General features: G+C 36.5%; 3 protein-coding genes, 1 non-coding gene and 1 pseudogene across 7 annotated transcripts; 1 reads left to right on the top strand and 4 right to left on the bottom strand.

The window, feature by feature from the left end:
* Positions 1-28,044: 28,044 nt before the first annotated feature.
* Positions 28,045-48,140, bottom strand: EXTL2 (exostosin like glycosyltransferase 2). 3 transcript variants are annotated; one of them, XM_016133542.2, is made up of 5 exons: positions 48,002-48,140; positions 45,648-45,724; positions 33,049-33,476; positions 32,331-32,401; positions 28,045-30,057 (listed from the first exon to the last, which is right to left on the bottom strand). In XM_016133542.2, the coding sequence occupies exons 2-5, from the start codon at positions 45,650-45,652 to the stop codon at positions 29,569-29,571; spliced, it is 993 nt and encodes a 330-aa protein (XP_015989028.1). In that variant the 5' UTR covers positions 45,653-45,724; positions 48,002-48,140; the 3' UTR covers positions 28,045-29,568. The 3 variants fall into 3 exon arrangements, with proteins under 3 accessions (XP_015989028.1, XP_036091031.1, XP_036091030.1); XM_036235138.1 differs by lacking the exon at positions 48,002-48,140 and adding an exon at positions 43,999-44,160 and having other exon boundaries at positions 45,648-45,726; XM_036235137.1 differs by lacking the exons at positions 45,648-45,724; positions 48,002-48,140 and adding an exon at positions 38,843-38,919.
* Positions 33,490-38,912, bottom strand: LOC118612921 (annotated as a pseudogene).
* Positions 48,141-49,218: 1,078 nt separating the features above from the next.
* On the top strand, positions 49,219-100,915 carry SLC30A7 (solute carrier family 30 member 7). Its single transcript, XM_016133543.2, has 11 exons — positions 49,219-49,470; positions 49,693-49,794; positions 55,742-55,855; positions 59,546-59,633; positions 60,289-60,415; positions 63,341-63,496; positions 66,925-66,975; positions 70,120-70,255; positions 85,747-85,837; positions 91,821-91,970; positions 99,520-100,915. Exons 1-11 carry the CDS (start codon positions 49,391-49,393, stop codon positions 99,565-99,567), a joined length of 1,143 nt encoding a protein of 380 aa, XP_015989029.2. The 5' UTR covers positions 49,219-49,390; the 3' UTR covers positions 99,568-100,915.
* LOC118613210 lies at positions 89,944-90,050 on the bottom strand. The gene has a single exon (XR_004955345.1). It is a non-coding gene; the product is annotated as a U6 spliceosomal RNA (small nuclear RNA).
* Positions 100,916-107,432: 6,517 nt separating the features above from the next.
* Positions 107,433-136,499, bottom strand: DPH5 (diphthamide biosynthesis 5). 2 transcript variants are annotated; one of them, XM_016133544.2, is made up of 8 exons: positions 136,380-136,499; positions 136,006-136,163; positions 131,396-131,520; positions 125,092-125,200; positions 118,670-118,790; positions 114,382-114,421; positions 112,842-112,945; positions 107,433-111,386 (listed from the first exon to the last, which is right to left on the bottom strand). In XM_016133544.2, exons 2-8 carry the CDS (start codon positions 136,138-136,140, stop codon positions 111,163-111,165), a joined length of 858 nt encoding a protein of 285 aa, XP_015989030.1. In that variant the 5' UTR covers positions 136,141-136,163; positions 136,380-136,499; the 3' UTR covers positions 107,433-111,162. The 2 variants fall into 2 exon arrangements, with proteins under 2 accessions (XP_015989030.1, XP_015989031.1); XM_016133545.2 differs by having other exon boundaries at positions 136,354-136,458.
* Between the last annotated feature and the right edge of the window lie 7,680 nt (positions 136,500-144,179).

The following is a 144,179-nucleotide window of genomic DNA, read 5'->3' as shown; positions in this document are numbered from 1 at the left end:
GGCACCAAGGGAGCGCACTCCAAAAGAGAATGGCTGCGGCTCCCTCGGGTTTACAGGTGCAGCACATTTAAGGGCATTCTGAGCCTAGGATCCAGGGGGGTGGGGAGTCGGGGTGGGGGGGGGTGTTCTTTTTAGCGCATGCGCAGTGCGACTACATACTACTTAATGCGTTGCGTGTCTCATTAGCATCTTAAATCTCCATCCCTGGGTGTAATTTAAATTAAGTCACCTTAGGGACACTCTTGGGCCTTACTGTGCAGGTGTGGTGACAGGGAAAGTCCCTTGTTGATGGTATGCCTCCCGAGGCTCCTTGATGTCCATCAGTGGTACCCTAGGGCGGATGTTCCTGTGAAACTTATCAGGCGCCGGCGGCTGGCATTTCAACACAACAGCAGGAAGTTGTCATTCTGTCTCAGAAAAACTTTTTCCCATGTTAGGTAAAAGGCTCAGCATTAACTCGCTATGATTTCTCATATTAAAAATGTGATTCACTGCCACTTATGATAGGTATTTGTTAAGAATGTACTAATAACTAAACTAAAAAATAACAGAAACAGAAACTGATCATAACATGACATAGCAAATTTCCCAAGAATTAAGACTTTTGTTTTGTTGTATTTGAGTGGGCTGGCAGATCATTTAAAGAAGGACTGACCTTGGATGGCTGTAGATCAGCAGTCAGATTCTCTGGGAAGAATTTTTTTAAGTATAGTGTTTGGGCCCCTACTCCAATTAAATCAGAATCACTGTGGGTGGGGCCCATTTGGCGATATTTATTGACAACTCCTAAGGTGATTCTAAAGAGTAGCCAGAGTTAAGACCTTGGTAGACCCTCTGCATCAATTTTAGATTTAAATGTAGTCATTTCGATGGTCTCTCCGACTGGAGCCAGTTGTTGACCTTTTAGGGAAACTAGTGAAAGGTAAATCTAACATCCCTTGTTTTCACAATTCGAAGACAGATTACTGTGGGCCATCTTACAAATAATAGTTTAGAGTCCATATGGGGAAATCTATTTGCAAATAAAGTTAGATCTACATGAGACAGGTCTCAAATGCTATCTGCAAATAGGCTAGATTTTGCAGAGTGGAAGTAACTGCATATTAGTTGATATTCAAACAACTATCCTGGCTTTCTTCCCTGCTCTGGTGCTATTTACTTCCTAATAAATAATTACCATGGGATCTGTTTCCTATAATTTTTCATGACATACATTTTCCCTTACACTTAGGAAAAATAAATGTCCTCAACCTTTATTCATTATGTATGATCCATTTCCTTTAAACACTTAAGTAGCCGTAGTTTACAGCCTCTGATTGATGACACTGACAATAGGTCTAATTGAAGTGCCTCTGTTACTAATTAACGAGAGGCATTGTGATGCAAAGAGCATCAGAATGGGAGTTGTGTGATTTGGTTTCAAATTCCAGTCTGCCCTTTGCCTGTTCTGTGACTTTAGGCAAAAGCTTAACCTTTCTGGTTGCAATTGTTTGAGTGAATGGAAATAGTTCTCGAAGGCAAAAGATCAGGCTGAACTCAGGCCATATCTCTTTTTGCAGCCTTGTCACTTAGATCAAACTTTGTAACTTGTCTGAGCCTGTGGAGGATGTTACCAATCTTACCTCACTGGGTTGTTGAGAAAAGACTAAATAAGATAATAAAGAATGGAGTAGGAACTCAGTAAATGTTTGAGGTTATTTTAAAGCATATAACTTTGTGGCAAGCATGGAATGATAAAAAGAGAACAGTATCGGAGAACTGTAACATCTGTGTGACTGTTGGTAAGTTACTTAACTTCTCTGTTATGAGAATTAAATAAAAGTATTTAATAATTTAATACCAGTATTTAGTAATTTAATAAAAGTATAGAGACCATTTTTCCTGGTCTCATTAGTATTTGGGGATGAATGAGGTTAGAAAGAGTACAGTATATTTTATTAGCTTTTGCCACTACTGGACTGCTCCCTCCCAGCATCTCCCATTTCTGGAATGCCATTTGCTCCCCGTATTACTAGCCCACATGCAATTAGGCAAGGCCATAGGACTTCCGATCATTAGGTTGTAAGCTGAACTGATGTTCGTCTTGACAACTTAGCCTCTCCTGTCTAATACACCCATCTTCTTGCCTGCAAGCTTTGTACAGGTAATAGTGAATTTCGAGATGTGCTAATGAATATATTCAGTTAGTTATCATGGGACATCTTGGAGATCCCACCACTACTTCTGAAGTATTTCACAATCTACCACCAGGGGGGCTCTAGTAAACCACTGGGAACTTCGAGGTGCTAAAACTATTTGTTGGACTATGATAAATGGAGGGCGTGCCTTTCTTACCCCATTTTACACTATCAGAGGACAGCCAATGCCTTACTAGGTTTTAGTGGAATTGCTTCTTTGGCACATGCTCTCTCTCCCTCTCTCATGTTCACTTGGCTCTCTCACTCTGACCCAGACAGGGCCCATGGGCAAGGGATAAATCCAAGTGACTCGGCAGTCTCCTGAGGACTGGGTAAACTCAGAATCTCTCCTCTCTCCTCTTTTCTGATGATTCAGGCTTTGATATTGTGTTAAGCACATAACATCTGGGTCTTTCTTTCCTTAGGATGAGTTGTTTTCCATAAGGATCCTCAGAAACTTTTTAAAAATGATTTGCCCAATCTATTCAGACACACCTGAACTACCTAAAGTGGATGCCCTCAGTCCTAACCTAAGCTATCCACTCGTGCACGTATAAAGTATCAGGTACGTAAAATATCCGTGGAAGCACTGAGGAACAGAAGTTCAATACATGGTGGGGTGGCTGGTGGTGAAGGTAGCCACAAGCAGCTTGCATGGCAAATGTCTTTTTCTTGTTTCTAACATTTAGAAACTTCTTTTCCTCTTCTTTACCTTCTCTATTTTTCGTTCTTTTGTTTCATCATTGTCAGAGAGTTCAATTAGGTTTCATTTCTATGAAGAGAAGTACAGCCCTTCCTGGCCACTGAGTTGGATTTGTTTTTCAATCTGATAGAAGTCAAGGCAAAGAAGATGGTCTCAGAATGTCTCACATCCGGTCCAACGCATTTAAGATTTTAAACTTTGTTCTTTTAAAATACTGATAAACACAATTGTTAAAGAATTTTCTCTTAGTTTTCATCAGGTCTGAACCTTTAGGCTTTTGGAATTTCATGAATAAGGGGAACTTCCCAAGAAAAATGGGAGTTTTTGATTTTTAAATGGTTTTTATTTTTCTTTCAAAGTAATCTTCAATAGCTATGATGTATCAAACTTTCACTTAGCAGATTTATTGCTGCTAAAAGTAAATTGTTTTGTTTCCTTTAGGCAATGCAAAAGGGATTTTTTCCCTGTTGATTTTAAGTAATAAAAATCTAAAAACAATATGTCAGAGTATAATAAGCATTTGGGTGTTACTTTTTCCTCTTTTGAGAAAATAAATAACTCCATTCACAAACTGCCACTGAATAAACTGATACCAATGGGATTTGAAACTCAGTAACAATAAGAATTAATATAATGTTACTTTCTTCATATTTTGGGGGTCTTCTTTATCGATTGGAAATTTAATTGCAAAATGAAAGCCTAATAATTGAATTTTGAACTAGAAGTAAATTTATTTAACCAAAATACCTTATTATATATAAAAGAAGCTGAAGCCCAGAGAGTTTATATTATTTACCCAGAGACAAAGTTAATAAAAGGCCTAATTTTGTACCCTAGTAGAAAAACAGTTGTTTACAATAGGCATTGGTTTACGTCGTAAATATTTACATTCAGGCATAACATAAAGAAAAAATTTTGTAATCACTGCACACATACTGTGACTATGTACTGAGCCCAGTCTACTGTTTTTTGTCATCATTTTGTTATGGCTGCAAAAATCCTCTCCTCTTGCCAAAGATAAGAATAGAAAAGAGAGATGAAAGTTATAGACAAAGAGAGTTTTAAAACCTGCATTTATGAAAGAAGTGTGAGGAACTTGTCCAAAGAAGAAGACATCCTATTTTTAGAGACTCCAAAAGGTTTCACGCTGTTGACTTTATGGGCTTGGTGTTTCACATTACCAAACTAAGGATATCTTAAATTTACCCCAACTTCTTGTCGACAAGTTGTACTTTCTACATCAGCAGAAGCATCATCCTCCTTACTAAACATGGATATTCAATTGAAACCAGGAATAATCCAAGACTAAAGTAAGGAGCAAGCTTGTATGACGAGAAGGGAATATTATAATTAATGTAACAAATGTGCTGACATTTATTTGAGGATGCTGTTCTGCAGGAATAGAGAGCTAGGAATCCTTCCCTTGATTTTCCCCTTCCCCAACTGAATTGAGCATATCCCTTATGTCCAAAACACATTTTTACTATAGAGTACTGTATTAGACACTGCTTATATACCATTTCAAGTCCTTTCAGCCTCATCTCTTACCCAGCCACTGCTGCAGCTACCTGTCCAATATCTACTTTAGCCAGTTTTGTAAAGGAACAAACAGTGTTACCAAACTTAAGAGGTTTGTTTTTGCGTGCACGCATCAAAACCAAAGGAGACATGAACAGGAGTTTGCAGCAAAGAACACAGAGGTTTAATTAAGGAAATGGGGCCAAGCCTGGAGACAGAGGTGAGCTAGTGCTTAAAGACATGGCTCACTGATGGCCTCTAGGGTATAGGTTATGCTGGGGTGGCGGTGGTGGGGAGGGCTCATTAGTCATGGTAGCTAAGGGAGTTGGGGTCATGGGCTCTACTGATTGTTCAAGAGGCAGGTGATCATTGTACCAAGTCCTGATATTAGTCACGGCAACGTTCTATCTAGTTCCAAGGGAATGCTGGTAGAGGCATTCTGCCTTCACGGGTGTAGAGCTGTAAGATGTTATCTTTAGTTTGGCTGAAACTGTTTCTGTGGTCAACAGACCTGAGCTTTGTTCTTAAGACCGTTTGGTGCTGACCTAAGGGCTTATGATTAAGGGAGTAGTCATGCAGTATGCAGAAAGACAAGGAAAGAAAAGAAGCAAGTTAGCTCAAGGCCAGTTTGAATCAAGGAGAAAGAAGAGAAAAAGTCATTTTAACGAAGTGAGGACGTGCATGGTTACAACAGTTTCTCCTTGTACGCCTCTCATTCACTTCTTGCCTTTCCTGGAGCTTCTCCGATGCCTTCAGATAAGAAACACATATGAAAACCTGGTTAATACTTGTATCGGTTGGGGTTCAATCAGAGAGGTAGACCATTAGGGATTTCATAGATATTTACATTTGTTTCAAGGATTTGCCTTACACAATTGTGGGTGCTCGTCGGGCCGTCTGTTGGGCTCAAGGCCGTTGTCCTCATGTCCCCGGTGTTTTACTGTCGTCTTTCTTCCTCATGAGGCTGTAAGCGTCACAAAGGCAAGTTCTTCATCAGGTTTTTGATGTGTTCATTAATGTATCTCTACCACCAAGGAAAGTGTCTGGTAAATATAGATTTTTAAACTAACTACCTTAACATGTTTGAATTGATAAACTGTTGCTATGATCACAACTTAAGGTAGAAACGAACACTAACTTACACAGCATATATACAGTGGTCTTCCAAGGATTAAAAACTGGCACTGTTCTCCCTTGTTTAAAGAAGTAACATAAAAACAGAGAATAGAGTGAAATTTTCTGGATTTTCGGCAGACATTTAGCTCTCTCTAATTAAGAAATTAAAAAAGGAACAGAAATAAATAGTATGAAAAATTTAAGGCTGTGTATGCAAGAGAATTAGCATGATTTTCCCATATGGACTGATGCTAGATAGTGCAATGGAGAAAAACCAGTCGAATGTTTTTCTGGGATAAATCATGAAAGGAGGGGCTTGGGGTTGATGTAGACTGCCTAAATGAGACATTGTATGTACCCCTCTGCCAGAAAGGTGACCTGAATGCTACACTTGATTAGGAAGGAGGTTGGAAACCATGATGTCATTGATGGGCTACTTGAATTGTTCTGCTTTCTCTCCAGAACAAAAGTTTGGTCACAGAGTGGTGGGCTGCTTGGCGCCATTCTCCAGCCATGGTGGTACGGTCAGCAGAGAGATGTGCTTGGCCAGAGGGTATGTCCTCAGATATGGACAGGCCTGCTTATTCCAGTCTTTCCCATCAACATGCTGACTCACTCTCTCTGCATGATGATGGAGATATAGTACCTCATTTATAATGTATGTGGAGCAACTTTTCCTTGAATTAGGGTGGTCTAGAAATAGCCTCACAGTTTTCTGTGTCAGATATAAACTTGGTCTTTGGGCGTATGCATGATCACTGGCTGAAAATTTCCTAGGTAATGAAGAAGAAGGAAGGGGGAATAAAAAAGAAGCGAGATGGGGCATAATTTACATTTATGGTGTTCTTTCTAGGTGCCAGGAACGATGTAAAAATGTAACATTTATTATTTCATTATGTTCTCTTTGAGGTGGGTATGCTACTATACCTACTTTATGGATGAAAGAAAGAGCTCAGAGAGCTAAGAAAGTTGCCTAAGGCGACATGCCAATAATTATGGAACAGAGATGCAAGCACAATCAGTCTAATTTCAAAACCTCTTCTCTTAAATATTAATCTTTTTAAATATTAAAAATTAAATAAAAATGTAGATTGATAAAACAAACACCCTATATGCCAACCACCTACAATGAACATGTTCATTATTTTTGGAAAATATTAGGCCACTCTTTTCTCAAAATTTTTTTTGTTCTTGTCCCTTTCTTGGACTCCAATTACATGCATGTTAGGCCATCTGATATTGTCCCACAATCCTTTATACTTTGTTCATTTTCTAAAATCATTTTTATTTTTCTTTCTTAGTTCGGATAATTTCTATTAATTTGTTCTTACACAAAGTTCTTTTATACTCAGCTATGTCCTAACTGAAAGTGGAAGTCTCCTTAGAAAGTTTCTTAATACTACTCTCAGTGGCTACTATAGATTGTTCTCAGTTAGAATCTGAATTAAATCTATTTGCCATCTCAGATCTATCTAAGAATTGTGACTTCAATTCAGAATATTTTCAAAGCACCGATATCAATAGCTACTGAAAAGTTCTCAAATAAGTTTTTTATCCTATGAACTAATTATGTGATATCTGAGATAACTGATTGTTTATTTGTACATACTCAACCTTGTTTCAGAAAGAATATAGTAATATAATAATAATAATAATAGCTATTATTGATTGAAACTGTGATCTGGCACTTCACAAACTTCTTTATATATTTCTATTTTTAATTTTTTTCAAGCAGGAAAGCACAAGGTTTATTGAAGCAAAAATACACACTTAAGAGGGAAGTGTGGGTGAACTCACAGATCCAGTCGCTTATATATTTTTTAATTTATATAATCCTTATAATAATCTTGTCTTAATATTATTATAACCATTTTTTTACAGAAAAGAACTTTTAAATATATTTCAACTAGCTTCCTTAGGGCTACACAAAGCTCAGATTTTAACTTCAATGTGTTTTAACCACCGTCATAGCCTAACTTCTAAAACTGTAGGAGACACAGTCGTGATCTTCGGAGATCACCTCTTCAGGGCTTATACACCCATTCTCTAGCTAGTGATGGAACAAGCAGCCACCGATGGCTCGTAACGGCGTCTGTCTCTGCATATTATCTTACCCAGGGTTTTGTTTGTGAAAACCATAAAGGTGACATATCATACTATGTGAATTGCTATCAGCATATCCTCACTAGGATGTAAGATCTGTGAGAACAAAGTCTTTCATCTGTTTTGTTCACTGATGTACCCCAAGTGACTGCAACAGGGCCTGGCACACGGTACAAGCTCAACACATTTTTTGTTAACCGAATGAATGAAAAGCTGAGTCTTCTGAATAGTTTTTGCCCTTCTCTTCATATTTGAAATTTGAGAGTTAAGCTTTGTTGCTTAACTGATTGAATTCTGATTGTCAGGTACTGGTTTTGATAGCCTACTTCCTGCCTAATGTATATATTTCACTGGCCTATGAATGAACTAAACTGTTATAAATAAACCCATTGCAATAAGTGTGAATTTTCTTACTGTTTATGTCTTATTATAATTAACTCGAGTCAGAAATAATTTTTGAATACAACGAATTTGGCCCCAGTCATAGAGCTTTAAGATAAGACAACAATGTGGATTTCCTTTCTTCTGCTGCTGAACTCCAGATTCTCCTATGCAAGAACACTTATTTAACCCAACAGATCAGTGGTTCATAGGTCTGACCAAATGAATTTTTATAGTCTAACAACAATATATATGTTGTTTTTCTATGTACCATCATTGGCATACTTCATGCATATTTTTATGTAATGTACATTGCATCATGTTCTTGAGTCAAGTGTTTTACTTACAGAAATTCCTTCAGAGATTTCTATGTTGTTGTTGTTAATATATATGTCTAATTTGTATATATTATATATATATATCTTTTTGCTATTTCTGGCATTGAGTCTTTGATAGAAGTCTTGTTATAAAATCTTTAAGATATGGAACGTTACTAGCATTTGCTAAGGGATTTAATCCTGAAGACATTGAAATGCACTGCCAAGATTTTTTTTTTCTTTTTTCTTTTTTTAATGAGAGGATTGTACAGTGGAGGAAGAATGCTGCTTTGTGATTACAGCAGTTCTTTGACTGTCCTATTGTCATGGACTTCTAGCCATTGATAAGACAATCCTCTTTATTTTGCTTCGCAAGACTGGAAAATCCCTGAGAAATTCCCAAGCAAGCTGAGTGCCACATAAAGGAAAGAAAACTGAAACCGAGGAGCACAGTATGTGGGAAAAGAACCTGACGTGGTGGAACCGTGCCACTTTCCGAAGGTTAACAAGAGTTTGAAAGACATAACAATAAGAGCTCTGGGACAGAAGCATGCATATTTTTTGTCCTCAAGGCTTTTTTTCTTAGTCTATAATTTATGAGCAAATATCTATTGAACACTCATATTTGCTTAGCACTGCTAGAGACACTGTGGGGAATTCTAAAGAATACTCTTTTCAGTCTCTGTCCTTCAAGAGTCTGAAGAGTATGAAGAATATAATCAGCATATTTAAGCCACAGCAAAACGAGATGGAATTTAATTACTATAAGTGCTTAATTATGAAGTACAGAGACTATTAGCCCAGTAAAACTGATTGGAAAGGGGGCAGGCTTCCAGGGGTCCAGTAATATTCTATTTGCAATCCGAGTGGTGGTTATGGGGGTTCTCTCCACAACCATTTGTTAAACTATACACACAGTTTTATTTACTTTTGTTTATAATTCACAATAAAAAAAGGTAGAGGAGAGAAGGGGAAGGAAATGAATAAAGCCTGGAATATTTGGGACAAAAATTTGTAGAGGAAATAGGACTTAAGGTGGGCCTTAGAATTAGGCCAGAGAAGGAAACAAATCATGCAAATGAAAAATGCAGCTGGCAGGTTGCAGGGAGGGAGAGTGCTGACTAGAATGAACCTGGAGTTTGGAGAGCGGATGGGAGGAGCAGGAGATAAAATAAAGCTGGACGGTTTGAGAGTCAGGGGGTGAGGGCAGGGGGTTGAAAGAGGAGGCTTGCGATGGAGGCAGAGTTTTCCCTCTGATGTAGTAGGACATTAATACATTGTGGGTTTTAAGTTAAGTGACAGATCGACGACAGGAGGGTTTAAGGAAAATTTAGTAAGGCTTGTGGTATGCCTTTTGGATTGAAATGGGTTAGAAGCTGGACTGAGGAAGGAAAGTAGAAATTAAATCTCGTTGGTGATGGGGACCTCTTGTCAGTGGAGAGGAAGAAGTAGACGTGAGAAATACTACAGAAGAGAAATGTTCCTGACCGGTGGCCGACGGGATAGTGAGATGAGCAGGACAAGTTAACCTCACGTTTTACAAGTCCTGGGGCGACGATAAAGTAATTGGTAGAAGTTCCAGTTGGTTAAGAAGAGAAGGTAATATTGGCCTTTCAGACATAGAATTTGAGATGACAATGACTACTGGTAGTAGCAATATGGGGACAGATCAAAAGCACATAAAGAAATTTTGCCGAACGTTTTCTAATATAAGATACCACAACCAGAAATTAATCCCCATCTCGTGTCATATGCCATGTAAAGTACCCACGCGATGCTTCTCTCGCATCAAAGATAAAGCTAAAACTCAAGGCAATTCCCCCTCTTTGAATGTAGTAGCCAAGCCCACCAGTATTCCTGTCCTTTTCCATTTCTGACATTCCTGTGAACATCGTAGTTCAAAAGCAACACCTATATATTTTATTGGAGTGAAAAAGCAGGTGTTCCAGCTGATGGTGATTTCTGTGCAAGATAAACCATCCTTATCATTTTTAAAATCTTTTTTATTTTGCGTCTTTTGAGCAAATTTGGAGATTTATGCTATAGAAACCCAAATCTACAAAACCTCAAAGGGCGGCTAAAATCAAGGAGGCAGATTTTGATTAAATAACAATAAAAGAAAGCAGCACTTTCTAAAAATGTGAACGACCCATAAATGGAAAAAGCTAATTATATTCCCTCTTCTGGAAATATTTTAGCAAAAGCTCGACTCTCTGTAGAGATTCTATATATAGGATTCTTTAGAGTCAGTGATTGGACTAAAAAAACTCTATATCACTTTTTATACTTATTCTCTCCCTCTCATATATTGAGGGGAGGTGAGGAAAGATTTGAATAATGTCAATGAATTTGTTCATTTATTCATTCAAACAGTTTTGGTACTTCTCCTATGAGCCAGCCACTAGGCGAGGCACTGGGGATACAATAGAGAAATAGCCACTGACTGACCCTGACCTCAACAAACATAGTCTAACAAGAGGTACAGTGAACAGGGTGTGAAATACCACCGTAGAAGTAAATACCTAGAACTCTAGGGAGTGTGGAGCTCACTCTTGAGGAATCAAAGAAGACTGTTGGGGAGTAAGTAACACATACTCTGAAACATCAAATATATACCAAACCAGATTGTTGAAGACCAGGGAAGCTTAAGTTACTTTCTATGAGTTTCCTTGCCCAATCTTCAGTATGTGAACACAAAGATTCTATAGTAAAGTCAGAAAATAAAGCCTAATATGATTTTTAATATGAAAGCATGAACTCATGCGTTGGGTTTCCAGAAAGCCTAAATCCAATAGAAGATGAAATATTTTAAAATCTAAACAAAACTCCTGTGTCATAGGTTGACATTATGAAGTGTTAACGGTTTCCCCCCGTGTTACCTTTAACCTGAACCACTCCATCCAAGCTGCTAGACTAGATCGTTCCATTGCCCCAAGAGAGGTGAGGAAAAGGGAAGCGGAGCGAGTTGCGGCACAGCCGGAAAATAATAATAGCCAATTCAGTTATAAGATGATAAGATTCGATCAAGTATTTGCTGGGCATTTTCCCCTCCTAGAAGGAGATAGTTTAACCCCCCCCCCCCTTTTTTTCCTGGGCTAAGGAAAGAAAAGGGTTGGGATGAGGATGAAAAACAAGATTGTTAAGGTGTTGGTGAAGCTCTCAAGGAAGGGCTCCCAGACTCCACCCACCTCACCTCCCCCGCAGTGATTGATCCTCTTTAGGGAGAGAAGAGCCATAGAACCCTGAGACAGGTCAAGGTCCTGAGGGTAAAATGCAGCTCCGTCCTGTATCTCATAAATAAGTGCTTTGCAAATTTTAACCTGGTGGAGAGGTGATTCCTATTCAAGCTCCCAGATGATCTATAGTCCACACTTTGAATAGCAAGATCATAGAGGGTCCTCGATGGTACACTGGCCCCCAGGAAATTACCTAAGAAATTTAGCGAGGAGCTCACGGTCTTTGGAGAGGACTCCATAAGGAGAGGAAGATGCAGGGACCACATCACTGCCGTGCAGGTAAAAACCGGGACCCGTCTGCGCATGCCAGGTATGTGCACATCTCAGTGGGCTAGTCCATCTCCACGGCAGCTAATAGGAAGGAGAGTTAGCAGTCATGGGCCAGATACCCTTCAACCATCTCGTATGCAGCCACAATACCACAAACCACTGGAAATTAAATTTCACATGAGAGAAAAGGCAAAGAAAAGAAAACCCTAACTTGATTGAGTTTACGCAGAATTGAGTAAACTGTAAAGGGCTTCTTGAGATAGAAATTAAGTTGTTACAGAAAATTAAACTCTCAGATTTGTGGCCTGAGTACTTCATACTCGATACTCTCTCTATATAAGAAATTTAATGGTTAATTCTCCCAAATAATAATTTAAATAAAAATTATAACTACCAGTGAATTACAGGTTAATTTTGAGGGGAAAACTATTATAGAATTTTGTATTCCATGTAGCCCTTAACACAGTCTTTGAAAGAGGCCAGAGGATTCAAAATTACTTCAAATTTCTTTGGTAAATGAATTTTTTAAATGCTGTGAAAAAAAGGTGGGTTAAAGTCAATTCAGAATGTTAATTCAATCATTTAAAGAGATAAATTATGCAGAAAAATGCAAAATGAGGTAAATCAGTTCATTGAGAAAAGGACTTAATATATTTCAACTATGTTAGTGATTTTTTAAAAAACCACAGGTTATGCTGTACAATTAACAATTTCTTTTTAATTTTAAAATGATAAATTATAAGAATGGAGATGTTGATAACTAAACAGTAATAAAATAGTGCCTCTCAAAAGTTTTCTTGCAAAGTTTACATGAATTGGGATGGAAAAACCCACAACAAAAGAAAATAAAGTTGTATCTAGTGGCAGGCTTAATAAACATATTTTAAGGTCAAAACTGAAATATAAAAGACTAATTTTCTTTTATTTTTAACTCCTTCGCTCTACCAGGTGATTTAAAAAAATTTTTTTTTTTTTTGGCCAGAGACAAGCAAATTTAAGAAGTTTGGGTTTAAATTCAAAAAAACTTTTTTTTTTTTGCCTTTGCTAATATTCCTTGGGATAATATCAAATGTTCAAGCAAGAATTTATAGGCTATATACCTCCTTTAATAAAGTTTTCTGATGAATGACATTCTAGAATTTTCTAGATACACTAGCCTTTTATTCTTGAGATAATCCAACTTGATCATGATGTATCATGATCATTTTGTACAATGTACATTGCAAGTTTCAGTTTGCTAATATTTGTTAAGGATTTTTAAATCTACATTCATAAGTAAGATTGGCCTGTAATTTTCCTTTCTCATACAATTCTTTTCTGGTTGTTACCAAGGTTATATTGAACTCACAGAATACAGTAGGGAATGTTCCCTCTTTTTCTATTTTCTGAAAGAGTTTGCAAAATATTAGAACAATCTTTTCCCTGCAAATTTGGTAGTATATACCAATAAAACCATCTGTGACTGGTGTTTTCTTTATGGGAAGATGTTCAATTACTGTGTCAGTGTTTTTAATGGTTATCGAACTCTTTCTAAAGATTTCTATATTTTTTCTAAATTTTCAAATTTGGTAGCATAAAATTAACCAAAGCATTATTTTATTATCTTTCATAACCTTTGCTGGATACGAAGTTATTTTTTTTTTCATCGCTAACATTTATTTGTGCCATCTCTCATTTTCTTTAGCAATCATGCTTGAGATTTATCTATTTTAATAGTCTTTTCAAAGAACCAACTTTTGACTTCGTAGGTCCTAATTATCATATTTTATGTTTCCTAACCCATTAGTTTTGCTCTTAACCTTATTATATTCTTTCTTACAATATCCATTTTTCTTCTTTTTCAAATTTTTTAGTTTGCATATATGGCTCATTTATTCTTTCCTAACACAAGCATTTAAGGCTATGTATTTTTCTCTAAAAACTTTTACCGGGTCCCTTATGTCTTAATATGTAACATTTTTATAATTTTTAGTTGTAAATATTTATAATATATATCTTAATTTCTCCTTTCCAAGTACATGAGGAGTTTTTTTTTTTTTTTTGGCTTATCTTTTATTGTTGACTTTTAATCTAGTTAAGTTGTGTCCAGAAAACATGTTCTATGTGAAGAAAAAATTGAAATTTGTCAACCTTTGCTCCAAGGCCCAGCTTGTAGTCAGTTTTTATAAACGATCATTAATAAGCATTTAAACAGATATGCCTAGCAAATTAAAAGTTATAATAGTTATTTTACCTTCTAGTGAAGAAAGATAGAGTTAGATAAATTGGTAAAATATATAGTATATCAGATAACATCCTGAGCAGAAATATAAAGCAGAGTAAGGGGACAGCAGGACCTGGGATGGCGTCACTGGTAAGGTAACATGTGCACAGTGACAAGATGCCAGCCATGCCGATATCTGAAGTAAGAGGAGCCTTCCAGGGAGCGGGGCAGCCGAGACTGGAGATAGGAGTCTGCTTGGTGTGTTCAAACAACAGCCCAGATCGTGTGGCTCAGGCACAAAGTGGTAGGCAACACAGTCAGGAAGGGGCGGCGGGACCAGAACACATAGGAACTGAGGTCATGCTAAGGACTTTGGCTTTTATTTTGAGTGAGCCAGAAAGTCTCTGGGAGAACTGTAGGAAGAACTGCGATATGTCTGATTTAACATTTTAAAAGTTCCCTCTGTGAAGCTCATGGTCAGAGATTTGATGAAAGGTGAGAATGTTGCATTTAGTTCATTTAGTTTTATTTGCTACATTTAATAAGTGATTACCAGGTGTTAGGAACTGTGCTAGCTACTTTGCATACATTATTTCATTTAATTGTCAACTGTTCTATTGGGGAGATATAATAACAATAACAACCACCATAACAGTAATAGCTAACATTTATTGACCAGTCACAATGGGCCAGGCACTATTCTATGCGTTTTAATCATTTAATCCACCCTCAAAGTAATGAGTTAGATAAAATTATTGTCCCCATTTTACAAAATTAGGAAACTGAGGAAGGGAGAGATTAAATAACTTGCCCGAGGTCACCTGACTGAATCCAGACAGCCTAGCTACAAAGTCTTACCTCTTAGCCCTTACACAAGATCACCTCTCTTGGAATAAGCTTTGACTTCGAAGATGAAGAAATTTGGGCTCTTCGAGGTTAACAGACATGCCAAGTTCACATCCTACCGAGTGATAGATTCGTAATTTACACCCAGGTCTATCTGATTCCTGAGCCTGGGTTCCCTGGTGGTAGCCGGTATGGGCTGATAGCCTCTCTGTAAAGCTCTGTTAGTCATGAAGGGTCAGAGTGAGAGATGCTCAGTGACTTTGTCTTGGAATAGAAAGGCCAGAACATTCTGTAGATTGTGTTTCTTTGTTTTCTTCCACTCCAGCCTTCAGACAGAGCTATTTTACTCTCTGTAATACTTGATACACTTATCGCTTTCCATTCCTTAATAACAGTGATCTTACTTGTTTTATCTCAAGCACCTAACACAATGCTAGGCAGAAAGTGCTTAATAAGTGTTTGTGGAACACTAAATGATTGCTTAAACTCTTTCCTAGAGAGGAAGAACCAAATACACAGAGGCTTAATCTACTGCATGTAAAATAGACATTGCTTGCCCAGTGTCAGATAGTGCGCCCCATCCCAGTCAGCATTCCATAATGACTAACAAGGTGAGAAAATATATGGTCAAAATATACAAATCTCTCTAAACAAGACTCAGAGAAAAAATATAAATAAATAGCTCTATAATGCTGAGCTTTACCTGATCTCTCATAAGTATTTTTAAAAAGGTGTCAAGAAAGTTAAAAGTTATTTTTTTAAAAAACCAGCTTTTTAATAACAGGGCACATTACGTTGGTTAATGGAAAGTAGTTGGTAAATATTGCTATGCAAATTTATCTGATCTAGCAAGTGTCTAGTTCAGTCCCCTCTCTACCCACTATCTATGCAAAAGAGAAGAATAGAAAGAAAAAAACAAGCTCTAAAGTTGTTGGAGGGAGAGAAATAAAGAGTATGGCCGACTGCTATTTAAAATGAGGGAAACTCAATGGAGCATTTTGCTTTTCTGGTTCTGACAAGAAGGACCTGTCACATTTTGCATCTAATCTGTACTTCTGTGTCATGTTGGAAGCCACATTGCTGCCAAGAATGTGTAGTAAGCTAAATGTTCAGTGGGTGTCAAATTTCAAAGGGAAATCTGCATTCTCTTCAGATAACCTCCTGAGGGTCTAGATAACCTCATTCTCAACCCTCACATCTCCATTTCAACCTGCAGTGGGGGACAGGGGAGAGAGTGGGGGAAGGAGGATGCTTCTTTGGTAGAAACAATCTTAGTCCCTTTGCTCAAGACTGTCCCACAGGGGGGTTGGAGGCTGAGGGCAAGTCACACCCTGTACCCTATTCCCTCTCCAGTACCTTGTTCCCTCTCCACAGGCCTCTTCTAGCCCATTTGGATAAACAGGTAAATTGGATTTAATAAGCCTCAAGGAGAATCCTGAAAGAGCAAAATCACAAAGGAGTAAATTATAGCAATCGATTATGTGTATTTTTATTGACCCTCAGGTGATTTCTTTTTGTCAGCGCTACTCCATTCCTTTTGGAGTTAATAGCATTTTTGGCCTTCTGAAGAGTAGGGAAATGACAAAGCTCTGATCTGGGTTTTTCATTAATCACAGCCTGAGAGGGACATAAAATGTTAATTAAGAAAATGAGCTTTGAATTCAACTGACCTAGCTTTGAAAACTATCCTTTTACTGTGTGGTCTTGAACAAATTACTTAATCTCTCTGAGCCCTAGTTTCTTTATCAGATAATTAAAGATAATAATGCCCATTGCATAGGGCTGTTTGAGACTATTAATATTTATAAAGAATATTCTGTAAAGGATGATGCATGCCGTATTATAAATGACTGAGAAATGGTAGATGTTAATATTATTATTACTATGGCATTTTATTCATTCAGTAAAAATGATTAATTATTAGTCCAGAAATTGTACTGACTGGACCAACTTTAAATTTGTGACTACAAATCTCAAATGGCTCAAAATGCAATCAGATAATTCGATCTCATTTCCATAGTAACTTCATTTCCCACCTCTCCAAGTTAGCTATTTCTTAACATCCTCTCTTTTCAAATCTCCAGTATCTAACACACACACACACACACACACACACACACACACACACACACCCCTCACATTCACACTCTCGCATTCAATTGATGATACTCATACTCGGATCTTAGTTCACAGAGACAACAAAGGCTATCAGATGGGAACTGACCCTTTCCTGCTACCAGATCCACTGACCTGCCTACATCCCTGCTCATGATCTTTACCTTCTGTCCTTTTCCAGTGGACAAAATGTCACATGTTCCTCGGGCCACCCTCCTGAGCCTGGAGCACATCCTCTCTGGCCTTCCCAAGTACCTCAGTCTTGTCTCATGTGTTGGCTACTTCTCCTCTAAGAGGACTCCCAATACTGGTGTGTCTCACAGCTCTGCCAGGCTCTTTTCCCTTTTTCAATGTACATTATCCTCTTGAACAATTTTACCCAGTTTTATGGCTTTAAATATCATCTAAGTGCTAATGACTAATCCCCGATGTTCCTCATCTTGGTGAATATCCACCTCACTGCTGAGACCCCAAACCTAGGAGCCCATATCCAATCTGTCCACAGTCCTGTACGACTTATTGACAACTTTGAAGTGTATCTTAAGACTCACTAATTCTCACAACCTCCATTACTACCGCCCTGGTCAAACCGCCGTTATTTCTCTGTAGATTAGGATTTCTCAACCTTGGCACTATTGACATATGGTCCAAATAATTCTTTGTCATGAGGGGTTGTTTAATAGCATCCCTGACCTCTACCCACTACATGCCGGTCGCACTCTCACTCCACAGTTGTAAAACCCCCAAATTCTCCAGACATAGCCAAATGTTCTCTGGGAGGTTAAGAGGCACAAAGTCACCCCCAACTGGAATGACTGCTCTAGATAATCTCCAGCAATCTCTTCACTAGTCTCCCAGCTCCACTAACCTTCTAAAATCTATGCGCCACCCAGAAGCCAGAGTGATCTTACTCAGAACATAAATCAGATCATACCCAGCCCTGGCTTAAAACATTTTAGTAGCTTCCTTCACACTTAGAATATAGTTCAAGCTTCTGACATTATTTCCTTTTACTCTCACGATCAGTCACTGCCCTATGTGGCATTCTTGCTGCTCCTCAAACTTGCCAAGGTCATTCCTATCTCAGAGCCTTTGTCTTTGATGTTCCCATTGCTCGAAAATTTTCTCTCCCCACATATTATACATGATTACATCTCATTATTCAAGCCACACCTCAAATATCTCCTCTAACTTTCTCTGAACAGCCTAGCCAAAGCAGTCCCTAAAGCTGCTCTCCATCATATTACTCTATTTTTTTATTAGTAACAAAATTATATATTATTTGTTCATTTTCACCTATTCACTTATTTATTATCACCTGTGAAAATATCAATGCCATGAGAGGAGGGGCTTTATTTGGTTTTGTTCACCACTGTTTTCTTAATTTCTTGAAATGTGCCTCACAAAAATAAGCTTTTGGATAGTATTAATTAACAAATTGTTAGCTGACAAGTTGGATGATTAAACACCTATGTGGTCTTGAAGAGGAATTTTCCACTCAAATGGCTAAGCTTGTAGTCAGCTCTTTGTTCTGCTTCTGTAGACATGCTTGCTGCATAGGCCGAAGGGCAGAGTGGTCTCAAGATCAACTGAAGACTCACCCTCTGCTTGGATTGTTCTGGCTAGGTAATAGATGTATTACCTTTACTTGTTAAGAACAGATGTATTGCCTTTGCTTGTTAAGCCCTATAAAAGTAAGGTTACCCCTGAGCTCGAGGTCCAGATCCTCTGTGACTGCCTGCGTAATAAACCTGAGTTCTCCAACTCTCTGAGTGCTGCTTGGTTTCTCACCGGTTTTGTTTCTGCAATGATCCAGGTATTGGTTTTTGGGCTGTGGCTAGAAAAATATATAATGAGACATGGTCCCTGCCTTCAAGGAGTGTGGTCCAATGGAAGTTTCTAGAAGTAAAAAAATAATTATAATACAGAATAGTAAGTGCTATACGAGGGGGAACTACAGGGCCAGTAACAATATTAACGGTAGAGGCCTTTACCTCAGACCTGAGGCAGCCCGAGAAGACTTCCCAGAAGGGATGGCATAAACGAATGACTCAAGAGGGGTAAACTGGAGATAGCTAGGTGAGTGGGTGTTATAAGCTGAATTGTGTCCTCTCCCAAATTCATATGGTGAAACTCTAACATTTAGTACTTTAGAATGTGATTGTATTTGGAAATAGGGCCTTTAAAGATGTGATTAAGTTAAAATGAGGGCTTTAAGGGTCTGCCCTAATCCAATCTACTGTCCTTGTAAGAAGAGAAAATCTGCACACATAGAGAGACAACAAGGATGCACGTGCCAGAGAGAAGACCATGTTACGACACAGTGGGAAGGTGGCCGTCTGCAAGCCAAAGAGAGAGGCCTCAGAAGAAACAACGCTGCTGACACCTTGGTCTCAGACCTCTAGCCTCCGGAACTGTGATAAAATAAATTTGTATTGTTTAAGCCACCCGGTCTGTGGTGCTTTGTTACAGCTGCCTGAACAAACTAATACAGTGGGTGGGAGAGTGGAGTGCGACAGTGGATGTGTGGAGTATAAGCCGGGTGGTGGCAAGAGAAGAGTCTGGAGAGAGGAGCAGGGGGGCTCGGGAAGCCCAGCTGAGGGGTTTGAGAGCTACGGCGAAGGGCCTCGGGAACACTGAAAAAATATTCACGGGGCAAGACAATCGGATTTGCCTCTGAGAGAATGCACTTTGTGGCACCATAAGGAGCAGACTTTAGAAGGGCAATGTCAGAGATCCAGAGGGCAAAAAGGAGGCCTGAGGCTTTGGAGTCCAACAGAACAATGCTCTGATGCGACTGCCCCGTAGAAGCCCTATGACCGTGGGCAAGTTCTTCCCCTTCCTTTCCTTCTATTTCCTCACTTTTAGTTTTATGCATAATAATTCTTTGCCCATGGTGTAATATTTAGATGAAATAAATCAATGTATGTAAAAACACTATTGGTAGCTAATAAAATGTTTAAGGCAGTAATAATAGACCTGGATAAAAAGGAGAAGTCTGAGAGATTTAAAAATAGATAATCTGAAAAAAAATTGGCAGTTAATTTTATGTTTGGAGGTAAAGGAGAAGACAACATCAAAAAGACCGCTCAAACTCTTGGTTTGGGAAGCTTTGGACTTACGTGTCATTCACCCAAATAGGGAACACGGAAGAAACAAGGAGGAGAAGAGGATGAAGTTAATTTTGGATACACTGAGTTTGAGGGATCCCTGGTACTTTTAAGAGTTGTGTCATTCAGGGCTGAGGATGGGGGCTGAGGTTCAGGAAAGAGGCTTGGGCTAGAAAGAGCTGCAGACTCGATGGATGAGACTACTCCGGGAAAGTGTGCGGAGTGAGCAGAGAAGCAGAAGGTCGCACGAACTCCTGGGACACATCCCCTGGCAGAAGAGGAGAGAGAGGAGGCTGAAAGGAATCAAAGAGGTATGAGGAAAACGGAATTAAGCCAAAAGAGGAAAGAAGATTTAAAAAGAGAGCAGTCCGCAGTGCAAAAGCCAAAGATAACTCATGTGAGGAAAGGACAAGACTTAGTGGACGACGCCATGCCTACATGTCAGGCATGATGAGGGCAAGGACGGTTTCGTGGGGCGAGGGATACCCGCCACACCGTAATGGGGCAAAGAGTAATAAATGAGAGGCGAGAAAGCAAATACCGTGAGCGTTCTGAAGGACAAGAGAGAAGACTACTTGTAAAAGGAAAATGCTTTTGCCCTTCATCTTTTGTAATTCCTTATTTTCCACCATCCTAACTACCTTTGGCCCAGGGATTCTTAACCTTGAGTTCACAGACCTCTCTCAAGTGGTTCATAGATAGAATTTAAGGGGTCCATGTATTTAGAAGGGAGAAAAAATTACAACGGTAATTTCCCTAGCCTGAAATTTAGCATTTTCATCAATTGTAAATGTAGGCAAAAATTTGAAAAGATTAGCAGTACCAGTGACTGTCAAAAATATATTTTCATATCATATTATAGTTGTCACAGATGTCTCAAAATATCATTTACACTCATCATTTTTATAAAATTATGGTAGTTATCAAACCTACTGCTAGATCTTATTAACAAATTATTTAAACAATTTGAAAATGATATTTAAATATAATTAGTTTTCCTTGTAAACTTGCATATTTTATTTTGTTTTTAAAAAACACTATTCTGGGAAGGGATCCATATGTCAGATGTCAAAAGAGTGGCACAGAAAAGGGAAGACTCCCCGCTAGTCCATTACACACGGCATGCGACTACTCCATTATGCCAAAGTTTTGGGTTTCATATGCTGCCGCACCTTTTTTTGACAAGCCACATTTGTCCTAAATGTTCCTCCAAGGAAAAAAAGTTCTGCGTTTCTATGAGCTTTTCTTCTGATCCGACCAGTATTGGTCCTTCTTTTCACTTGGTCATTGAATCACCAACTGTTCTGAGATAGTAAAATTGTTTCAAATATTCATTCACTTACTTGCTCACCATAAAACAAATACTGAGCACAAGGTACTACTATGCTACACCTCTGCAGTGCGGGTACCTCATAGGAATTTATAGTTTGAGGAGTAGTCAAAAGAGAAGAGAGATAGACTTATACATAAAGTTACAAGACAATGTGAAAGTTGCTTTCTTAGGATATATAAAGTTTTATGGGTTATAAGATGTGAGAGAAAGGCTTCACGCAGGAGATGGCATTGAGAATACAGAGAATGCTATTAAAGGACCGAGTTTGCCAAGACGGGATAAGTAATGTGCGTGAAGCTGTTACTCCGTTTTCTAAAAATCTTTGAACATTAACTATAATGGGGTAAAAAAGGTTTTCCATCTTGGTATATAGACTTGATTACCATACTTGTTAGAGCTGAGAAAAAACTGAGGAAAAGATTGAATATTTAGGACATCTTTCTTCCTTTAAGCATTTATATAGAGAAACAACGTCCATAATCATTACAGATGAAAATAAAAGGCAAATATTAATTTAAAAAGCATTTTGATATGAAGAATTGTTGGTTTTTCATAGATGAGTACATGACATCTGCTGGCCAAATTATGTAATTTCCCTCTCAAAAGGAACAGTGAATAATAAAGCTAAAATGATTATTAACTCTGCTTCTTTACCAAAGGAATTACATATTAGACTTGGGCTTTCCTTTAATGATTAGCAAGGAGAGGACTTTGGTCCTTTTGTTTGTTTGGTTTTGTTTTTCTAGCTTGAGAAGTTCAGTTCTTTAATAGTAAGTTAACTGAGGTTTGGGGAGAGGTAACACCTCGCTCAGGGGCACACACAGCTGGGCCAGAGCCAGAGCCCAGGGTCTGCTCTGCCCTCCCAGACGGCGCGAGGTGTTCCATGCAAGGGCTCGGGTCGCTAACTTCTCTCCTGTCTCTTGATTCAACTATTCATAAATTTTACTACTGATGACATGATTACTACTTTGTTTTTGTCTAATGTCTTTCACTTTTTAAAAAGTCTGGCTTCTTTTATTTACATGAAATAAAATTCATCAATTTTAAGAGTATAGTTCTCTGAGTTTTAATAAATGTATCTAGTCACATCACCACCACAACAAACAAGATCTGGAACATTTGTATCGGCCCCAAATTTCCCTCATGTCCTTTTGTCGTCAAACCCCTCCTTCCGCCCGCAGACCTTGGGAACCACTGACATGTTTTCTGTCTCTAACGTTTAGCCTTTTCCGGAATGTGATGTACATGGAATCATATGGCATGTAACCTTTCTGAGTCTTCCTTTTTTCACTTGGCTTACTGTTTTGAGATTCAGTCATGTTGCATGTATCAGTAATCTGTTCCTTTTTATTGCTGAATATCATTCTGGTACATGGATAAACCACAATATGTTTATCCTTTAAGTAACGGATGGAAATTAGAGTTGTTTTTGGCTTTTGATGATGAAGAATAGTTTCGCTACACATTGTATGCAGGTCTTTGTGTGAATATATATTTTCATACCTCTTGGGTAAATACCCAGGAAAAGGATCACTATGTTAAATATATATTATATGTTAAATACATATTTAACTTTATTTAAAAAACTGGCTTTCTTTTTTTAAAAAAGTAATTTTGCACATATTTATTTTATCCTGATTTTAGCCTATTTCTAGTTGTATCCTATATCATTGTTGGAGGGATCTTTTGTGCAAAATATAACTTTAACTCCAAGTATGACAGAAAAACAATGAGAGGCCTCTTCAAAATAAGGTCATGAAATACAATTTTTGGAGGAATGAAGTATTTCATAAAGGAAAGAATATAGTCTTAAATCATCTATGGTCTGTCAGTTTGACTTGCTGTGTACCCTTATTTATTAGGCAAATTACCTAACCTCTCTGGATGCCAGTTACTGAATCCTCAAATGTGAGTGATATAGGTATCTACATTGCTAGGTTGTTACGAAGATGATATGGGATAATGTAAGTGAGTGTTCCCCACGTAATAGGCACTGCTATTAGATTAATTGTTACTGCAATTAGATGAACAATTTATTTTTAGAAATAAAAGGTTACATTCTTAAAAAGAAATGGTGTCATGCTATAGATATTTTAGCATTTATTAAAAATTAATGTTTTTCTTCAGGAGATGCAAATATGTCACCCAGAGACAAATGAGCTTCATTTGGCTCTAGTGTCTACGATGTGTGAATTTTAAAAATACTGTTATTCTTACACTTTACCACGGATTAGTATTTTGCACTTAATTTAAGATCATGACTTTTATGTCACTGAAAATGCCATTGTCACATAAATTATGATGATAATAACAACTATTAACACATGCTATAACTTATGTAATGTGATTTACTTAGCAAGGGTTCATTTTAACTTAATAACTTTTGAAGAAGTGATTTTTTTTCTATAGTTCCACTTAAGATATTCTTATTCAGAAACATAGACAGTAGGTTTTTAACTTAGTTATTTTAAGACTATTTTCATTCTGTTACTGGCAGGTATTTAATCTGCTAAAAATGTTAGTTAATTAGGTTGCACTGACATCTGCTGGTAAAATAGTAAATGCCAGAAAAATTGTGTTATAGATTTCAATAGAGTCAAATATTTTAATTTAGTCTTTAGAACCCAGTATTTGCATTCTGGGTTTTAAAAAATTAGCAGCTGTGCCTGATAATTTCTGTTTCCGAGTTAAATTTGATTCATGCGGTTTGCTAGCTTGCAGCGACTCTCTGATTACCACTAAACAATGACATCATCTTCTTCTTTGTCCTCCCATCATCATCATTACTCCTTTTGGTCCTAAAATAGTACAACAGTAGTGATGCCTATTAAGTTAGCATGCACTTTGAGAAAAGACTCCTAGGGAGATAGGCTTAGGGTATAGGGAAGGTAGTAATCTCCAACAGAGTGAAACTCTAGGGGATTAGTTTTTCTTGTCGAGAAGTATAACACGGCTCCTTTAAAACTTACCAATTCGACACTCTGATTTAAGGTCACAGAATGTTACAACTGGAAAGAAATTCACTAACCCCTCTCTTCTGTAGATGTGGAAAAGGAGACCCGGATACATTTAGGGATAACTCATTACTTAGCTGATTTGAGAAAAATGTTTTCTAATCTTTCCATTCCAGGAATCTTTCCTATGTAAGTTGTCTTTACTAGCTTTTTATTAAGGTTATTGTTTAAGCCAAAAATATTTGAATGCACATAAATAGGATTATTTGAGAATTTATATTTAGCTTAACTCAACCACCTGACTTTCTCTAACTAGAGATGTGTTATTAAAATGCATACTGTATTATGCAACGTTGCTCTATAGTGCTTCAGAAATGTATATTTAATTCATAGGACCTTCCCAGAAACTGAAGCTCCATTGTCTCTTTCTTCAGATATGAAAATAGAAAGAGGCATGTAAAAAGGAAAAGAAAGAGAAAGAGAGGGGAGTAGGGGGAGAGAAAGAAAAAGAGAGAGAGAGAGAGAGAGAGAGAGAGAGAAATAAACTTCACCCAGGGAAATTTCTGGTTCTTCGATCAGATTTGGGGTCACAGAATTAAGCATTGATGTCTTATTGATAATATAAGCACGTTCCACCAGCCCCAACGTTTTGTTCCATTAGGCAGTTATATAGGATGAAACTTTAGCAATGCAATGTGCAGTGTGATAAAATATGTGCTATATACATAAACTGCCAATCAAATATTCCACAATATAACGCCAAGCACATTTTTCCTCTCGACTTCACCACTCTTGAGGTTTTGGGATGCGTAATACTTTGGTGGGGTTGCTGCAGCATCCTCACTGATGCCAGTAGCATGCCCCCAGCTGTACCAACTGGAGAAGTCTCCAGTCATTGCCAATGACACCTGGGGTGGGGGTGGAGGGGGCGCAAAACCAGCCCAAGTTACAAAACACTTTAAATTAAAGCTGCCTCCTTCAGATATACTTTTTTAAACTACTTAAAATATTTTCTAATCAATAATTTAATTCTTTTATTTTTTCGGATAAAAATAATAGTGACATATAAAAGCCTCAAGTCATCTCTAGATAAATAGTTCATTTAAAATATTCCTTTCTGTGCTAGAGCTAATAAAGTGGGGTCCTTAAATTGTTTTCAATACTTGCATATTTATTCTCATTTGTTTCAATGCTCTAAGGCAGCAGTCTCCAACCTGTTTGGCACCAGGGACCGGTGCTCCTATGAGAATCTAATGCCTGATGATCTGGGGTGGAGCTGAGGCGATGATGCTATCGCTGGGGAGCAGCTGCAGATACAGATGACGTTGGCTCACTCCATCCCCATTGCTCACGTCCTGCTGCGTAGCCTGGTTCCTAACAGGCCAGGAACCAGTACTGGTCAGTGACCCAGGGGTTGGGGACTCCTGCTCTAAGGTATAATTTTGACACAGCTACTAATTCACAACTAAGTTTCTTTAACTCTTGGCCAAGCTGCCCTTTCTTTCTCTGTAATGGCTTTCTGAAAATCCTTGTATTTTCTTGATCGTACGAAAGTCCTATACATTATGCCCTTTGAAACCAAAAGCAACTACTGAAATTTTAGGGCAGGTGTGTTCGTCTTCATTCTGCAGATATGGAAACGAAGTGGAGCCAGGGCTCAGTGCATGTTCCAATGCATCAAGTGTTCTTTGCATTTCATCCGCAGTAAGCATGCTTTTGAAAACATTTGAGTTTTATATCGATAGAGCCTTCATGAAAGGAGAAAAGGAGGAAGGAGCAGAGAGGCGGGGGTGGGGAGAGAGAGAGAGAGAGAGAGAGAGAGAGAGAGAGAGAGAGAGAAAGGAAGAAAGGAAGTTGGGAAAAACACAGAAGAATAAAAACTGCTTTATGAAACAGCATAGAGTAAAGGATGATCAGATCTCACCCTGTAAACCCTAGTATCCAGTGAGGTCTGGCACATCAAATTATCCTCCATTCCCTCGCCTTTCTTTCCACTTTCTGTACCTCCTACCCTCCCCACTGCCACCATAACTGCTTGTGGGTGGGCACCTATGAACACACACTCACACTCACTAATCCATTCCTGACCTTGGAGTCAAAGCCCAGGTCTTTCTGAGGGGACCAAGCATGAGCATTTTGCTGTAGCTTCCGAATTTTTTATTCCTGGGACAATTTGTTCCCATACTCAAGCCGGGGAGTAAAGAGTTTCTGGAAGCACTTCAATCTTCCTGATGTTCACACTGCCCTCGAATCTTTTATTTGACAGTTGATTGCCTGTCTTTTCAGCTTTCTTAACACAGTTCTTAACATAGCCCAAGCCCTTCAAAATCCTGCAGCATTAGAGTATTTTGTACATGGAAAAAGAAGTGAAAGGAAAATTTTAAGCACTATGCAATGTTGGAAAGTCTGATGAGAAGCAGGTACCCTCAGATGTGATAATAGTGTAGCTATGGCAATGCTTCTGAAGGCATATAGTAGTATCAAAAACTTTAAAACACGCATGTTACTACATAGATTCAGGTTTTGAACTTCCTGGACTTGATTTTAAAGAAATCATTAAACACATGCTCAAAGATGTCTGTTCAAGGCAAGGACACGTACCTGAATGTTGTTATAACAGTAAGAAGATATCAAACAAAATGGTAAAATGCTTGATCGTATAAATTATGGTTTATCTATCCAAAGATATACAAAATAATTCATGCTATTAAAATATGTGCCTAGAAAAGTCAAGAGGAATAGACATAGAAATGTTTAGCTATTGTTAATGTGGTAGGTGGGTTTTAATTTCTTCTTTACGCTCTTCTGAATTGGCCAAAATTGCTAGAATGAATGAATACACACACACACACACACACACACACACACACACACACACGGTAATGTTTTAAGAAAAAGGCATTTGAAATAAAGAAAATAAAAAGCACTATGGTTCTCTGCCCGCTGTTATGTAGAAACATTGCTCTAAATCTCTCACCTGGCAGGGACAGGGCCCTTTCTAATACCTACGTGATGAGTTGGACAATTAACTGCACTTATTATCAATGACACTCCTCAATAGTTTTTAATTATTGACCATTTAAAATAGGCAAGGCATTGTTCTATATTTATACAAGGTATCTCCTTTATTCCTTAAAACAATTCCATAGGTAGAGATTATTCTCATTTTGGCAGATGAGGAAACTGAGGCTCCAAGAGAGAGGTTAAATAAATATGAGATCTAGGAAGGGTTTGAGCCCAAGTACTCTCCTGGCACACTTAACCCCTACACTACATTGTGTCCCTACCACAGTTTTGAGCCTGAGCATTGTCTCATCTCCGGATCATTTGGAACAATTGCAAAAGGTGTGCGAGGAAAAAGATTTAGTAGAATTCTAGCCACAATGCAAGTCTTTGTAATGTAGACTGTATTTAACTTTGTTTTCATATTTGCTCTATAACATCTGAAAAAACATGATGTAACTAACTTATGTGATGCTTAAGACAAGTTTAAGAACACAAAATGGGAAATAAAATCTGGGACTACTTTCGCACTGGCAAATTTTCCCACAGGAACGTAGCTAATACCTCTGCATTACCCTGAGCAATATACTAAAATATTAAGAAATTCGTAAAATTAGCAACCACAAAAACATGAATCTGATTAATTAACATGAAACATCTGAATGATGAAAGTTTATTTTATTTTATTTATCTGCCAATGGAATCCAAAGGGGCAAAAAATCACTACCGAGGGTGAACAAAGCAGATCATTAACATTATAATTTTTAGTGAGGTTCTGCATTCTACTGGTTTTATCTGACTACATTAAGACACCTACACATGCCAATGTAAAGAAACAACATACACTGAACTAACTACAGAGACCCCGTTGTTGGAACTTGAACCAGGATTATTATTATGTTTTCAGAGCTGTGTGATTCTGAGACTAAACGGTATTATGGAAGGAGGAGGGAGAAGACAAGAAGGTGGAAGACAGAAGACTAAGTATTGCCAGCTACCAGCAGTGAACAAAGATCAAACACAATCGCCGCGTGGGACACGGACACTAATTCACTTAATGGAGAGTAGGAAATACAACAGGTATGCAGACTCCCTATAGAATCCCTCTCCTATTACTCAGTCTCATATTTTTTTTCCCTGTATCTATGTAAATCTATGTAATAGAAATTTCATCAAGATGAATACTGCCTTAGATCTTCTCTGAAAGAGATCGACTTTGTGTATAACACACCCAACCCTTTGGTATCCATGAGATAACCTATGCTCAGACAATGAAGATCTTTTGATACTAAACTAGGGGTTTTAACTTTTGCCAGTTGCTACGAATCGTTCTTTCAGAAGAGTTATTTTATATATATTTCTTAAACAATACACACTTTATGTAAAATATAAGAATTATTGTACAATCTCAAGGTCAGATCCAGTGACAAAATGTACTACCTGAATCTAGTAAAACATTTCTTCCTTGCTGCATATAAGCTGCATTTAGAAACATCAGCTGTACTTTTTGTGTGATCCATGCTGTAAATGTTCACGAAAATCAAGCAAACAGCTAGACATCCTTCAGCTACTAAAATTAACCCTCCCAGTCACAGCAGTCTTATCAACAAAAATAGAAGCGCGGATAGTTGCATCAAAACCATGCTGGGCTGACTCAGTCCTGGCAAGGGCTGGTAGGGGGGAACCACAAGGGAAGCATGATAATCATGAATTTTCCGCTTGTTTTTATGTGGGAGTAAGACTAGTCTCTTCTCGCATGGCTTTTCCCTGCACCAGTCTTTTGCTAAAGAAGCTTCGAATGAAAGTGATCATCCCTTGATGAAAGCTGAGAAATGCTTCTCTGGAAACAGCTTGCCATGGGTCCTTAAGGCAAATGCCGGAAGTTAAAGAAATTGCAGAACAGTCTTAGAATGTAAACAATAACGTCACTGACTGAGGAGTTCTATCCATGGATGAAGACTCTTCACAAGAAGAACTACCTGGATAATGCCAGATTCTTGGTTTTTGAAGTTCATGTGAATTTTAAGTCCTAGGAGTGTTGTATGATTTTTCCTTTGCAGAGACTTCTGGATTGGATAAAAGTTCATGATGTTACTTAAAACAAAACCAACCAACTAACCATGGCATGGAGAAGCTACTCAAATACTAAGCAGTTTTGAGGTTTTAGTTAGTTTGTTTGACTTTCACATTTTACTTTTGTGGTTGGCATATGGAAAACCAAACTGAGAAATCATTATGTTGGAGTACTTCAAGGGCATGCCGCCATAGATACTAACAAGCTTATTGAGACAATAAGACCTCTGCAGAAAGTGCTCAGCTCGATGCCACATTCCAGAATGGCCACTGTTGGTTTCTTTTTCTAAATTGGCCATGTTTATAGGTTTCACAAATATCCCTGAAGGCTTCCCTGTGTGCTTGGCAATGATGAAGTTCATGGCAATATCATCACAGTTCTGCGTTTCATCTATCAAAGTGTGCAAGGCTGCAGGTTGCCTCTGAAAGAGTTCAAGGTATTTGCTGTCGAAGAATGAGGCTCCAATCAGCACCACAGAATACTGGTCACCATCTCCAAACCCTGGTGTCTGCAGTTCAAAACCTCCATAACTGTAGACGCCAGATGAAGTTGAGACATGCTTTCTAGGAACAAATCCTACAATTTGATCAGGAAATTGCTGAACAGAAGGAAAAAGAACAATTAAGTGTGGCATTTCTTTAGAGCAGACATGGTAAAAAAGACAATAATTTAGTACAGAGAAAATGAAATAGGTTATAAACTTTATTTTATTCCTGGTTTCGTCTGACTTCAAGCAACTTCATAAATCTACATCCTGATAAGTTTACAGGTCAAATTCCGTTACAACCCAAATTTCTTAACAAGATTTCTAACCTTATAAATGTCCTCCTAATTCAAACATTATCTGATATTAATAAATTCTAGTTACCAAAGAGTCTAGTTTCTTCAAAGCTTGCTGCAAGAAAGTTGACTGCATGAATACTATTTAGCACAGAAGATATAATGTGATTATTTTGAGAAAACTGTTTTACTCTCTCAGGAGTATATAAAATTAAGGGTCTACATCTATAGTTTTATTGTTTTTCCATGATGTTCAATATTCTTGAAAGTCACTGTTGCTTTTAAACAGTGTTATATTTTTTATCCCTTTTCTTTTTGGGCATTTTTTTCTTAAAATATGAATATATATATATATATATATATAAATATAGTAAGATGTGTCAGGATTTTTAGAGAAAGGATAGTAGTAAAACAATATTATGGTGAAAGTGACTAAAAAAGTCAGCAAACAAAAGAAAACCAATGAAACATGTGAAATAGGTAAATGGTTTAGTTTAATCTCATGAATAACTTGAGTTTCCCTCATTTACTGAACAGTCACTAAACTAGGGACACACACACACACACACACACACACACACACACACACACACACGGTGAGAGAGAGAGAGAGAGAGAGAGAGAGAGAGACCGACCGACCAGACAAGGTTAGATCCCATTTCAAAGAATTCAGTCTAGAGAGGATACGGTCTAATTTGTGAAGAAGGCTTTGAAAAGGTTTAGGTGCAGTTGGGTAAATCTCATGGGAGCGCTGAGGACAGAAGGACAACTGTGCTGCTGGAAGGCAATGGGGAAGGTGAAGGAGGGGTGGGGGACACAGGCTGGGAGGCTTCAGAGAAAATGTACCATTTGCATAATTTAGGAGGGTGAAAGAAATGTCAGAGATGACTAGAGAAGGAAAAGGGAAAGAATTAAAAGTGGAGGTGCTGGGTGAGTGGGAAGGCACAGATAGCTGTCTGATTTTGCTTGCCTCTACACCCCGAATCATCATTGTATGCAGGGCCGCACATCACACAAATATGACTTTAGGAGTCAGATTATTTTGGGCAATGGATTGCAATTGTTCTTGATATTTTTATGTATAAAACCTAAAATCATATTTGTCCAACTTTAATTACAGTTTATTTGCATTGTTCTAGTTAACCAATCTTTGTATTTCCCCCAACCCATGACATTTTAGGAACATTTATGTTTTTATCTGAAATATAAATTTCACTGCTGGAGTATTACATTAGAACTTTTTGCCTAAAAACCTTTTATTTACAGGTTTGAAAAAACTGCTGAAAAAAACTGCTGATATGGAAAAAAAAAATCTGTTGATCAGTTCACTAGGCATGAAGTTAGAAACTGAAGTTTAGAGAATGCTGATATCTGCAGAGTCCTGTGACCACTTATCCTTAATGTCTAATGCTGTTCTACCCCCAGGTAGCTAATTAAGTGCAATTAGACCATTTATTGGGTAGCACAGTGTTTAAATATTGGACAGTGTTTCAGAGTACATTTGTATGCAGTTCTGGTTTCAGGTAATTATAGTGCAACTTGTAAAAGCTAGCTACTACTAACACATATTCAATAGGAAAGAGACGTTTTATAGACTAGTGAGCATTCTGTGCCTATTTATCCCAGCTAGGATTGGGGGGGGTGGAATCCCCCAAAACCCTGCCATCACAACGGTGCATATAGAATTACTATTACTATTAATTTCCAGACAATGGCCTCAGAATCAGGATTAAATTTTGTGGTGGTAATAAATGCTTTGTTTTAATGGAAGTTATATACAATATTAATACAAAAATACACTTCTGGCTTGGGGAAAATATCTCTGCATTTCCTCCCCGTTCTTCGGAAGGTAGTTCTGGCTCTTCCCAGTATACCAAATACAAAGCAAATGTGGATAAAAGATAGCATAACTTTGAGGTTGGCAAAATTGCCACAGGTAATGTTGAATTACAGCATAATAAATTATCTACCTTTTAGATAAATATTGACTACATTAGTTTTGGGTGACTCTCACTTTGAACCATGCTGCCCTGGTTAAACACTAGATAGGACTTCATACTGATGATTTCATAAAGGGTATAGCAACCTTACCTGCCAAACTGAGAAAGCAAAAAGAAGGTCTTGGGCACTAATTAGCGTGTCATCGTCTACCATTAACACCGCTGAAAGGAAGGAAAAAAATTTAAATCGAACAGTTTGGAAAGGAAAACAAAACTAGTTAAGATACAATGGTGTTGATATAGATCATTCAAATAAGGTGGAGTCTACGAAAATTAGTAAATAAGAGATGTATTCTTTGAGAGATTTGTCTAGCACAAAAAGTTTTTATTTGAATTGTAATTGGTTTTATAACTGCCTGAGGGGAGAAATTATCATGTAGTTATCATCCATTATCCTAGAAACTAATGAATGTATAAATAAACAAAACCTTAGTTCTTTAAAGCAAATTACAACCTTGTGAAATTGCTACGAATAGGACAAAAAAAGAGGTGACAAGAAATACATTAAGCATAAGTTAAATGGCATTTCACTACCTTCTGTGATGCAATAATATGTAATTATAGCATATCTTTTTCACAATATTAAGCTCTTTGTCATTGTATTAAGATGTATATGCCTTCCTGCTCAGGAAACTGCTTCTTGACATCTTGGAAATTGCCCCTTAAGTTTTTAAAGTGCTTTCTTACGATTAAATTTCCCTTATTGTCTCCAGACAATTAGGACAAGTAGGAGACCAGAAATCTACCTACCCACCCCCAGCTCTGGTTAGCTGCAGCCCTGCCAGACTAAGAACCTAGCTGCAACTCACCCTTCGTCTCCAGCTCAGGGAAGACCTGAAGCCGATTCCTCATCCTGTTTGTTGTCTGTAGTTTGAAGATCACAGGAACAGGGTGAGGCCCTAGAGAACTCCACAACTCCTCCGGTCCCTTCTCCCCAACATTGTTCCACACCACAATCACCTTGTGCAGATGTGGTATTGCCTGATAATGATTTAAAAGTCTCAGTAATAGATCTGTTCTGTTGTATGTCTGCATTATGAGAGTAAAAGAATCCAGGGTGGACTTGCCCTGGGGTTTTATTTCCCTACGCAACACGAGCATCTTGTCTTCTTTAACGTTAGGAAGTAAAGTGGTCAAAGCCCCAGCTACCAGGAGTAACACGAGGACGACCACCAAAGAGAAGCGGAGTGCTCGAATCCCCATCACTCTGCCAGGCAGTTTGCAGATGTGACAACACCTGGAGTAGAAATGGAAATAAAATATAGAATTTTAGCATTCTTATTAATCGCCATCTTTTAGTTTTGCTTTTTTGTTGAGTGAGGTTAATCTTATTTTAGTCAATCCAATTTTAGTTATCCCTGCCTCTTTGATAAGGTTACTTGGCCTTAGATAATAAGACCAGTGAATAAACCTTCCCTTCTGGGCCTGCTTGTTTTGCAGTTGCAGAAAAAAAGATCTTCTACACACCGAACAGCAAGAATTAAGCAGTGCATTTTAAGGTCTACCCTCATTTTACTCCAAGAAATCTGGAACTGAGATCGTTTTCAAATAGGTCTGTATTTCCCTTAGTAGCATATTCATTTTTAAACAGCCTTATTAAGATATCATTGATATATATAAATAATACATATTTAAGGTGTATGACTTGATGTTTTGATATTTGCATACTGTAGCATACTAACTGCTTACTAACTTTTTGATAGCAAACTTTTTTCTCAAATGAAATCATATGCAGAACTCATATATGAAGCAGATAATAATGGTAGCAGCGGCGGCAAACAATGGCAGTGAGTTTATTATTTATTAGACCTTGTACTATGTGCTTATACGTCATAGTATGTACTTACTCATTCAAAAAATTAAGCAAGTAGTTACTAAGCACTTATTGTGCCAGGTACTGTCTAGGTTCTAGGAACATGGCAATGAATAAGATAGACAAGGTCTCTACTGTTAGCAGCAGAGGAGATAGTACAGATAAATAAACCAAACAAACACGAAGAAAGTTTGGGACGGCTGGTAATGAAAAGAATAAATCAGAGTGACATGATAAGCAAGAGCCAGATTTTGGGGGATCTGGTCAGCCTGAATAAGGAGCATGGAGTTGATTCTAAGATAGGGAGCTATTGGATGGTTTTGATCAGGGGAGCGACAGGATCTAGTTTATCTTTCACTATTATTATTCTCATTTGATAGTTCGGATGCTTACAGAGGTTAAATAACTCTCTCAATATTACTAAGCAGTTTAAGTAACGGAGTTCATTATTATTATGGGCTCCGGAGTGTACTGCCTGGATTCAAGTCCAGGTTGCACTGAATAAAGGCGTCCTCTCTCCCAGTACACAAGGATCACAAGGTACTGTAGTCGGCTATGGGCTCTCCTATTCTTCACTACACCTAAGGGAATTACTGGAGATGGCTACAGAATAGTAGATGAATAACTGATGCATGTGGCCTGGATATTTACTGGTTAAAATATTTTGTCAAATCAAGACTCTCAGTAATATATGTAAGAAAGGTTACATCTCAGAGTTTTCAAAGGCCTAGCACTCTGATTTTCTGGCTTCAACTACGGTTTCGTCATTCTCCTTCTGCCTCCTTCTGGAGCACTGTTGGGCTTTGATTGTTGCTATTTCTTTATTCTTCTGTTATTTCTACTTCTGATCCCAGACTTTACTCACTCCCCCACAAGCCTCCATAAGTTTTCTAGGTCTGTCCTTTTTTTGTATTTGGCAAATGAGACATTGCATACATCTGTGGATGAAAAAGGGGTTCTATGGAAAGGAACCTAACAGGGTGATCTGATCATAGATTCCTAATCGTGCATATCCTGGTGGTAGTCCTGCTCTAGGCATATAACTTCTTTAGTTGGCAAAGGTTTATCTTTGCCTTTGGCAAGTCCTGTCCACTGTTCTGTGCATCTAGGTTAATACACCTTTAAAATAAGTGTAACCATCCTTAAGAGAGTGCATAATCTTAACTATTCTGTGATCTTCCTTAGGCTCCCTCTGTAATTCAAATGCATTATGGAAGCTGCAAACTACCATTCTCCAAATTCTCCAAAGGGTTTTACTTAGTCTGTTGAGATCTTGCTTCAGGCACATCCTCTGTTTGGCTCAAAATTTTTTTAGAAAGATTCTCTGTAGGTTTGAGTGCCCTTACAGCAACACATCTTAGCATATATCCTAGATCTGTTCCACGACTCTATTCAAAAGTACGAAATCCAGAAATGAGGAAAGAAGTGTTCGAAGAAATTTACTTCTGAAAAGACTAAAAACAAAAGTCAATCGGGGGTTTCTAAACATTTTAAAAACAACTTTAAGAAAAAATAGATCTCTTAGAACCATAAAGAATGAGATATGATTATTCTTAATGACTTTAATGGATTGTAGTTGATCCTACCTTACCATTTTTGATACATTTTCTCTTCTTAGGCTATAAAATAAGCAGATCGTCTCATCTATTTCTTTCTTTTTTTTTATTTGCATCACCTCGATTTAATGACCCAATAAATGACAAAAAAGACAAACAATGAAAACAGCATCATAGAGCACGATGGCTTTGTTTGGCAACCTCTCAATTAAATCCTCAGTTTTTCCATAGTTTTATCTAGAAACCCAGTTGTAGAATCAAACTGTGACTCCATTCTGCTAATAATTTATTCTGACTTTTAACTTCATGGCCTATTTCAAAGGAAGGACATTTTATGGTTACTTTGTTTCTCAGACTCTCAGTGAGTCAGTCTCTTGTTTTCTTCGCAGGCACTATATGCACTGTTAGCGCAGCCATGGTCACCGTGGTCGCCAGGAGGTACTCACTCCTTCACCGGGCCTGCCCGCCTCATTCTGCCAGAGGAGGGAGGAAAAAGGCAGGTGAAGGGGTGGGTAGGGGAGGGTCATTCCAACCCTGACTTCAGGACTAGGGCCCGGAGAAACACCAATTTCTTTTTCCAAAGCGCCACATCGGTCTCATCTATTTCTTAATACAGACAAAGACGATAAAGATGGGAAAAACTTCTACCTGCTAACTCACAGCCGTGGTATGCTAACTGCACAGAGCCACTGTTCTTTGTATAACACTGCCTCATACAGTTTATTTTCCGTTGTCTCCACCTCGTTAGAAAAGTGCACTGTGTGTATATATCTGAGCTCTTGATTTCACACCTTGTGGTTTAAGTTGGGCACTTGCAGCAAGTTGGGCACTTGCAGCAAGGCCCTCACGCCACAGGCAATCCCGAAAAGCTGGTCTAGATCTCTTTGTCTAAAAGATTAGATTCCAAACAACTCTCACTTTGCATTCTAAATGATGTGCAATCAACCTTTTGTTTTTCACTGAGGAGACCTGGCAGTGGTTGGATTAAAGTGACAATCACATTCTCATGATCTTGTTTCATGTGGTGAGGTGTGTTTTTGTAATTGTAGAAACAGTTTCTCTCTCTGTAGTTCAGCAAGGACAAAGAGAGTCAACAGAGACTATGCCTTTAACATCTATCTTCCTTTGGAGTTTATGAGAGTGGGGAATGGAGCATTCCAAGGAGGCTGAGGGCAGACACTCCAAGGTGTGACAGCGTGCTGGGGCACGTGCAAGCAAAGGAAGAGCTTCTTCATAACGACAAGGAAATGGTCAATATCATTCAGCAACTCTCACTTTTCAATGGTCCGTATTTGAAAAGCATCATTAACATTAGTAACCTTTTTGGAGAGCGTTCAAGGATACTCTCTCCTGGACTTTCTCTGTAGCCTGTTTTGTCAGAAGAGCAATTTTGTTTCCCCTTTTATCATGGTCTCACTCTAAGATATGAATAAAGTGAATTATTTTTGAGCTAACTTCAGCTTTACCATGATTATTTTTCAAGAACAATAATGTAAGATTTTAGAATACAATGTTTTTGTAGATGCATTCTCTAACTAAAACAACACACACTGTTAATGTCGTCAACCGAAGACAAACCATTATAAATTAATAATCTTGGTTCAAAGGCTTTGGAAATCCCTCTAATACTGAATCAAAAGCAGGTCTCATAAAACACATTCAGCTCTGCATAAAAATGGCTAGTTATAAGCACTCAGAATAAAGAATCACCTGACAATTGCATTAAAGAACGCACTGGTTAAGATCTTAATGTAGTTCACTTTCTATAGCCGAATAGGAATAGCACATTGTAGAACGTACACAGAAGTGTTTCTTGTCTCTAAAGTCTGATAACGTACCATCTGGCAGTTTTAGTCTAGTAAAAGTAATGTAGATTCATTACTATAGCCTACTATAAATATTGTCAAAGATACTTATGAGTGATTCACTTCTATGTGTACTTTTAAATGGGAGTTCATCTCCATTCTCATTCTAGAAATTTGCTCTTTCAGATAGCTTCTAATGTTTTCCCCAAGCATGTTTTGGGAGATATGAATGATTTATATCTTTAGAAAGACAATGTAAATATTTCATGTAAAATTTATTAAATAATGCAGCCCAATAAATGCAAATTTTTTTTGTCTGCATAGAAAAGCAAGAAGGGCGGCGAATCTGTGCTTCCGGAGCTGCAGAAGTCTGGGACTCCGTCGTGGGCCCGCTGGAAGCCGCGTCCGAAGAGTCTGGACAGTAATGACTTCAATATACAGCTTTCTTTTGTTCTGTTTCTAGACAAGAATCTATCATTTAATTCACAGCTTTGAGCTGTGAACAAGGAATGTGAGAAAAAACAAATCCGGATAAACTACGTCTTATTAGAAGGAATCAGTAAGTAAACGCAGGTACCTCCCAGTTCTCTTTTCCTTAATTCCAAAAACTCCCTCTTGTTTGTTTGTTTTTCCCTCTTATTTATTTTAAAAATTACGTCTCTCTCTATTTCCTGGCACCCAGCCTCATTCCAAAGAGGGTCTGACAGCTCCTACTCTATTCCTTTCCTGCCCTTCTCCCATCCATGACTACAGTAGATTAAATATGACTTTTGTCAGTAAAATAAAACAAAAAAATTCTTCCTCTTCTCCTAATCATCTGAATAATTAAAGATCCCCTAAATGAGATTTTTTTTGCACATGTTAACTTATTAGTTATTCATAGGTAGAAAGAACACCTTTTTAGTTGTTTTGATATTGGTATTCTACCATCTTCTACACCAGGGATTTCAACAGAGAATGAATTTTCTTTCCAGGGGACATTTGGTAAAGTCTGCAGACATTTTTGATGGTTATGACTGGGGAGAGATGCTAATGCTAGCTAGTGGATAGATGTCAGGGTTGCTGCTAAACATGCTGCAATGGACAGAACAGCCCCCCTCCACCCCCACAGCAAAGAATTATCCAGTCTAACATGCTAATCATGCTGAGGTTGAGAAACCCTGCTCTATACTTTGCTTAACAAGACACACTTAAACATGATGGAGAAAGGACTGCTAGCCAGGTGGCCTCTGAAAACCCCACTGCTATTTATGACACCATGTCTCCAAAACTGCCTCAATATTTATATGCCTTTATTATATAAGCACATAAACTCAGCTGAAAGCGAGCTCTGAGCCCTCCTAAGCCAACTTCCTTGTTTCACAGATAAAGAACTAAAGGTCCAGGCATAAGAAACTTGCTTAAACTTATGTAGCTGCATATAACTAACCATCAGCAGAGGCAGGGAAAGAATTCAGATCTCCTGAAAGCACAGTCCATGACTCTTTCCATTGTGTTATGGTAAATTCTGCAAGGACATGTCAAAAAATTAGCACACAGGACTGTCATTAAGGTACCTATAAGATAATACAAATATTCATGCTTGGAATGTTGATTTTTTTTTTTACAACCCTATTCAGATTATTTCACATACCATAAATTTCACTCATTTAAAGTATACAGTTCAGTGCCTTTTAGCATATTCACGAAATTGTGCAACCATCACCATAATCTAATTTTACATTTTTAATACTCCCAAAAGAAACTTCTCACTCATTAATTAGCAGTCACTTCCCATTCTCATCTCCCCCCAGCTCCAGCTGAGCACCAAGCGAACACTAATCCACCGTCTATCTCTATAGATTTGCTTATTCTGGACATTTCATATAAATGGAATCATACAATCTGTGGCCTTTGTGTTTGTTTTTTTTTTTTCACTTAGCATCATGCTTTCAAGGTTTGTACACAATGTAATATATATCAGTACCTCTTTCTTTTTATTGCCATATAACCTTCCACTGTTTATTATTCACTGGTTGCTGGACATTTGGGTTGTTTCCATATTTTGCTATTATGAATAATACTGCTATGAACATTCATATATAATTTTTTAAGTGAACATGTCTTCATTTCTCTTGGGTGTACCTAGGACTGTAATAGCTGGGTCGTTGTCAGAAATTTTAAGTATCTGAGAATTAAAATAGTTTATGAAAGTATTATTTGACACTTTTAGACTTCTTAAATATGTACGTAAGACAGAGTAAGAAAGTAAATAATATATAGTCTATGATGCAACAGTTATAAATTCCCTATTGTCTGCATCTCTTTAAATGGACCAGGCAATCTAAACTTTCAAAGCTCCCTAGAAGTAACACTGTCTAATAAAGAATCATTTCTTGCCTAACTCCTTCAAGCTTGAAGACAAAAGCTAAAAACAACTATGCCAGCGCATAGTATGAACAAAGATTAGTTAAGTCTTCTGACTCATAAGGTAGAAATGGAATAAGCAGCTTGATGATATACATTGAGATGCAGTTATTTTCATTTTGATGCTATAGGATGGTAGAAGAACAACAATTATTCTGCCATTTCACTATAAGATTTGCCTCATATTGTAGACTGTTTTCTCCTCTGGCTCATCCTTCAAAATATGCACTTGCCTAAAAATTTATGATTATAGAATTTAGATGCTCAGCAAATTTAGATGCCAAGAGATAAAAACATTCCGAGGCGGAACACAGAGGCCTGTTCTGAGCCTGGGTTTTCCTTCCATGAACGTGCAGGAAGAGGCAGGAGACAGAGCTATTCCACTGATGAGCAGTTTCTGGCCAGGTTTATGACATGTAGATGACAGACAGTGTTCAGAGGCAAAGGAACATGCGGTGCCAAATTCCAGAAGGACTCTCCTCTTACAGTCCCTACAGCTAGCGTGCTGATCCATGACTTTATGTGCTGGTGTGTGCTATGTTCTCTACATACAAAGTCCTTCCCTCTCTCCACCTGAGAAACTCCTACTCCCCGCCCCTCAAGTCCCTTTCAAACATCTTTACTCCGTGAACGTTTCTCACCACTCACCATCCTTAGTGCCTCTGGGAACTCAGAACACAGTGCTTCCAGATCTTGTTTCCAGGTATTACAACTACTGACTGTGTCTCCGGCTCCTCTTTGAGTCCAACTGTATCTTGAGGGCACTTTTTATTAGTCACTGTAATCCAGATCAGTGCTTGGCCCATTTTTTGAGTAAGTGCTCATAACTCTTTGCGGTTGAATGGAGTGAAGGAATCTATGTTTAAATTGTCTTAAATTTCACAATGGAGAAGACATGCTTGAAACTTTAACAGAATAAACTCAAATTAAATGCAAATTAAGACCCACTTAAGCACCCAACAAACCTTTCCCTCCATAAAAGGCCTGGATTATCTGTACCAGGTGACAACGAGAGTAAATCATGAAACATAATCTCAAGCACAGGCCACAAAAGCCACCTTTCCACTCTTAGTTCTTGGGACAAACTTCTTGATAAATAAAGGATGTTCTAGAATTCTGATTTTTTTTTTTTCACATCTTTTCAAAGATATTCTGTATTAAAATATCTTTGAATAGCCCCGTTTCTATGGAAGTAATGCAGGGAAGAGGTACAAGAACTAAAATGTTAAATCGAGCTATATTCAGAGACTGCAATATGCTGATCGGCTCCACAACCAGGCCAGGAGGAAATAGGAACAAAGGACGATTTCTGCTGGGATTGCTAACAAAACGTTCGCCCATACTGCGAAGGGAAAACAGGAAAATGGGCTTTAAGTCGCACCCTCCACAAAATAAAATATTGATTCCCTACAGCTAAAACCATGCAGAACCTATGGATCAAAGGCTGGGAACTGCCAGCAGGCCTGTCACGCTACATATCGTTAGCTTTTCACCCTACGTCCTCTTATTCTTTCATACTGTATGTCCATACCATCAAACGAAAATGGGTAAACAAAATCTTTAAACTGTAATTTATAGAAATTATGAATGATATATAATCCGAATTCCCTGAACACTCAGAGTCCCTTTCACTGTCGTCTTCTCTCTCTCCACTGTGCCCATCCCCCGACACGCCCCGTGTGTCCTTCTCATTCTCTCTCAGGGTCTCTCTCTCTCTGCCTCTGTCTAGGGAGCATTACCCCTTCTCCAATAAACTTTCCTTTTGACTCTAACTCTGGCGTGTGTTTGTGTTTGAATTCTTTATTGTGCTCAGCCAAGAACTAACACACTCTCTCTCTCTTTCTCTTTCTTTCTCTCTCTCTCTCTCTCTCTCTCTTGGTGTAGGGCTCAAGCTCTCACCCGACCTTAACTCAGGGAATTGGCCTTGTCCTGCATCAGAAGAAGCTCTTGGAGAATAAGCTGATTTGCCTTGGAGGAAAATCATCACCTATTAGACAATATCATCCTTCTGAATTTCTGTAAATTTTTAGGAGGCAAAAATAACCAGAAGTTATATTCTTAATCTGGCAGCATACATGATTTAAACAGACAATAAAGTCTTAACTTGGAAAATAAAAATTTAACTTGGGTTCAGAAACTGAGAAAAACCTATAGACTTCAGGATGATTGGCAGAAAAAGAAAATTAAGTCAGAACACTGCCCAAGTCAGTTTGCTACTGCCCTCTTCCATTACAATTTTAAGCAGCATGTACAAGAATTCATTTCATTGTAAAACACAGAATGCCAGAAATAGTACGTGAAATGTCACTTCTCCTCGAGTCTTTTCCAGGTACTAGAAAGTATCTTTGCCAAAAGCGGTAAGGGGTATGAGAACTAAATGTTAAATCATGCTGTATTCAGAGCCTGCAAGGAGCTGCTGCCAGACCACTGGAAATCACAGAACAAAGGAAGATTCCTGCTGGGATTACTAACAAAAGATTTACCCATGCTGTGAAGGGGAAACAGAGCCTTTAAGTCATATCCTATACATAATAAACACAGCTATTCATTCCCTAGGCCAAAACCATGGGGAACCTATGGAACAAAGGCTGGGGACTGCCAGTAGGCTTTCTCGCTACATACCAACACCTTTCAAGCTGTATACCCATACTATAAAGCGAAAATAGTCTTTAAACAGTTAATTCGTAGAAACTAAGAATGATATAGAAACTGAATTCCTCAAAAACTTGGGGTCAGTCTGTCTTGTCCTTTTTTTCTCTCGGTCTTTTCTCTCTGTCCCTCTCTGCTCTATCACTTTTAGTCTCTGAGAGGTGACTACGTTCTGTCTGTGAAGTGTTAGCCCTTCTCTAACAAACTTTCCTTTTGACCCTAACTCTGGCACGTGCTTGAATTCTTCCCTGTGCTCAGTCAAGAACCCTCCCTCTCTAGGAGCAGGATTTGAATTTCCATTGGGGGTGGGAGGAGAGGGGGTTGGATTTGCCCTGTCCTGCATCGTTGGAATGTTTTTGCCTTTGCCTTTTCCCACATTCAGGAAATTCATTCTCTTTATTTTAGAAGTGTCATCCAGCTTTTCTCGTTTTCTACCAATGCTATCCTCTCCTTCCTAAATGATTTCCCCTCACTTTTCCTCCTATCTCTTCTTATAGTCTTCTTAACCTCCATTATTTTTTTCACAAGTTTAAATATGTCAAAATAAGTGAAATTATTTTGTTAACCATAAATATTATTTAGAAATAGGAAAGGCAAGAATAAGAATAGATTTGTAATAATAATGATAGGCCCACCTAGTGTCACAGATTCATCTTGTGATCTTGCTGTGTTTATGACCAATTGTACAGTGATATGAATGAATCATTTAGATGACTACAGTTTGGATCAACTGTGTCAAAGATTGGTTATTAGCGTTAAAGTGATTTGTCTTTTCCACAGATAGTATGCGTAGGTTTGAATTATGCTGGATAAAAATTCCTTTCAGCCTTTCATTTTTCTCCTGGAATTGCCAATTAATTGTAGCTATTATGATTATTGATAGCCAATTTAAATCCTGTCATTTTAAAGGCTTAGTCTTTGCTCTTACTGCATTTTGAGACTATATATAGCTCTGAAACAGAACTGTTAAAATATACTGATAAATAGCTACATTTACTACAATATTAAATTGAATAGATAGAGGCTGCTGCAACCAGTCATTTCTTACTGCAAACTGCAAGGAAGAATTTCTGTACTGGTTACATTAAAGATCAAATATTCCTCTGGCAGCCAGACTGAATGAGCCACGCCTTTACTGGTAAATCAGGTCAGAGTGAGCAACAGGGCAGCATTTAAAACAGGGATGACATACACTAAGCATCTTCACTTCTCTCCCCAGTTTCACCCCGTTATCCATAGCAAAGGCTGCCCATTAGTCCTGGCATTTTTTAATTCTTCCTAAAGCCTATGTAAAACATATTCCTTCTCAATATTTCCTGAGGCAGCTACTCCCAATTAACTAGATTTGCTTTATTATCATTGACTTAAGAGGGAATAACATAAATATTATGTATAAAGTTGTTTTAAAGCACTGCCTCCTGAGTCCAGCCATTTGCTATTGACGCAGTGAGGTCATCTCTACCCTCAAAGTGCACAAGTCTGAATTATGCTAGATCAAACTTCCTTCCAGCCTGACATCTTTCTCCTCACCAGTTAATTGTAGCTATTATGATGATAATGATGATGATGACGTTTTGACATGACCAATCTCATGAACATATATCAGGGTAGGAGTAGGAATGGCCTTATTCCTTAGAGGAACATCCACGACTTATAATGATCCAAGGAGTCAATGTATCCTAAGAAGAAAGCCTAGAAATAGAAAATCATTTTTAGCTCAGTACAGTACCATGCAAAATTAGTTTCAGAAATGAGTCAACAAGAAACTGAGTACATTTGCAAATATATTACTTTTACTGTTCCAGGATACTGGTGCTTTTCATTTGAATTTCTCTCTCTTTTAGTCACAAGAAAATTGAGGGAAGGAGAGATTGTCAGGTAAAAGATCCCTGGAATATTCTTTGGAAACCTTTCCCAGTATTTATCAGTACACAATACTGATTTTCAGTAATAGATTCACATTTGTAAGTCTTGTATTACTTCTGTAATAGAAACGGACTTTATACATATGAATTATGATTTCTAAATAGTTTTAGATATCAAACCTAACATGGAAGCAATCCCAAATCATATGAGCTTTCTAACTTTATTAAAGGAAGGTCGAAATATGGTCATGGTATACAACTATCAGTCAACATTTATTGGTGCTTACCATGTGCCCAGAACTGTCAGGCGCTAGGGACGATGATGAGCAAGCCTACCCAGTTCCTGCCCTCAACAGAGCTTAACGATAGTAATGAAAGTTGTCTGACCTTTCCCCCCCTTTATGTTACATAATATCTCAAACTAGAAATGTTTCAAATCTTTAGAAAGAAAGCAATTAAAATATATCCACCCCATTTTGTAGAAAGGATAGCTGACATTGAGAATATGAAATGAAATTTTTTCCTGAGCCACAGAGTGTTGGGTCAGTACAAACTCCCAGCTCTCACACTTGAGCTACTTTGTATTTTCAGTGTCTTTGCACAGTTTCTATCTTCGGCTTTGTTCTAGTCTACAAAAATATTTCAATTTCGTAGGTACTGACTTTATAATCTGGACTACTATTTCAATGGACAAGACCTAAAAGAGACCTAACAGCATTTTCTAACAGACTCAGGTTCAAGTAAGAACTTCTATTTCTAAGGTAATAAAGATACCTCTATAGGAAATGATTTTTCTCTGATAAAAATACTGGTACTTTATCCATGTTCATAGTAGCATTATTCTCAATAACCGAAAAGTAGAAGCAACCCAAATGCCCATCAACAGAAAATTGGATAAACAAAATGTGGTATATACATGCAATGGAGTATTCAGATTTTAAAAGGAAGGAAATTTTGATACATGTTACAACATGGATGAACCTTGATGATACTATGCTAAGTGAAATAAGCCAGTCACAAAAAGACAAATACTATATGATTCCACTTATATGAGGTATCTAGAGTAGTAAATATTATAGAACCAGAAAGTAGAATGGTGGTTGCCAGGGGCTGGAGGGAGGGGGAAATGGAGAGTTGTTCAATGCATTTAAAACATCTTCTGTTTTGCAAGATGAAAACGTTCTTGAGATTGGTTGCTCAACAGTGTAAATATACTTAACACTACTGAACAGTACATTTAAAAATGGTTAAGATGGCAAATATGTATATTATCAAAACTTGAAAAGAGCAAAAAACAAAAATACTGGTACTTACCTCATTATGATAGTTTTACTTTTAAAAAAATTTTTCCTTATGGCTTCAGTACTTGATAGGAATAGGCTCTCTTGACTCTGTTAAGGGAAATCAAATTATTTTCTGTGACATTTTTGTCAATCAGCAGGAAATTTTTAAAAATGCTTTAATGCCATTGTCTATAGGATTCGAATTGTTTTTAGAAATTAAAATTTGCTATTCTGTGTTCTAAAAAATTACATTTAGGCAATGAGGTAGATAACGTCTTCCTATAGGCTGGTGCTGAAATTGCTACATTTTTGTTTTCACCTTTTCCTTAAGTATCCAGAAGCAGAATAAGCTCAAATCCCTACTATCTAATGTGTTCACACATATGAAACCAAAACATATATGCCATATATGCTAAATCTCTGAACACATTAACAATTTGCACTTGTATTCAAATTCTATTTGATTCAATATTCAAATTGATTATTAAGTATCTATAGTGTTATCTACCATCACAACTCCTTTTTTCACTAACGGCTCATAGGGCATTCAATTTGAAGCATCTACAAGAGCCAAGGGGACTAAAATAGGGTCCAAATAAATGCCAGGATTGCTTACTGACGAATAACAGATGGCATCCTTCCTATTCCTTACTGACATTGCCTGAAACGAACTTAAACCCTGGCTGGAGATGAGCTTCTGCCCCTTAATTCTCTCTGCTTTCATTTCTCACAGTCCTCAATCACATATCTGAGAAACTATCCTCCCCCAAACCCCCCCCCCATATAGTTTGCATAGTCAACCTAAAGGAATTTATTAGTAGAAGATGATCTAAACAAATATTAAACAGTTCAGAGTTGATGTCCATTTATTAGTTTTAAAATGTTCATTACTATATCTATTTTTTAATCTTATAAACCCATTTAATCTCGTAATATATAAAGGATTTAAGAATCTGATCAGTCTTTCAAGATATAGTATCTGATATGACAACCTGAATAGAGCTGAAGAATAATTTTTATTTTCCAAAATCATGTTCTTTCATGATACAAGTTTTTGAAAGGGCAAAGGATGACTTACATATCGAAGACTTATTGTGTGATAGACATCCCTCCTCTCTACACCAAGGGCATATCTTGGGAACATCTTAAACATCACACAGTTCTAAAATCCTGAATGGATTTGCTTGTCACTAACCCTCTCTTTTCCCATCAGCTTCTTCTTCCCATAAAATTTCTTCATGGAAAGAACTTTGTCTTATCTGGCTTTGTAACCCACTTCCTTCTGCCCCCTCCCCCAAAACCACTTCCTTCCGCACCCCCATCCCATGCCCAGCATTGAGCCTATCATATAGTAGACACTCATTAAATGACTGTTGAATGAATGAAAGTAACTGTGATATGACAGCATATATTGGTTAACCAATATGGGACAAATATTTCAAGATGACAAAAGAAGTGAGACACGGTCAAACATCTTCCACTCATAGAACTTTTCCTGATTTAAATAGAGTCCAGTTTATATTTCCAATGAAATGCCTTCAATATTGAAGTTGGTAATTATGCCGTTCAGGACTGAAACATGTGACGTGGCACTGCCACTCTGTGAAAGGAGAAGGCCCTCACAGGAATATCTATGTTATGTCTTGGGGGTGGGAAGTGGGGGCGTTTGGGAGTCCCAGGAAACCAATATAACCGAAATTAAACTTTAATTTCTCCAACTTATTTTAAAACTATTTGAAAAAGGGTTTCTCCATAACCAACTGAGCAATTTCTCATTTATAGCGATATAGGATAAAATGAACAATTTATTTTCAAAGGCAAAATACAGAAATATAGGCTTAAGTTGCAGCTGACCTTGAGTTAAGAGAACACTGAAAATCAGTAGCTGAGATTTCTATGTATCTTCTCCCCCATAAATTATACTATATTGAAATAAAGCAGGTTTAGATAAAAATACCAATTGCTATGGAAATATTTACCCATCTTTATCCTAGTTTGCACCCAGTTAATGTTTCCGCATATGTGCAGTAGAGTAAAATTCAAAGTCTATGGCTAATATAAAAGCTTCCTAAGAAACATAAGTAAATGCTACTAATTGAAAATATTTCCATGTTTAGGTTAAAATATAGCGAACTACACACTAAGAAAGGCAAAGACAAAACATTTTTTCCAGAACTTAATTTCTGGAATCCAGTTGTTTTTCCATACCAGTTTTAATTAACACGAACATTTTTTTTAAATGTGGAATAAGTATAGTATATTTTCAAAAATAAAACCATTGAATCACTTCCCCCCCCACGCACAAAGTTCCGAGAGCGAGAGCAAAACATGCATCATCCTCATTGCAAAATTTTTTAACACGAGAGCATATTTCTATTTTTTTACCTCGAGAGCAGAGATCGGCCGATTTATTTGCTTGCAGCTTGGTTATCATAAAATGGAAGGGGCGTATCGTCTGTTCATTTGTTTGTTTGTGTAATTTTCTCAACCCAGAAGCGTGCATCCACCCGGCCTCATTTGTGGCTTGGATAACTGGGAAAAAACGCCGCCCGCAAAGTGAGCGCCCGAAGCACGGGGAATGGTCCCTGGGTGGCCGCCCTCCGCTTTTCGCTGACGCTCTACTTCCTGTTAGACTAGAAGGCAGTTCCCAAGAAGCTCGGTTTTGTAGTTTCTAGCCCTCCTCCAAAAACCAGTCCTGCTTTGCTCCATTTCATCCCCAAGGTAACAACTTTAGTCATTCATGTGATGGGCCTGATCTTCCCAAAATCATTTTCTGGAAAGGCGTCCGAAGAAGTGTCTCAACAACCAAGGGTGACCAAAGGTGACCCAGGGTGCCGGTGGCTCGCCCCCTGCATTCCGGATGCCTTCGCGTCACACTACCATTCCTCTGCTCCTGCACTTGAAATCGACCGGGAGGTTGACAGGAATGACAGGCGCGGCTGCGGCCCCGGGGGCGACCTGTATACGAACTCGAGAGTTTTGGGGTATCAGCGGGTTGATTATGGGGGAAACAATGTACTAAGCAAACCTCCAAAAATGGCCTCGTGAGAGCAGCCTTTAAAGGGCTTCCACATTCCTTAGGAAGACATCTACAGATGGCCTTGTGCGGGGCCGTATCTGGTCAGGCGCTGTTTTCGGGGGCGGGTGGGGTGGATCAGTAAAATTGGGGTGCTCACGGAGTTCACCCGCCAAAGCCATCACTCGCGCTTTCCGAGAAAAGGCTGCAAGATAACGCATCATCTCCTGGATTCTTAGGCTTTGCTGCTACCTGATGCACCGGGATTAATAGTAATAGGGGAAATGGCGAAAGGGCAGACGCTGGAAGCCAGCGTATCCGGGAACATCTGCGGTAGGAAGTCAGGGTGGGCGTGAGCTGGCGTTCAACCTCACAGTCACCCAGGATTTTCTCCTCTCAGGATTTTCTTCCTGAGTCCAGGTGGCGGTCCCTTAGGTTCCCTGATCTGACAGCTAACCGGTCCCAGCTCACACATCCGCGGCGCGGCTCGCTCCTAGCCTCGGCCACAAGCCCCGCCCCACCGTGCAGGCCCCGCCCCCGTCCCCGCCTCCCCCCTTTCCCGTCCCAGGACGCGTTGCGCGGCCCGGGCCGGAAGTCCGTGAGTTCCCGGGCGTATGTCTGTGTCTGTGTCTGAGTCTCCAAGAGGCGCGCGGCCCGGGACTAGTGCTGGGGGTTCCCGCCTGAGGCGTCACCGCTGTTATCACCCACGGAGCCACTTCTAGAGGGGAGTAGACCCGGCTTTTCGCCGGGCATTGAAGATGTTGCCCCTGTCCATCAAGGACGATGAATACAAACCACCTAAGTTCAATCTGTTCGGCAAGATCTCGGGCTGGTTTAGGTGCGGGGTGCTGTGTTTGCGGGAAGTGGGTGTCCGGCACAAAGGGAGAAGGCCCAGACCTAAGGACAGCCCGAGGTCCAGGGAGGGAGCCTCGGGAACACCCTCTCTCGCTTTTGAGGAAAGGATCGTGTGGACGGGGAGGGTCTTGAAAGGGGGATCCAGTCTTCGGGTCCCGGCACCCCTTTGACTCTCCCGACTCTTCCCCACTTGTTCCCTGCCCAGGTCTATCCTGTCGGACAAGACGTCTCGGAACCTGTTTTTCTTCCTGTGTCTGAACCTCTCTTTCGCTTTTGTTGAACTACTCTACGGCATCTGGAGCAACTGGTAACCAACCGGGAAAAGGGTTCGGGCGGAAGCAGGGGGTGGGGTATACAACACTGCTTAATGCCACGTAGCTTCTCATCAGGAAGATTTTGCCTTTGCCACCACCTCTGCTGCTCAGTTGCTTTCTCATATCCACACCAATCTGACATGGCTACGTTTAAGATCCGGGGCCCATCACGTGGAGCAGTTAAGATTTGGGTTCCCGCCCCCCACTACTCTGTCAGACAGACAGGAGTGACAAGTCCCCTCCTCATTTTGGCAGATGGAGAGTCTTTCATCCTTTACTACACGCCTTAGCTTTCCCACTTTGTTGGAATTGAGAGAAACCTGTTCCCTGCCTCCCCATGGGGGAGTGTCTTTGCTTCTCTGTGGGGGAGTGGCATTTGGTTTCACCCTTAAGATTCTGAGAGGGAATATCTGTGATGTTCTGCTTAATTTGTCATTAGCTCTTGGAATAGGGAAGAGGTTTATAATGGGGATATCTGGAGAAATATGTGTCATTCTCTCTTTAATTGTATGCTGAAACTCGATTTTCCTCTAGTCTTGCTTGACTGCAATAGAAAATTCTGTATAGTTTTCTAAAAGCTTATGTTTCTTGCATTGATGGTTTTTGGTGTTACCTTTGTTTTATTGTTGTTGTTTGCTTGTTAACTGCTTTGGGAAGAGGTAAACCCAGTTTAACTCTGAAAATGAAATACTATTATCTAGATGTTTGATGCTGAATAACTTAAGGTCATATAAAAACATTCAGCCAACGATAAGATCATCACCCTTCGGGTGTCCTGGTTTGTATTCAATCTCATATCCATTTGAGATGAAAACCAACACTCCTGATTTCAGAAAAAACTTCAGAGTGTTCTTGAATTCCTTGAAATAGCTCTTGGACCCCAGATGTGCTTTGTTTTCTATTAATTAAATAGACTTAGTTTCTGTCCTTTAAAGTCCATTTTCAGAGAAAGTTGCTGTCCTTGATCTTTATTTCTGTTGAAATTGAACAATGACATATAATATCACCAGTCTTTGTGACATGTATAGTTTTATATGAAAAAGTGAACTTCACAGTTCAAACATGAACTCGATTTTGTCAAGAATACACAGCAAATTATGAAGGTTATTGGTTTAGTTACAACTTGGTCATAAAAGGTATATTGAAAAATCACATCAATATATGTAATAAAAATTTTGAATCCTCTGTGAATCAGATATATGTATCACATAATATTAAAACTCTTTAATGTATTGTACATGTTAAATGCACTATACATTTGTCCCTTGAACAACATGTGTTTGAACTGCATGGATCCATTTCTATGTGGATTTCTTTCAATAAATATGACAGTACTGTAAATGTATTTTCTCTTCCTTATGATTTGCTTAATTTTTCTTTTATCCAGCTTACTTTATCGTAAAAATACAGTATGTAATACATATAACATTCAAAATATGTGATGGCTGTATTATGGGTGAGACTCCTGGTCCACAGTAGGCTATTAGTTAAGTTTTGGGGAGTCAAAAGCTATACTCAGATTTTCAACTGCTCGTAGGGGAAGGAGTCAGTGCCTCCAACCCGTTGTTTTTCAAGGGTCAACTCTGTTGTCTTAACTTGTATTGGAATAGTAATTTATTATAAATATACAATATGTATTTTACATTTTGCTCTTCCTAAATTATGCCGTATTGTGGCATATATTCTGAGTGTAGCAAAACTATCTTGGTTTGTTATATGAACATTTTTGCTATAGTTACTTTATATTGCAATACATTATATTTCACTATGGCCTACCATTGCATAAATTAGTACGTGAAATGTCTTGTTGAAGGGATTCATATTTGAAATATCTAGGCTACCTCTTTCATGGAAGGTTAGGTATATTGTAATTCTTTTGGTCTATAGAGATCTGTTGAGGAAATTACTAAAACCACTGATTTCCAAGCCATTGTCAATATTCAGAAGGAAAACATCAGTGGTACATGACTTGTCCTTCTGTGGCTTGTTCTTAGGCGGCTTGTTCTGATCTTAGGCACTCTTCTCCAGTTTACTCTATTTGATTGTGTTCTGGTATCTTCCGGATTTGAAATCTAGCTCTGAACCAGTGTTCATTATACCTAGATCATTTAACAGTTATTCATCATTATGTTCACCATCAAATTCACATCCACTTATTCCCCCATCTTTATTTTTATGAGTGGATTGGGAGTACAGATGTGTTCCTATTGAAGCCTTGGCAGATTTAGAAATTGCTTGGGCCTTTTCATGATCTGGCTTTCTATATCTCTTTAGACATTACAATTTTAGTTCCTTTTGTTGACTAATCAACAATTTCTCTTTTTTTATATTTTTATTTTTTTCAGTTATAGTTGATATACAATGTTTCAGGTACACAGCACAGTGATTAGACATTCATATAACTTACAAAGTGATCAGCTCAATAAATTCAGTACCCATCTGACACTATAACTATACATAGTTATTATCGTACTACAAACTGTATTCTCCATGCTATACTCTACACCCCCATGACTATTTTGTAACTACCAATTTGTACCTCTTAATCTCTTCCCCTCTTTTCTCATCCCTTTAATCACCCCCCTCAATCCAGCAACCATCAAAATATTCTCTGTGTCTATGAGCTTGTTTCTATTGTTTGTTCATTTATCCTGTTCTCTAGATTCCATATGTAAGTGAAATCATATGGCATTTGTCTTTCTCTGTCTGACCTACTCCACTCAGCACAGTACCCTCTAGGTCTATCCATATTGTTGCAGGTAGCAAGATTTCATTCTTTTTTTATGGCTTAGTAATGTTCCGTTATATATATGCACCACCTCTTTATCCATTCATCCACTGCTAAACACCCCGGTTGCCTCCATATCTTGGCTATTGTAAGTAATGCTGCAATGAACAGATGGATGTATATGTTCCTTTGAAGTAGTATTTTGGAGTTTTTGGATAAATACTCAGAAGTGGGATTAGTGAGTTCTTCTTTATCTCTTGTTATAGCCTTTGTTTCAAAGTCTATGTTGTTTGGTAAAAGTATCGCTACCCCAGCTGTGTTTCTGTTTCCATTTTCATGAAATACTTTTTTCTTTCCCTTTACTTTCAGTCTATATGTATCTTTTGATCTGAAGTGAGTTTCTTGTAGGCAGCATATGTAGGGATCTTGTTTTCTTATCCATTCAGTCACTCCGTGTGCCTTCTTTTAAAGGAATCACTTTAACATTTCTTGTAATACTGGTTTGGTAGTGATGAACTTTTTTAGCTTTTTCTTGTCTAGGAAGCTCTTTATTTGTCTTTAATTCTAAACGATAGCTTTTCTGTGTAGAGTAATCCTGGTTGTAGGTCCTCGCTTTTCATCTTTGAAATTTTCATGCCTGTCCCTCTGGCCAGCAAAATTTCTATTGAGTAATCAGCTGACAGTCTTAAAGGAGCTCACTTTTAGGTAACTTGTTCTCTCTTGATGCTTTTAATATTCTCTCTTTGTCCTTAACCTTTGGCATTTTAATTATGATGTGTTTTGGTGTGGGCCTCTTTGAGGTCATCTTGTTTGGGACTCTTTGCACTTCATGGGCTTGAATCTCTATTTTCTTTGCCAGGTTAGAGAAGTTTTTGATCATTATGTCTTCAAATAGGTTTTTAATTCCTTGCTCTCTCCCTTCTCCTTCTGGTATTCCTCTGATGTAAATGTTGGTACTCTTGATGTTGTCCCAGAAGCCCCTTAAACAGTCCTCATTTCTTAAAATTCTTTTCTCTTGTTGCTGTTCTGATTGGGTGTTATCTTATCTTCCAAGTCGCTGATTCGATTGTTTCACCTAATTTACTGTTAATTTCCTCTAATATAGTCTTCATTTCAGTTGTTACATTCTTCATTTCTGACTGGTTCTTTTTTATGTTTTTATCTTTATGTTTCTGTCTATTTCTTTGTTAAAGTTCTCACTGAGATCATTGAGCATCCTTATAACCAGTTTTATGAACTCTGCATCTGATAGATTGCTTTTCTCTGTTTTGTTTATTTCTTTTTCTGGAGCTTTGTTCTGTTTTTTCATTTGAGACAGTCTCCATTTTACCTAACTCCCTGTGTTTGTTTCTATGTATTAGCAGGTAGAGCTGCTAAGTCTCCTGATCTTAGCAGAATGGCCTTATGGAGCAGGTGACCTATGGGGCCCAGTGATACAGTCTCCCTGGTCACCTGAGCCAGGTGCTCTAGGTATACGTCTCTTATGTAGGTGATCAACAGTTTCTTTATATGACTGGATTACCTTAGTTCCTGAAGGTTCAATTAGATTTTTAATTTCTTGAGTAAATTTTTCAACAAAACTTATAGTTATTTCTGTGTTTTTTTTTTATTCTGTAAAAATTGTTTCAAGATGTTATGAACATGATGTCAAGAATTTATCAATTAAAAATTTGTCAAAACATACTCTCTTTACAAATAAAGGTTCTTAGAAACAATTGATCTGATAGCAACAAAGGTTAAATAGTTCTGATTCTTGTTCAGAGCCTTCATTTTAAAAGGAGAATTAATTAAATTGATTTATATTTTTTACGGTGAGAATGTGTCATCAGTGGAAAAATAGCTAAGCTCTTTGTGTATTTTTCCCCCATTAAATGTCCATTGCCTTTCACCTTTCCACTAGAATGTAAGCTTTATTAAAATAGGGATCTTCTGTCTTATTCAGGCATCTTATTCCATAGTACATAATATGCTTGCTACATATTTGCTGAATGAAAGAATGAAAGATAATTAATGTATGAATTAATCTGCCTACACTGTTCTGATTTTTTGTCGTTGTTTGTTTTTTACTCCTTTTCTTCTTTGTGTTTTACTTTGGATAATTTCTTTTGACCTAACTAGTTCTTTCTCTCTGTCTTGTCTTCTCAGAAATCCATATATATTATTCTTTATCTTTAATATTATAACTTTTTTAAAAAAGGTTTTGTTTCCATTTGATTCTTTTATAGTTTCTATCTCTGTGGGAAGTCATGAATTTTCTCTAGCTTATACCACATCCTTTACCATATTAATCATGTTTATTTTGAAGTTCTTATAATAGTCCAAGCTCTGGGCCTTTTCCGGTTCTGCTTCTGTTGATTGCTTTAGCTCTTGATAATGGGTCTTACTTTTTATTTTTTTTCTTTATCTTGTTATATGTCTTATAAATATCTTGTTAAGTGCTGGATATTTAATTTAAAAGAATAATGGAGACCGATGTTAATGGTATTTATGCCCAGAAGTATGCACACCTATTTTTGTCAGGCCATTAGCGTGTGGGTTTGAACCTATCTGGTCAATAGTTGAGCTGGGTTTTGGGTTTTGTTATTGCTAGTTAATTTCAACAGGTCACAGACTTCAAATTTTCACAGTGGCTCCTACCACCTTGTGCTTAGTGTGGGACTTGAGTACTGGAGGGTACTTGCTCCACTGTCAGCTTTCAGCAAACCCGCCTACCTGTGCCACAGGGAATCTTTCTTGGTGGTCCTGCTTGGCTCTCAGCAGTAGATTGCTCTTGCCTTATACCTTAGTCAGGCTTTTCTTGGGGGAAAGGGAGCATTTGGTTTTCCCGTTATAGCCTCAGTACTATGTAGGCCCGTCATACCTGAGTACAAAAGTGGTTATTAGTAATGTTCCTACACCTTCTCACCCCTCTCCCTAGCCTTGCATCAGTGTAAGATCCTGAGTCCAAGCTGGCTTCAACCTTACCCCCAGCAACAGATAGCTTTGCTTCTCCTGTCAGTGGTAGCTGGGCTTTTACTTGGGCAAGGGGTGTGTGGGTTTCCCTTTTAAACATTTAAAAATTATCCTTAGTGTCTTTCTATATATCATATTTCATTGTTGTCTTTTTAGAATATTAGTTCCTCATGAGCAGAGGCCGAATCTTTGATGTTTAGAGAAGGATGCTTACTCTTTGGTTATTATTCTCACATGCCAATGTGTTTGTTTTTTTGCAGCTTAGGGTTGATTTCCGACTCTTTTCACATGTTTTTCGATAGCACTGCCATTTTGGCTGGACTGGCAGCATCTGTTATTTCAAAATGGAGAGATAATGATGCTTTCTCTTATGGGTAAGACTTTAAAAAAACACTTATTGAAATAAATGCAGAAGGATACACGAATCTCAAACTCAATGAATTTTCATAAAGTGAATGCACTAGTGAACTTCAGCCCTTGAAACCCCCTCATGTTTCCTAGTTCCTTCCTGCTCACCTCCCTGAGGGTAACTACTTTCCTAACTTCAGGGATCAGTTTTACCTGTTTTTGAATGCTATATAACTGGAATTCATAATATATACCTTTTTTTTTTTTTTTTTTTTTTTTTTTTTTTTTTTTTTTTTTTTTTGCATCTAAGTTCTTCTATTTAGAGGGCATCTTGATTTTACCAAAAATTTTTAGGTGAGATTGTTACTAGATAGGAGAATATCTCAACTTTTAACCATTTTTTTTTTAAAGAAGAAAAAGAAAAAGTTTCAATATATATGAATAGTCATGTTTCTTTCTTTTTTTCCTTTTTTGGAGGGATATTTTGCTATTTATTTAAAATAATTATGTCCTAATATAGTTTTATGTTACGTATCCTCTTCAACTTTGCTTTTATGTAAAACACTTCTCATACTCCTGCTGACTTGGGACAATTAATCAAATATTTGGAGAGCGTTTGTGCTGAAGGGACTATGTTGAAACACCTGGTCTTCTGAGCCAGCACAGTTGCTTTTTTGCGTCGTTGGTTGAGGGAAGCGATGGAGTTTCTAATATTTGATTTACTCTGCCTGAGTGTTTTCTTTTTTAAGTTCAGAAACTTTTTGTATGTAAGCGGGGGTCAGAACTAACATCCTCTTTCTTGAACCGCTTGGTCATTGTCTTTCCCTCTGTGTTTCCCGCTGTCCTTCCCTCTTGCTCGTGAGTGCTCTCTCATGTTCTCTCCTGTCTTCACTGTCTTTCCTATTTTTCTCCATCTCTCACTCCTATTCCCTTCCTCATACGCATTTTCTCTCTCTCATCTCTCTGAAACTCCCTTCTCTGGTCTCTTGTTCTTTCTCTCTCTAGTTACTTGGGCCTGTGTTCTCTCTCTCCTTCTCCCTTCTTCCTTTCTTTTTCTCTCCAATTCCTCTCTCCTTTTCTCATATCTTTCTCTTATTATTTCTTTTCTCCTGCTCTCTGCCTCTCCCCTTTACCACTGTATCTCTCAGGCTCTTTCTTACTCTCCTTCTTCCTTAACTTCTTCAGCTGTAATTCTTTTTTCTCTTGCTTTCCCAGTCTGTCTTTCCTTCCTTCACTGATTAAGATATGGTGCTTGTCTTGGGGGAACTTGTGGTCTGATGGGGAAACAATTGTATAAAAAATACCATAACAACTATACATTGTGACAAATGCTATAAGAGATATTTGAAATTCTGTGACAGCATTTGCCGATTTTGGGTATAACCAAATTGATAGGGTTGTAAAATTATTTAAAAAGAAACAAAAAACATTAATTATACTATTTTTATAGTATAAAGCAAAAGATCCTGGATATCTATAAATCAAAACACATTGAATGCTCAGAAAAGAATATTTTCCATGGCACTATATAATCAAAAGGTTCTTAAGTATACTTTGGATCATTAAAGAAAGATCGTATGTGAAATTATAATTTTGTATTGTAAATTACATTTGTATTGTATATCAAATCTAATTAGAATATCTTATTTAATAATCTTTCCGGATAAACAGTAGGTGACTATAAAAATTCCCCCTGGTTTCTTAATTCTTAGGGTATCTATTTTCTATTTAGAACATATAGTCTTCTACACACACACACACACACACATATATATTGTTTTTAACATTTTAATATTTTTATTTTTTAAATTATAGTTGACATACAATATTATATTAGTTTCAGGTGTACAACATAGTGATTAGACATTTATGTAACTGATGAAGTGATCACCCTGATTAATCCAGTACCCATCTGACACCATACATAGTTATAATAAGATATTTTTAGGAGTAGCTTTGAATACCTCCAATACCAGAGCAAGTTTTACTATTCAGTTTTAATTGGTCGATTAAGGATTTTGAGAAAGGAAAACATTGGAGAATAAAAGCTGATGTAACATTTGAAATTGCTATAGGAGTAAGTAGCAGCAGGAGTGAAATACTGTGCCAGTACATAAAATGACACTGAGTAGGCTAAGCCTGCAGATTAATCCCAAAGCCCCCAATTCAGTGTGATCACTATAGGAGACTGACTGCTGTAGAAGGAAGAAAAGGAGGAATCTGAGAAACAGCAGACTTTTTAATATTTCTTTATATAAAAGTTGTTTTTTGTCACACCATATTTTTGAAATAGCAAAGCCAGCGTAAGAGTAATATATATCTGACAGGTAGGTAGATGCGAAGATATTAACCTCATTAAATCACTTTAGTCCGATAATTTATCAGAATTTGTGGAGCACCTACTCAGGCATTAGGGGCCAAAAGATGCCTGAAAAACATTCCTGCCTCTGATCTTGAAATCTAGTGGAATTCAAGGACAAAAGGCTTTCAATCTAGCATTAGCTTTGAGTCTAGAAAGATGAGTTAAAAGAAAGTACATTTTTATTTGGGGGTCAGTAACCCTGTTGATATATTAGATAAATCCCTAAGTATGGGTTATGGAAAACAGGCCGTGAATTCTTTGAATTTAGTGAACATTTTCTCAAGAAAAAAGTATATGCTTTGACAAGTAATAAGATAATTCATTTATATGTATTACGAGGTAGAAATATGTATTATTTCTGAGTGTAGAAATATATGGAATGTACCTGATAGGGCAAGCTCCAACATAACCGGATGGAGCACATTTTAGAGTTTGTTCTCTTTATAGTGAAAATTGTATTATCTAGAAATTAACATAGGAAGCTAGAAAAAGCAGTATTTGTGATACTCTTGTTACACTGTTTAAGGACCAGAGTGATTAACTGCTGTCAGCACCTTTTGAATAATGTTTGGACATGTAAAACTTCCAGGTTAAAGTTGTTTCTAATGACTTTAAATAAGCCAAAAATACCTTATGGAAAAATAAAATCTTTCCCCAATGCCTCACACAGGTAGGAAGCAGAAAGCTTCAGAAGTCCATGGAGAAAAGGACAGGTATTTTTAAAATAGTTTAATTAGAATTATGTGAAGGTAGAATTGATTCTAAAAATAGGTAATTGAAAAGTTTTTGCTAAATTTATTAATCTTACTTAGAAAAAGCGATGGAAATATAAATCTCAAGTTGTCTCTGAGATACTACAGAAACTATTTTATTTTCCTTTAGATCAAAGTTCCACTTTACAAAGATTTGAAAGTTGAAAGGTACAAAGCAGAAAGCATAAGGAGTTCTTAGAAAAGAAGGAATTAATAAGTTACAAAACCCCCTTTTTAAGCTCTTCTACTTTTTATCTTTGGATCCTTTGCATATTTGTCTGGTCCTGTTGCTCCTTCTCCGGTGGCAACTTGAGGTTTACATTTCTGTGAAAGGCCTTTCTAAACCTACTTACTCTAAGAAGGTCTTTTGATTGGCAAGTAGAAATTCATATATTTTATGACATTCTGCTATTAAATATAATTCATAATTCATTTATTTTTACAATATATGTACAATAATGCACTATTCTATAAATACTGGGACTTTGCTGGCTACTTATAACCGGATAATATGGCTTTGAATTTCTGAATATATGTAGATTTATCACTGGGTTTCTAAGAAATAACTTAATAATTCAGTTGTTTACTTTGTTCTTCTTTAGGTATGTTAGAGCGGAAGTTCTGGCTGGCTTTGTCAATGGCCTATTTTTGATCTTCACTGCTTTTTTTATTTTCTCAGAAGGAGTTGAGGTATAGTAGATAATGACTAGAGTCAATAAATTGAATTTCTGTAATGAAAATGTTTATTCACTAAAGATACATGTCATAGAGCTGTTTTTCATGCTATTGAGTATTTACTGAGGACAGTCTTGGATTAGATCACATATGTGTGCACAAGAGGAACTAACAAAGTAGTTGAAAAATTATATGAGTAACTACTTGAAATTGAAAATAAATAATTGTGCATTACAAGGTATGAATGAAGTGTTGACACTGTTCATAGTAAAGGCAGAATATGGGTAGTGAAGTCTGTTGGGAAGAGCTCTTAAAATAGAATCCGAGAGTTTTGTTAGTAAATCTTTAATATTTGGTATATTAAAACAAATAAAGAAAATTTAAAAGTTAATTAACTTAAAATGAATGGCAGTATATTAAGATACCAAAGAAGAATAGGTTTTAAACCAAAAATTCATGGTTTTACATATTTGTATTTATTTAAAAATAGTAATTGTTACCATTTCTATGGTATCTAATATTGGTTTTATATTTACATACTGGTTTAGCATATTTTTTTGCAGTGATTTTAATTCTGAAAGTAACTAAAAATTTTTTAAATTGTTTTTTGTTTTTACTAGTAGATCAATGAGAAGTTATGTCAATGCAGTTTGTATTATGTGTTTTCTAGAGAGCACTAGCCCCTCCAGATGTACACCATGAGAGACTGCTTCTTGTTTCGATTCTTGGGTTTGTGGTAAACCTAATAGGAATATTTGTTTTCAAGCATGGAGGTCATGGACATTCTCATGGCTCTGGTATGATGGTTAGAAACTTTTGTTTCTTCATTTTCTGGTATCTGTCATAGTTACTCACTTTGAAAATTGATCATTTTAAAAGTTAAACTGTATATTGATTTTTAATAACAAAAGTAATATGTTAATAGACTCTTATTAGTTTCTCCCTGAACCATCCCTTCCACTTCTCCATGCCCCTCCCTCTCAGTGCCTTCTCAGAGTTATACGTGTTATCAGTTTGGTGTGGGTCCTTCTAGATCTCTGTAGATATTTATCTGTTTACTATGATGCCATTTATATATAAATATACATTAAAAACCACAAATCTAATTACTAAAAAAATTATAGTGTATGTGGGTATGAAATTTACTGTACAGTCTGCCTTTGAGATCCTTCCCTTTGGTGTATGTTGGTCTACCTTTTCTCGTTAACGAACACGTAAAACCGCACGGTGTGGGGCGCCACGGTCTGTTTTGCCAGTCTTCTGTGGTTGATACACTTCAGGTTGCTTCAGGTTTTTCACGATTTCATATGAAGCATGTCCTTGTGACACATGCAGGTTGTTTTCCAGAGCTGTGCTGTCCTATGTGGTAGTCGTTAGTCGAAGGTGACCTTTAATTATAATTAATTAAATTTAATAAAATTAAAAATTCAGTTTTTCAGTTACACTAATGACATTTCAAGTGCTCAGTAGCCACATAAGGCTACCATATAGGACAGCAAGTGTAGAACATTTCTGTCATCACAGTGAATTGCACTGTGCTGGAATATGAGTCGAATTGCTGGGACACAGGTTATACAGTTTTTAATTTCGGTAGACATTAGCAAATTGTCCTCCAAAATGACTGTCATTCACATTTACCCCAGCAATAAATGCAAGTACTAATTTCCTCCCAGCTACAAAGCTTAATATTATGTGTTTAAAACCATTTTGCTTATATTTTGACAAAAATGGTATCTCACTTTATTTGGTATTTGTTTGGTAGTGAGATTAAAAATCTTTTTGTATATTTTTAGGCCATTTAAATGTCTTTCCTCTTCCGGGAAGTGTCTGTTTTTTTTTTTTTTTTTCCCTACTGTCTTATTGCTAATTGATTTATAAGCATTTTTTATATATTTTGTATACTAATTCTTTGTTTTAAATATTGCAAATACCTTTTCCAGTCTGGCTTATCTTGAAACTTTTTTTTTTTCTGTTCCCCACCTCCCTTGCCACCACCGGTGTGCCTGCAACTAAACTTTTACATAGTGTTTTTTAATTTGCATACAGTCTAGTTTTTGTGCCTTATATATTTTTTCTAGAATGTTTTTGCTTAGAGGAGTTTCTTATCCCTGGAACATAAACCTATTCTCTTATAATTTAATACTGTGAAAATTTTGGTTTGATGATGTTTTCCCTATCCATTTTGGTCCTTCATCTGTATGTAATTTGTTTTCGTGATGGGGTGAGTTAGAACTTTTTTTCCCCCTCAGTGTGAATAAGTAGTTTTCTGAGCACCATTTATTAATCTGCCTTTACCCCATTGATGTAAAAGGACACTTTTACCCTATATTAAATTGCCTTATATCTCAGGTCTAGTCTGTTTCTCTTTGGCTGTCCCACTATCACAATGAAACAGTTGTTACGAACTTTATGATTTAATATCTACTTGGTTAAGTCCTGTCTGGTTTTTTCCCAAAGTTTTTTGCCCCTAACTTGCTTGTTTTTTTTCCATCAGTTTAATCACCTTTTATGAAAACATCTTGTTGGGATTTTGACTGGGAATGTGTTCTCTTTATGTTTAATTATGGAAAACTGATATAGCTTACATTAAATTTCATATTAATATTAAATTTCATGTCCTTTATTAAGTTATCTTAGGCATTTTAATAAATATATTTTTCATTTGGTTCATTTTTAGGTAGTTGAAAGTTTTTATGACTCTTAAGAATGAAAACCATTATTCCTGCTTGTCTTATTGCATAACCAGGACCTCTAGCACAGTATTGATTAGAAATACTTATAGCTTGTATCCTTGTGTCAATCTGTTTTAAGAAAACACTAATGCCCAGGTTTAATTCCAGGACATTTACATCAGAATCTCTAGGGGAAGAGACCCAGTTTGTTTCAAAGCTCTCCAGTCAACTTTTATGTGACGATAAGGTTGAGAACCATTGCTTTAATGAAGAATGCTACTAAAGTTTTACCATTGAGTCTGATGTTTATGGTCTGTTTCTGATAAAACTGTTTTATCAACTAAAGGATATTCCTGCATATGTTGAAGTGATCATTTTTTCCTTTTTAGTTAATTTAAAATGAGTAATTACATTGATAGATTTTTCTCATGAGGAACCATTCTTACATTTTGGGGTTAAAATGTATTTATGTAAGTCTACGTTTAGGTCTGTGATCCATTTCGAGCCAGTTTTTGTATGTTGTGAGGTATGGGTCCAATATCATTTTCTCGTATGTAGTTATCCAGTTGTCTCAGCATCATTCGTTAAAAAGATCATTTTTCCCAATGAATTATATTGTTACCCTTGTCAACAATTAGTTGACCATAAATGTGAGGGTTCAATTCTGGACTTTCAGTTCTTTTTCATTGATATGTAAGTCTGTCCTCACGCCAGCATCATGCTGTCTTGATTAATGTAACTGAGGTAAGTTTTGAAATCAGATATGTGAATTTTCCAACTATATTCTTCTTTTTAGAGGTTGTTTTGACTATACTGGTTCCCTTCTTGTGTTTCCATATAAACTGTAGGACCAGCTTGTTTCTGCTTTATTTTTTTCCTGTACTACATAGTAGGATTTCAGTATTGTTTTAATGAATCTACAACAGTTTTTTCAAGTGAACGTTTATTGAATCGAATATTGTTTTAGAGCTAATTCCTTTCACTAATGTCAATATTATAATCATTACATAATGTATTATTATATATCTTTTGTTCTGAAACTGTTTTTAGGCCATGGACACAGCCATTCCCTCTTTAATGGTGCTCTGGATCAGGCCCATGGCCATGGAGATCATTGCCATAGTCATGAATTGAAACATGGTGCTGCGCATAGCCATGATCATGCTCATGGACACGGACATGGACATGGACACTTCCATTCCCACGGTGAGTATAGCCTATAGCGTTTCCAGTGGACAGCCTTCCAAACAAACAGAAATTGTGCAAATTCCTTTTCCTAGTTGAAAGAATCTGTTAAAAGTATTGCAGTCAACTCCCTTTCTAATGAATTAGACTAAATGGTTCCCCGGGCTAGATCATTTTTAGTGTATATTGAAATTAACTTGGTATAAGGCAGTAGATACAGCTTTTTTTTCAGTGTGTATATTATAATAAAAAGCTACTATTTTAAATGAGTATTAATGAATGAGGAACAATTGCATTTTTGCAGATGAAAATCATGATTTTTTAAAAGGATTATGAGGCCTTTCATGTTATATATAGGCTTATAAAAACACGATAGTTGTTTTCAATTTTTCACATTTTCATTGTAATTTTGATAGATATCACCTGATATTTACCTCAATGTGCTCTTAGGAAATTTTATATGCTAACTTATGTACTGTTGGGTACTAAGTTATAAGGTGTTTATCAACTTAATTAATATTTTATTTTTAAATTATGTTTCAAATAGTTTATTCATGAAATTTTAGAGTACAGATTAATGGAGCTGCTTATGGGATACAGTTTGGTTAATCTTTGTATAAATTATATCCTTAAATATTGTGTATACTTGCCACCTAGAATGCTAAAGCTTGAGATTTGAAAATATAAAAGGGGCCTTGGAGGTTGAGTATAATCCCCTAATTTTTCAGTCTCTATGATTTGCTATACTTTTGTAACTGTTACAGTGGTATGCTTTAAAATTGTGCTTTTCTAAGTGTTTGCTCACATGAACCCCAAAATAATTTCAAAAAACTGTATATTCTTCTCATTTTTAAGATGATTTCTAAAAAAACGTTTAAATATTACAAAGAATATAATTTCTGATACTATAGATAATATTTTAGGATGAAACTTCTTTATTACCCTTTTGTATATAGTCAGTGGACTTTAAATACCTTAGTGATTCGAGACCCACTATCATCTATTCAAAAATATATATGTATACAGTTATAAATTTTATAGCATTTTGTTTCTCTTTGAATTTTTGTTACCATTTTATATCCTTAACAGAATTTTATAATAATGGAGTGTATCTGTGTTATGTTTTTAATTGATCATCTGTTATACTTCTTGGCAATAAAATATGCATATAAATTAAAATTTTTTATTTCCTAGGAATGTAAGACTTAGCATTTAAATGTTTCTTTTGGATGGAGTTACTATAATTTTTACTAGCACAAAGTCAATCAAAATAATTCCGTTTTCAAATTTTGATACACATATAATCAAAAAAGCAATATTTTATTTGAAATGTATATCTTAATGATTGAAGCTCTTAGTTTATGGGTAAATAATAGCATAAAACATTCTATTCCTATTTTTCATCATTATAATGAGCATATTAATGTTAAATGTTAAAACACAAGTTGTTACCACATTTCATTCAATTCTTTGAATACCTTCAGAATTGTATTCCAAAAATGACATAATTTATCATCAAAAATTGTTTTTAATGATCTATTAATTGTCAGCTTCATTAGCTAATCCCTACATTTTATTAAAGCAAAGAATTAGAAACCACGATGCTTATGAAAGGATTTGCTAACCAGTAATTAGAGTCATTATTTTTGTTAACATTACCACAAACGCTTGTTCGTTGCCCTAGAATTTTCTAGTACCCTTGGGAAAGCACTGTAGTAAGATTCTAGATAGGTGAAAGGTGGCCTTTTATTGGTCAAGGGGGAGAATGATAAGTGGGAAAGAAAAATTAGCATGACATCAAGGCTCGAAGAGATTATAGCAACTAATGAATAGAAATTCTAGGCTTCAAACACAGGGAATCTGACTCTAAAATCTGTTCTTAACTATTATTTTGCCTTAGTATTATATTAGCCAGTCTTCAGTAATAGGGCCCAATTCCATTTTGCCCATAAGAGGCACAGTCTCATTGGGAAATACTGTGTTTTATATTTATTGGAATACTGCACTGTGAGTAAAGCCTGCAGTTTGTGTTAATTGCTCTTATCTCAGTGATATAAGCAGTAAAGGTCTATATCTTACTGTTGGTTGATAGGGTAGAAGGTGGGGCTCTGTTCCTTATGGCAATTCAGGGATCCAGGCTCTTTCCATCCATGGGATTCTTAACCCTTGGAATCCACCACTGACTTCTCTGTATCCAGCTGGAGATACAGTATATAGAAGATCATGTGGGATATTCTTCTAAGCCTGGAATTGGTTAACACCTTGTATTTCTTTGTTTACAATTCAATTACACACACCACTTTTAACTCAAGGGAAATGTAGTTTAGTTGTTTAGAAATGGGTTTGGTAAACAACTAGCTAGCCTCTGCCACAGAGAACAAATTTTATATTTGGAAGGGCTTTTAGATTTTGCGTAGATAGGAGTATAATGTCTTATATAGCTGTTATATTAGTACAGTGGAATATGCCTTTCAAAATAATCATATCAAAATGACTGTTTTTATCTGGACCTACTACCTATATAGACAGAAATCTTTTGTCTTGATCAGGAGCTGGGTTTTTAGAACGGTTATGCTTTTGACTAACAGCAGGATTTTCAAGGTAGTTACATTTTTCTTTCCACACAGCAGTGCCATGTCCAGACAGAAATTATTGTGCAGCCTTATTCTTTTGTACTTCTTTTGGTACTGTTACAGTGCTCTGTCAAGGCTGTAGTAATGTCAGCTTTTTGGTGCTGTGGACCAGGAACCATGCTGTGGGCAGGCTCTCTGTTAGCTTTCTGATCAGAAAGCTTATCAGTCCTTTTGATGATCGCTTTTAATGAATATTGCTGATCTCTTAATTGTTTGCTTATATCTTCTGCTTTGATGTTAAAGCTAATTACTAATCCTCAAAGTATTTAAGGATACAGATTGAAGTATTATTTTATTTGTTCATCATAAAGGCAAAATGAAAAGGTATTTTTTATCTCTTCTGTGTGAAAAGCTTGCCACTTCCGTCTAGATAGAAACTGTTGGAAAACTATTATTTCCATAGTCCAGTTTTCTTGGATGCTGTTCTGGCTTCATTTCTTGGACTGCTTATAACTTCAACTAGTAGTTTTGTTTTTTTGAGAATTTTCAATTGTAAAGTTAGTGTAGCAAGCTGTATAAGGTATGTTATAAATATTAGAAGACTTTTACATTGTTTTTGATGACTTTTTTTTTAATACCAGATTGCATACTATAATAATTTCTTAAACACTCTATACCTTTGATGCTTTTTGAAATTTCCCATGTTTATCTCCATTAAATTACTATATTACAATTTAAAAATAATTCGTAGGTCTGATATGGCTCTATAGGCATGCATCCTTCACAATACATTTGAATGAAAAATACTCTGAATCACAAAAATTGAATCAAGAATTGAAGACATGTTTTAAAATAATTTAACTTAACTCTCCACAGATGGTCCCTCCTTAAAAGAGACAGCAGGACCCAGCAGACAGATTTTACAAGGTATGACAAGGACTTTGTATATTTCTCAATTTTATGAAACTAGTTTCTTAGTTTGAGCTATCTGAAATTTTTGTTTAAGAAAAATACATAACATAGTATTTGTGTTTAAAATGTTAGTCTTTCTAGTGATTTTTTAAAATAGGCACTATTACGTATATTAACAGACATTTTAATTTAATTGTCATTTGGCTGTTTTCTCAGATTTCATGAAATTAAAATTAAAAGAAACTATACTGCTTAAATATAAATAATACCCATACCAATGACTATAGTAACACCATAGCAGTATGTTTACCTTGTGGATTGTTAAATAATTTTTCCCAGAATAATATATAATCCATATTTATGTTATGGAAAAACTTGATGCTAAAAATGTGGTACACCCAAACCCAAAGAATGTACAACAGACATTACACATGGACCCTAGTGTAAACTGTGGACTCGGGGTAATATTGTTTCATCGGTCCTGGCAAATGCACACTCTGGTGGGGGAGGTTGACACAGGAGGAGGCTCGCATTGTGAAGGGGCACAAGGGGTATGGGAAGTCTCTGTATCTTCTGCTCAATTTTGCTGCAAACCTAAAACTGCTCTCAAAAATAGTCTATTATATATTTTTAAATATAATGTACGGTGAGACCCCGGTTGTATCCATAAGCCACAATTGCCGATACCTAAAAAGGAGCTTACATATGTCAAGTGATAAATTACAAAATTTTATAAGCCAGAGAAAATAAGTCTTGTATGAACTATGGTAGTTCCGTCTTGGAGATGTGAACCTCTTTGGCTCTGAATTTCAATTTAGATTTCATTGTTCAAGTTTTCTGATTCCCCATTGCCCATCTTCCTGCCCTTATTAACTTTTGACTTTAATCTGACTTTCCCAGTAGCTGATCCAATCTCTACTGCACCTATTTTTCTCCACTATGTCTTGATAAAGCTCTTGCTTTTTATATTTGCAGTGTGAATATGTTCCACCATACCGAAGAGTTTATTTCAGGAGGTTTAAACGTCTCTTCTAGTCTTTTTTTTTTTCATTTGTGAAAAACATAGAATTGTTTTAGAATAGCATTTACTGAAAAAGCTGGCAATTATGCATAAGTAATGCATCTATATCCAATTTCAAAAATCAGTCTTGATAATAAGAGTTTATTTTGGTTTTAGAAATCATCAAAATTTGAGGGAAAGATTAGATTTGTCTTTCTAATTATCTTTTATGTAAGCTGTTTGAAAATTAGTTTATATTTTCTAAGTATCAGTTTATGGTGGCAGAAGTAGCCCAGTAGATAGGTGACGGACAGAGATAACTACCTGGTACTAAAACTTTTCCATGTGCATACTCATACATGAAAAACTGAGCTAATTGAATTTTGAAGTTATTTGCTGCATTTTTTAATATGACCCTGGCTTTCTAGGTTCTTGGGCATTTCAAATATCAATGTTCTACCAAGCCATCTAAGGCTTTCAACTTTTATATAAATTAAACATTAGTTTAGATTTCTTTCTTTAGTGATTCTTCCTCTTGAAACAGTTACTAGAAAATAAGAAGAGCTTAGATCATTAATGACACTAGCTAATAAAAGCAGTTTTTAAGTCAGCAAGTAAGATGTAGCTTCGAACTTTCCAATTAAAGGAGAATCAAGAATAAATGTTTCTTTTCTTTTTTCTTTCAGTGTTTAGATTCTACTAAAACAATGATTAAAAAATATAAAAGTTTAAAAATCATGTATCATTTAAGAGTTTTGAAACTTGGGGCCCCTCAATCCACTTTGATGTGTTTTTTTTTTTAGTTTTATTTTTAAAACTTAAAGTGGTCCCAACACTTATTAATTCTTTACTATTTAAATACCCTCAAGAAAAATATTTTTTCTTTAATTGTGCTTTGAACATAATTATTTTTGTTAGAGAAAAAAAAGCCATTAGCTTTTTGAAGATTCATTATAAAGGTCAATACTTTATACAAATGGAAAAGTATTTTAGATACTGAGGGGTGAATTACATTTAGCATAATACTTGATATAAAATTCCACAGTAGCAGATTAATTGAAGCATTATTTTCCTGGAGTGTATTAAGATTCAGTTGGACTCATTAATAGTCCATTTTAAAATTATTAGAACATGTTTTTAAGTAAACCTATGTTTTATACCTAAAAAATAATAAGTTATTTACCTTTAATTGGTCAGTGAATAATAATAAAGAAAAATAAGTGTCTCTGAAATGGACACATACTCTTGACATATTAGGTATCTTTTTCAGACAGAGTAGTTGATGCTATTGAAGAATGTTCTATTTTTGGCAACATATGGTTGAAATTTGTTTAAGAGACAGTGTTTTGCTACACAGTAAATTTTACCCATTAAAGATCTAATCATTGAATAATTTGTCTAGTTAAACCTTTTAAAAAAATAATGCATATCAAACTTTCTTCTTGGAATTTTTTAATGGTTGTCCCATCAAGTCTCAATTCTTAAAATGTTAATATTATATCTAGATTCTTGGGCAGTTAGAATATCAGTATTCTACCAATTTGATATTTAATTATTAAAAATTCAAAATATAGTTACATCCGCTTTAAAATATTAAAATTCCTACCTTCTCTTATATCAAGTTTGAGCTTAGTATGTAACTTGAGGTAACACGATCTTCAGGATAAGCATTAAGTATATCATCAGTATGGAGTTATGGTCCATAGGAAATTCATTTCAAATGTAATTTTAACCAGCAGAGGGCTCTGTTTGTTCATACTACATAAATAATGTTTTCTTGACAGATCTTTTTGGCCTAATGTAATGTTCTTCTAACAATTGACTTCAGGGCTCTTTGAACCAGAGATGGATATGCACAAACAATTTAAAAATCAGTTTACTGCTCTTCCTCATTTATGTTACACCAAAACATTAAGGATCATTAAGACCAAGTATAAAGTCTGCATCAGATATTTTAACCCCTGCTGATTTGAAAAAGGAAAGATTATTTAAATTCTCAAAGACTATACTTATTTACTAAGCAGTGACTCTGTTTTCTTACTGATTTTCAAACTGGTGTTTAGTTTTTAACATATAAAATAGAAATAGTTTTAAGAAATATTTGTATTTTCCATTGATCAGAAGATGTTATTTTGATGCCAACTGTGCTTTATTTCTAGGTGTATTTTTGCACATTCTAGCAGATACACTGGGGAGTATTGGTGTAATTGCCTCTGCCATCATGATGCAGAATTTTGGTCTGATGATAGCAGATCCTATTTGTTCAATCTTGATAGCGGTGCTCATAGTTGTAAGGTAAGTTTTCATATGTTACTTTTCATTATGAAAATGATAACTTATGTAAATTACAGATCTAAATTTTTAATAATTCCTACATAGATTATTTCTCTTTTCATCTTGCTATTTTCTATGCTTGCCTAGGGTTTGATGTTTCCTTTTGGTATTTAGCAGTTAATCTTTTTGGTCTGTATATCAAATTAGTAGTAATTTTCTTGAATTTAGTACTGTATCTGTAGAGTTGAACATTGGAAATATAAAATATATTAACTATAGTTAGAATTTTCTTTGGCATTTACATCTCGCACTACCAAATGTGAAAGAATATTAAAATCTCTTCTTCTAGAACTATTTTTAATCTATACAGTCACATTATTATTGTGGAAGTCTTGTAAAAATGCTTATTGAGGTATTCTTATGTCTGTCTCCCTATCTAGATTATAAATTCTTCAGGAAGGATTTGTCTCTTATCTTTTTAGCTCTCTATTACCTACTATAGTGCCAATGTATATGCAAAAGTGTATGTGTGTGTATGTGTGCATAAATTCTCAAAAAATTATTGCTGAATTAGATTGTATAGTTATTATCTCTTAAATTTATGTCGGTTTATTTTAATTTTTATCAGAATAATGGAATGTGTGCCTTTATTTCAGTCTTGAATTATTTATAAAGATATGTCTTGATTGGACTGTTTTTGTTTTATTTCTCCATATGATTTTACTATTAGCAAAATTTTCTTTGTAATGATGACAATTGACTTTTGAGAGGGCTGATTATTCTAGTCAACTATAGTTAAATAGAATGGACTTAATAAATTACAATGGCATTGTAATCCTATGAATTAGTCATAAATGCAGATTTTTAAGTTTTTGCTTAAAATAGGATTACATTTTAAATATGCAGATTTTTTTTAACTAAGAAAAGTTATTTGTACCAAGAAGCCACTCTTCTATGTAAAAGTTTTTTATAAAGCTTGGGATGCTTTTTTTTCATCTTTGAAAATCATATGCTTCCTTCTAAGTTCAGCTTAAATGTCACACGTTTTATGAAACTTAATTCCTGAGGTTTGGTAATTTACATAGGTTCTTTTTATTTTAATTTTTTTTTCCTTTTTTTATTTTTTATAGTGACATCGGTTAACGAAATCCAGTTACTTATGTACCTCTTTATTTGTATGTTCAGTGTTCGTTTTATTTGGTTTCGTATAATTCTTTGTTGCTTCTAATACTTCTTAGAGTAGAATCTTAATGTTCCCTTTTCTTCGTCTCCCTCCACTGTCGTTATCCTAATTCTCATGTCATTTGCTTCTTGGAAGAGGTTGGTGTCCTTGTTCCTCCAAACTCTTCTCTACACTGTGGCTAAAATGATCTTTCTTTAATGAGGATTATGGTACATGTGAAAACTGTCTTGCCTCAAATCCTTCAGTGCCTCTTTCTTACCCTCAAGATAAAGTCTGAACTCCTTAGCGGGGCTTCATTTTGTTCCTCGTTCACTTCAGTATTTCTCTCACCCTTTGTCAATTTATATTCTGCTCTCCAGCTACAGTAAATTACTTTCAGTTCCCTGAAAATGTGTTGTGAGCCCTCTGGATTCTGGGCTTTGCTCATATTTCTTCTCTCCAAAGTAAAATACTCTTATACCGAGTGCCTTTCTCCCTTCCCCATGCCCCCCACAAGTGCATGGACCACAATTATTCGTCCTTCAGATTAGATTTCAGTTTACATGGCACTTGCTTCAGGGACATTGTCTGATTCTCCACCTCTCAGGCTTCATTAAGTGCACAGACAGCACCAACATTACAACTCTCACGGCATTTGCTTACTGTGTTGAAATAGCCTGTCTCGTCTCTCTTAAACTCCATGGGGGCAAACTGTTTTCCAGTGTTGTAGTCTGCCCCTAACTCTGCCAGACAAAATGTTGGTACCTTTTGGATTTGAATCAATAAATTCATGTTTTTCAACCTCAGAGACTTATATTTCTAATCCCAAATAGGGAATTCTTACTTCTATTCCCATTCAGTTATTCCACAAATATAAATACATGTGTGCATACACACACAGAGAAAACTTTTTTTTTACTGAAATATAACTGCACAATTTATTTTCAGCAAATATTTATTAAGTAGACCCTCTCACCCGGGTGGTGATAAGACAGGGTGCTCAGTGGTTTGAATTTATATTATAGTGGGAGAGAGCAAGCACATATTGTTTTAGGAGTCTTGCGAAAGATTTTCAAATGGTAAGCAATAATCAAACCTGTTAAAGGCAGCTGGGTCTGATAATTGATATCTTAGATAAGACATTCGGAAAAATGTTGAGAGTGAAAGTCTGATCAGAGGAGCTTCAAAAGAGGACTGGGAGGAGAAGAAATAAATGGCAACAGCAACACCTTTTCAAGGTCTTTTGCTGTAAAGGGAGCAGTGTGCTTGCCTGACAACACTGAGGGCCCACTTTGAAGTTTCTGGTCATGAATTTAAAGTGACAACAACCAGCACAATTGTATTGTTTTTTTTCGAGTCTTGTTCAGCTTTTGGTAAAGGTATGGAATAGAGAGTTAGTTTTAACAGGTTTGGGATTTAGCGGGTGAGTACTGACGAAGAAGGAAAGGAGCGAGGCAGGATCGCAGTGGTGGGAAATTAAGATTTAAAGGTCAGGATAGATGCTAAAAAAAAAAAAAGAAAAGTGATAGGGTTAGTAGATTGGATTTCTGGGAAAAGTGGTAGAGTGGAAGGTTTAGGAGAAGAGATCTAGAAGTAGGAAGGGTCGTTCAACTGTTACATACTTAAAATTGAGATCTTAAAGTCTAAAATATGATCCCAGAAGTGAAATAGGACAAGATCATCCTATAGAGGCCAAAAGTTGGATGGATTGTCCACATGGATATTTAAATTAAGAGTAATGAGAAGGGCAGAGGTAAAAGATAGTAAGTCCATTGTCAAACCCTGCAAGTGACTAAAGGGGAGCTATCAAGAACTGTTGACACTGGTCCTCAGGGGGTCAAGGGTGGAGTAACCTGACTGCTGGGCCTTAATGGGAGCTGTGTTTTAGGGAAAGTAGGAGGAACAGTGATCTGGGAACAGTTGTGATAAGCAGGGAGGACATTTATCTCACTGCAAGCCCCAGTAGTATGTGGAGTTTCAGGTAGGTCATTCAAGTGCTATGGCAATTCAGAAAAGATACTGAGGATTTAATGAAAATTGCAACCTTTTTTTAAATTATGGAAATCATTGTTGACAAAGAAACTTGACAGTCTATATAAAAGATAAAAAAAAAAATTACCCATAGTTCTACCAGCCAAGAGAACCACATGTGTGTTATTGCAGAATCAAGATTCCAAGGTAAGGGGTACAAGGCTCAGGCAGTTGGAAGAAAATGCGGAGAGCTGTAGGCAACTGCGACATAGCTCTTTATTCCAGCAGGGGCACAGCCAGCTTCGCAGGGTGGCGACGCCTTTTACACACAGATTAAACAACAGCAGCACACTGCCAGACAGTGGGAGCCCGCGCAGGCGTAGGAGGCACATGGGTGCATACCGGGAGAAGTGCTGAGTCACTTCTGCCCCGAAGCCGCTGATGGTGTTGAGGGAGCCTGGCTGCAGCCATCTTTCTCTGCACACCATGTCAGTATTTCTTCGGGTATTCATTTGGCTTTTTTCTTTAATTCTGAGAGTCTTTTTCTTTTCTTTTCTTTTTTACGGTATTTTTGTTTCTATTACGTATCCAAAATTAAATTCTTAATAAGAAAACTTCTTTAGCTTTTTTCTGATTCTGAATATATGGTGATTATAGAAAACTTGGAAAATGATGCAGAGTGTAAAAAAATGAAGAAAAATCAATCAGGATCAAAATACCTAGAGGTCACATTACAACTGTTAACAGTATTTCTTTAGTTATTTTTAGTTTGTTTTTTTTTTTACATTATTGAATTTCTGCTGTATGTACTGATTGTTAAGCTTAGTCAGCATTAGAGTTTTCACAGGTTCTAGATGAAAAATAGTAGTTACTACATTAAGTCAATAAAGTTTTGGGATGATTTATAAGGTAGCAAGGCCTTAATTCAATGACAATAAATAACAACAAGGTACAGGGCAACACATAAAAATGACTCATTATTGTAGAGTCCATATCTAATGTATATATTTCTCTTTACATGGATGAAGGGGAAAATATATTGTGTGTGTGTCTGTCTGAATGTTACGTGGCTCTCTCTGGGTGGTGTTGTAAGTTTTAAATTATGATTCTTTCCTAATGTCACTAAGATAAACCAACATTTATGACTTTGACTTAAAAAAGCATAATATTTTTTAAATGGAGGGCAATAAAAAAAATTTCAGCTTCAAAGTACAAAATAAAGTCATTCCAGTTGTCTATTTTTCTGTTAAGAAAGCAAACTTAATTTACTTAAATGTTCACATGATAATGAAATATTTGCAAGGAGATCCATCTGAGATGCTTTTCAAATTGGTTAAGAGTTGCCTGATTAGCTAAAACTAATCTTAGAAAGTGGGTGAAAACTCTTATAGCCGCAACAAAATCGGTATAAAGAAGTAATTTTACTTTACCCTTAATTTTTATATATATTTGCAATTCATCAAGAGCAAGAGAAATAACGGGGCTCTTTATATGTTCTCTGTACTTAAATGTTCCTCAGTTGAGAACGTGCCATGGAAATAGATGTCATGTTTCTCCTTTCTAGGCTGCCTGCCCAGTGTTCCATTTTCACTTTCACGGTGAAAGTGGTTTCTTAGAAAAAGACTTTTTCTTTCAACACAGGCAAATTTTTTAACACAGGCAAATGGTGATACAAATTTTTGAGTAAAACTGGGTCGTACTGTGATGAATTTTGTTTCCCATGAAAAGCAGCAGATTGAGTATAACGATGAGAATGCAATTTTTATCTTCTAAAAAAATATATTTCTTAGAAGAGATTTCAGAGTGATTTTGCTCCCGTTTTCCCATTAGTAGTTGAATTGGAATGGAAAGTAGATTCATAACTTAGAATACGGAAATCTGAACAATTAGTTGTAGCTTTCGATCACACTGTGATTTAAGAGTGATGCCCTTTACCTAGATCTGTAGCTTGATTTTTGATTTACATAAATAAGAGGTTTACCTATGCCTGATGGGAAAAATATATATAAACAGGATGCAGAAATGAACTCTGTTACTGGTGTGGTATTTCCGAAGCCTTGCTGAATTTTTTTTTTTAAATCAGTTTTCTGCAACTCACCAGTTTTACGATCTTTTGGTGCTTTGTATATTTTTACCACAATCATCTGTTAATACAAAGAAAAGCTTTTTAAACAAAATTATCTTTTTGTTAGATGTAAAACTTCAGGTCATGTATTTATTTCTTATTTTGGAGAAAAAACTCAACTTTTAGAGGCAAAAGGTATGGGCTTTGGAAATGACATGATGGTCATAAGTAGAAAATGAAAAGAATATGTATGTACTAATAAAACAAAATTGTAAACTTGAAGTTCTTAATCATAGGTGATCAATTATTATTGTTCACGAATACTGAATTTGGACCAGATACTTATTTTGAGAAATCTTGTTGATTCTATAATCAAATAGGTAATTATTTATAGCCTATGTTAAGCAAAAAGTAAGCATTTTTTTGGCATGTAAGAAGCTACCATGTCTTCAAATAGTCATATAAATGAGAAATTATGGAGACTTTTTTTTTTCCAGAATGGTTTTGGGTGGTATTTAACACTTTTCTTTGTGGTTATAATTTATGAACACTACTTTTGGGGACTAAGATAAAGGAAGACAATTTTAACTTGGTGTTCGTATATGTATCCATAATGGGAAAATTATTGCCTAGTAATTGTATTACACATAAAACCATCATAGAGCATTTATAAATACTGATTAATCTAACACCTTTTTTCAAACAGCATTCTGGGAGAGAATGCCCTAATGGTCCTAAAGCATCATTTGTATATAATTCTTAACTTCTCAACTACACTTCTAGTAAAGTACTGTGTATGTACTATCCCTTGGAAGAACTGCAAAACTGTCCTTCAAATCATTTTGTGTGTTCGGTGGTTTAGATGAAGAACCCTAGTTGAAAGCTGGAGGATAGTCTAAGAAATATTAGGAGGAACAGAGCAAATGTGATAATGTATTAGAGATTATTAGCCAATAACAGACAAGAGAAAGTATTTGAGGCTTATAATTAGAAAGAAGAGATTATTCTTATATGTAAAATTTGTGATTGGGAAGAATAGAAGTGTCCATCAATAAAGGAGTTTTATGCAGTCCTAAAAGAAAAATAAGGGAGAGTGACGTCAGCAAGATGGCAGAATAGGAAGCCCTAGACTCCCTTTCCCCCTCTTTGAAGACAGAGATTTAACACAATAAAGTGACAAACTACTCTGTGAGAAGTCCAGAAACTAGTTAAAAGGTTTTTACATCTCAGTCTAGTGGGGAGCCAGCAGCATGGGAGCTCAATAGGAAATTCATGATCCTCTCTACTTCCTCTCATCATAGTAACTCCCACCTCATATAGGGTGGGCGTTTGGAAGAAAACTCCCAACTCCCATCTTCCTGGGAAGGAGAAGGGAGTTGAGCATACTACCAACTGATTTTAGGGGGCTGATTTCTGTCTGTCTTGTATCCAAGTACAGTAAATCCTCAATGTTGATGATAGGTTCTTAGAAACTGCGACTTTAAGCAAAACAATATATAATGAAACCAGTGTTACCATAGGCTAATTGATATAAATAAGGGTGAAGTTCCAGCAGCATCTCATCAATGTTATAACAAAAAGACATTGAATGAAAGGACATTATTTGAGGTCCTGTTGCACTGACAGGAACTGGGTGCCAGGTTGGGCATTCCTGAGAACAAAGACATCAACTGTACATTAGAGTCTGTAGTACCACAGGCAAACACTAGGTGGAACCCCAGAACTGTGATTTACTACAGATCTAGCTGACTGCAATATTTCAGACACCTGGAGGAGCTCCTGTGTAGAAGGCAGCAAACTTTTTCATTAGATTTCATGCACAAGCCCAGGAACATATCCAGGAAGGACTTGAGGGGTCTCCAGACTCTCTAGCCAGGCTATGTAGAAAAAGACCTCCCTGTATGAAACCAGACCACAAAGTCTGGAGAAGTGGCTGATTCTTCAGATGCTGAAATCCAAACAACAAGAAATAAGGCACACAAAGAAACAGCCAACCACAACACATTTAAAGGAAATAGATCTCTGGACACCAAGCCTGGGGACATATGGATTCCCTAATAAAGAATTCGAAATTACCATTATAAAGATGCCCAATTAATTAAAAGAAAGCACAGTCACTAAACAAAATCAGGAAAATGATACATGGACAAAATGAGAATATCAACAAAGAGATAGAAACTATGAAGAAGAGCCAAGCAGAAATTCTGGAAGTGAAGAAAGAAAAGAAAATGAAGAGAAGAGAGCCTGAGGTATTTATGGACAAGCAGAACAGTGGAACACTCCTATATTCATTATGGGAGTCCCAGAAAGTAAAGAAACTGAGAAAAAGGCAGAGAACTTATTTGAAAACAATGGCCAAAACTTTCTTAATCTAAGAAGAAAAATGGATATACAAATTCAAGAAACTGGAAGAATTCCAACTAAGATAAATTTCAAGTGCACATGAAATAATCTCCACAATAGACTATATATTAGGTCACAAAAGAAGTCCTAACAAATTTTAGAAATTCGAAATTATACAAAATATCTTCTCTGCCTACAGTGGAATGAAACTAGAAATCGATAGCAGAAGGAAAACACAAAAATCCAAAAATATGCAGATATTAAACAACACACTTAAAAAAATTATATTGGTTTCAAGTATATAGTACATTGCTTAGACATATATATACAGTTTAGAAAACGATCCCCCTAATTGCTTTTTCTCTCCTCTGATTCTCTCGCCATTACATTACTGCCAACTACATTCCTTATGCTATGCTCCCCATCCCTGTAACTGTCACCTACTGATGTGTGCTTCTTTAACCTTTCACCCCTTTCTTCTGGCCCCACCAATCTCTCTCCCCAGGGGAAAGTTGTCCCCAGATTATCCTCTGTATTTGTAAACAGCACACTGTTTTACAAACAGTGGATCAAAGAAGAAATCACAAGGGAATTTAGAAAATATCTAGAGGCAAATGAAAACAAAACACAACATATCAAAATATGGGATAAGGCGAAAGTAGTACTAAGAGGGAATTTTGTAGCAATAAATGCCTACGTTTATTGTAGAAAAAGAATAAACTTCCTCCAAGTCAGCAGAAGGAAGGAAATAGTCGCTATTGGAGCAGATAAATGAAATAGAGAATAGAAAGACAATAGAAAAATTTAACCCAGAGTTAATTTTTTTAGATCAACAAATTTGACAAACCCTTAGATAGACCAACTAAGAAACTAGAACGTGTGATCATAGAGGCAGCTACTCGATGATAATTAGATTTTGGTAGTTTTAATAATCATTTCTTGCCATCTCATCTAATTTTTCTAAACAAAGTTCTGTTCCTTATATACTTTTTTTAAAGGCAGGTTTTCTTACAGTATAATTTGAATTTAATCCTGCCTATCTCTCAAAACTATATCTTGTGGAGATCATTGCTCTTTTGCTTCATTGATTCCATCATCTCTTCCCATTTGCTACCTCTTGACAGCATATTAGTGTGAATCCTATTTTTCTTCTTTATCTGCACCTTTGTTCTCTATACATAGTAGATCATTTAATTTTTTTTTTTAACTTATATTGCTGGTGTGATTTTAGTTTCTTATTCATGAGAATAAAGAGTATTTATTAGGATAATAAATTGCACATCAAGAATTGGGAATTCTACTTGCTCCTGCGTGAGTATAATTCTTTCTCACTTCTACTTGAATAGATAAGATATTTTTATTTCTATTAGATTCTTTTTTTGGAAGGGGTGACTAAATCGAGGGGCTCATTACCGTTTTGCTATTTAGCTGTTACTGTCTTTGAAAGTCATGTCAAAGAAGAGCTGTTCTATATTTTAATAATTTTTTACTAGTGTTTGAAATTTTAAAATAGATTATACATTCAGAAGTCATGTGTCAAGTGCTTATTATATTCCAACCACTGTGCTGGTTACTAAGAATAAAAATTATGACATGATCTCTGACTCCAGTTGACTTAATCATGGTGAGACACTCAGTGTAGTAGTGTAGAGGACATTAGCCATGGAATTATCACACCCAGCTCTGCCTCTTACCAGTGCACAGCAAAGAGCAAGTTGTCCTAATCTCTCTGAGATGATTTTCTCTTCTGTAAAATGAGGGAGTTGACCTTAATAATCTCTTATGAGCTTGTCTACATCTGTGATTTCAACATTTTGGTTACTTAAGGTTATTGTGAGGATCAAATTAGAAAAAATTTATGCAAGCCCTTTAATAACTATTAAGTGTTGTCTAAACAAAGACATTACTAATGATTTACTAATTTGACATTATTTACTAATGCTTTTCATCCAAAGACCAGATGCATTAAGTGTTATAACTAAATTCCAGAAGTTTAAGGAAAGGGGTGACTTTTTCATGACTTTGGCTCCGAATTCTAGGGGTATTTTAGGATATCTTCTTATTCCCATCGTTGAGTAAAGTAGGTACTCTGTAAATATGCATTGATTTAAACCATAGGTTTTAGAAACTCAGTATAATTGTAAGGCAAACTACAATCCCTGTGGTTTTGGGTTATCTATTCAATATTAGGCTTATGAAATTCTGGGTTAATAGGTAATTGTTCATTACTATGGAATAGTTGTATTTATGCAAACAGGACTGCATGTTTATAGGTTGCCATAGGACCACCATGTCTAAATGTAGCATACATTACAATTTGGGGTCAATTTTCTTTGGCTTTTTTGTCCACTAAACATTTTAGAGTATATGACATATAGCAGACCTGCAAATATGTGCTGATAATGTTCAGGAGGACTTAGCCCATAAGCTGATTCAAAATGTTGAATCAGTAATTATGTCCAGTTATTATTAATAAAGATTTATTCTCAGATCTAAGTAGCAGTTGCAGCTCTTTGAAATTTTTTATTAAGCATGATTATCACTAGTCTGATGTTCTTCATTTCAGCTTTCACATGTAACTTTATGTTTGATTGTATGATTATAAATTTGATTTACCTTCAGCTTTTGAAGAATAAAATCATTACCCTGTTTTACTGGTAAACTCATATAGCTAATGACTCATTCCTTTTTATATATGCTAGGAAAATGGTGTCTCATTGTTAAAGCTAGAATTGAGTTAGTCAACCAGAAGTGAACCTCTAATTGTTTCCAAATGCTTACTTTTTGGGTTTGGATACAGCTCTAAGTCTTAGCTCAGTTGGGAATTTGCTATGCTTGTCTTTTTCCCCATATCCTTTCATTATGGCTAGATAGATCCATTCTAAAATCTGTTTTATGACTCGCCATTACAATAGTTAATTAGAAAAATATGGACAAACTCCTGAGCTAAACACAATTTTAAAAGGCAAAGATTGAGTTTCCGTAGGTTTCTTTTACATTTTTATGACTTTTGAAATTATTACAGAAATTGACCTTGGTTCTAAATTGCATATCACCATGTGACTTAGCAAGCATCCTTTTCTCCCCACCAGTTTCATGACCTAGTTAGTGCTCCTACAGCTGAAATTCTTACATTATTTTAAAATTATCATTAGAGATAATTAGTGTGGTGCATTCATGTGCTTTGGTGAAATGCTTGCTGCTGTTGAATGTAAACATTTTATTAAAATTAGATCTAAACAGGCAATGATTCCAAATTTTATGGTATAGCAAAATCAGTAAAAACCTGTTGACCCTTACTAAAAAAATATAGTTTCTGTATATTATTCCCTTATATCAGTTGTGATCTTTTATTTAGTTATTTTAAAATAAATGTTAGCTTCTAACATTAAGTTGATTGAAATGTTTCTCTGCATTATGGTTCTTGAATTGAGTGTTAACATGAGTGATCTCTAAATTCCCTGTTCTAATTGTGTGTTATCTCTGCTCTTAGAACTTCACTAATTTTAGAATCCTCAAACTAAGGGCCACGTATGAAAGTCAATTTTAGGAGAAAAAGGAAAGTACTAATTGTTTACGAAGGTGGTGGCAAGGAGTAGCAGACTTTGAGAGGCAACACATATGGAATATACACGTAAAAATTTGAACAAAGATTTGGATAAATGTATAGATGGTTGTTCTGGAGACTGTAAAGAGAATGCTCTCCATGTTTTCTGACTGATATCAAGGATTATTATAGATTGGACTCAGCTATCTCTTATTGTGCTTTAGGTTTTGGGGGGTAAAATTAGACTAGCCCTAGGCATTCTAAAACATTCTAAATATTGTAAGAGTTGTTTGCAAAAAGATATTTCATACCAATTGTTTAATATTCCTCATATTATATGCCTTCTGTTGCAGTAGAGTCATGTTCTCTTTTATTCCATTCTTCCCCACTTTATTTTTAAAAGTGTATTTAAAAGTAAGTTATTAGCATAGTAAGGAAGAAAACCATTCACCAAAGTTTGTGGGAAATGAAAATGGAAAATCTACAGTTGTTTTGAATTCATATATGCCTTCTTCCAAATGGTGGGCCCTAAACAAGTGTTTGTTCCATTGACCTCACTATAGGCTTTTTCAATAGTTACTAAATCTTTGAAGTAAGGTATTGTGTATTATTTATCTTTTTTTTTCTGGTGCCTAGCGTATGCTTGGCACAGGTAGACGTACAATAAATGTTTGTTGACTTGAACTTTTCAAAGCTAAATTTAGAGTCCAAAGACCTGGTCTTATTCTAGTTTTCCCGTTCACTAGCTTTATCCTCAAGCAGGTTACGTCAGTACTCTAGGCTTGCATTTCTACAACTCTAGGATGAGGTTCTATCTGGTTCTAGAAAGCCTGATGCCAGGCAAAGTATATAGTAACGCTCGATCATTGCTTATTTGTGTTGATTGTTTAATACATTCATTGCAGGGTTCCCAAATTAGTGATAGAATAAATTAATTTGTCAAGTGTATCTCATCTCATTTGGTTACTATTTGTGTGTGTGTATATATACGTGTGTGTGTGTGTGTACGAGTGTGTCTTTGTGTTTAGTACATAAAAGCAACTTAAATTTTCTTTCATTTCCAAATGTATTCTCTCTCTAGTATTTCTTGTGGTTTGACCGTTTTTTCTTATTGAATGAAAAATAAAAGAAATTACTTATATATTTAATCTATGCCCCAATTTTGTGAGTGCGAAAACTGATGTTCTGGAAGGTTATACAGTTTGTCTACAGCTATTAATGGTACAATTAGAACCCAAGTATCATGATTTCCATTTAAATGAATTTTCCACCTCAGATATCTCCAGACATTATTAGCAGTCCCTTGAGATAAAGATTGGAGAAGAAATTATCAAAATAGCTACATTTAAGAGGCACATAGGAAAAAAACCCACTTTTTTCCTTTCAGTTACTCTAAGGGAACTATTTTTTATGCCTCGTTTTCTGAGAAGTTCAGTAGGGAAAGTAGGAAAACATAAACATTCTGAGTTAGGTATATAAACATACTGTGACTGATCCCTTTTTCCTGAGAAATGAGGATAGAGAGAGGAATGAAAAATGTCCTAATGATTGAATAGTACCGTATTTGTCTACCATCTTGTTTTTCTTTGCATTTTTTTTTTTTTAATAAATATAGGAGGGACTCCTCACCTATTTAATAACAGCACAGTAGATAGAAACAGACACTACCCTTCAGGTTAGGCAAAGGAATGACCGTTACTCTTTCACTGTCCAAATCCTTAACCCCACTTCCAGTTGCTTTCCACCCGTTTTTTTCTCTAACCTTTCCATAGGTTTCACGGATTTTTTTTTTTTTAAATAGGAGCACAGAGAAGATACATAGTTAGGAGGACAGTTTGGGATTAGGAAATATACCTGAGAACGGGTACCACTTGAGATTTTAAGGAAGGAATAGAAGCCAGAATAGAAGGTAGTTTAGGGACGTTCTAGGCAGAGATTACAGCATGAGCCAAAACATGAAAGGAGGAAACAGGGTAAAGTACAAGTATGTTTATGTTTCAAAAGCTTAAAATGTGAAGCAAGGATGATGGGAGGTGAAGCTAGAGGGACCCAAATCCAAAAATATGTCATGTTAAAGAGCTTGCACTTCATCCCCTAGGCAGCAGGGAGCTTTCAACAGATTTTTTTTCATGGCGAAGGGAATGAGTCAGATACTGATTGTAGATAGATTAGTTTAATAGCTTTATAAGAAATGCTTGTATAAGTTATCTATGGCTGCATAACATTACATAAAAACCTAGTAGCTAAAATAACACATTATTATCTTACAGTTTACCTTGGTTCAAGAACCCGGGCATAGATAACTAGGCTCTCTGGTTCAGGGTCTCTCATGAGGTGGCGATCAAGGTATCAGCCTTCTGCGGTCGCATTTGAGGGAGAATCCGCTTCCACGGTCACTGAAGTGGTTGTTGACAGCGCTGTTTCTTTTTGGGTTGTTGGACTGAGGCATCCCTCAGTTCCTCGCCCTGGGCCTCTTCATAGGGAAGCTCGTAATGTGGCAGCCATGAGAGGGCAAGAGAAGAAGGTGAAGGAAATGGAAGCCAGAGTCTTTTAACCTGATCTTAGAAATGACATCTTGTCACTGTCACGTACTCTGTTCATTAGCAACAAGTCACTGACTGGTCTAGCCCACACTTAATGGGAAGAGATTACAGAAAAGCATGAATACTAGGGAGGAAGGGGTCATTGGAATCTTTGAAGCTGCCTATCACAGTGGACTAGAGGAAATAAGACTAGAGGCAAAGGGACCACTTAGGAGGCCATTATAATAATCTAAGGGAAGATATAGAGATTATTGTAGACATGTGTAATATAAAGAAGGGGAGGAGATGCAGTCAAGAAATATTTAGGATGTTAAATCCTGAGAACTTGGTGATTCAGAGTCTGGGGGTTTTAAGGAGAAGAAGGAATTAAGGGTGGCATATGATTATTCTTAACTCTAAAGAATATTTTCACCTCAATGTGACTGAAACTCCTGTCCACGTTGAACTTTTCGTCTTCATTACTGCCATCCCTCCACACTATTAATTTTATAGGCTTGTCCTCGTTTCAGTTTCTTCACTATATCCGGTTATGCACCAGTTATTTCTCTTAGTGTCTAATTTTCTTATTTGTCTCTGTTTCTATTGTTACCCTCTACTCAAGTACTTATCACTGTACACTTAAAGTGTGAGAACAATCCCCTGATTTCTTCCCTCTGGCCTTTTTCTTTCTTTCATCTAGATTCTAAAACACTTATATATCTATCATTCATTTAACTAACGAGTATTTATTGTCGGCTCATTTTGTGACCAGCACTTTACTAGGCCTTCTCAGGAAAATGATAGTGAACAAGACAAGAAAAACTGTCTCTGTTCCTTTGGGTCTTCATTAATATCTCCTCTTTTGTTTCCATCTGTCAGGGCAGTACTAATCTTTTAAGTTATACTTCAGCTTCTACCTTCCTTGAAAGGTGTAAGTTCCTTTTATTTCTATCTCCTACAGCTATACTCAGGAGAGGTTTTACTCTGGAAATTTTGAGATTCTACAAGTTTAAAAGAGAGCACTGGCTTAAGCTGTTAAGTGTAATGAAGCTGTTTCCCCTCTCAGTCTCCTTCAAGCAGTAGAGCAGTGCCTCAGCGCCCTGACTCATGGGAATCACCTGGAAAGCTTTTAAAAAATGTAGACGCCAAAGATTCTGATTCAAGATATCAGAAGTGAAAACAAACAAGGCTCTAAGGTGAATTTGATGTGTAGCTAGTTTAGAAAACTATTGCATTAGAGTCACCTTCACCATTACAGTATTATTTTTATACATTTAATCATTTAAATAGCCTAAAGCTGTAATTTTCAAATTCTGGTTGAGGACTAGCTATATCAATAAATGCAGACTTTTGGGCCCTGTCCCTCGAGGTACTGAGTCACAGGATCTGTGGTTATAGCTGACTTTTATATTTTGTAAATAATGAAAGAGGACTGCTGTATAATCGGGTTAGGAAAATTTTGGACAAATGGACTAATATATACTCTATTAAAATTTTTTTGTATTTCTCTTAACAGTACCATTCAGATAAATGCATGTAAATATTTGATAAATGTTAAGGACCAGTAGGCCATATATGCTTTATAGATTACCTCGGAAGATTCTGGCCATTCGAAGTCATATTTTAAATAACAGCTGAACGACTGCTATGTTTAGCTCTTTAGATGCTTCAATACTTTTCAGTAGTATAAGTTTAGTATTTCATACATTGATACATTTTATTTAGCTCTTTACTTTTATTTCAGATAACATTGATCACGTAAAAAATCTGAAACAGTGACTAGATTCTTTTTTCTCATATTATTCTGATAAATCTTATATTTATCAGAATATTATTACTTTGTCGTAGAATGAGGTTGTCGGACTGTGGCTTTAATAAATTCATTGTCTTCCTTTTCTTTAGTGTTATTCCTCTTTTAAGAGAGTCCATTGGAATATTAATGCAGAGAACTCCTCCCGTTTTGGAAAATACTCTGCCACAGTGCTATCAGAGGGTAAGTTTCAAAGCTTCCCAACCATTGGATTTCATGTTGCTTCCAAGCTGTTAGGGTTTTTAAACTTTTATAAATATGGGTAGCATGTGTGTGTAATATAGTGTTTCTTCCAAGACTGAATGCTGACCATGAGTGCCGTTTATACAAACCACAACAAAATCACTGGAAAATATTGAACTTTACTAAAGAAAACGTGGTAGAAATTGTCCTCGTCTAGAAATCAAGCAACTTTTTAAAAATATGGCTATGAATAGCAAATGATATTAGCATTTATTCAACATATATTTTTGAGCTTCTGTTTTGTGCTAGATATTCTTCTGAGGCCCTAGGGATGTCATGGTAGACAAGACACTGTGTCTGTTCTCAAAGAGCTTACGGTCTAGTGGGGAAACATGGGCACAAAAGAATAAATAAATAAAATATCAATGATAATTACCGCAATAGAAATATAACAACGCAAAGTGGTAGACATGGGGGGCTATATAGATTTACTGAAGAAGTCATAGTCAAAGAAATCGAAGTCTTGATGACAAGAAGAAGAATGCTCTAGGCAAAGGAAAATGGTAGCACAAAAGCTCTGCTGGTGGAACTAATTGAGTGTGTTTGAAGAACAGGGAAAAAAGGCCATTGAAGCTGAAGTATACAAAAGAGTGGATGGGAAGTTTGGGGAGAGTAGTAAGGGATAGGTCATCCAGAGGTTCTGGTCTCACTAAGAAGTTTAGATTTAATTCTAATTCAACAGAAAGCATTGGAAAGTTTTTAGGCAAGGAGAGCATCATAAAACTTTTAAAGTTTTTAAAAGGTTATTCTGCTTGCCATTAGAGACTGAATTCTAGGGAGAACGAGAGCAAAGAAAAGTAGTTATGAGGTTTAAGTGGAAAGATGGTGGCTTGGATTCCAGTGGTCGCAATGAAGATGGAGAGAAGGAGACATTTTGGATACGCTTTTGTGGAGATGGATTATATTAGCAGAGGGAAGAAAAGGTGTTGATTTGTACCTAGGTAGGTGCCAGTGTCATTTGTTGATATTTGAGGTCGTGTTGACGCAGGTTTCAGGATGGAAAATCCCTCTAGATTTGTTAAAATTGAAACGCCTTCTACACGTCTAGAGAAAATGTCAGTTAAGTAGTTAAATATGCAAATCTGGTGTTTAGGGACAGATTAGAACTAGAAAGAGTTTTGAGTCATCAATATATGATTAGCATTTAAAACATTAGGATTGTATGAAATGACCTGGGGAGAATTAAACTCTGTTCTTTCAGCTCAACTTTCAACTCCAGATTTAGAGCACAGGTGGGGCAGCCTGGAAAGGAAGCGGTTAGTTAGGGAGCTAGAAAATTGATAGAGCAGAGCGTTTGTAGTATCACAGAGCCAAAGAAAGGGGAAGTAATCAACTGTGCCAAATATTTCTGTGAGGCAGTTCAGGTAGGAGTAGGGAAATGATCACTGATCGGCATCACAAATATTGTGAATAACCTTTATAAGAGCATTTACAGTAGATGTGGAGAGATCAGTGATTTTAGTAGATTAAGGAGAAAATGAATTGGAGAAGTAGAGATAGTGACTACAAACAACTCTTTTAAGAAGTATTGTTCAAGGAGTTAAGAGATGAGCTGATGATAGCTTAGCAATGGATGTAGTATCAGGGGAAAGGGTATTCGTTTGATTTAAAATATAATATTTTAGAACAGCACTATCCCATAGAATTTTCTCCCATAATAGGAGTGTTCTACAATCTACACTGTCTAACATGAAAGTCACAAGTAACATAGGGCCATTGAGCACTCGAAATGTGGCAAGCACAACTAATTTTTTTGTTTAATTCCATTTTCGTATATTTAGCCACATGTGTCTAGTGACTTCTGTATTGCACATCACAGTTCTGGAGCTGTTACTGATGGCAAGAGTCCAGCTGTGAGGAAGAAATCGATGCTATGGTAGTGAAGGGGGTTAATGAAGGAATGAAGTTTCTGAGAAGGTGAAAAAGGGTAGGCCCCCAAAGCACTGTGGAGGACTTAAGTGTAGATGGGAGCCGGTGGTGCTGTATCCGCTGAGGGAAGGCAGAAAGTGCTGGCGTAGATGAGGGTCCACTTGTGGATTTGCTGGTACAGCATAAGAGATTTTCTGTGTGCTTCTATTTCCTCTGTGATTTACAAGGCAATGTAATCATACAGAGAGATTAGAAGACCAGAGGAAAAAGAATATCTTTAAAAGTCTTTTTTTGATATAAGGAAAGTGAAGTGTTCCTTTTTGACATCTGCGGCTATGATTTTAAGGTAGGACCAGTCAGCATGATTGTGTAAGAGAAAGAGGCGATTTAATGAATGCCTAATTTAAGCTGGTCCCAATACTAAGTGATACACATATCGTTTCTGTTCTTAACAATAACCATACAGGCCAAATTCCATCTCACTTTCCCTAAGTAAAATTGAGGTTCAGAGAATGTAAGTAACTCACTCAAGGTCACAAATGCTAGTGGCTGAATCAGGATTCCAGTTCATATTGCTCAGACTTTAAAGCTCATGCTCTGTTATACCACAGAGTCAGAAAAGCATCAGATTTTCATCTGTAACTGCACTTTCCCCACATTTTTTAATTTGAGGAGAATTTGAGCCAGTTTCTGTAGGAATGAATCATTTATCTGTGCTTTAGGTAACTGCAAGAATGTCCTTGTGCTGCTATTTCTGTGGAGGTAGTAGAAGAAATCTGTTCAGTCAGGTGGTTGTTTGACTGACAGTGGACCGGCTGGTGACATTGCCTTTTAGTAAAATGTAGAGAGATCTCAGGTTCAAACCGCTCTGATTCAGCGTCCTGAAAGAGGAAGAGAAAATTCACTTCGACCTCTTCTCCCAGTACAGCAGTTTTTCAGAAGGGCACAGTGGGTATTGTCTGAAATTTCCCACCAATTTTTCACAAATTTCCCACAAATTTAACTCTTGGAGTGTATAGAAAATGATGCCTCTATTCATCAGATTCTGATAAAAATAAATATTTTTGATCGATGAAGTTCAACTTAACACCCTAAAATAGATTCCTTAAAAATCAGGGAATCTCAGAATACCAAAACATTTTATGTATTTGGTGTAGACTTTTGTCTGTTGCAAGAATCTCTGTGACATTCAGTTGATCATCCAGCTTCTTGACCATTTCTAGGAATCTTGGTTAATCTCTTCACAGAATAACCTCTTTCTAAAGTGCTGTAATTGTTATGAAGAACTCTTTACATGGGCCTTTCTTTTAACTTCTGGGTATTAATCTTAGTTCCTCGCGCGCCCCACGCCCCCCCCCCCCCCGCCGCCCCCCACACCCCCCCCCCCCGCCGCCGCCCCCCTAGAGCTATATAGAGATATTGAGCAATAGCAGTGATATGAGCAGATGGGCCTTTTAATCTTTTTCTTGATCTTCCAGGGAATACATTGAAGATTTCTTCTTTAAATTCTGTACATTTTGGTAGTTTTCATTAAGTTAAGAAAGTGTCTTTCTAATCATTTTTTCCCCTAATCATAAATAGGTATCAAATTTTATTAAATAGTCTTAAGGCTTTTATTGAAATGACTATGTGACTTTTCTCCTTTGCTTCATTATTAAAGAATAATAGTGTTTCTGGTGCTTATTTTTTCCTTCTTGGGATAAACCTGACTTAGCCATGATATGTTATCTTTTAATATGCCGTTGGATTTAGCTTATTTACTTTATGAGAGAAATTAGCTTATGATTTATTGTCTTTATCTGGTCCAGGATCAGGATTATTTCTCACTAATTTGAGGTAGCATCTCTTCTATTTTCTGGAAAAACTAAGGTCATATGTTCCTTGAAAGTTTGCCCTCTGGGACTAGGACTTGATGAAAGAGAGCTTTTATTATCTTTCCTATTTTTAATGATTCTTTCACATTTTCTTTTTTGTTGTTGCATTATAGCATTTTCCTTATTTCTAGAAATTCACCTAGTTTGTCTCTGTTTTCAAATTGTAGGGGTTTTTTTTTCGGATTTTATTTTTTATTTAATTTTTCCTCAGCTTTAGGAACATAAAAATGATGAATAATTACATATGTTTAAGGCGTACAATATGATGTTTTGATATACATGTACATTGTGAAATGATTACCTTAAAAATATGAACGCTTCATGAATTTGTGTATCATTCTTGTGCAGGGGCCATGCTAATATTCTCTGTATCATTCCAATTTTAGTATATGTGCTGCCAAAGCAAGCACCAAAATCGTGTTTTTGTTCATTTTATATATATATATATATATATATATATATATATATATATATATATTTATAAAATTTACTGAGCATTTACTTGGGACAGGCACAGTTTTAGGTGCTGAGGATATAAAACATAAAATAGAAAAATAATGACCTTCGTCTTCTTGGTGGGGGTGGGTGGAGCCATCTGGTGCCTGTCACCTGTGCAGGCAGAGAGAAAGGCTCCAGGGCCCTCAGCATCCTTTCTTCCAGTCTGCCGGTTCTATCAAGCGCTGGGACATGGGGAAAAGAAGAAACAAAAAAAGAAAAATAAATCTCTGCCCTTATTGAGCTTGAGTTCTGCCAGAGGGGAAAGACAATAAACAATATAAATAATATAAATAATGTGTGAGATTATGTGCCAAGAAGTAAAACAAAACAGAGACATGTAAAAATGAAAACGTCGTAATTTTAGATAGGGTAACAGCAAGAAGGGCTTCCTGAGAAGATGGCATTTGAGAAAAGAGCCAAACAAAGTGGACCCTGCAGAAATCTGGAAGGAAGGACACTCTAGGCAGAGGGAATAGCAAATTTCCTGAGATAGGGAGTGTGCCTGACTTCTGGAAGAATAGTGAGGAGGCTGGTGCAGCTGAGAAAGAGGGAGCAAGTGGAGGAGGGGTAGGACGTGAAGTGATTAAGGTGACTCCAAGTCTTTTGTGAAAGCTCTGGTTTTATTACTCAGAGTAAGATGAGAAGCCATTGGAGGGTTTTGAACCATGGAATGACGGCATCTGACCTCAAATAATAGGATCTCACTTGGGCTACTGTGTTGACAATCAGTGGGAGAGGTGCAAGGCTAGAAACAGACCAGTTAGTAGCTATTACAATAATCCAGACTCGAGATAATGCTGCCTTCAGCTAGCCTGATAGCAGTAGAGATGGTGAGAAGTGTTTAGATTCTGCCTACTTGAAATGTTTTGTATATTCATATTTTGATACATTCGTATAGTAGTCATGGGATTCCCTTTTATGGTTTTAAAAATCTTGTTAGTAGTTCTCCTTTTCCATTTGTTTTTTAATTGCAGGTTCTTTTATTTTATTAACTTCTATCAGAGTTTGTCTCGCCAGTGGTTCTCAACCTAAGACTGTAGAAACCTTAAGGAGCCATTGGGAAAAACTTAGAGATGTCCTTCCTTTTTTGGTGGTCACATGCTTTGGGGAAGGGTATATGTTGGCATTTAGTTCCCTGGGGCCTGAAGATGCAGGAGTCCCATAGTTTCTGGCAGTTAGTTGTACACAGTGAAGAATTGTCCTGCCCACAGTATGCCCCATTAAGAAACACGGACTTTAGCATATCAATCTTTTCAAACAACTAGTTTTTTGACGATGTGAGTTCTGTCATTTTTTTAGATCTCTAGATCATTGATTTTTGTACTTTATTTCCTTCCTTCCTTATTTCTTTGAGTATACTTTGTTCTTTTTGTACTTTCTTAGCTTATTTGTGTTTATATTTGTTCTCTGATTGATGTAGTTGAAAGTGTAAGTTTCCCTCTAGGCACTCTCTAAGCTGTGCCCTACAAATTTTGATATGTGTTCCTTCATATTTCCCAAACGCCTGTCATAGTACCTGGATAATAATGAGTACTCAGTAGATATTTGTTGATTAATTCAAACATTCCCCTATTGTTTACTAGAGGATAGAGTCCATGTTTACCGATAGATTGTGTAATAATTAAAATGAAGGAGGGTTCTTATACTGGATTTCATATTAATATCTCCTCTTTATATTTTAGGTGCAGCAGTTACAAGGAGTGTACAGTTTACAAGATCAGCACTTCTGGACCTTATGTTCCGACGTTTATGTTGGGACCTTGAAATTAGTAGTGGCGCCTGATGCTGATGCCAGATGGATTTTAAGCCAAACACATAATATTTTTACTCAGGTATGACTTTTTTTTTTTACTAAACTTTTTCGATCTCAAATTTGGAGGATCCTTATTTTAGTTAATACTCTTAAGGAGGATGGTCCTATTTGCTTATCATTGTACTGATTTAAGTTCCTTTAAGAAAAAGTAGATTCTCCTTTATATAATACTCCTTATAAGACATGTTAGATACTGTTTGAAGCCAGGAATTCTAAAATAGCATTTGGAATAAGAATAATGCCATGTCAGTGGCTTTAGCTAAAAGCAGACTGTGTTAACATTTTTGCATGATAGCAAATCCATAGTTACTTCTGTGTGATTTACTAGTGTAATATGCTGCTGAGTTTCTCTTGATACTGTGTTTGGAATCATGAATTAGTGCATGCCTGCGACCAAATTAATTTCAGTGAGTGCTTATGCCATCACGAGTTGACAGTCAGGTGGCTGATAATCAAAATAAGAGTGATTACTATGTTATTCCGTATATATTGGGAGAATAAGAACATTGTATCAAGACCATCTAAGGAGAGAGAGAGAAAAAAAAGAAATTTTTTTGGTGTAGATTGCTGGAAATATTTGGCAAAAAATCTAAATTTTGACGCTGTTGCCAAATTGATCTAACACATAAATCTATTGGAGAAACTGGCTCCATGCCTAAGACTCTGTGCTTAAAAACTGACATTGTGCCTCCCGATGTGATGCAACGGGAAGCGTACAATGGGACCCATGTCGTTCTTCTGCCAGAAATGGTTGACGTTAATATAATCATTAGCAAGCAACCAGATAAACCCAGCTTGTGGAAACGTCTCTCAGGACTGTTAACCTGCATTCTTAAAAAGTGTCAGTGTCATGAAAGGGAAAACAATGGTGGGGGATTCTTCTAGATTAGAGGACACTTCAATGTTAAATGCCTACGTGTGTGTATGTATATGTACGTATGTATGTGTGTGTGTACTTATGTATGTATGTATAGAGGAAGAGAGAGGTAAGAAGGGGGGAGTCACATCATATCTTCAGACATGGACAACAGAACATAATATGTAAGCCCTGTTAAATTTAGTTAAATTCAGGACCATAGCATAAATTAAATGATCTCTTTTCAAATTAAGTGAAATGTTATGTTCCTTTGGGAATAATTAGTGCGATAGTCTTATTTGTAGGTGACAGAAGACTTACTGTACTATACAAAAATATGCTGATACCATTTATTTACTCCAGAATTTTAAGAACTAGATCTCTTTATTAATATAGTTTTCACTATAATAAATCTGTATTATTACAACTTCCATGATGAAGTATGCAAGACGTTCTCAGTATGTCCGAGAGCTTCTCATACCTCCTCTGTTTCAGTGGTAAATGGAGAACGTGGCTAGCAATAACCTTGCTCTTCACTGCCATTCCTAGATTATTATTTTCTCCTTTAACTTCAGGTTTCTTCTATTAATACCATGTTTTTGCCACTCATAGTGTGAGTTTCTGTTGACCTCTAGGATGCTCTCCTAAGACTTTGACACTTAGCCACAGTTTTCTCTTTGAGAAAGAATGCAGTTTCTAGGTTTAAATATGAGCAAGCAGCTACGTCTGTGCTTAGGAACTGCCGAAGCTATAATCTAAGGAGGTGGAGGGAGGTTCTTCTGGTAACCTTAGAAATCTCGGCTTTTAAAATGCCTGAAGTTGAAAGTTTATTCAGCTGCTTCTTTGGTTTGGGAAACTGTAGATGGGTTTTGAAAATTTAGGCTCTGAAAAATATTTTAAGCTTTTTTTGTCAGCTAAGGTCAAGCCAACTTTATTTCATTCCTGGGAGAGACTCTTTGGGGACTGCAGTGAAGATGGTTCAACACATTTTTCACAGTGGGGAGGCGGGTGTCACACTACTAATGACTTCTTGGCCATCTATTTAATGATTTTAAGGTTTTGTTTTGTTTTGTTTTGTTTTGTTTTGTTTTTGTGATCATTGTTTAATTCTAACAAGTGCAGAATCGAAATGTTTTATTAATTTGTTTTTCTTTTCTGCTCATACCCTAGTAATGCACATCTATAATGCTGAGTGTATTTCGGGTTTGCAGTGATAATATTCTCATTTCATGAGATGAAATTAATAATTTTTTACATTACTTTTTTAAGTTCCACTTTATTAATAGATTTTACTTATCAAAAGTAATCAAATGACTCCATTTTTGAGAAAAAATCACACTAATGCTTTAGGTATATTTTTTTGTAGAAACACTTGAAGTACTGGTGCCCTTTATTCCAAAAGATCAAAAGAAGGAGTTGCTCAGTAGTAAATTATACTTTTTGGTTTGATGATATTTTTAGGTGTCTTTCTTATAGCTGATCTTAGATCAGAATTTAAGTAATAATTTTTGATTAAAAAGTTGTTAAAGTTTTTATGAGGATAACTTTAAGCTGAAAAGACTAATACCATCAGAAGTTTGAGAATCATAAGTTTCTATTTTGTTTGTAAAACTATAAGTTTTGTGACTATTTAAAAACTGTATGTTAGGCATTTTTATTCTCATTTACCATAGTTATCAGTTGATCTTTAATGGCTAAAGCAGTGGGCTTGCTATGCACGAACACAAAATAATACAAGTGAATCGATGAGTCTCTTTAGTGCTTAGTTTCCTCTGGAATTATTAGTTAAGTGATAATCCAGTTCTCAAACTGTAAGGTTTTTTTGTTGGGATAGAAAAGTCCCCTCGTTCTTTCTCCCTTGAACTTTTAAAAAATGAGTTATCATTTGAGAATCGATGAAATGGAAATCTATTTTTATGTTTAGTATATGAATAGGAAGAGAAAGTGGGACACTGGATTAGGAAGGCAAATTAACGTTTTATGTTTTGTTTTAAACTGGCTGATATCATCTGTCAATTTTTTAAAAATACACTTTTGTTAGAAATAATGTCTGAAGGACAATCTAGAATATGCTTGGGGTTTACTACCCTCCTCAGTTCCACAAGGCAAAAAAGATGATCGAGCCTAATGCATACCATTTACTCCCTGATAGAATTTACACCTTGATTTCTTCCATCTTTTCTCCCCTTCTGCCTGTTTCTGTTATACTTCTTAAGTCCTAAACCCCCAGCTTCCTGCTTCAGCTTTTTGTGCTCTGTTCTCTCGCCTCAAAATAGAAGTTAACACTGATACCCAGGAAGGAACCCAAAAGCCTCCTCACAAGCCCAAATGGGAGCTCCCTACGTTTCAGAAACATCCACCTCCACCATTCTCCTGCCTTCATAATAATCCCTTTCTGTCTGACCAGACTTGTGCCTGCTGGAGGGCAAGAGTAGGGAGTGGGAGAAGCTATCTATCCCTTTCCAGGTGGCTAGCTATTTTCCCACCCTTTCCATTTATTTTCCTAGTCGTAGGGGGTTTTAATCTTTTGTAAGTATTGACTTTGCTTGGAAGTCTGCCTTTTTTCCATATGCATCTTTCCATTTTCTGTCATCGTCACATGTACTGGGTGGCCACCCGAATCCAACCTTCTAAGGAGGCTGGAGTGAACAGTCATAGGATGTGAGGCCAACAGACCCCGAGAGTTGTTCTTAAGAAATCCACAGGTTTAAGCGTTCATTCGTTGGTTGATGGTGGTAACAGCAGCTGCAGCTAGCCTGTACTGAGCGCCCGCCATGTGCCAGGCCCTCTGATAGGTACCTGGCATATTAATCTATCCTCTCAAGACAGGTGCTGGTATCCTCAATTGATGGGAAAAGGAACCCAGACCCAGGTTATTATTGTTCATGACTTGTAATTTTGTCATATTCACTCACTATTTCATTAATTCTGAGATGATTTAGTTTTCACATGGAAGAATAAGAGTTTTTCAAGACTTCATTTTAAAAAGATAAAGATTAATAATATAGATTTAGTCAAAAACTAAAGTCGAAAGTAATTTTTGAGAATTGGTAGAGAATATAAACAAACCAATAATTTTCTATAGCCATAGTCCTGTTTATTTTTCCAAGTTTTTTCTTATGGCTTGTTTTCCTGTCTACAACAATGACTGTTTATTGAGGATATTCCAAGTCTATGACACCAGGTTACATTATTTTCTTAGTAGCATAGGTGTTAAAAATAACTAGCTATCTTTCCAATTAAAAAAAAAAAGACAACTGAATTATTGTTTATACATTATTCTCACAATGTAAGACATAATGCGTATTATGTGGTGTTTACTTTTTAAGGTCAATCCCTCAGCTGTCCTCTGACTTCTAGTGTCATCTCAGTGGTAAAATATTTCATGGGAGCAAGCACTGTTTTGATGGGCTGGATATTTGTTATGTCTTGGCAGTGTATGAACTGTATAGAAAACCTTGTTTGCATTCGAGGAGTACATGACTGACTGTAGGATTCTTTGGAGATTCCCCCTTTCTCTCTACTTTGAAGGAAATTTCTTTTCTTTGTTTTTTGTTTTGTTTTGTTTTGTTTGTTTGTTTTTTAAATTAAAGTATCACTGACATGTACTTTGAGGGAAATTAAGAAAGGAAAATGGTAAGCTGGAAAACTTGAGTCTCTCCCCATCAGGACAGGTGGATGAAGCAAAATGACTTTTCTTGTTAGTCTGAGTTTTTGTATAAAGCTCTAGCCCCTCAGGGGAAAGATATAGCTTGGGCAGCAATTAACTCATGACTATGCAAAGACCAATTTGCCTAGCCTCTGTTTTTCTCCTTTCTTTTTTATTGCCTTGGGCTACCTCATTTCTTATTACCATCCTCTGTACGGGCTGGGGATTAGAAAAGTGGCAGAGATAATAACAGGAGCCCAACTTATTTTGCCCACTTTACTGTCATTAACAATTCTGTTAGAAAAGAAATTAAGCCAGTTTATTTGGGCAATAGTTTTCTCTTAAGGTTAGATATATAAGAATTTCACAGAAGAGTTCCTAAGTATAGTTATTTCAGGGGCCATCTGGGTTGAGTAAATAACATAACAATTGTAATCAATCATAATAATTTGATTTTATAGCCTTTTTTAGCATATGAAATCCTTTCTCATATTTTCACACATGGTCTTTTCAGTAGTGCCTGGTGTGTAGCAAGGATTTATTACATCTAGATTGAAAAAAAAAAAAGATTTATTAAATATTTGTCAAATATTAGATGAATAAATAACAACTTTGTGAAATCAGTAGGGTTAGTATTTATGAACACTTAAAATGAGAAAAACTGATATTTGGTTTTAATTTTTAGCTCAAAATCATACAGATATTAAGTTCTGTCTTTTTTTTTTTTTTTTTGCCACAAACCTCTCTAAGGAGAGGGTGCTATTAAATGTATTTTCAGAGAGCTTTTACTTTACCACAGCAAGGATTTTTTTTTTTTTTAAACAAGGCAAAAAAGCTAAAGTGTTTTCCGTGCTGGTGGTCAGCTTCTAGGGTCTAGCCAGCTCTTTATTCCGTTAGAGTAGCCCCTGACTCCTCTTAAACATTCGTGAGTGTTGTGCAGAGCCCTCCTATTCGATGCTGGAAAAAAGGCCATGCTAGAAAGTAATGTTTTGAGGAGCCTAGAAATTATTTAAGACTGTAATGTTGCTGTTTTATCCCCCATTCGTTTTTTTTTCTTTCACGTAAATATTCTAATTTACTTTTCATTCTGTGGTGCTGACAAGAAGATGCTTACTTTAATTGGTTGTGCGCTTTAATTTTAAAAAATCACTTTATTTGAAAGAATGAAATTAGCAGAATTTCAGTTCATCCAGCAAATATTTATTGATCATTTACTGTGTGCCAGTCACTACTTGAGGTCCTGGGAGTCAGCAGTGAAAAATAGACAAAATCCTTTATCTTGGAGAGATTAATTATAATGGGAGAAGGACAGCAATACAGCAAATTAATTGTACTATATCAGAAGGTGATAAGTGTTAGAAATAAGAGAACAGGCCAGCGAGACTGGGAATGCTGAGGTGCTTACCATCTCTTCTACCAAGATTTGTTTTTTTTCCCATAGCCTATATAGCATCATCTGACATACTTTATTTACTTGCTTGTTTATCATCTCCCCTTCTTCCTAGCTCCCGGTAGCATATAAACTCTGTGAAGGCAAGGATATTTTTTATCTATTTTGTTCACTGTTGTATTCCCAGAGGACAGAACAATGCCTGGAATACAGTAGATGCACAGAAAACAATTGTTGGATGATTGAATTAAATGCATTTTATATAGGGTGGTTAGGATAGGTCTTTCTGACATCTAAATAGAGATGTGTGACAAGAGAGGCAGGCAGTATGTCATGTGTCTATTTCGAGGAACATTGTTCCAGACAGAAAGGCCAAGGGTGGCTGCAGCAGAGTAAACAAAGGAAAAGGAGTCAGAAGAGATCAGAGAGGTAACCAGGGACTGTGTTGATGATCACGGAAGGGCGTTGTATGCCATCCTACAGACTCTTGGCTTGTAAGGACTAAGAAAGATAAGCCTTTAGAGGGTTTGAATGATGGGGCGACATCGCTGTAGTTACTGGAAATAGACTAAAGGAGGGCAAAGGCAGAAGCGTGAAAACTAGATCAGATGCCACTGCAAAATCTAGGCAAGCGTGGTAGCAAGGGAGTGATGAAACAGGTCAGGTTCTGGATTTGCGTTATTTTGAAGTAAGGCAAACAAGTTTTGCTAAATGGGTCGGGTGTGAGAGAAAGAAAGATCTTTAGTCGCAACGTTCAGGATGGAATTGAGCTGTAGGAGATACGGGACTTACTGGTTTGAGGAGAGGAAATAGAATTCAATTCGGATGTGTTGTGATGCTTGTCAGATATCCAGGTGGAATTGTCCATTAGAGCATAGCTAGGTTCCAGTCTGGAATACAGATGTGGGAGGTGTGAGCTTATGAGTGGTCCTGAAAGTCTGGATACTAGACGAAGTCATCCAGGCTAGGGAACATGTGTAGAAAAAGAAAAGATCTTCGGACCCAGCTTTTAGGTGTTTAATATTCAAAGATAGGAGGCAAAACCTGCAGAGGAGATTGAAAAAGAGTGATAAGCGAGATAACAGGGTGACCAGTGAGCATTCTCTGGAAGCAAGACAGGGGCAGGGGTGGGGTGGGGGGCGTGTTTCCTACAGAGGAAGTGATCACCTCTGTCCAAATCTAGAAAAACTGATAATATAGGAGAGGCAGTTTTAAGAACAGCAACCTTGAGGAGCAAGTTTATAACTAAAATTGCAGAGGAGTTAGGAGTATAAAGAAATTAAATAACCAATAGTTAGATACACTTGGTTAAGCAGTTACTGGTCATTTATCATGGGAAGATTTAGACTAGATCGATTTATGAATTTAGTAGCCAACTAGTCAAGCACTGTGGTGTTCTCTAGCATAGTAATTCACTTGGATAAGCAAGGCTTTTCTTTGTAGAGGTAAATGCAGAACTTTTCTGTAATTTATGAATATATTTATTTCTAAAATAAAATTACTGGCACTTTTTGATAAAAAAAAAATAGGCAATTATTTCCCAGGAGCAGAAGGGAATAATAACTGTTTCCATTTTCAAAGAACATGAGATTTGTTTTTTCACTACTTTTCTGAACTCTGTAGTTTGTCACTGACTTGTTTGATTTTCTGATTTTTTTTTTTAAACTTTTCAGGCTGGAGTGAGACAGCTTTATGTACAGATTGACTCTGCGGCCATGTAATGAATGAAAAGAAATTATGCTTTTTTGGGGACCGCCTTTTTCTGGTACTGTACAATCTAAAACATTGTACCCGGCTTTTTGAAACAGAGAAATCATCACTACAGCTCCCCCGCACAAAGTAGACCAAGTAGCTGTGTGCACTCCGCTGGGAATTCATAGCTGAGGAACCAGAATTAAGATGATCTGTTCTAGACTTTGGTCTTTTGTGCTCTTTCATCCAAACCATTTTGATTTCTGAGGTTTCTAGTTTTGTTCCAGGGTGTTGCTTTTTTTGTTTGTTTTCTTTTTTTATTTTTCCATTTCAAATGTCCTCATGCCCACCCCTCATCCCTAGCCAGAAAGAAATTCGGATTGTGGGCCTCTGATCATCTGAAGTGTTTTCACTGAAGCTGTTGGAAACCTCTGCTTTCATTCCCACAAACCAGTGTTATTTAAAAAAAAAAAAAAGAAAAACGAAAGAAAGAAATGGAAATGTTTTATATGTAATGTCACAATTGTTGACATTCTTCAGCATAATCATATGTTCGTAAAATTGTTTGTACCTTGCAAACTTATGAACCAAACCATATTGGGTTTTCAAAGTGCCTTCGTCTCAGAAAACATTTGCCAACATGGAAATTTACCATTGAAGGTCATGTGTGTGTGTTTTTTTTTTAAATGGATATTCCGTGATCTGTACAAAATAAGACTCTTGTTAGGAATGTGTACAGATTGTCTTTTTGTGTACTTCCAGCATAGGTTTAGATATATGAAAATTTTTCTTTTATTATTTTATCTCATCAAAAAATAAAAGGGATTTTTTGCTTTTTAAATCAAATCCAATTATCACACTAAATTATTTTGTGAACTGTGTTTTCAAGACTCTGCAAATGCATCTGTTACATAGACAGTCGTTTTCACTTCCTTAAAACATTCACTAAATTCCAAATTTTTATAAAAGCTACTGTGTCTATGATAAACTTTCCTAATCTGTCCTTGCAATTTTTGTGGATTTTACTAGTGAAAGGAAGAGGCAATATGGAATGAAGACAGATATGGTTGTGATGTCATTTTGCTTTTTCATTCTTCAAGTGCCAAGTCATATAATCTGTTTTCTTGTGCAAGTGTTGCACAAATACAATTCCTTTTGGAATCCCAAAGCAGCATTTAATGAATTTGAACTATTGAAGGTACAGATCAAATGCGGTAATATATAACTCTTCTTAACACAGGTATCTCAGAGGTTAGAAAATATGTTGATTTCTAGGTTCTTGCGTATTTGAAAAATAAAATTACAATTTGAGATGACAAGTGCTTGAACAGTCTACTTAAATAAATATTGTGTTTTCTGAGGAAATATTGATCTGGATAGACGTCTTCTCACTGTACTTCATTTTATCACAATGTAGATTTCCTTTCAACTTAAAAAAAATTGAAATTGTTGAGAAGGAATAAAACTGCAGAATGGAAGTAATTGTTTAGCATGTAGATAATAAGCGCTTTTTCACTGATGTGGCAGACATTGCTGTTGATTTTGTCTAAGTTTTAGAGTATCTCTTCTGACCCACAATTTACGAACTATACTATATTAGGAAAAAAAGACTCCTTTCTTTATACTTTTATTAACTCCTACAGATTGCCTCGATAATGTCCTTTTTGATAGTCTCCTTTTTTGTAGATTAAGTAGTATTTTTAAAATACTTTTACCTACTGCCAGACAGTTCTTAAGCTAAGAATTCCTGCAGTAGAATGTGTGTAACTGAAACAATTATTGAAATGTTTTAGGAAGGGAAGTATGAAAGGAAATGCCCTTTTAAATGGTACTGTGTCTTCGCTGTAAGTGTGAGAAGAATTTGGAAGTTTGCATTTACTGCCTAGTCAAAGCTGGGGCACTTCACTGGGTTTGGGCATGTTATGGAAAATGACAGATCTAAATGAAAGCAGAGAGATTTGGGATGTGTGCCTTTAAAAACTAATTATGTATAATTGTATTGATATTTCACATATGGAGATCATGTTTGCACTGACCTGGAAAATTTACCAGTGCGTTTTGAAGTTCCAATTCTACCTTTCGCTGAGCCCTCCATTCCAAGCGAAGTTTTTGTCAAAATATGTATCATTTTAACTATACTCTCAATACACAAGTGCATGAGGATTTTTTTTTTCCCCTCTGATAAGGGATCGAATGTTAATCTTATTAGAGTGATATGAAACTCTAATTTTGCACGTGCTACCAGAGGTTGCCAGCTCATACTGTTTGGCAGGTTGGCAGTAACATTTATGCTTTAATTAAATGTCTTTAAAGCTGTGTGTGCAGCAGTAAAAAATTAGTGAGAAAAAGCAACTTTTTTTTTTTCACCCTTGGGAATTACTTTGTCTTATCAGTGTGTTCTTGGCACGGATGTATTGCTAAATTAGATAATTTCACTGAGAAATACTACTTTGATTAGTATTATAATTTTAGAATGTCTCTATTATAGGGCTAACCTTTGGGGGAAATCTCTGAATATCTGAGTATGACTTTGCTAATATCTTCAAAGCCAAAATATTCTCTGGTGAACAAATTTGTATTGTTCAGGAAAGGGTTACCTACCAAGTAAGCTTCCCCAAGCAGAAACATACCTATACTAGTTGTGTTTCTAAATCTATTGTGTTAATCAAGTTGAAGGGCTTAACCTAGGTACGGCTCCCTTCTTTGCTGACTCCTGTGTGCCATTATGAAGGACAGCATCTTGTTCATCTGTGGCTCAGTGTTCTCTGCGCCATCGTCCCCATTTCCTGCAGAAGTGTATCAGGAAGTGGTACCATGCTGGCATTATTTCCCTCGTAGCAAATGCTTCAGCATTCTGCACATATATGCCAGGAACCAGAATACTGTGATTTTTGTGCACTTTTAAAGCAGCCAGATCATTGACTACAAATGCGGTTGGTCAGAGTTCTCTAACGTTTTTACATGCTATAATCAAATTTATAGATTAATAATATGGTAGCATCCTCTTCTATAATGCTGGGATTTATGAACAAAAATATTCCATTGCTTAACATAGAATTTTACATGTAAGGGGACTGTCCTTCGAAGCAGTCTTGTTCTACCTCTCATTTATTACAGATGAGAAAATTGAAGCCCCCTAAAAACTGTCATTTACTCAAGGTCACAGAGATCAGTAGCGGCAAAGCCAAGACTAGAATCCAGGTTTTCTGACTCCAAGTCGAGAGTTCTTTCTACTTTACTATGCTGCCTCTCCAGTGTAATATTTGCCTTTCTGTAAATGTGACAAAACACATTTGTAAATAAGGACACCTGACCTCCATTTTTGGTACATTAACGCACTTTATAAATGGAGTTTTATTGTCTTATTTTTCATATCTAATTATGAGGTTTAGAATATTATTTCCATAGTATTCTTTATGGAAGATATAATTAATGTTTTTACTCTTTTTTACTTTTTTACTCTTCTGAAACCAGTTCCTGATTTTTACAAAATTGATGACATCTGTGCAGTGGATACTATTAACTCGTGAGTGATTTTTTCTGTTATTTTGCCCGAGGCTAAATCCAATATAAGGATTGCTTAGTTTATTTTGTATATATTCTGTGAACTCTGGCACTTTTTAGAAACCAGGGTAATTCACAGGTCATGTCATTTCAGTCTTGCTGCTTTAGTTTTTAGTCACTGGAGAGCTTTTGAACTTTTTAACATTATTCTCGGAGCCACACAAAATTGGGCATTAAATGTTGTATTGAACAAATCTTTTCATTTAGTATGGTAAAATTTTGAAGTCTTATCAGATTCCCAAATGCTAAACTGCTACTTTCAACTCCTCGTAAAAGCATTACCTTAAGAAAGTTTTTTTTCTTTGTCATCATCCTCAGAAAAGAAATGATTTTCCAATTCATAAGAACTTCAGCAAAAAAAAAAAAAAAAAATTTATTTTCTTCTTTAAAGAACAGTGTTTAAAAGTTTTATGAATGGAAGATTGTTTCAAGACAGTCATTGGTTTATGTTTAACCATTTTCTAACTACAAATTATAAACAGAAAGGTAGGGTTTAACCGTTATTAAGTGTTCATGTGTCAGACTCTTTGGCATTTTTCATGTTATCACATTTGAAATTCTCACATTTCTATAAAGACTTTTGCATGATTTTATGGTTGACATTTTCAAATATATTTTCTGATTCTCCAAACATCCCTGTGAGGAAGGAATTCTTAACCCCATTTTACAGATGAGAAAGCTGTTGTGAAAGAATTTAAATGACTTTACTTGGGATAGCAGTGGTAGAGCACAGACTCTGAATCCAGGGCTTTTTTTTGGATTGCTTTATTTTTTGTGTGTCATCATTCTACAATGAGTTAAAGACCCAAGAAGTCGTAGCAGATCTAAACAGACTTTCCTATAACATCAGTGAACAATCACCATCACAAAATTAGCTGATATGTACACATTGTTTAGACTCATTACTTCTTTCTACCCTAATGCTGATTTTCTACCTTTGCCATTGAACTTAAATTGTAGGCTAAAAAAGAGCAATCAGGCTTCCTTTAAGCACTTTTAATACCTTGAAAAGAAAAAGTAAAAAGTTTTATTGACACTCACGGTAAACTTTTTAAAAGGGACTGACCAGAAGAGAGATTTTAGTGCCAGTATGAATCAAGAGAAATGAACTGGCCAAGAGACATTAACTTAGTTATTAGGAAATTGTCTTTCAAGTAGTACAAATAATTTTGTGTGGCATGAGAGGGATACCTAGGAGCTGATTTACAACATAGACACCTTTTCACTTTTTTTTTTTTTAAACGCTTACACCACCTGGTATTCCTAAGTGGAATCCCATCCAAGTACTAACCAGACCCAACCCTGCTTAGCTTCTGCGATCAGGCATGTTCAGGGCGGCATGGCCATAGATAGACACCTTTTAAAGGAAGAAATCTGTTTCATAATTAGTAGTAACCTATGCTTAAATTTAATAATATTTAACTTTGAACTCTTCCCATAGCTTTGAAAACTTAGTATTTGTAATTTTGATCATAATATTGGAAGTCTATAAAAAAAGAATGTCTAATACATTTTATTATCCCCAAACTTAGCATGAATTTATACTTAACTGCTCAGTAAATGTTGAGTTATGGATACAACAGTAAGGGTTTGCCTGAAGACAGGCTAAACCTATAATTTAGTGTTTATTACAAAACATAGCTTTTTAGTTTTTTAGGGTTTTTTTTTTTTGGTTTGTTTGTTTTTGGCATTTTTGCACAAGTAAGTGACTTGACATTCACTTGGGCCATTTTTTTTTTTTTCAAGTAGCCCAGTGAGCTGTTCATTCATCTTAAAACAGTAGAATTACAGAGATGTTATTCATTTTGCATGCTGTTGGACAGGAATTTGGCAGAACTGGGACTGGAACCTGGGTCACTTGAATTTTTATATTTCGTATCGCCAAATGAGAAAATACATCTTTGTTTTTTATGGAAAGTTGCCGTATTCATATTACGTAAAAGATTTATGTATGACGTGTCTTCTATTTCATTTATCCCAGATGTGTTGATGTGTCATCCCAAACTTTCCGAGGTGTATCTTGAAGGTGCTTCTATAAAAATACAACATGTCTTTAGTGATTTAAATATTCCCAGATTAGTTACCTTTTTTCCTTTCTCCTCTTAGTAGAGCTTCTCTGTATTTCTTCACTTTTCTTCTCTTTTCATTGCGGCTGCCACAGTAAAACTTGCCCTTTTTAATAGTGGAAATAAAGCTTTATTCTGAATTTTAGTTTTTGAGTTTTGTTTGTGTCATATATCATGCATCGGTTAGGCTCAGTGAAGATTCTACTTTGAACGAGACGTTTCCCTGCCAAGAGTTTGCCTCATAACCCCATTGCTTCCTCTAATAGCAAATCCAGCGATATTTTGCCCAAACTTTGTGAGTTTGATAATTAACAAAATGGACCTTTTATATCAGAAATACTGTGAATGAAAATTTGCCAAATCCCTTCTTAGTGTATTCTCAACACCCTACAACACTTTACCTCCCTGTCTTTAATGGTTTCTAAACACATGGCCAAGTTTGCATTTGGGTTTGATTCCTTTGGTGAAGATGTGGCATCAAAACGTTTCTAAACAAAGGTTTGATTACAAGGCTAGGGTGGAATGTAAAATTTTGAAGACCATTTGTAATTTGGTTTGCATATGCAAAAGTGAACAATTATGATCCGCCTAAGTACAATACAACAAAATTTGTAATGTATACTTCACTTTTTGCTACTTGAAGACATTCTTGTACATATTTTGTTTAACTCAGATGTACCTAAAAAGAATAAACAATTGTATCAAAATTCTTCCAATAAAAGTTCCTAAAAATCTTTACCTGAATTGTAATGTCTGTTTGATGAACCAAAAAACATCATGAACTTAACAGTTACTGGAATAGAGTCCAGAGGACTTAAGGAATGAAAGGGAAGAAATAGGTCTCAGGCCAGGAAATAGCAAAATTCATCGGAGAGAGGAGATACTAGGAAACTGGAAATGTCTTAACATCGTGCAGATCCTTGTTGTGGCTCTTGTTCATTTTTGCCTCATAACCATGTCTCAGTATTTATTTCCAGATACTTCCATTAACCCCAAATTATCCTCGAACCTCATTCTCTATAGATGCCGGGGCTTATAGGAAATGAAGGTCAAAAGCATATGATGTGAGCCCCCAATTATCCTCCCAATTTTTTTCCCTCTAAATCAGGAGCAATACTTTTTCAAAGTAAATTTTCCACAAAACCCCAGATCCCACTCATCCCACCTTCTCAAGCATATTCTTAGCAAAGCAGCCTCTGTGGTATTAAGCTCTGCCACACAATATTGGCTTTATCCTTGGTGTCCGTTGTCAGATATCTTAATGTGGTCTCCATGTGCTTCTTACACTTCCTCACCATTTCCATAGCGCCTAGTAAAGTGGCTTCACCCCTATTTTGTAATCAAAGGCCATCAGTGGCTGGCTTGCTTGTCACATCCATGGCAGAATTTGCCAGCACCTCAAATTCAACAAAGAGAAAAAGTAACATCTACCCCACTCAAATCTCTCAACTACCAATTTGTCAGAATTCCTTACAGAATTCTTGGAAATCTAAACATTGCCTTTGCCATCTCCATTTCCTCAATCTCCCATCACAAGGTCCTTCTCTTAATTCCTCTGAAATCTTTTACATTTACTGTTTGCATCCCCACTGTCCTATGCCAGTCTTCATTGATGACTGCATGCTGCCACTTGGAGGAACGGTCAGGCTTCCCATCTATTCCATGCCCAGCTCTAGACAACTCTACTTCAGGCCCTGCCCCCCACACTCCTATCCCCCACCCACAAAAATAATTCCAGCCATGGCAGGAAGTCCAAGCAATTTCTGCTGAATCAGACCTTTGCCTGGGCTTTTTAAAAACATTTCCCTACCCCTGGTTTCCTGATTCCCGTCTGGTGGCCTCTCTGCATACTGGGCTTTGACCCTCTGGATGGAGAGCACCTGCCAGGAGCTCCCTGCCTTTCCTGTATTCTCTGGAATTAGCCTTAAAGTCTGCAGTGTGGCCTATTGACAACCCCCAGAGCAGGTTTAAACAAGTTATTTACTATGATATTTCACTACGCAATCTTTTATCTAGAGTTATTGCTTCCTTTCCCCAAGAAGCCACAGTGTTATACTAAAGCCCAGTTTCAGTCTTCCGGCTGAGGAATCTTGAGTGGCTCCTTAATTGCTCATCAAATATGAATTCCTCTGAACAACTTCAGAAACTCACAATGTTTTTCCTTATTTAATCTCATTACCCATAATATGGGAATAAGCAAACTTCATAAGAACAGAGGAACAGCAAAGATGGGGAGAAGCAAGCAGGACCAAAATAGACGTAGATACAATGGCAACAATTTAGTACTTTTTATTCTATACAGAAAAACAAAAACACTTTTAACGGGATTGTAACTCATTTAAACAATGTCGGCTCCTCCAGCTCTACTTCCAGGCTTTTAAAAATCTACCATGAAGTTCAGGTTTAGCACATGCTACTGACATTTAAATAACAATTCATCTTTATCTGATGAATTCTTATAACCAAGAGGAGTAACAATGGCAGTGGTAAGATAACAGTCAAATGCATCGAGACTGGCACTGTTTAGGCAGTCGAAAGTGAACTGTACTCTTCGTAAGATGGCCACTGCTAAAGCCAACATTTGTGTATTATTTTATTAAAAACAATACAAAATCAAAAGCATTCCCCAAAGGATTTCCTGTATGTAGCCACATAATGGTATTTTAAAAGGGTATAAGTAACCAAAAAATTTAGATTGACAGGTAAGCCTAGGTGCAGCTTCACAGCAGTTAGAACCCTGCCATTTGGCTTAGACTTTTAAAAATATAACCACTTCTGAAATTATAAATAAGGACTATCTGATTAACCATCACTGTTTCCCACCCTAGGCATTAAGTTACATCAGACTGTTATTCCACTCTATAAGACAAAGTCACTACATTTATAGTTATATGAGTTGGAACAAAACCTTCCCATTGTCTTGTAGTCCTGTCCTGGTGGCTAGTGGCCATGGAAACCCACAAGGAGAGTCATGTAAGAGTCAGGATTTCAAAAGGATAGAGCAAATGTTGCTTTTTCCCCTGATCCCTCTCCATATGGGTCAGGATGTAGGTAGGCCCAACGATGAAGGTATGAGACACAGAAACAGAGTAGAACAAGTTTCTGGCCAGAGGACCAAAAAGAAGAGCCTAAGGATCCAGGAAGTACTGAGGAGGTCATGGAGACGGTGCAGTTCAGGAAGCAGCCTCACACTGCTATACAAATCCCAAGGACCACCCTCATCACTAATGTTTGGATCTGATCCTACCTAGCATACCGACAGAATATTTCCATGCCATCACAGGGCACAGTCACACAGTCGCCCACACTCACTCCCCCAGGGAAAGTGCAGACTCGCCCGTTAACCTCACGTGCTCATCTTAGGGATGTGGGAGGAAACTAGGGGACCTAGGGAAACCCCCAGCAGACATGGAGAGAATGTGCCAATCCAGACAGTGGCCCCAGCGGGGACCGAGGTTTTTTCATCCACATTATAAGAAAATGACATTATTCAAGGACCTACTGTACATACAAGTGAAGTTGCTTGATACTGCCCACATGGCGTGGTAGCGGATGCTGAGCTCACCCCCCCCCCACCCCATAATAATAAGTAAGGGACTTTTCAGTGTCACAGCTGACACGGTACAGACCACTTGTCCTGGTCAGTCACTTCCTGTACGCCCTGCCAGCCAATCAAAATACACTTAAGTGTATAAAAGAGAAAGCCCCGCTGCGATGGGGGCTCAGCCTTGGGATGTGAATCCGCGGAGCGGTGCCAGCACCAGTGAACGCTTCTTCCCGCTTACTGCCTCGGTGTCCCGTCTCTCTGCGTATCCTGCAACGAAGGCACTGAGGCTCTGTGCTTCTTTCTTCCCTCCCATCTTTTATTCCTCAGGATAATTTCTATTCATCTGACGTCTCCACTCGGCTTGCTGTTAAGTCCAACCATCTGGGTTTTTTGGTTGGTCGTTTTCCATTTCTCTGCTAAGACCATTCATCTATATTCACTAATTCACTCATTCATTCCAATCACCTATTCTTTTCATCCTTATAGTTCTATGGTGCTTTAAAATCCTGTCTGTTAATTCCTATACCTGTGTTGTGTTAGGGTCTCCTCCTATTATGTGCTTTTTTAAAACACAGGTTTCTGTTTCTTTGCATGCTTTATAATATTGTACTGTAGCCATTGTTGATATGTTATGCTGACAGTGTTAAACCTTGTTTTAGCAGGCAGTTATCGGCTGATCATCTTGGTTTTCTGGAGGCTTGCTTTTACATTATGTTAAAAATTTTGTCCTTAGTTTTAGCACAGATCCTTAGTTCCGGGCATAATCTTTACTACTAATACATGGCCATTCTAGGGATTTGATGGAAAGCCTAAAGTGCTTATTAAGCCTTGTAACTTGTCAGAATTCCAACTCGAAACTCTGTCTCCTTGCAATAGAGAGCAGCGATCTCTGCTCAGCTTTCCCAGCCTTTTGGCCATGGCTTTCCACTTGGTTCACTGGAGTCTTCCCTGCACGTACACAGCTCAGGAGTTAGCTAAAGATTTAAGAGTAAATATACAGATTGGAGGGCTCCCCCCTCAGGGTCCCCCTCATTTCCAGGATTCCAACCTTCTATTTACAGCCATTCCAGCAGCCCCTAATTCCTCTAACCCCTTGAGCCAGTAAGACTGCAACTTTCTCTAGAGTGCTAGGTACCCTTCACCAGACAGACTGGGACGGCTGTGAAGGAGAGAGCTTGTGAGAATAGCTCTCGGCCTGCTTTCAGTCACTTCCCAGTGCCTTTATACAGCTATTATATTTTGTCCAAAGTTTATAATTGGGAGGGTTTGAACATTATAAGCTTTTCCACCATTACCAAAACCAGAAGTCCTTCATTTTATAATTTTTAAATGTTTAGTTTAATGCCTCAGAGGAAAACAACACAGAACTGGTATTTAAATGTCCTTAGCGCCCTCCCTTTTTTTTTTTTTTTTGGTCCAATAGATTGAAAATGGAATGTTTCATATATATTAAAATACTTTTTAACTCGAATGAAATAAGTCAAAATTATCGCCTGCTAATTGATGCTCCCAGAAAGTAGAGAAGTGTTTGTTCAAATTACAACAAATTTACTGAACAAAGAGGTCAGACAATTTGATTAGGCCCTGGAAATATTCAGACCAATTCAACTAGTAGGTAACAAAGCTATTTGTTATGAAAAGAATAAAACTCTATGGTCAAGAACTATAATAAATAGAGTGTTATTTGCAAATAGTAAGAAGAATGTATTTTTCATCTACACAGTAGCATATTAACTGAGTTAAGTGACATGATGAATCTTGACTAATTCATTGTTGTTTCCAAACAAATTTTTTAAACTTTATTTTGTAGTCAGCAAGTTTTCCATTTGTCAGCTTGGATGTGAAAGTTGCTATTTAAATCCAAAGAACTGTACATGGCTGGCTGAACATTTATAATTCAACAATTATATAGCCTCCAAATTACAGCAGAATGAGAGCTACATAATTAGGATGTCAGCCGAATAAGACGAGGCAATTGGGGATGATGTCATTTTGTGGCATGGGCTCGGATGAGATTTAAGTAAGCAGGACTTCGTCTTCCCACCTCTGCTTATATGCACTAATACCAACCACTGTCAGGACAACTCACCTTGCAGTCAGGACAGCTGACTTTTTAAGAAAGAAAAAAATTCCACCTTGTACTGACTGCTCTCATAAAGAAAAACTGCTTTTAAATGACTGTTTACATATGTTACAAGTTTTCCCGCTTGGTCTGCTCCATATGTGTACATCCTGAACAACTGCCAAAATAGCAGCAACGACTGATGATATCAGAGGGAAAAAACTCATTGCCATAGGAAACCAACACTGTTGAGTCGACATCTTTCTTCTTAGTCACTTGTTCTATACTTATTAGGTAAACCAAAAGACCTGTTCAATTTGTTATACAAATACATGTACTTACATACATGACGGAAATTAACGTCCGAAATAGAAAACGTCTATGTTCAGAGTCCATCGATGCTTTGGGATTCTGAGCTAGCTCCTGGTATAGAAAACAGACTTAGCATCTCCATCTCCAGGGGATGCATACCGCCTCCCGTGATGACTAAGGAATGTAACGGCCCTCCCAAGTCCACCGTACACATCTGCTGCAAAGTGCCGGCTGCGATTTTCTGGTCCTCAGCTCCAACCCTGGCTAAGCCGACACAGAGTGTCTCCTCAGTGACCGCTATTTAATAAAAAAAAAAAAAAAAAAGATACCGCCATTCAGTTCAGCAAATGCATTAACCTATCCAATGTTAAAACTAACACTAGTACCAAAAGTACATTTAAAGAATCTGCAAAAATCTTAAATCTCCTTAGTCACTCATTATGGACCAATTATCTAATCTAAGGCTTTTCTAAATTATTTGTACTACCTGACATATAAAGTACTTTCCAATTCTACCCTTTCGGAATACAAAGGCTTCCCTTAATTTATATTTTTAGGATTTAGTAAATAATCACTTGTATCCATACTCTACAACTGTACAGCATTTCTCTTAAATAGATTCTGAGTGAACAATGTTTATTACGTGCTTAGATTTTTAACAAGTTACTTGAGATATGTTCACATTGACCAAGATATATTAGAAAAAAGATGGGATTATGAGATAAATACATAAATTTGAGTTTCTGCTTGGCCACCTAGTCAGCTATGTGACAAAATTCATTTTTTTTAATTTTTAAAAAATGGAATACTATCTTTCTTAAATGGTGGTTATGGGCTGTAATAGCTATGAAAGTATTTAGTAAACTCCATAGACCTTAACAAATAATGGGCATTGTGATTACTTTTACTTTTAAGTTCAAAATAACCAACATGAGCAAACTTTAGTACGGCACTCTGGTGTGACAGCTGAAGGGCTGACCCTTTTGTGGTTTTTACTGGTTAGCTGGGCAAGCTGTCCCGATTGAACAATGATCAAAATGGGGCAAATGATTTACACGAGGACATGCAGGCATGCAAGGAGCTCTACAACACGATGGATACAGAACACCCTTGCTGGGTGAGTGATCTGTGGCTTTAACGAAGCCCGCTAGTGAGAATAAAATCAGTAATGGTCACTCAAGAATCTCTTTATATATCTTTTCTATCAGGAGATACGTGTTCAAAGGCAGTCAGCACCTTATAACAGATATAATGACAGGTTCATTTCAGAAGCTCATGATATTTACCAACAATAAACATTATATTATATACCATGCACCGTGTCTACATATTAGGAATACAAGGATAAAGTCTCTTGTCTTTATCCTGAAAAAAACTATCCCTAGTCTCCGTATTGAGAATGAGAAAAAGCAGAATAAATATATTTTTGAAGGACAAATCTCACTATAGAGTTCTCTATACGTTATTAAAACATTTATATAGTAACATATTTACTTCAAATCTGATTTATAGTTAATTTGTGAAAAATACTCACTTTCTGGAATGGTATTGATTTTACTAGAAAGAACTCCATTATTTTTCTTTAAGTACAACTTTTGTCCTGTGAGATTTAAGTTAAAGTTGGACAAAAGAGAAACAGTACAGTGCATAAACAATGACTCGCTGCAGTGGAGGTGGTGTATCTGTGTATCACATACACATCTCAAAGCAGCAGGGGGCGGAAGGTGAGAACCCTGGTAGGGCCTGGAGTACCTGGTTCTTCTCCTCGTGTTCTTTGATTCTGAACAATCTCCAGAAGTTGCTGGGCTGCTTCGTTTACACTCATATACCGAGGAGGTTCGTAGATCTTCCTTCCTCTGTAATTGTAACACTAGATGCCATTGTTCTTAGTCATGAAATTACATTATATATTCTTACCTCAAGCATCCCACCAGGTATACTCAAGTACATCTACATTCTGTCTGTAGCTTTCAAACAATAGCCACAAAAGCACAGATACAGTGATCATTTATCTTAAGTTTCTTAAGCTTTTTTCATTGTTCTACTTCAACTGCTTTCTGATCTCACTGAAATATTGGCAGAAATAAAAGTCCGACAACTTAAAGGTAAATGTCTAAATCAAAGTTACCTTTATTCAAAGTGATACCTTAGGCAAAAATAAAATAAGTGGCAATTTGTTCTATATCCCAGCTAATCAGGTTCTACAATGTTCATTTTACTGCACATGTTTAAACCAACTTTTACTTCCTCCAGTAAACTAAAGTGGTGAATATCTAAAGATCTTGGAGAGTAAGATATATTTACATCTGTATGACTCAAAAACCTACCACATTTGCTCGATGATCATAATAAAAATACAGCTTTTGCAGCTTACACAACAGCTTGTATAGATTATTCTACTGACTCTCAAAACAATTCTCTAAGTCAGCATTGTCCAATACAAATTTAATGCAAGCCACAAACGTTATATTAAAATTTTCTAGTAGCCACATTAACGAGTGTAAAGAGGGCAAAATTAATTTTATATATTTAACCTAATATATCCAAAATATTATATTTCAACCTTTACTTCTATAAAAATTATTAAAGAGATTGTTTTTGTACTAGGTCTTTGAAATCTAGTATGTATAATCTGGTATGTATTTTATGCTTATAGTGCATCCTGATTCAAATGTTAAATTTTCATTGAAAATACTTGATCTGTATTGAGATTTCATAAAATTCATGATTGTAATTTACATACTGAAATTTTCTAAATGTACTTAAAAGTTTTCCAATAACTGAGTTGAGTATTAGTTTTAAATTAATTAAAATTAAATTATAAATTCAGTTCCTCAGTTACATCAGCCATATTTAAAGTGCTCATCAGTCACATGTGGGTAGTAGCTATTGCATTGGACATTGCCTCTCTAAGCAAAAAGGGATTATTATTCTTATTAGTCATATGGGAAAAATAAGGCTCAGATAGAAGTAACTTGCCCAAGAGCCTATAACTAGAAGTAGACTCAGGGCTCAAACCCATGTCTTCTGACTCCCAATTCATTAATTCATTCCACAAATATCTACTGAGTGCCTACTGGGTGTCAACCATCATTCTCATTAACGAATCCATAAAATCTATTGCTGTTTCCACTCCATTACACTGCTTATCATAAGATGAGAAGTATTTAATTTTTAACTGTTAATGAAAGCTGATTTTCAACAATCTTTAGAACTCATGTCATTCAAGTAGAATTTATTGAATTGTTCAAGGAATTAAAAAAGATGTAAGCATTCTCAGAGTAAGACTTACTTGATTAGATTTTCCAAAGACTGCTCCTTCACCTTGATATCTGCAAAAAAGTAAAAAATAGTTTTTAATTAATTAATTGTTTTATCCAAAATCCTATGTGTAAACCTAAGTTTTGGGTGGGGAAATATTTTTTTCAAGTCTCCAAAATGCTCACTTGACAGTTTGTGACAGTCTTCCCTCGAACTTGGATATAGACACTTTTTAAAGAAAATACAGAGAAAAATGGAAACTTGTGGTTGTGTCAAGGCAATTATTTAGAAAACAAACATGAGATTGGCTCTGAGACCATCCTGAAAGGATCTAATTTCCTCTTGGAAAAGAAACAGGAAGGAGTCAGATAAATATTGGCATATACAGCACCTAACAGCTAATCAACATCTTGTTCATTTCTACTAGCTGGTAACTGCACAGACTCAAAGGAAAAGTTTTGTCAAGTTACCATCCTTACCTATTTTTCAGACACTAGAGGTTTCAATGCATGTAATATAAACAGAAGAAAATTCTTACTATATTTTGAAAAGAGATGTTTGCTTCCTTTTGAATGGTAAGACACGTCTTAATAACTTATGAATAAACAGTACCAAATAGTCACATTTTTAACAAGGCTTTCCCGAGCACTGATGCCAGGTACGGTGACCCCCAGGGGCCAGGACACACAGTCTGCTCTCGTAAAGCCGGACAGTCCAAGTGTCACTGATATTTGATTCTTTACACTTTAATCACTGATGCACAGCTGAACTATTTGGTAAAAGGTAAAGCTGAATCACTACATCCTCAGAGGAATTCAGTATACAACAGCAAGCGCAACAGCTGCTTCCTGTTTCACATGCTGAAAACAAATGGTTCAGCCAAAGTTTGTTTTTGCAAAAATAAATATAGTGCCACTGAGGGGTCTTTTGATAGACTTCTACAGCTTTCTCAAGTGAGTATAAAAGTTTTTCTTATAAGGATACTCAAGTGTTTGCTTGGAAAATATAGCAAAAATTAATCCCACATATGTATTTCTATTGTTCTTGGAACCAGTGGTGACAAGTATTTTTCTGGTTTGAAATATCATTATTTAATATTTCCACTTATCTGGACCTATAAAAAAAATGTATATCTGTTATTGAAAATGGCCTCCAACACAATTGGTGGTATAAGTCAACTTAGATTCCTTTAAATGATATTTCTAAGATTTTAAAAAATCCAACATATTTATTAGTTCACATTGAGTTTCCAAAATGTTATTTGGGATAGTAAAGTCTATAATTTAATATTTTTAAATTTTAATCTTTTTAAATGATATACTCTAAAAGCTGTATTTTAAAAAAGAGGACTGGTGGGAATTTTTTAGGTAAATGCTATGTAATTAAACATAAGAAAATTAATCTCAAGCCAGGCCAGACTTAATATTGTTTCCTTGTCTTTGCACGAGCTATAATTTTTCCTCTCTACTTCTACTTGCTAGAATGTAGTAACCCTCTCCTATTTATCTTAGAACCAGAACCTAGTATAATGCAAAGTAGCCAGTAGATACTCCATAAATATCTACTGAATAAATTTGCTCATGTGGCTCTACTACTACCCACCCACCAGGCCATCTTAAACTATCCACCCCTTAAGTAGCATAAGTCCCAACTCATTCAAAAAGACTTTATTGACTTCTCCTCAAATGTTTGTCTTTGAAATATCTATACATTAATGCCATGTTTCATTAATGTCTAATTACATCATATGTATTAGTCTTATCTTACCAAGTAAATTTTAAATTCTCTGTGGTTTCCTACCATGGTATATTCTCACTAATCACTACAGGGCTTGGCTCATAGCGAGCATTCAATAACTATATACTAATTTAAATGAGAATTCCAGATGACTAAATGATGAGATCTATGGACTGAGGATTTGGAATCATGATATCTTGATATTTCACACCTTGTTCCTGCTTTTGTTAATGGAGCAAGTGAGATATATTGTTTAACTTTGTTTGTCTTTTCCCAGGAAAGCCAAGAAAAGAGGCAGCTCTTAGAGAGTTCAAGAGCCAAAATTCTGGTTTGTCCTTCCTGCCTCTCCATACAATAGAATTTAATTGTTCTTTAAACTTCCATGTACACAGAATGTTAGTTCCAACTATTTCAAAACCCCGAGGGCAGGATCCATGTCTAATACTTCCTTAGTGTTCCAAAAGAATCCAACTCCACATTGAGTATAAACACTCAATAAATACCTGTAAATTGATTTTCCAACTGCCTTTCCAAAGCTTCCCAAAGAAGAAATGCTACTTTTTCCCCCTTCCTCCATTTTTTATGACTATATGTAGAAGTTATCAGGTAGCCTGCCTCTTAAGACTTTTCTCTCCCTGTTCTGTTTTAAAACTTCTCAGTTCCATTGTAAAACACACACACACACACACACACACACACACACACACACACACACACGTATGTATCCAAGCTCTGATGAATCTCAATTTTCTTTTATCTCTCAGTTGCATATACTTGAACTACAAAAAAGTTAAGGCTGGTCTCTTTCTACAAGGAAAAACCTAAAGACAAAACTAGAAAACTAATTAATTAATTAATAATGAAGTACTAAGTTGCACTGACAAACTAAAATAAGAAAACATAGCATACCAGTTAATTGTGTCTAGGGGTTTGAGCCCCTTGTATAGGCATAAATCAAAAAGAAAAAGAAAAAAGTTAAAGAAACATTCGTGATCTGATCTAGATTTAGAATTAATTATGTGTTAATGTGAATAGAATAAAAAGGAATGTGTTCTGGCTGGAAATGAATGAACTAGCAAAAGTTAAAGATTTTCTGTGCCAAAGGGTAGTAAGACCACGTCTGAGAAAATAAACTAAAAAAAAAAACTCCAACTAATTAACTTCCATAAATATTTATTGAACAGCTACATTGTGCCAGATCTCTAGACATTAGGAAGGAAGCAGGGGGCAAGACAAAGTCCCAGCATGGAAGAAAATCAACAAGTTAATAAAATAATTCAGAAAGGTGTTAAAGACAAGAAAATACACACACACACACACACACACACACACACACACACATAAAAAAGCAAAACAAAAACAAAACAATGTAAAGAGAAAGAGAATCGCTGGGGGATATAGGTATACCACATTTGATAAGGTAAAATTTCACTTTAAGTAAGGAGTCAGCTAATTTCTTCTGCAAAGGGCCAGATAATAACTATTTTAGGTTCTGAGGGCCATAGGTTTCTGTCACAACTACTTATTGCTGTAACTGTAGCATGAAAGTAGTCACGGATGATACATCGGTGAAGTAACATGGCTGTGTTCCAATTACATTTCATCTACAAAACAGGTAGTAGGCTGAGCTTGACCCAAGTGTACTAGCTTGCTAATCCCTTAATTTCTCTTAATTTCTCATTTTTACTCCATAAGAAACACAAGCCATTAGGAAAACTTTTCTATAACCTTTTCTATTAAAAGAGATATACCGATTGAAATTCTGATAATGCACAAATGATATATTCTTGAATAACAGAGAATTGGCTATATTACACAAATAACCTACATGTTTTTGGCAAATAGGAATCTTTTCTAATGTTCTGAGTATCTGTTCTTATTACAGAAGCCAAGATCATGGCTTCTCCGCCAATTCTCTGCCCTGATCCTGTGCTATGTGGCAGACATCGGGATGACTCCACGCAGTGTCACAACAGTGTGATTCGATGTGTGATTGGAGGACGATGCCACTTTATTACGGGTGAATGATGAGGTAATTACCAGAGTGAGAATAGTGTTTACAAATATTTATAATAACTTGACATAGATACAAAAGACTAGAAATGAAAAAAATTAATATATATAAAAAGAACAACACCTGGTCCTTCATCACAGTTTATGATATACTGCTCTAAGCTCCATGAGGCAAGGAGGGGTTACTTCTATCTGATAAAAGTGAAGGCAAAGGTCAGGATTGTTCACAATAGTCTCTAGCGACCAAGCAGGAGCATGTGGATTTGTCTTCCGATTTGAAGCATAAGGATAGTTACAAAGTTATCAAAGATGCCAGTAAGCTGTTCTGTTCCTCAGTCACAGTTTAAAGCTTTGATACCAGTATTTTTACAACAGACATGGTTAGACAGAAACTGAAAGTGAATGTGAATTCCCAGTACAATTCCAGGGCCTCTGCTGGACAACGCGGCCCGTGTCTTTCTGATGCTCTGTCAGTACCATCATCGCAGTTTACAAAGATAGCGGTCCCAGCTATGAGAATAATACGACACCTCCATATCGTGACTCTGAGGAAACTCCCAAGCCCTTACCTAACAGGCATAACGTGTGCATGCCATTTTGTCTGTTCTTCTTCACTTTGTCAAAGAAGCTTTCTGGTCTCCAAGTGTCTGTCCAAAAAACAATAGACACCGTCTCTCCAAACTTATACAACTAGAAAAGATAAAAATATTAATTAATGATGGAACAATTCACTGACTACTATTTCAGAGATAACAACCAAGATAAAAAGCGAGAGCAGACCTGAGGGTGGGTTGGGGATCAAATCTGTCACAAAAAAGGCAATAAAAGTTCTCTGGCCCACAGCAGCTGGTGTCTTCCTGAGGCCCTTTCAGTAGTAGGCTTCTAGTATTTCTGCATGTAGTACAGGAACATATGTCACCAGTTCATGATTTAGCTATGTAGCCTAAAATACTAAAATACAAAGCACCCGGTAGGAAGCCAAAAAAAAAAAAAAAAAAAAAAAAGACTGCTGCACAGTCAGAGCAGGGTTCACAAGGTTAATATATTATTATCTTAACGGATGAAACCACCGAAGCTCAGCAACATCAACTGACTTGAGGTCACACAGCTAGTTATAGTAATGAAAGAGAAACTCGAACCGAGGTCTGGGTTCCACGTGCCAGTGACATTCCCACATGGTATACTCCGGCCATTTATCAAAACCTCCTCCCCTACTCTGCCCGCTGTTGGTTCCCTCACTATAGAGTTCAAGGATAAGGGCCTTTTCTCTAGCCTCCTCCTTTTCCCCTAAGTGGCCCCCTGCCCCACTTAACCATCACACAACCAAGAAGCTTGCTTGGTTCCAGTTTGCTTCCAGACTGGCTGTACGGTTCATTTAAGTGAGTCCAACTCCAAATCTGATGCTGAGAAAATCTAGTTTTGAATTCTGGTTCTACAACTTGTTAGCTGTGTGACGTAACTATTTCTAAGTCTTTATCTCTGCAGTAGGAATAGTGACAAAATACTGTCCTTCCTACTCATAGGGTTATAAGGATCAAATAACATGTAAAAAGTTATTCAAACTGTGGAATAATATGCTAATATTAGTTCTTATCTAGACACTGTGCAAAGGACATTTATTTTCAAAGACTTAATATATGGTAAAACATACAATTAAAATTGTTATGGAAAGATTTAATTATTCAATTTAAACGGTGTTTGAAAAAATTTCTAATAGAGCTGGAAATCACATCTCGTCCTCGGTCATAAATTAACTGTGACTGAAATAAATGTGTAACTTCAGAAAACCACCTAATTTTTCTAAGCTTAAAGGTTCTTCATTTGAAAAATGAAGAAGCTGGACTGGAGAAGGGCTTGTCATCCTAGGCTTCTCACTGTTTTCAAAAGCTGCTGTAAGAGGTAAGGGGGAGGCAGGCAGGAAAGAAACAGAAGCGAGGGCTTCGGGGTCTTCTATCCCTATATCTCTAGATAAATTCAACTTTTCTCAAGTTTTATATATTGAGGTCTTAAAAACTAAACCAACATAACAGTGACTGTGAGCTTCCAAGGTGAGATTCATGTTCCTCATATGGCCACACCTCCAACTTACCTACCAATGGGCTTTATTCCCAAAGTCCATTTGAAAACTATCTAAAAAGGTATTTCCCTATAGAAGTTATTCTATCTAGTGGCAGTCGAATTCAGAGATCAGTGTAGAAAAACCTTGTAACTCTAAGAATTCAGAGTTATAAATCTTCCTCCTACATGCAACAAGGTTTCTCTATGAAAAAAAAATGCATTTAGCATTACAATGTGGAATTCCTGGAATATATTCGCCCAAGCTACAAGGAATGGGCCTAGTCCTGCTGAGGCCCATTTATCTAATGAGTATTTATTATAGGTCATCCACAACGTGCCAAGCATAATGCTGTGCACAGTTAACGAAGTGAGAAGCAAAACAGAGCCCGGGCCTTCGTGGAGTGTGCAGTCCTGCTTATTCTTCCCACTCAGGGAAGCTCTGGGTTACGGCCCTGGTTCTTACTAATTGGGACATCACACACAAGTCAAATAACCTTCTCGACTTTCAGGAGGTGCTCCACTACAAAGTGGGTAAAACAACTATAAGCTTAATAATGTTTAAGGATTAAATGGCAAAGCCTGTACTGCATTGTGCCTTGCACACAGTAAATACTCAATAAACGTTAGAGATCTGATGATATAATAACAATGATGTTTATAATGATAAGATAGAGATGTTCTAAAATTCTGTGTCCTGCTATAATCCAACTGCTTTCTTTATTGGAGTGCGCTCAAAAACATTACCAAATATTTGAAACTATGCTTATGATTTAATTCTGACAAGTTCAACTGTTTATATTCTAAAAAGTATTTTGGCATCTCTGATCAAATTTTGAAACAGAAGTATTACTTTATAAGAAAAAAACTTTAAGGGAAAATCATGATTTAAAACTATATATGCAGCCGCATATAAATACTTTAAATGGGTCTTTGATACTTTAACAGTCAGGGAAATACAGTGATGAGATACATTCTTCATTCAAAAAGAAAAGGGAAAGATCATTTAAAAAAGAATTAGAATGCTAGTCACATATAAACACTAGCTGAACCACTCCGGCCAAAAGCGTCTCTGCATCGCCTAATTTGGGGGATTAAAGAAAACGTTGCAAAAGCACCGCTTTCTAGGACCCTGATTTATAGACTGTAACCATTCCCATGGCTGTGGTGCAAACTTCTTCAATGATTTCCGGAACATTATGCAAATAGTTTCACCATTTAGATGTCAGTACCTCAAAGAACAGGACCAGTCCTTTGTGTCTGACAATCTAAGGACTTACCAGTAAACGATAAGAAGAAACTGGAGCAAAATCATAACAGTGACAAGAACTGAGGTTGCAAAAGCCTGAGCACACTGACCGTCATGTAAGTAATCCTTTGTGCTGTGATTATCACCATCCTCCCAAAATTACTGATGCACATCGAAATTTATGACTACAAACAGAACTGTTTTCTAAAAACTGGTCAATATACTTTTTTTTTTTTTTTTGGTCTTAACTAGAGTAAATTATAGAGAAAGCAGTTTATTTAACTTGATATTAGATCATGTTTTTATCTATTGAAGACAAAAACTCAACTCAAAATAATCCATTTGATTACATATAAGGCACTATCTAGTTAAGATGCACAAGAAAAATATTAGGTAGTGAATAATTATCAAAAATGAGATACAGGCTGTATGTATCACGAGTTCGGCATTTCCCCCAGTAATAGAGTATGTGAAGGCAACTTCTGAAGAGATAGGATATAACAGAGACCTTAAAGGATGGATAAGATTTAAATTTGGGAAGCTGCACATGGGGAAAGAATGAAATGGTGTGAACCAAGGTTGGAAATCGTGGGCAACATTTAGAATGGCATTAAGCAGTTATCTAGAAATAGCTACTGCCTGACTTGCCTCTAACAAGTATCTCTAATTCCTGACATCTTCCCAGATGCCAATTGCTGTCAATTCCAGCTCTATAATTTACCTAGAAATTGACTATTCATTTCTTTCCCCACTATCTTAGTTTGAGGGCGCAATATAACTTGCCTGAATGGTGTTAATAGTGTTCTACCTCATTTCATCGACACCAATAGTTCCTTCTTTTCGGTAGCATAGATGTTTTGCAAACTCCATTCTGTAATAGGCTTTAAGGCTTTTGTTATTTTATATTCAAATAAAAATAATTTGTGATTTTTAAGTTAGAAAATATTTTCTCTGTATATGGAAAAATTAGTAAATTAAGAACTCTATTAAGCCACACATATATTTTATATATGATTATCCTAAATCAGATCAGTTAAATCTGTGAGGTAAAAAGAAAGTTGAGCCAAGAGAGTTGTCAAAAAACACATTATAAAGCCATATAATCAAGAGTTACTAGTTTTCTATAAAAAATTATTGTCTTTGAGTTGTTTTTTAATCCTCATATGCATTTGCTCAACGCTGATTTAACACCAATTTTTGCTGACACTAAGATTACGATCGTGGCCACACACGAGGTACATAAAGCTGAGTGACCATGTACAGTGTTCCCCAACCTTTTTGGCACCAGCGACAGGTGCCCCTTATGCAAATCTAATGCCTGAAGATATGAGGTGGAGCTTAGGCGGTGATGCTAGCACTGGGGGACCAGTACTGGTCTGTGGCTCAGGGCTTGGGGACCCTTGACTTTGTAGACAGCAGATTACAAGATTTATATTCTCACATAAATGAGCAAATCCACATAAATTTTTAAATATTACCATTATTTAGCAGGTAGTCAAAAATAATTCTGAAGTGACTGAAAGAATTAGAGAGTTTATTGAGTCATCCTAAGGTTACACAGCCATGTAGAGCTCTGACATCCTCATACCTAGGATTGTGTTCTTTGTACTAGGTTAGGCTTTATCATTTCTACATTAGTCTCTGTACAACAATAAAACCAATTTAATGCTTTTGAAAAACAACAGTAAGAACTACTCTAAGGTGAACAATGTCAATTACCATATTGGGTGTTATTTTATGAAAAAAAAGTTGTTAATTAACAATAAATGATAAATACTATACGAAGGAAGTATTTAAAAATCTATAGTTTATTCTTTTACTTAGTTTGTCAGATTCAGGTGAATGTACACAAAGTGTTGAATAAAAAAGACTAAAAGAAAATACACCAAACTGGTAACTTATGATTACCTCTGGGTGGCGGGCCTATGGATGCTTTTATTTCCTTCTTCATACTTATTGTATTTTCTTAATTTTCTTGAAGTATATATGTCATTTATTATCAAGGAAAAATTATTTTTTACAATAGCTCCTCTAAAACAGAGAAAATGGTAAATGAAGGTGGTAATTTTAATTCTGCACAATTTGGCTGCTAAATGCTTAACTTGAAGAGTTCAGGAAAAGAAGGACTTTGTTCCATTTGTCTTTTGTGTATTAAGAAATGTTCTTGATTTTTCATTAGCAGTTATGTCTAAAAACAACCAACTTTACTGGCTCCAGACAAATAGATTTTTCTGATTAGAAAAAGCCTCAAAATACAAATAATACAGTGTTAGAAATATCTGTTACTTAGGAATTTTGATAACATTTTAAAGTGTACATGTTTATAACTCATATTTTAATTGTGAGAAAAATACTAAAATTTACTCAATGAAAATTTGACTATCTGATGTACTTGGTTAAGATAACCTATGTCTAGAGTTGGAAAACAGGCCAGTGTTTTAGGTCCCAAATCTGCACGATAATAGAGCTTATCTAGTTCAGAATTCTTTATACCTTTTAGTGCCAAATCTTTTTTCCAAATAAATTCTTAAATAGAGCATCAATAGGGTTAAAAATGACTAGAGGAGACTTACTCCATTCAACTTACTCCAACACAAAAATGTTCAGAAGACATTGAAAATATACAAAAGACTTGAACTGGCAAGTTTTGTTTGTTTGTTTGTAAGTATGCATTTTATTAGAAGACGAGAGAGCAAAACTCTTTGCCAACTTAAATGTAATCATTAAAAGTAAGTGGTAAATTCTGAAAGGCGAATCATTTATATATTTTCTCTGGTTCTTCATAACCGAAAGCAATACTGCTAAGATGACTGGTCAGGACTAGTCAATTAAATTGGGCTACTTCTTCTAGGTAATACAGAAAATATAGACTCTTTAAAGCTACAGATATAGCATTGATATCCAATGCTAATGTATCTTCTGTTGTCGATACGTTATTCCAGGAGACATATCAGGAAAACCTTATGTCATAGATTCTAAGATGTATACTTTTTTTCTATTATTGTATCTGATATAAAAATGTGTCTTAACAATCAATGAAGCCTTAAAAGCACTGTTGGCCATTAGCAGTCATGGTTGTCATGGATCACATTTGTGTGACCACTAGAACACAATATTAAACCTGGAAAATGAATGTCAACAGCTTGGGAAAAAATCTTGGAAACAGTTAATAGAATGCCCTTTAACCCTTCAGAACCAAGATTGTTGGGTTAAAAATAACTAATTTTACACATTAATAACTATAAAGGTGGATTAAAAGCCTAGAATCATTGGCTTCTGACTCTTTAAAATATTTTTTAAGAGATGCTCCTGATGGCATGGAAAATAATACTGTATGGAAAATCATGGCCTCAGCAATGCAGAGTTAAGTTATTTGGAAGACTATAAAAAGGTTTTAGGAATACTTAACCAATTTGATTAAACTATATTTCCTTTTTATGTATGACCCTATTCAATATAACATTAAAATCTTTATAGCTAAATTTCAATGGTCTATTCCAATGTGAGATGAAAGAAATCTAAGTTATAGAAAAACTTAGTATAAAAAATTAATATTAAAAAATTAAGTATACACAAATGTAGAATAATCTTGTAATTCATGAAATATAATAAAATCTACTTGCAATATGTAGAAAAATAAAACATTTTTGCTAAATACCATTTAAAAATCACTCTTCGTAGCATTACCTGTAAACCACAGCAGCCTACAGCATTCATTATGGAAGCATTGTGAATAACTCGGTAAGAGATTCCCAGCTTTGTTGCTCTCAGAATCAGATCGCTGTGGGTTGTAGCCCTGTAGTGAGAAAATATCAGATTGGATTGAAGTTACCAACACTGACTTTTTAAGACAGTAAAGTTATAATATTTCATGAGTTCGAGTCAAAGTGTTGAGGACACTGCTTTTCCTCAATTTCTGAGCTTTTTGGCAAGAAAAGCGAGTCTATACATGCTCTTCACAATGTTGAAGTGCAGCTGCAACACTCTTAAAGTGACCTTGGCAGCTACAGAAAAAGGGAAGTTTCACTTGCTCTTTTGTCTGGTTAATATTTGGAAAGACATCTGAACTCTGGAGCAGCAATTCTCAAACTTTTTGGTCTTAGGGCCCCTTTAAACTCCTTAAATGACTGCTCTAGAGTTCTAAATTACAGCACAACTAGACCTACTTCTTAATTTCTGCTCTGTTTTAAAGTGTTTATTTTTGTATTTTGAAATACAACATGGTAGAACATACAGAACATTTTCATAGCCTGTTAATCTTTGTCTTTATACATGAGCGTTCTTTCTGACATAATCTTAGTTGGATTTTCCATCTGTCTAGCAGCAGTCATTTCATTTATAACTGTTTTCCTGGGTATATGTGTGTGCATACTTCGCTTGTTGCCTTTCCTTTTCTGAGCTAAACCTAATTATTATAATTAGATAGACTGTAGTGGAGAGAGAATATATGTAAATATAAATACAGATACTATGAAATATAACACATCAATTTAGAGCTGCATTATTAAAGAGGCCTTTTCCCCTCTTGATGAAAACTCCAAGCCCTGCTGGGGAAAGCAACATTAGCATGTTTGAAAAACTCCGTACAAACAAGCAAAACCTGAACTGGTCAGTGCATACCAAGTAGGAAGATCAAGGGCTTTCACCCCATGAGGCAGTCAGAAACAGATTAACAAATGCCCAGCAGGGAAGCTTGTTTTTGATCACACTTATAACATAAATACTAGTATGAAAAACAACCAATAATTTGGAGTTAGCTTTTTAAAAGAAAATAATATGCCAGTTGTAAAAAAATGTTTTTAACATCACCTTCAACAGAATTGTCTACTTTACACGGATTAAGGACAGTTACTTGGTGAGTTAAACAGATTAACAGAAAGAAAACTGGTTTAAAATTATCTCTCTCTTAATCACAAGTTCATTTAAAATGACCAGATGTGGATGGTGTACTATGAAGATTTAATGACCTGACAAAGTGATTTGATTTTTTGTGAAACTGACATGTGATTATAGAAGCCCCTCAGATTTCCACTATAAAAATTTGTGATAAAATTGGTATTTTATCATCACCATTACCTAGATTATATTGCTTCAGGAAAAAGAAAAACTGGTTTGAAACACAGGCTTAAACCATTATAATGATCACTCTTTCCAGTCCAGGGCTCATGAAAATACTTCATTTATGGTGACTGGAAAAGTGTGTGTGTGTATAAAAACAAACTTATTACTATTTCTGGGCATATGGCTCTATCCACCATCATATAGACACATACACACACACTCTGATTGTGGACATATACCCAGAAATAGTAATAAGTTTGTCCTAATAATATACTTGTTACTTGGAATAATTCTGAAGGCAATTTAAAGAGAGTGAGGAATGTTTTGATCAATGGAATCAATATAATAAAGAACATAAAGGTGACCAAGTTGAATGTATAAGACTCAGTATATTATAAATTTTGTTTTATAATAACATTAGTTCATGGGTATTATTCCACTGTATTTGGCTGATGATCTGAAAATTCGTTAATATTTGCAAAGATACAGTGAAACTGATGTTCTTATGAACTATTGGAAACACTATTAGCACAATCCTTTGGAAAACTAATTTGACAACATATACTTGAAAATGCCCATGCTCAAAACTTTTGATTTTTTGGTATTATAAACCTATTTGGGAGAATCTATCATAAAAAAAAAATACAAAATGTGAGGATGGGAAAGTGGGAGCAGATGAAATATACATTAGTCCGTACGTGGCAGATTTACTTATATTGAAGAAATAAATGGACTACTGATAATAATGCTGATGTTTATTGGGTAGTTACTAGGCACTAAGCGCTATTCAAATGCATTACATGGAACGGAAACAATCAAATGACTTACATTAGAGCGTGTAGGAAACAAGAGAATAAAGGTGTATTTTTGTACGCCATGAAAGAAAAGGCACACATATAAGTATAAAAAATTATGTTAACTTATTAAAAAATATAGTTATAGAGTGTATTAAAATAAAGAATAACGTGATGGAATCGTTATTAGAATTTGTTGAAGGATGACCTTTATGTGGACAGAAAGCTTAAGACAGTCATCTCTCACATGACTGAGTCAGATCTATTGATGTAGGATTTTTTTAAAGAGTCATTTATAGTCTTTATGTGATTAACTTCCACATTTCTTTCAATAACCAGGAATAAAAGGCCCAAGATGAAAACTACATCAACTGACTTTCAACCTTTTTCGAGAATTTAAGATTGCTGGAGATGGATGGTGGTGAGGGCTGCCCAACAACATGAATGTACTTAATGCCACTGAACTGTACATTTAAAAATGGTTAAAATAGTGAATATTATGTTATATATAATTTACTATTTTAAGAAGTTAGAAAAAAGAATTTAAGATTGAATAAACAGTTTTCCCTTTTTAAATTTTTTATTCAAATAAATAGAAAGGGGCTTAAAATTAAACAAAGAACATTCTTTTGTTGTTGTATATAAGAATTTCAGTGCCTTGTTGAATTCTGTATTCCCTTCCTGATTTATCCATTTAATTCGCTCATATTCTTATTCGTCCAAGCCCAATTAAAATTTACACATTCCCTACCATCCTGTCTCCAATCATTACATCTCTGACTGTTATATCCCAATAGTAATCCAGTGGGTAAATGAAAATTAACTTTAGTATAGTAATTATTATATATTTCTAAATACAAGATTATACATAATTAGTCACTAACAGGATAAATGAACTGCCTAGGAGTAACAAAGGGGGCGGGTACTTGCTCCTAAATAAAGTAAGATTCATGGAAGAGGTGGCATCTGAGCTGGGTTTTTAAGAATCTATTTTACCAAATAGAAATTGGGGACGACAATAGCTAACACTAGTGTGTAGTATACTTGAAAACTGTTGAGCATAGATCCTAAGAGTTCTCACGCAAGGAAAAAAAAAATTTTTTTCTTTTCTTTTGTATCTGTATAAGATGATGGAAGATAGCTCATTGTGGTGATCATTTCACAATATATAAAAGTCATTATGCTGTACACCTTAAACTTATGCAGTGTTTTTGCATTGATTATATCTTAATAAAATGGAATAAATAAAAGGAAGGAAAGACTGGGAAGAAGAGTCTGTTTTAAGAAAAATCCATGAAGAAAGACATGAAGGACAAATATTGCTAAATACTTATGAGATGATGAAATTGTACAATTTGGCTCTGACACAGTCAAAAAAAGAAGTAGCCAAAGGAAAAAGTAGATAAGACTGTTAAAAGATTTAAGGCCATGAAAAGTCACTGAAGGATTTTGAGCAGGGTAGTAAAGGCATCAAGGCACTTTCTCTGGGCCTCGATTTTTTTATTTACATAGAATTCATCCTTCTATTATGGGCTTCAGTAGAAAAGCCACATAGGCAGAAGGGCAGGTTGGACAGTATTTTCCATGTCTGGCCAATGACAGAGCTAATAATGTTCTCATTTTGAGCCCTTCCAATTGTGGTTTTACAAATATGGATTTAACCATAGCATTAGTAATGAATGAAGAGTCTGGACCAGGCGAAAGGTTCCTATATTAAACTGGGGTATATGATAATAAAAGCTTCAGCTAGGTAGAAGAGTGGCAGCCAGAATGGAATGAAAGAATATGAAAAAATTGTTTAAAAAGTTTCAATAGCAGTGCTTCTCAAACTAACTGGTGACAGGCCAATATTTTCTTTTTTTAAAAGTTTTCTTGTCTATGGTCATGCTACCCTGAACAAGCCCTATCCTGTCTGATCTTGGAAGCTAAACAGGGTCGGGCCTGATTAGTACTTGGATGGGAGACCACCTAAGACGACCAGGTAGGCATAAAAAAAAAAAAAATTAAAAAATAAGGGATTATAAGCTGACAAGGTCCTTGTAATCTGTGAGGTCAACCAAGGGTTGCCTCACTTTAAAAAAAAAAAGTGTTCTTTAACTATTTCTTTGGGGGAGGGGACACCACACTTCTACTCAGAAGTCTTTTATTTCTTTACACTCATCATGCCATGAATTCATAGGGAACAGGTTCCAGTGGTGTGAGCTCCTTCCCATTGGTTCTCACACATTGTGCCTTTCTGGGTAGAGCAGGCTGGTGCTTCTGTGGAATCCAGGTACCTTTCTCTTCGGCTTCCTTCTTTTCTTGATTGTTTTCCTTCACATGTTTTGGGAAGCTGTCTCGGCTCAGAGTGCTTAATGTGCTCAACATACACATCAATTCTCTTGGCAAGAATCTTGCGCTTAACTTGTTTGTTTACAACGATGCCAAGAGCATGCTGGGTAACACTGAAGACTCTTCTAGATCTGCCATGGTAATGCTGGTGAGGATTCGTCTGAACAGTGCCCATTCCCTTGATGTCTACAGAATCACCTTTCTTGTAGATTTGCATGTATGCGGTCAAAGGAACAGCTCAATGTTTTCTAAAAGCCCTAGAGAACATGTAGTGGGTGCCTCTCCTCCTTTCCCTTGTGTCGGTCATTTTGGTGAATTTACTGTAAGATGGCAATTCCAGCCAAAAGAAAGGGCCAATATTTTCTTAAGTTCTATATTATTATGAACAATAGTTTTATAAAATGCAATACAAATTAACTCTAAAAATCAAATATAAATTAAAATAATACAAAACACAAGTTCTAACTTTTTATTATTAGATCCACCAGAGATAAATTAGTTTTTTAAATTACTATAAAAGTTTCTAAATGCTTACTCTCAATTTCTGTTATCTCATCATAGACTAGTAAGTTTGTTGGCTGGCACCAGCCTGCAAACCTCACTTTGGGTAGCCTGGTTTATTGGACTTTGTCAGTGACCAGATGCCATGAAAGTAAAAAGTGACTCTGAGAGTACTGGTTTAAGTGACTGTAAGAATGGCGGTACCATCAAGTTGGGAAGTTTGGCGAGTTCAGGTGTTACTACAGGAAACATGGGATTTTGGCAGAAGACAGTGTGATAATAAAAAAATACTATAAGAGTTCCAAGACATTTTGTATATAGGATTTTTCAGTACCCTTATTTTACTATTTTGTGGCTAAAAAAATACACGCACACACACACAACGCATGCATGCACGCACACGTACTTCCTTTAAAGAAAGCCTTACTTTTACCAAAAAAAAAAAGTCAGAGGCTAAAACAAACTATTTAAATATTTTAAGATGTATGATTATCCAATGTCATTTGCATCCAAGTATAATAATAATACACAATCCCTGGCACATCGTATTGATATAAATTACTTTCTTTTTGACAGACAAATGCACATGTAACTCCAATCTTTTGAAAAACATCTTTGGTGGTAGGCTTATAGTGATTCGATTATCCTTATGTTCCCTAAATTTGTGACATAAATCTTGGGTCACCAGCTGGAAACAAAGAACTCTTCTGTTTGGCTTGACATTAGAGATTGATGATGCTTGACCAGACAAGTAGAAGCCCATCTTTTTAGTAATGGGGAAGAACAGAACTCCTAATGCATGTAAGAAATTGAAATCTAAGGCCTGATAGATGATAAATTCAAGGCAAGTAAATTAACAGCAATATTGCTAAATATTGGATGATTAAAAAAGCAGAAGATGCTTATAATTTACTTGCAAAACATGTGGCAGGTATGACTCTTAAAAAAAATGTAATATACTTATCTAATGATAAACTAGTTATGTCCTTTGATGTCCTAAATGACCTTTTAAAAGAACAGCAGAAGCAATGACACAAACTTTAGAGTTGATAACTTGATAACATGATACATATGATCACATTCGGGCCAAGAAGATTTTCTTCATTAATATCACAGATAATGAAAGTTTAAACTTTTAGACATTTAAAAGTTTAAGCTTTTGGAAATTTTAGACAGAGCTTTGGTAAACAGAGTCCTTCAACAAGATCTGGAAGATAAAAGATTTTAAATATAACAATAATTCTTATTGGTTTAAAAAAAGTAAGTAAATACAACTAAAACTCAAAATATCTGCTTTGACTTACCCAAATGGATCACCAACTACAAGGAATGCAACATCGCTGATATCAGCATCCTTTAAAATATTATCTGCTTCTTGTTCCACCTCTTCTCTATCAGCAAGAATCAATTTTCTTCCATAAAATTCTTCCTATAGATTTAAATCCAATATCAAAATGAGACAGCAGGTGACCATTTCAACACACATACACATGTGCACACACAAAACAACCTTTGTCTGGAGCTGGTGCAAATCTTGGCAACCATCCAAACACAGATCACTGAATACATCAATGAGCTAGCACTCTATATCATGCTGCAATTAAACTCTGTCTTTGGGGCTTATCTTAATATCCCAAGAGGAGGTAGACCTAACATCTGAGGCTTTTTGCATTTTTAATTTACCTCTAAATTTGGTTCTAATAGACCAGGGAGAACATTGTAGGATGAACAGAGAATATGTATGCATGAACCTTACTTTAGAAACATAGCAATACAGAATATATAAATTAAACAGTAATTATAAATATACACTGTAGTTTGAATTTTATCCAATTTTCCATGGGGAAATCTATGGGACCCTGGCTAAAATGAAAAGTAACTTCAAGGAGAAATAAGAGAAAATTAAGATTTAGCTGTTTACATAACCAGCAAACAGTTTTATATAATTGCAGGAAAGACTAATTTAAAACTGTATTTCCTAGTTCCTGCTAAAAAAAAAAAAGAAAAAAGAAAAAAAAAGGGCAGAGTTGCAAGGAGAAAAAAAAGAATTCTAAATATATAAGAAGCCTCCATATGAACTGCTTTGTTAACTAAACCCAGGAGCTGACCTTAACTGAAGTGACAGCGTGTAAGTAAGGAGAGGGAGCTGGGGTGCTAGTGGTCATGTGGTAGTGGTTACAAGCCATTATGCAAGATCATGAATCTTATAACTGACTTTCCGTGGAGTATGTAATTCAAATCGAGTAAAAGTGGATGCACAGATAAATAATACTATTTCTTACACTCAGCCGAGTTTGTTGGAGTCATAAAGATTATGTTATAAGGATTATATCTTAAGCCGAACATTATAAGGATTACCGATTACTGATACTCGATAATTGTCATGCAAATGACTAAATGAACAAATGATTAAGCATTTGAAGATAAAGGCTATTGTTCCACCTGTGATAATTATGTCCTAATACTTAACTAGAATCTGCTCTTCAAATGTGAAAAAAGATCTCTTCCTTTCCTCTGCAAATTTTAGAGATAATTGCTCCAGAAGTTCTCAATGACAATGTTTTTATAGATGAAAATGTTCTATTTTCACTTTTACCATATATTTTTTCTTAATCATTAATTTTTATATACCTTAATTTTATAAACCAAGAACTTAATAGTTGCAGAACATTCATATTCACATATGTAAAAGAACACGATTATGGAAAAATGAAGAAAATGTTTTTTTCTGAACTTCTAACATTTCTTAAGCTTACACACAGAATTGAGAAAATAGGAAAAGTAGAAATAAAATCAAGAGAAAGTTATGTCTTGAAAACTGGTTAAAGGAGTAGCCACCTATGTCAAAAGATGTGAAACTTAAGAATCCAGGACCATCCTCTGGAGTTCTCAGCTACTAAATAATTGTTCAATAAACAGAAATACTTCAGAGGAATGGGAGTCAGCTTGCAGGAGTCTGAGACATGAGTGAGCTGCTTTTCCAAGAAGACAGAGAAACAATAATCATTATAGGAACAGGGGGGCTTAAAAGAGGAGAGTTTTCAGAATGGACAATATTTGAATATGGTTTCAGGCCAAGGGGGGAAGAATGTTAATATAGATTAAACATAAAGAAGAATAAATTGATGGGAGTAAGGTTCCAGAGGAGGGGGAGGAAAAAAAGGTTTGCAAAACACACATCTAGTTGGAATTAATCTTGAACAGGAAGAGAACCTCATCTTACAAGTCATTTTCTAAGGCTGGAGGGAAGACAGATTCCCTGAAACAGGGATTTAGAGAACAGACAAATAGGAAGCTAATAAAGGCCATAGCCGATGGCCTCATTTCGTTCAATGCAAAGTCCTTTACTGTCCTTCTCTGTGCCTCCTATATCAATCCGCAGCAGTTTGACAGGACAAGGAAAGAGTAACAAGGTTAGGAAGAAAAGAGCAGGAAATGGGAGAAAATGGAAGTTATTTCAGTGACGCCCAAGAACAAGCATAGCAAATACTGTGCTTTTCTCCTCCATGCTTTTGCTCATAATTATTTTTTCTTCAGCAAGGAATGCTCTTTTTCTTCCCATTATCAAATCTTATCTGTAATAATATTTGTGATAATACACTTACATTGAGCTGACTGCGGTTAGGCATTGTTCTAAGAACTTATGTGGTATAGGAGTTCATTTAATCTTTACCTTACCGCACGAGATAGACACTATTTTTACCCCTTTTACAGATAAGAGCATAGAAAAATTCCATGACTGCCCAAAGTCACAGAACATTGACTGATTGCAGGACTTCACATGTACTACCAACAGGGCAAAGACAGACAGTTTAGTGATCTTTGCTTTCTCCGGGTAGCTGGGGCCCCAAAGTTAGTTCCCTTGGGCCTTGAGCAGTTTCCTTCATTTACCCTGCAAAGCTGTACAAATATTATCATTTTCTATTTGGACCATGACATAAATGAAAACAAAAGAACAAAACGAAAAGACTAGGATGCACTATTTTAAAACATAGCTCATAGCCTGAAGTGATCTCTCTCACATCTATTCCAATTGTAATTAATAACTAGTAATTACTTAACATGAGATAGCGTCTACTATTTAGTTGGTGAAGCAAGAATGTCGACTTAAGACCATCTAAGGTCTTTCTAGCAATATAATTTTATAGTTTCCCACTTCCACTGCCATCATGAATTATTACTTAAATCTTCCATTATTTGTTTTCCTGGGTATAACACAGATGAATCATGAACCATTTGAGAATCAAGATCATCTTACATCCTTTGGTACAATGCACACAGGTGCATTGCACCAAGGGCATATAAGATCATAATTTATCCACAGAAGTTGCCTAGAGAAATTCAAGTTACATATACCAAAATTAAAACTCTTTCCTGGATTCTCTGTCTCTAATTACTTTCTGAATAATAGAGAACTTATAAATAATACTACCTGTTTGGCTGTGACTCTGAGAGGGCAGAAGAACTGAAATTCCCATGGTCTTTTCGTTTGGAAGACTTGATAGACCAGACAGTTCTAGAATGCTCTTCTTAAAGGAACCCTCATACACTGGTGGTGGGACTGCAAATTGGTATAGCCACTATGGAAAACAGTATGGCGCTTCCTCAAAAAACTAAGAATTGATCTACCATATGATCCAGCAATCCCTCTACTGGGTATTTACCCCAAAGACTTGAAAACTCATATCTGAAATGTTCCAATGCACACTAATGTTCAAAGCAGCATCATTCACGGTGGCCAGGACATGGAAGCAACCGAAGTGTCTTACAACAGACGACTGAATAAAGAAGCTATGGTACATATATACAATGGAATATTACTCAGTTGCGACGTGGATGGACCTTGAGATAATCATGCTAAGCGAAGTAAGCCAGAATGAAAAAATGAAAAACTACATGATATCACTTATATGTGGGATATAGACCTAAAAGCAACAAACGAACAGGACAAACAAGCAGAGACTCATGGACATGGATAATACACTAGTGGTTACCAGAGGGTCGGGGACGCGGAGGGGAAGGGGAATTAGATAGGGTAAAAGGGAAGGTAGATGGGTTAAAATGTGATAACAGAAAGAAATCTAACTGTGGGTGGTGAACACACAATGCAATATATATATATATACACACATACATATATATATATATACATTCCTTACTGTTAAATTGTACACCTGAAACTTACTGGATTGCGTTAACCAATGTTACCACAATAAAAATGAATAAATAAATAAAATGCTCTTCATCTTTCTATAACCTGTCCATCAATCTTTTCATCCTAATTTATATTGTACTTGGAGTTTGACAATGTACATGAACTTAGCCCCTCCTCCAATATTTACTGAGCCATTAATGAGAGCCAGCTAAATGTATGACATACTAAAAAAGTCTATGGTTACTATGTTCAGGCTCACTGGATGCATACAAGTGTATGGTTATAAACCTCACTTGGAGATGTGTGTTTAAAGATAAGATCTCTCTGGATAGATATACACAGAATGACGATTACCATTCCCTATGGAAATACTTCAAAGCAGGAAGCTTTCAGCTTGGTTTCTGAATTATAACAAACTCATTAAGGCTGTGTCAGCACCTCATTAGCACTCAACTCAGAAAGGATTTCTTAACTATCTCATGAAATAAGGAATTTTTATAACCAACCCCAGGGGTGTAAAATAACTTTCCTATTTATTGGAAAAAGCCACAAAATTAGACTTGTAAAGTAAGACAAAGCACTTTTTCATTTTCCAAGTCACTTGGTTGGTGTATGATTTTGAATTTTGTACTACCCAGATTCTTCATGAACAGGGGATGTGTTTTAAAGGTCTGAAAATTCTGTTCAGTTCAGTGTAATGAAAATCGACTGTTGTACATAGTTTTCTTCCCAGGAGGCGGGAGGACCTTAACCACCTACCAGGACTTCCTTCCCTACAGTCAGGACGGAGGTATAAGCTTCCAGATACACACGACTGCAGCGTCTTACAACTTCCAGGCCCTTGACTGTGATGTCCTTGGCATCTCCCAGGCCCAAGCCGATGAGGTAAAGCATTTCAAAGTCCAGGGGGAGGGAGACTGCAGGACGAAGTGAACAAGAAAAACAAATGTCAGCTACACCGACGACACTTAAAATCTAGTGATGATCACGAAGGCGAAAACCAAAAACAGAACGAGAAAGGGACAGGATGTCACAAGAGTGACGTTTGAGAAACTGACTTTACGTCTCTTAAACAGGGACTGGAATAGTGTTTCTAAGTTACCCTACCCCGATTTGTCTCTTGTTACACACACCTAGGAGCCGACAGTTAGCCGCTGGGAAAATCGGAGCTGGGGCCCTGTCCTCCCCAAATCGCTCAATGCCGCCTTTCCGCAGATACAGCAGAAGAAGAGACGGATTCGCGCCGAGCCAGGGTCCACGCCGCCAGCTTCACATACGGTGCCGCAAAACGTCGGCGCCTTTACTGCACTTTACGACTCATTGGAGGGGCCCGGGAAGCGGGCTTCTGTGTGATGGGATGGAGGGCTCCGGAGGACCGCTCCCGGTTAGACAAGAAGAGACCCGCCGGGGGAGCCCGTACAGAGCCCCCAGCGTGGCTTCTGGGGAAGGACGCGGCCGGTGGCTTCAATATCCATCCAAGGACCGGGTGAGTGGTAGAGCTCTTCGCCGGGAGGAGCGGGACGCGAGGTTGGGCTGCAGACCACGAGGGGGTGGGGAGTGGGAGGGACCAATCCACCTAGCCCCGAGAATACTCGAGTGCTGAGTTGCATCCCGCCCTTCCGTTCTGCTGTAGTTTAGCCAGCAGCCTCCCTGGCGAGGTGTCAGATTGGCATACCCGCCGCGAGTGTGATTCTGATTTCCCAGCGGGGCAGTGATTCCTCGGGTTTATCCCCAGGACCTAATTCCGGAGGGAGCCCCAAAGTGCGTGCGTGACTGGGATTTACCTCAATTATCCTCAGTGTCGGGAAACCTAGACCCTCCCGCTCCTGGAGAAGTGACCTTTCAGAGTGCTCAGGGAGTTCAGCCTCACCCAGGCTGCTTCGACAGTGGGGAATTCCTGTTGAGTAGTTTATTAGATGTAGTTGTGGGAATGTTTTGTTCTTACTGTAAATCCTCTTCATAGGGTCACTAGTGACATCATCCAAGATAAGTCCGTTTTGCTTATTTTAGTACACAATGTTGATTATTAAGAATTTTCCTAGTGCTTCTCCAACAACGCCTTGTGTCTTTTTTGCCCAACTCTACTTCCTTAAGCTTCGCACGTATCATTCTATATACCCTTTATGACTGATTCTATCCATTCTCGTTCCAAGTACATATTTGTGGCCTTATTTGGGACTTAAGTTGCCTCATCTGTGAAATAGAGATAATACTATTCCTCATACCATTATCGTGAGGATAAGTAAAAGAACATATATAAGGCATTCAGCATAGCGCCAGGCAATTAGTAAAGACTCAGTAAACATTGGAAGATATATAGAATTTGAAATTAATTTTATAGTTATTTGGTGTCCAGATTATAATGAGAATCAGCCTCCTGCGTCCTACCTTGATTCTCATTTTTATCCCATTCTCAAAAGTCCTATGAAATAATTGCATAAGTTTACTAATCATAGGCCAATCCTCTAGATATAGTGTTTTATTGATTCACGAAGGGTCATCCTTCCCCCCCCCCCCAAAGGGGCCCCTCTCCTATGATCTTGGTTGTGAGGCTTTGAGAACCCTGTTCTCCACTCAAGGTCACACAAAGGGTCATCCTGGCAAACATTTCTATACCCTAAAGTATTCTTTTTGAGAAAAACTTTGTGTCTGTCACTCTGACATTGAGTTTAGCACTGTAGACTTGGTTGGCACCAAATAAGTGTCACCTGGCAATTTGTTAATACTGAAAATAGAAAATGGCTAATATGCAAATGTAGTTTATTTCTTAGTATTTTAGAAAACAGTCTACTATTGAGCCGAGAAAATCTTCGTCTGAGATCTAAACTTAATTTTTAAAACTTTTTTAGATGCCCCACAACAAAAATAATTATAGTACATTGATACAATACAGTACTATACAGCAATGAAAAAGAATGAAGAACTGCTACAAAAAACAACATGGATGAATCTCACAGAAAAGTGGAGAAAAAGAGTACCTAGGATATGGGCTATTGCTTATATACGCCAGAATCCACAAAATCGTAAGTGTATAATTTGATTAATTTTTTCATATGTGTACAACCATGTGCCCATCTTCCAGATCAAGATATGGAACATTTCCAGCATCCCAGAAGGCCCCTTTGTCCCCTCCCAGTAAATGCTTTCCCCTCCCCCGAGGTAACCATTATTTGACCTCTATACTATAAATTAGTTTGCTTGTTTTTATAAATGGAATCGTAATACAATGTACTCTTTCATGTCTGGCTTCTTTGGCTAAACTTTATTTCTGTGAGATTCCTCAATGTTGTTTTGAATCACAGTAGTTCATTCTTTTTCCTTCCTAAATAGTATTCTTGTTATATGAACATACCACAATTTTATCTTTTATATTGTTGATGGACATTTATGTTGTTTTAGTTTTGGGCCAATATGAATAAATCTGCTATGAACATTGTTGTATATGTATTTAGTTGGACATAGCACTCATTTCTGTTGGAACACATACCCAGGAGTTGGAATTTCGGAGTGTTTATACAATTTACATTCTGCTGACCATACATGAGAATTCTAGTTTCTTTATATCCTTGCCAACAGTTGATAATTGTGAGTCTTTTGAATTGTGGGTATATAGAGATATTTCACTGTGGTTTTAATTATCAGTTCTCTGATGATTAATAGTGTTAACCTCATGTGTAATTTATTTTTTTCTTGAGTTATTCTTTAATTTATTTCTTATTCTTTAAAATTAATAAAAAGGATTCATATCCCCCACTATGGTGTAATTTAAATGCTGATTCTGTACTAATGAGTAAACCCATTTTCTAATAAGGTACTAGCTTTAAATAGGCCTTAATATGTGTACACCAATGACTATTTGTGCCTAAAGAATATAGTTATACCCAGATAGACTAGCTGTGGTCACAATGCCTACTTATTCTGGCTCTGCTGCCAGTAATTATGGAAGTTTGGACCTTTTTTGCTATCAGTAAAATGAATGCTTTCAGCTAGATAGATGATTTCTAAGACATACTGCAAGCTTTAGAAACCTTGTGTGGAAGAAGTTGGTTAGAATGTTAGACTGGAAATAATACTAGATTGAGAATCATCCTGGACTCTTTGCACTTTGTAGGCCTTTACTTTATTTCATGGTTCCAAACCCCAATAATAAGTTGTTTCCTCCTTCTCCTCCTCCACTCTTCTTCTTTTCCTCTTCCTTCCCTACCTTCCCTCTTTTAACAGATTTTTATATGAAAATAAGCAATACTATAATTCCTTAAGCCTGGAAATTAGCATAAACAGTATAATTTTTTTAAACCATATAGGTTGTGATTATTAAATGTGTACACTAATAAACTATGTAGATCTTGAGTTGTTCAGATTTATCAATATGACCACTTGTGATGCTCGGTGACTTTTTTTTCCAATATAAATCTAGAAACTTTTTAAACCAAAGTAAACTCCTTGTCTATATCAAATTGCAAGATTTCCACAAACTTAATTTTCTTGGAGTGGATTTGGTTTGCATTTTCCAAAGTCTAGGCAGACATAGGATATGATTCAGTGTAACCTCATTTCCTTGCATTTTACTTTATTATTTGGGTTTTTTGTTTTGCAGTAACATTTTCTGTTGTAACTTTGAGTAGCAAACAAAGTTTCTTTTCAACATTTTTAAAAGACTCACTGTCAGACTTATTAAACTCTTTTTAAAGTAATAGCTTATTGGGATCCAGACTCATAGTCATATATTTACTTCTGACTATTGCTCCTCTTTTAGCATTCAGTAAATAATACTCCAGCGGTCCCTAAGCTTTTTGGCAGTGAGGACTGGTGCTCCTGTGACAGTTCAATGCCTGATGAGCTGAGTCGGAGCTGAGGCGATGATGTAAGTGCTGGGGAGCAGCCGCAAATACAGATGAAGCTTCGCTGGCTTGCCCACTGCTTACCTGCTACAGTGCACCCTGGTTCCTAATAGACCACAGACCGGTATCGGTCTGCAGCCTGGGGTTTGGGGACCCATGGTTTACTTCATGTAGACCAGTTGCAGAAGCAGCAAAAAGCTGTGGTCTTGAGGCTGGGCTTTGGAGTCATTATAGCACTTGAATTCTGGCTCCTCTTATTAGCAATGTGACCTTAAGAAAGTTCCTGAATCTTCAGTCATATTATGTGTAAAGTTCAGATCATAAAGGTTATCTCATAGGACTGTCATGTGGATTAATTGAAGTAATACTACATATAAAGTGCTTTGAGCAGTGATTGCCTTGTACTTAGTAGTCATTAGATAAATGTTAACTTCCATTATGAATATTACTATCTGTAGGGTTTTTGTGAGGATTAAATGTTACAGTATAAGTAGAGTATACACAAAAGGCCTGCAGTGTATTACACGATTAGTGTTAGCTGAAAATCTTGTGGCCAGTTGGTTTTACACAATTTCTGTGTGACAAGTGAAATTGCATTGACGGACCACTCTCAAAAAAAAAAAAAAAAAAAAAATTGCAGTTAGAATAGTTAGTACTCAAAAAACTTGGATTTCTAGGCAAAGCTCAAAGCTTTAAAAAATTATAAGGTAGCTGAAATGTTATTTGTAATGAGAGGAAGGAGAAACATATTTACAGCTTTAAAAAATAAAGGTTTAAGTAATTATTTCTTGACTGCTGATGTGATGGCATATTTTAGTTTCTAATAACTTTTTCCTGTGTCCAGTTAAACTTCATGTTTGGGGCATGGTAGTCTGAGATTCTGGGACCAATCCTTTTTTTAAAGAAGTGGTAAGAATTCTTACATGGAAATTAGAAATTAACACTCAAAAGTCATACTAATCTTGATACTGGCATCACTCAACATATATATATATATTTCTTGTTATATGTGCTGCTGTCTGGCCTCCCTGTGTTTCTCCAGAATACAGTTCCTTGCCTTGTACCTAGTTCATCATTACATGTATCTTTGTCCTTTTATTAAAAGAGATTGAGCTATGTAGCTGATTTCAGTCTTTGAGAGAGTCAATTTCTTCCCCTTGTATTTGACTTTAGCTCACCGTAAATGAGTTCCCTTTTGCAAAGCAAGACCCCCAAAAAGCTAGGAAGGTAATCACTGGTCTGAAATTGTCAGGGTCACTGAGTACTTCTGAACACGCCGGGTACCATACCACACAGCTTCGGTAAGTGCCTGCCATTTCCATAGACTACATACAACCTGCTCAGCTGTACACGGTGGCCCAGTGACTGACCAGTTGTCTGTTTCTTAAACTATTGTTCACCTGCTGTGTTCCTGCTTGGATAGGTACTCTGGATATGTGTTACTTGATTTTTTTGTTTGTTTTTGTTTTGGACTAAGGATTCATGTACCCTTACGTGCTGGAGTAGCACTTTAAAGAGTGGTCTTCCTTGGGCAGCACGTGCTAAGATTCTTGGCCCAGCGTCCGTTACTCTTCTGTAATGATTTGATACCTGCTTCATGTCTTGCTTCTGCTTAATGTGTCTCAACTTTCACGGCCACCTACAGCTCAGTGTCATTGCCTCCACCTGGAAAACTCCTTCCATACTTTATCCCGTGGAAACCTGGTCCTTTAAATTCTTGTTTAGAAGCCCCTCATCTATGGTGTCTTCCTGCCTCACCTAAGTCGTAATTTTTCCCTCTTTTGATTGATTCCCTTTAGGATATTATTACTATTGTGTGTTATTTCTTGTTAGACTAGATTTTAAGGCAGAGAGCAATGTTTACTTGTCTCTATGTTCTCTGTACACCTATATTAGTACTTTGCCCATAGTAGATGCAAAATGAATATTTGTAGACTGTCTTGGTGAAAGTGCTGCTTAACCAGAGCAGTCGCGTGAGGATATGGAACCAATAGGGGAGAGGCTGGAAGCAGGAAAGTGACTTGGTAAAGCGTCGTAGTGGTTTACGTATGAGGTGATAATCAGTCTAGAATATTTTCAGTGGCATTTCTTACTCTTAGATGTTATGTCAGATGTCCGGAAAATAAAAATAAATTCAGATCCAAGTACTCTGCATTCAGTTTAATGTTTAAAACCACAAAGAAATGGATCTTAGAAAAGCTCTTACTTAGTCTTTCTAGGGCTATCATTACATTTGATTATTATAAACATAAATTCCATTTTAGGGTGAAATTTCAACAAAACTGGAATGAGTTGTGGAATTTTTTTTTTCTCTCATAACCAGTTAGCCATAGAAATAAATAGGCACAGAGAGAGTTGAGATGATTACTCATTTCTGAAAATCATTGGAGATACTTTTATACCCCTCTCCCCAAAGCTTCCTGAGTGCTAGACTTCCTTATTCTTGGAGGATCACATTTTAGACAGATTCTTGCACACTCATGAATGTTCATCACAGACAGAGATTTAGTTCAGTTCCTTCCATACCTAATTTGAAGCCCTGTAATACCTAATTTGCTTTAATTGCTCCTGGTTCAATTCAAACCATGAGTGGCTGTCATGCATAAGGCTATGTATTCTGTACTCTCAAGTATAAAGAGAACATAAGTTACTATCTATACCCTCTAGAGATTATATCCGGGTGGGAAAAGCAGGCTAAATACCTGTGCTCTGTAGGGGCGATTTGATAATATGCATTGCTGCATAACAGAGGTACAAGTAGTACAGCAGGAGAATGGGGGAGTGGGGTGGGGAAGATTCACTGTACTCAGTACTGCTCTGATAGCTTGGTCTAATTCTGTTCTTTTTATAATATCTAGGTCACACATGGAAGCTCTTTCTGGATGCTTGACTGGTCACCAGATAACCAAGGTTCATTTATGTCATGGTTGGGGGGAGCTGTATTGATGGGGTGTTGTCTGGGGATCCCAACTTGTTGCAGATGGACCTAAGCCTTACAAACACGTTAACTGGATTTTATACGTTACCCAGAATACCAGTTTCTTAGCAAAGAACTAATACTAACTACATTTACCTGTTTCTGAGATACAAAAACCCAGTTGCCATTTCGTCAACTTTACCGATGTTTGGAGAGAGGCGAGGAATGTATGTATATTTCTAAATAGGTCATCCTTTCTTTCAGCTGCCAATTCAAAGGTTACTTGGTGAGCATGAAATTGAAAAGATAAGTGGATATAATTACCTAGAGTCTGGGAAGACATAAGGAAATACTGACTTTCCACATAGCATACTAGTTAGTGGAATTCCTGTGAGCTCCATAGCCATAAGTTCTTTTCCTGAACCTTGTTTTCTGTGCCGACCTTTTCAGAGTGACATTCTTTCTGTGCATTAAAAGCACTGATTAAGCTACAGTCCCATTGCCAGTTTCTTACCCCCTGGAAAAGTTCAGTGTTATGTGTAGATGTATTTGCCCAGCTCTCAGTCCTCCTAGGCTCATTCCTTTATTGTATAATCTGTATTTTACTTTTTGATATTTAAGGTCTCATTCTTTTCTGATATTGTTGAATAGCCTCAGTTTTACTAATAATAACATGAAACAGTTCTAATTATTATATGGACCAGCCCCATTCAAAAATGATCAGGTGAGTTCATACACCAGAACCGTAGGGGCATTAAAATTATACTTGCTCCTCCACCTATGATCTCCATTTTAGTTAGTTCCACAAGGAAACATCTAGTTACCCAAACCAGAGATTCCGAAGTGACCCTGATCGCTCTATCTTACCCCCTAATTATTCTCCGTGTCTTGTCAGTCTGTCTTCTAAAAATAACTTGAATCTTTCCAGGACTCCCCATGACCACAGCTCAAGCTTCAATTCCAGCTTGCGTCATGTGTCACCTACACCGGAGTAGCCTCCTAGCTGGTCTCCCTATCTCAAGTGTGTATTGATTGTCCTTCTCATCTTTTACACTCTAATAGTATTTTCTCTAAAAAGAATTTTTCATTGTAATCTCCTTCAAAATTTTTACTTCTACAATATCTAAATATAAAAGTCCAAATTCCTTAGAATAATATATAGAGCTTTCTTATTT

The sequence above is a fragment of the Rousettus aegyptiacus genome, unplaced genomic scaffold (genome assembly GCF_014176215.1).
Source record: "Rousettus aegyptiacus isolate mRouAeg1 unplaced genomic scaffold, mRouAeg1.p scaffold_m13_p_17, whole genome shotgun sequence".
NCBI classification, from domain to species: domain Eukaryota; kingdom Metazoa; phylum Chordata; class Mammalia; order Chiroptera; family Pteropodidae; genus Rousettus; species Rousettus aegyptiacus.
The sequence above is the reverse complement of the archived record's forward strand: the minus strand, read 5'-3'. Positions and strand labels throughout refer to the sequence as shown.

Excerpts from the sequence above, each read along its gene's own strand:
- EXTL2 (XM_016133542.2), bottom strand. Across the intron at positions 32,402-33,048 it reads CCCTGAGCTGGAGACGAAGG|CGGTGTTAATGGTAGACGAT; the intron begins GTGAGTTGCAGC and ends CCTTCCTTTCAG. Across the intron at positions 30,058-32,330 it reads TTGCTTTCTCAGTTTGGCAG|CAATTTCCTGATCAAATTGT; the intron begins GTAAGGTTGCTA and ends CCTTCTGTTCAG.
- SLC30A7 (XM_016133543.2), top strand. The coding sequence starts at position 49,391 with ATGTTGCCCCTGTCCATCAAGGACGATGAATACAAACCACCTAAGTTC. Across the intron at positions 49,471-49,692 it reads AAGATCTCGGGCTGGTTTAG|GTCTATCCTGTCGGACAAGA; the intron begins GTGCGGGGTGCT and ends TTCCCTGCCCAG. Across the intron at positions 49,795-55,741 it reads TACGGCATCTGGAGCAACTG|CTTAGGGTTGATTTCCGACT; the intron begins GTAACCAACCGG and ends GTTTTTTTGCAG.
- DPH5 (XM_016133544.2), bottom strand. The coding sequence starts at position 136,140 with ATGCTTTACCTCATCGGCTTGGGCCTGGGAGATGCCAAGGACATCACA. Across the intron at positions 125,201-131,395 it reads GTAGTTGGTGATCCATTTGG|GGCTACAACCCACAGCGATC; the intron begins GTAAGTCAAAGC and ends TTCTCACTACAG. Across the intron at positions 112,946-114,381 it reads TCTTTGGAAAATCTAATCAA|AGGAAGGAAGATCTACGAAC; the intron begins GTAAGTCTTACT and ends TTACAATTACAG.